At 38.7% G+C, this 123921-nt stretch overlaps 4 protein-coding genes across 10 annotated transcripts in view; 2 read left to right on the top strand and 2 right to left on the bottom strand.

Annotated features, from left to right (window-relative positions):
- Positions 1-18932: 18932 nt before the first annotated feature.
- On the bottom strand, positions 18933-19925 carry LOC129779963 (uncharacterized). Its single transcript, XM_055787772.1, has 2 exons — positions 19672-19925; positions 18933-19612 (listed from the first exon to the last, which is right to left on the bottom strand). Exons 1-2 carry the CDS (start codon positions 19672-19674, stop codon positions 19088-19090), a joined length of 528 nt encoding a protein of 175 aa, XP_055643747.1. The 5' UTR covers positions 19675-19925; the 3' UTR covers positions 18933-19087.
- A 3940-nt stretch (positions 19926-23865) lies between these two features.
- LOC129775168 (MAGUK p55 subfamily member 7) lies at positions 23866-100902 on the top strand. Of its 7 annotated transcripts, none has more exons than XM_055779546.1 (12): positions 23866-23956; positions 56089-56382; positions 74407-74588; positions 74687-74782; positions 82643-82774; positions 89119-89151; positions 89458-89625; positions 89692-89874; positions 93575-93710; positions 93949-94227; positions 94287-94630; positions 94687-100902. In XM_055779546.1, the coding sequence occupies exons 2-12, from the start codon at positions 56340-56342 to the stop codon at positions 94861-94863; spliced, it is 1773 nt and encodes a 590-aa protein (XP_055635521.1). In that variant the 5' UTR covers positions 23866-23956; positions 56089-56339; the 3' UTR covers positions 94864-100902. The 7 variants fall into 7 exon arrangements, with proteins under 7 accessions (XP_055635521.1, XP_055635520.1, XP_055635524.1 ...); XM_055779545.1 differs by having other exon boundaries at positions 23875-24079; XM_055779549.1 differs by having other exon boundaries at positions 23875-24108; positions 94048-94227.
- LOC129775170 (beta-ureidopropionase) lies at positions 100823-106650 on the bottom strand. Its single transcript, XM_055779552.1, has 5 exons — positions 106341-106650; positions 101890-102152; positions 101740-101834; positions 101364-101681; positions 100823-101311 (listed from the first exon to the last, which is right to left on the bottom strand). Exons 1-5 carry the CDS (start codon positions 106442-106444, stop codon positions 100931-100933), a joined length of 1161 nt encoding a protein of 386 aa, XP_055635527.1. The 5' UTR covers positions 106445-106650; the 3' UTR covers positions 100823-100930.
- A 15230-nt stretch (positions 106651-121880) lies between these two features.
- Positions 121881-123921, top strand: part of LOC129776137 (methylcrotonoyl-CoA carboxylase subunit alpha, mitochondrial) — a 2682-nt gene continuing 641 nt past the window's right edge. Inside the window, exons 1-3 of the mRNA XM_055781574.1 lie at positions 121881-122081; positions 122194-122743; positions 122798-123921. The exon at positions 122798-123921 is cut by the window's right edge and continues 94 nt beyond it. Of these exons, the coding sequence (XP_055637549.1) occupies positions 122050-122081; positions 122194-122743; positions 122798-123921 (1706 nt within the window). The 5' untranslated portion in view covers positions 121881-122049. The remainder of the gene's footprint in view (positions 122082-122193; positions 122744-122797) is intronic.

Genomic DNA, 123921 nt, shown 5'->3' with positions numbered 1-123921 from the left:
GAAAAATCACAAAACCAAATGTATTTGGTCACAGTGTAAATGGATAGAAAACATTCAAATAAACTCTTTCACATGTATGTATTTTTAAATTCCCAGAGGAACTGACAGATTATTTTCAGTAACGATTAGATATTTTCAGTTTTCTCGATACTGGAAACCCACCAGTGGTTAATGCTAACTCGATAACCATCTGTTAATAGCACTTGATTGAAAAATATTTGGTCACAGTGTTACATGGATAGAAAACATCAAAATAAACTCTTTCACATGAATGTATTTTTAAATTCCTAGAGGAACTGGCAGATTATTTTCCGGATCTTTCTCGATGCTGAACAGCATCCAAACGGAAAGAATTCCGTGCGTGTATGTATGTGTGCAGCGGCTGCTTCGATGGTCACTTTCTCTTCTCCTGAAGGATCGGCTTCTCTGTGCTCCCTCACAGTTTCAAACAAACTGCTTGCGTTTCAGGGCAGATCTCGATCCTTCGCCGACCAGCACCCTCAGCAACGATGTCTTGTCGATGTCCCCACGAAAAATGATTGCATCTCACCACCAGAATATCGCTTAAGTATGCTTTTTGTGCGTGATTGAATCGAGAGAAGATGTGGTTTACGATGGCAATTTGGAAGTCAAACTAGAGGGGAATAAACTCTCTGAGCTCGGAACTTTCGGCTACTGAGCAATAATCGATTGCGGGCGCATACAATATTGGATACGGAAATATCCTACTGATGGGGAAGAATAATCTTCAGAAGCTATCCTGTTAATTGCGATTGATTGAAAAATCACAAAACCAAATGTATTTGGTCACAGTGTTATATGGATAGAAAACATTCAAATAAACTCTTTCACATGAATGTATTTTTAAATTCCCAGAGGAACTGGCAGATTATTTTCCAGATCTTCCAGAAGAATTCCGCGCGTGTATGTGTGTGTGTGTAGCGGCTGCTTCGAGATCTTCCCGGGGAACCGTTTGTGGCATCACTCTCCTCCTGATGGATTCCCTTCTGGCCTAAGGTGCACAAACAGGCTCTTGGTGACACCGTTCATCCGCGCTTTCATGATAAATGAAGAGCTTCATCACAACAGCGACAACATGCTCCAATCGCTGTTCAATTAGAACTGAGTGGATTTCCGAGCGGCGCTCGCTTATATACCGATTGGTGATTTCAATAGCCTGTTTCGAAAGCAAATTTAAGACTATTGAAACAAGTTTTTGGATCAGAAAGTAACATGTATAAAACGCGTAGACATTTTATCTTTCGAATGAATATCATGTTTATCATACCATTTCGTTCAGTTGTTTAGAAGCTATTAACGCTCAAAATCTCGGTCTCCGGCGTAACGCTTTCGTTTTCGAAACTTTGATTTTACACCCCGGTATACAAATGAAAGACGTAGTCCTACGTCAAAAAAAGTTCTATAACTCTGTCATTGTTGAAATTCGAATATATGCGTAGAAGGATTTTTTTCATCAAATATGATCGTCTATCACCTTCTGAGAGAATCTGGATAAATTTATTTTTTTCATGTGAGAAAGGTGAGAAAGGTGTTTTGTGACTTTAAGGGGATGAATCAAAAATCAGATTCCTCTTTTATATTCAAGAAACAAAAAATACATGCAAAAAAAACGAATAAAAAAATATTTTTTTTTGACTCGATTATATACAGGTCTCGATTATATACAGTCAAAGAAAATCAGAAACTGTATATAATTGATTCCGCGCTGTACGAATTTGAAAGCTGGAAATTAGAACTCTTGTTTTGCTCAATCAGTATAGCGTATATGCTAACAATTCATTTAAATAAAAAAAATATTACTTTTCTATCTCGTCTACTCTGTGGACAGATTTTTGGTTCTATGGAAGTTCTATGAAATATATATATTTCAATTGTCACTTCATCACTGGAAAAATCGTCATCGCCAACAATTACAATCATTCTTCGCCGATTGCCCGAAGTAACCAGACGAAGGAAAGTCGCGTCCAAGTTCCGTTATCGGTTACCGCGTGATTGTTGTTTTTTTTGCCGCTGAAGAGTTCATTTCGCTATCTGGATAGTGAGTGAAGTGCCCTGCCTGCTAGTGGATAGAGGCTTTCATCCTCGGAAAGCCAAGCATTGGTTTTTGTTTTGTCGCTGCTTCGCCGACATTGGAGATTTCGCCGAGTCATCGTGCCAACAGTGACAGTGCGGGTAAGCTTTCACCGACGACTGTGTGTAGTGGTGTCGTAGGCACATTCCCACCACCAACGAGCTTTCAGCACGCTCCCGTTCATCTGCACTGGAGTGCGTTCATAGGTGAATAAGATTGAATATAGTGAGAGAAAATATTTATTAGTTATAAGTTTTTTTTTTTGTTTGTTTTTGTGAATTATTATTATTGTGAAATATTATTTTAAAAAAATACTTAGAATATAAGTGCCAATTTTAAAATGGCAGAGGGTGGGGGACCTTCGGATATGGAGGTCTCTGACTCTAGTTCCCTCCTAAGTGATAAAAAAAGTCACTCAAACGCGTACCAAATACGGAAGATACTTCTTCTGGGGACGAGTCAGCTAACCCTACCAAGCCTCCCTCCAAAAAACTAGCAAATCTCCCATCTGCCCTTAACGATCCCACTCTACCTTCAACCTCGTCTTCTCCCTCTGTTCTTCCCGCTCCTTCTCAACCTTCGTCTTCCCACTCTCAATCCCCGTCCTCGCCTTCCCCCCCTGTTATTCCCACTCCCCGTGTAAAGGTCTATCCAGAAGATGCGCCCGGAACTGGTCCCTGGGTTGTTTTCTTCAGGCCTAAGCCAAATGGAAAGGCGTTGAGAGTCATGCAGATCGCGAAAGATCTGGCAAGGTATACCTCCGTTTCGGAAATTTCGAAGGTTAGACCAAACAAATTGCGAGTTGTCGTGAATGATCGAAAAGACGCAAACAAGATTGTTGTCGATCAGCATTTTACAATTGAGTATCGGGTCTACATTCCCTCTCACATAGTCGAAATTGAGGGTGTGATAACCGAAACGGGCTTGACGTGCGAATACATTACGAGTGAAGGTACCGGCCGTTTTAAAAAACTGCCCTCGACGACTGTTAAGATCTTGGGTTGCCGCCAGCTCGGAACAGTCTCCCATGAAGGAGAAGAAAAGAAATTTACGCCGTCCAACTCGTTTCGAGTCACCTTCGCTGGTTCAGCTCTCCCTGACTACGTGATGGTAGATAAATTGAGGTTAGCCGTGCGACTTTTTATTCCAAAGCCAATGACTTGTCTAAAGTGCAAGTCAGTTGGTCACACGGCTGCTTATTGTGCCAATAAAGAACGATGTGCCACTTGCGGAGAACAACATGAGGGGAAATCCTGCAGTGCGACTGAGCATAAGTGTCCATATTGCGGGGGATCCCCACACGTGCTCTCAGCTTGTGAAACATACAAGGCTCGCTGGGAGAAACAGAAGCGCTCTTTGAGGGAACGCTCTAAACGCACTTTCGCAGAAATTTTGAAGGGCGCTTCTCCACTGGCTCAAGAACAACAACCAATCAATACACACAATGTCTTCGCTACGTTGCCAGTTGACGAAATGGAAGCGGATACAGCTAACGGGGGCACGCCGTTTATTTCTCAAGGGAATCCCCGGCGCAAAAATGTGACCACTCCCAAAGTTCAAGGACAAGTCCCTCCGGTGATACCCCCTGTTAGCTTGCCCAAAAAATCGAGTGCAGCGGATAAGCAAAATCAGGTCCCTCCTGGCCTCCGTGGTAATAGTTCACCTTCGAACGACCCAGCACTTGAGGGGACATCAAAAACCCCAACTGTCCCTGTTTTTCCGTCAAGTTCAACTTCCCAATCGGGATTTATAAAGTTGTCTGACCTTGTGGATCAAATCTTCACGTGTTTTAATGTTTCCGACTCCATCAGAACCATTGTCACCGCAATGCTTCCAGTACTAAAGACAATTTTGCAGCAATTGATGCAAACATGGCCCCTCCTTGCAATGATTATCTCTCTTGATGTCTAATTTAAATAGAGAGGTCGGAGATATCACTGTTTTACAGTGGAATTGTCGTAGTCTTATCCCTAAATTGGATACATTCAAATTTCTAATTCATAAACTCAATTGTGATGTTTTTGCTCTATCCGAAACCTGGCTCTCTTCTCAAAATGATCTCTCTTTCCACGATTTTAATATAATACGCTTGGACCGCGATGACAGATACGGAGGGGTACTATTGGGGATCAATAAGTGTCACTCATTTTTTAGAATTGACCTTCCACCTATTGGAGGGATCGAAGCTGTTGCTTGTCATGCAAACATCAGAGGCAAAGACCTCTGTATAGTCAGCTTGTATTGGCCTCCGAGAGCTGCGGTTAGCCGCAAACAACTTGTTGACATGTGCTCACTCCTTCCTGAGCAACGATTGATCTTGGGAGACTTCAACTCTCACGGAACTGCCTGGGGGGAACCGTACGACGATAATCGTTCATCGTTGATATATGACCTTTGTAACAGCTTCAATATGACCGTTTTGAATACTGGGGAAACAACACGTGTACCTAAACCTCCTGCTAAACCAAGTGCTCTTCACCTCTCGCTTTGCTCGAATTCACTATCGTTAGATTGCAAGTGGAATGTAATACAGGATCCCAACGGTAGTGATCACTTGCCAATCAAAATTTCCATCACCATTGGGTCGAATTCTTCTGAATCTATAAACATGGCATATGACCTCACAAGACACATTGACTGGAAAAAATATGCGGACGCGATTGCTCTAGCCATCAATTCCAGAGATGGTTTGCCTCCATTGGAGGAGTATAACTTCATTTCTCGTTTGATCTATGACAGCGCGGTTCGCGCTCAAACGAAACCCATCCCAGGTTCCACTATTCGTCGAAGGCCTCCCAATCCATGGTGGGATGGCCAGTGTTCCAAGCTTTATGGAGATAAATCGAATGCATTTAAAGCTTTTCGGAAACGTGGAACCATTGAGAATTTTCAAACGTATTTGGACCTTGAAAATCAATTTAAAAACTTGATCAAAGGGAAAAAACGTGCTTATTGGCGAAATTTCGTGGGAGGTTTATCACGAGAAACGTCAATGAAAAAATTATGGAAAGTGGCTCGAAACATGAGAAATCGCTCTTCATCCAATGAAAGCGAGGAATATTCACATCGATGGATTTTTAATTTTGCACGGAAGGTTTGTCCTGATTCCGCTCCTGTGCAAAAAATTGTTCGAGATATACCACAAGATAGGTGCGATCTTGATTCCGAGTTTTCGATGGTAGAATTCTCTCTTGCTCTCCTTTCATGTAACAATTCTGCTCCGGGATCGGATAGAATTAAGTTCAACTTGCTGAAAAATCTCCCTGATGTGGCGAAACATCGCTTGTTGAACTTATTCAATCGGTTTCTGGAGCATAATATTGTTCCAGATGATTGGAGACAAGTACGAGTTATAGCTATTCAAAAACCCGGAAAACCCGCGTCCGACTTCAATTCGTACCGCCCAATAGCAATGCTGTCTTGTATACGGAGATTGTAGGAGAAAATTATCTTGTTTCGCCTTGATCGATGGGTTGAAACGAATGGCCTACTCTCAGATACACAATACGGGTTCCGCAGGGGCAAGGGGACGAATGATTGTCTTGCGTTGCTTTCTTGTTGCTTTCTTCAGAAATTCAAATGGCTTACGCCGAAAAAAAACAAATGGCTTCAGTATTCTTGGACATAAAGGGGGCCTTTGATTCTGTTTCAATAGAGGTTTTGTCAGACAAATTACAATCTCGGGGTCTGCCGCCTCTATTGAATAATATGTTATATAACTTGCTTTGTGAGAAACATTTGAACTTTTCTCACGGAGATTCGGCAGTAAGTCGGGTCTCTTACATGGGACTCCCCCAGGGCTCATGTTTAAGCCCCCTTTTGTACAACTTCTACGTAAGCGACATTGACAATTGCCTTACACAAAATTGCAGCCTAAGACAACTTGCAGATGATGGAGTGGTGTCTGTCGTAGGATCAAACGAATCCGACCTGCAAGAATCCTTACAAGATACTTTGAACAATTTTTCAACCTGGGCCATTGGGCTAGGGATCGAATTCTCCACGGAGAAAACAGAGATGGTGGTTTTTTCTAGGAAGCATAGACCAGCAAAACCAAAGCTTCAACTTTTGGGTAAACCGATCACTCATGCTATGTCATTCAAGTATCTTGGGGTCTGGTTCGACTCCAAATGTACTTGGGGGGCCCATATTAGGTATCTGAGTAAAAAATGTCAACAAAGAATAAACTTTCTCCGTACAATTACCGGCACCTGGTGGGGAGCCCACCCAGAAGATCTTATAATGTTGTATCGAACAACTATTCTCTCAGTGATGGAGTATGGCAGTTTCTGTTTTCAATCAGCTGCCAAAACACACCTCATTAAACTCGAGCGAATTCAGTATCTTTGTCTCCGTATCGCGTTGGGATGTATGCCCTCAACGCATACCATGAGTCTCGAGGTTTTGGCAGGCCTACTCCCACTAAAAGATCGCTTCAATTTATTATCTCTTCGGTTCCTCATCCGGTGTAAGGTTATGAACCCATTGGTGATCGGAAATTTTGAGCAGCTGATCGAGCTAAATTTTCATTCTGGATTCATGAGCTCATATCATGAATTCGTCTCCATGCAGGTTAATCCTTCTTCGTATATTCCCAACCGTGTTTGTTTTCCTGACTACATCAATTCCTCTGTGCATTTTGATCTGTCCATGAAGCAGGATATCCATGGAACATCAGACTATCTTCGATCGAGGATCGTTCCAACGATCTTCGATGCAAAGTATGGGGATATCAATTGTGATAATATGTACTTTACTGATGGGTCCTCTATGAATGAGTCCACAGGATTTGGAGTGTTCAACGAATTTTTTAGCACCTCACACAGTCTCCAGTATCCTTGCTCAGTGTATATTGCTGAATTGGCAGCGATACACTGGGCGCTGGACAGCGTCGCCTCACGACCTGTTGAACACTATTACATTGTAACGGATAGTCTTAGCTCTGTCGAAGCTATCCGTTCAGTGAGGCCGGAAAAGCACTCGCCGTACTTCCTTGAGAGAATACGAGAAATTTTGAGTGCTTTATCCAGACGCTGTTATGTCATTACCTTTGTCTGGGTCCCTTCACATTGCTCAATTCCGGGTAATGAGAGGGCTGACTCATTAGCAAAGGTAGGTGCAATTGAAGGCGATATTTATCAGCGTCAAATCGCCTTCAATGAATTTTATTCTTTAGTCCGCAAAAATACCATAGTTAACTGGCAACGCAAATGGAACGAAGATGAATTGGGCCGGTGGCTCCACTCGATTATCCCTAAGGTTAGCCTCAAACCATGGTTCAAAAGTCTGGACTTGAGTCGGGACTTTATTCGCACCTTCTCCCGACTCATGTCCAATCACTGTTCGTTAGATGCGCTACTCTTTCGTATTAATCTTGCCGACAACAATCTTTGTGTTTGTGGCCAAGGTTTCCACGACATCGAGCACGTTGTTTGGTCGTGCGAGCTGTATCTTGTCGCCAGATCGAATTTAGTAGTCACCCTTCGGGCCCGAGGAAGGCAGCCCATGATGCCGGTGTGCGTACGATTAGTTTTTCCTTTTCCTTTTCCTTTGTGAGAGATCGGATCCCTTCTTAAGAATAAGATGAAATGTAAATACATATTAGATATAAGATAGGTTTAAGAATTGAGTGTGATGAGTGTGATTGAGAGTGTGAGTGTGATCATTGTCAATATATCCTCATATCCCCTCCTTTTCCTGAAGAAAATATGTCACCCTTCTAAACTCGAGTCGACCGCGAGTAATCGGTTTCCTATATTATTAACATTAGAATTAAGGAAAAATGTTTATATACTAGTAACAATACAGTAAGGAGTTCGGCTCTTTTAAACCTATGTAACTGAGCCTGTAAAAATAAACGATTTAAATAAAAAAAAACAATTACAATCCACACATGCTCTCTTCCATTCGGCTCATCACTTTTTTTCTCTTTGACATGGATCATAAGTTCCCACACACAATAGCGTTTGCTAATCCGTCCGAAGGCCGTCCAGCCCCCAGAAGAACCAACCGTACTTTAATAATAATTTCACTTTCAAACATTCAACCCGTACGAGTCCATAAATCATTCGTCGTGGGTACTCTAGCTATGTGTGTGCGTAGAGCTCAATTGCACGGAACCTTCAAATTGCAATTTGTTTAGTGTTCACCGAGCTCCTTCATTAAACATGACGCTCTTTATTTCCATCCATCGTTACCGAGGAGGGCCAAGAGCTCGACTACACCTGGGCATACTACCGAGAGGGTACACATGGTGTAAAGACGTGAACTTTACTCGGCGTGTTCGACCTTACGCGGATGCCAATCGAGAATGGTCAGCCGCAGAATAAAATCGAAACGCCACTCATTTCATAATATGTTTCGCGTGGTGGTATTTCGAGAGTATCTTCGTTCAGTTGGCGCATGGGAAAGTAGGATTGTTTTTCACCTGAGGCGTCGTACAAGCAGTATTGGAACCATGTGATGGCACAGCATAGACATTTGAAAAAGTAACCGCGAATGTGAAGATAAAAAAATACTCACACTCGTAATAATAATGAAATTGACCTCCTTTCTTAAATGACGATGTTGTAGAGAGGATCACACTTGCGGAGCGGTGAAATACAAACATGATTACCTGCACGTTGATTTGCCTTACCTGGGGTGTACATGATAGGACTCCGCATATTTGGCTAGACATCGCATCGGCTAATGATTGTTGGACGAAAGGATGGGAGTGGCGCAGGACGCTTGGCGCGTCGCGCTTCAGCTGAATTGTGACAACTTTTATTGCACTTGCGTGCAATTATTGTGCTACAGGAAGGGCTGTAATAGGTGTGCCAGTGAATTAAATACTAATATGCGGCATATAGAATCATTGCGCGCAACGCTCCAATGAACACAATAAAATGGCGTATAATTGTTGCAAACATTATCATCGGAGCGAATAATCATCACCCAATCTAATAGGAGCCCATCGAGTATTTGCAGTGATTATTCACTATTGTTTCGGGACGACAATATTTCGCCCAAAAACGAAACTTTCATTCTACATAACTTAAAAAAAAAAGACTTTGTTATAGCATAAATGCCAACTAACAGAAAAAAAATAAAATGTATTAAAAATAGTTTGTACCGTCAATGTTCAGGTAAGATGTAATCGATAAAATAAATAGAATCAGTCAACATGATGTTAACATTCGTTTGATTAATTAGCAAAATATATTTACTTTTGAAACCAGCATAGAAATAATTGATGAGTGCATTCCGGTTTTTGAATGAAAAAGTGAGAAAGGGTAGCCCTTGACGGATCCCCTAGATTGTAAGAGCACAGAAGTACCTTTAATTTTGTTTTTTGGCAACTTCTGCGTTAAATTGTAAAATTGATACTATGTTTTCTACCAGAAACACAGAAGAATTTTTGACGTAGAACTGCGTCTTTCATTAAGGGTGCCAAATCAGAAAACATGCCACGTTTTTATGAAATAAAGTTAACGTTAATAACTATTTTTGCCGCGAACGGATTTTGGCGATTTACATACCAAACGAGACGAATGAACTGAAGAAGTTGAAAGTCTCAAGCAAGGAAGGAAGGCAAACTTTCAGTATCGTTCGGTATTCAAAGCAATGAATATCGCTTGTTCTTCCTTGTTTTGCGCCATCACATGTCTTCGTTTCGGATTGAGCTGTGGACGCAACCAAATTACTCACTCGTTGATGTCTCCGGAATTGCAATCATTGCATTTGAAGTTCTGAGCTACACAATTGTGTGGGTAATGTGGGCAAACTAGGCTATCGTCAGCTCACCAAGAAAATAAATGTTCTGGAATATTGTCAGTGATTTGGTTTCGCATGACGGTTGGAAAACTCTCTCCACAAAGGATGACAGCTGAGCTAATCTAGACTGGCAATATTAACAGAAAGGGCTTCTGTTGAGAGGAGCGCAAATCGGAGATAAGTGAGTGTATATATAGTTGCTTCAAGCCATCGATATATGGATATTCGTGTGCGTACGTACGTGCTTCATAACCCGTACGTAAAAATAGCGCATCTTCGCTACGCTGAAACCCCATTTGTATCTGCTCCCGCGTGCATTGGCCCTGTAACGATGCAACAATTGTCTAATTTTTTTAAAGCTATTATTGACGATTGTTTTGTGTTGCAAATTATGCAGCCGTAATGATAAATATAAACAAGGAGGGGAGATAGCGAGAGGGAAATATTTACGCTAGGGTATAAGTAATGAATCTCTGCTGAGGCAAATATTCAGGCTTTTTTCAAGCAGTTAACATTGTTTGTTTTCTGTCATCATTTATTCAGTCACCAAGAAAGTAAATGCCGTTCTGGAATTTTGTATGTGATTTGGTTTCGCTTGCCAGTAGCAAAACTTTATCCACTAAGGATGACAGCTGCGCTTTTCTCGAGCATGTATTGTTCTGCGAGCACAAGAATGAATCATCAAAAAATTATCGTCAAATGATTCTACAATAAAAAAAAACATTTCAGGGCAACCAAACCGGTAGAATGGTTATTTTAAAATTTTTGTAGTATTATAAAATAATATCCGCGACTAATAATAAACAAGCGACTTGAATTAAATCACAGCGTAGTTCTACGTCAACAATGTCTTGAACACAACCTCCTAAAAAATTTTCCAACATGTTGGAAAATGGTGACTTGAAGGTCTCACCTATCCTATTTTAACCAGTGACATTTTCCTGAGAAAAGGTTACCATACCCCAGCCCCTGGATAATTGTCATTAAAATAAAATGTAATTACATAAAAACAACCAAATACTATTATTTTTGTTTTATTTCCGTGACCCATATCATAGTTATTTACCACTTTAATCTAGTTCAAATTTGTCACCTCTTTCTTCAATTACTCTGTGCAAACGTTTTGTAAATTCGTCAAAGGTTATATTACCCATATCCCGAGGGATTTGGATTCACATTGACTAGTCTGTTTGTACTTAGAAAAAGGTGTACCGTGTACCACACACAATATTCATTCTCAAAATTCGAGTTTTTAACTGAATTTCACAAAATTTTCAGGAAGTAAAAAGAAATAATTGATGTTAGTTATTACATCATTCATTTGATGAATTTCGTGCCAACTCGTCTTAACAGTTGGCAGCACCATCTCAGATAGCCGCGAAACGTTGTGGGTGTAAACATATGGATATTTTAAACAACTTTGCATACTTGCAATATTCCAAAAAGGATTAGACTACTTTTTTAAAAGGACCAATTTTTTTTCTTGATTTTTTACAAAAAATTATAACTCAAAAACTATAATACCCTAAAAAATTCGGCTCAGAGAAAATTGTTTGTTTTTTTATAAAAAAATACTAAAAAATTAAAAAAAAAATTTCGGTGAAAAAAATATTTTAAAAATTAAAATTTATTTTTCTCAAACACTTATTTTTTTAAATTCTCAAAAAATTCCATGAATAGTTACAATTTCCAACAAGTCGTCCATACATTGGAATGGGCACTTTTACAGGGAAAAAGTTATTCTAACCATAACTTTTTCATATTTTCTTTGAAAAAATTATAACTAATCCTAATCCTAATCCTAAGTCAAGATAACAATATAGTGCATTCGACAAAGTTTTAGATCTTAATAAAATATGAACTTTCGTTGAAGACGTCAACTTTCTATCTTTTATAGTTTCTGGAATATAGGGCATTTTTGGTATGGAGACCAGAGCATGTAAATCGCGATAATTTATACATACAAATGTTACGAATTAAACTTTAATAGTAATTTTTCAAAGAAAAACTAAAAAAGTTGTTGTTCGATAAACGTTTTCCCTGTAAAAGTGCCCTTCTCCGATGTATGGGTGACTATTACGCCGTCCGGTGAACATTTTAAGAATGAAAAAAACACATGTTTGTCTAAAAAATATACATAATAGACATATTGTTTTTTGGAATAAACATGGGCTTCTCCGCGTTGCGCAATTATTATTCTTATTATCAGAAGAAAACTTGCAACTTGCTTCTTCTTTTAGATTTTTAACTACCAAGCGCAAAGAACGATGAAAACGAATTACGGAAAAAATCGAAGTTGCCAAATGTGATATAGATCATGACGATTTTTTTCCCAAAAATGTGACGTTCTCAATATGATATATTCACAGAATCTTCGCAATCAATTGAACAGAATATTCCATATCATACAATAAAATTGTAGTTATTCATCGGCATCGAATATAGGGCATGATTCTCGAATACACTTCACGGTGGAAACGAAACAAACGGCACGCCATTGAACTTCGTTTTACGAGTTAGTGAAGTGTCGAAGATAATGATGAGTTTTCAGGCAGAATGAGCACTTTTCAAATGAAAAATCATTAATGAAAATTAACTTCTTCGTATCAAACTGGTATTCAATGTGAGTGGAAAACTTTGTTTTCTTCATGTGATATAATAATCTCACACAAAAATTTCATCTGAAGATAATTTGATATTATAATGATAAATTTAGTGGGAAACTAATCTCGCATCCAGATGTCGACACCGTACCGTTGTCATCGCGAATGCGTTTCATACCGTTTCCACCGTGAAGTGTATTCGTAGTGTATTCGAGAATCAGGCCCATAGTCTATAAAGCAAGTACATTCGATTGAATTTCATTTTTTATTATCTTTTTCAACACTGTATAATTAACTGAAAACTTATTTTTAGAAGTTTTCTATTCAGCAGTCGGTTGATTTCATTCGGATTCAACAGAAAAGTAGTCCTGAATCGAACCCGAATTCATTATTATCGTTGCTCGCTTATTTCTCTAGCGCACCGACAGTTGAATTTGGACCCCGCAAGAAACTCGACCGAATCGCTCAGGGCGATGAAGTTATTAAATTATTATTATTATCGATGAAGTTATTCCCCGTGCCAACCCAATAGTTGAGATCTATGGAGAATAATGTGCGTCGGACTATTGACGAATTTACGCAAAGCTGAATCAGCTTATGCAACATCTACATTAGAGCTCAGATCCACAAAAGTGAGGGTGTTTGTTTATTTTACGCACTGAAAAGCGCGATTCGGTCGTAATTATTAATTTTATTTTTATTTAGATTCATTTCACCCACTAAATGTCGTCAGTATATGGTTAGAAAATTATTGATTTGTATATTGCCGATGGTTTCAACAAGCGATTTCACCAAAACATAGAAAATCTTCGGAAATTTTAGGTTTGATGATGCATACCGGTTATTGATACTATGGATAATTGCGATGAAATCGATATCATATCAAATTGGCTGATATCATTGATTATGTAGGGGCCGATACTAGAAGGATTTGCAGTATTTTTTAGCGCAAAACACCCTATTCATCGTTTACTTAGTTGAAAAAAATTAAAGTTATAATACTTATAACAAGGCATTCCTGGTAATACACATAGCACATTGTAAAATGATTATTTTCTAACATTTTAACTAACATGGAAAGAATACATAAAACCGGGAAATTTGAAGACAAATTCTGATTTTTCTAGAAAATTTGAACGAATTTCATACCAAAAAAACAAAACATCCTCATTTTACTCGCTGCGCCATCTGGTTGTAAATCCAACGTAAATTCGTCAATTGACGTTCATCCATAAAAGTATGCGAGAATCTGTTTCTGAATATGGCATTGGTAACATAGTTTTAATAAAACTGAATTTTCTCAAAAATCAAACGAATGGCAATAATTTTCCATCAAGTATACATGCAATTTTAAGAAAAGCCTCGTACTGAAAATTCTCCCCTCTGGCGCTTGCGTCACTTTGCGATATTAGACTGATGTAACATTAGGCGGATTAGCCGCCGCGGATATCGCGACGGTTTTTTTTCTCGATATGAATTCGCTTCCAAAACCGCCCCGCTCTGTGTGACATGGCTAATTCACAATACACTGTAGATCCTCCGCTGCGGTTTTACTCGCGGAATCCGCGGCAGCGAATCCGCCTAATGTGACATCAGCCTTACGGCGGTGTAGTCCGGTTTCGAAGGCGTTTCAATTGCGTTTTCTTCTCTTCTATGTGTTTCTTCCAGGTTATACGCCGGTCTAGGTGTACATCGAGATATTTAATATCTCAAGGTAACATGGACACATTTTGTTTCATTTACTTTAATTCTCCATTTTTGACCGTTATGTGTTCCACGACCGTTATGTGTTCCTGGAGATCCCGTGAAGCAATCGTTCTGTTTTTGTGACTGCTGAGAATAGCTGTGTCATCTGCGAATGCTGTAGTCATTAAGTTCCGCGCGGTCGGGAGATCAGCTGTGTAGATGAGATAGAGAACTGGTCCAAGAACACTGCCCTGAGGAACGCCAGCATATATTACTCGCTCTTTCGATAGTGTTTGGTTATACCGAACATGAAACATTCTTCCCAGTAGGTAAAACGCATAATTTCATATACTTGTAGTAACATATTTTTGATTTTATAGAGCAGTCCTTCGTGCCAGACTTTATCGAATGCTTGAGCTACATCAAGAAAAAGCGCTGAGTAATATCCGCGGCTTTCATATACAGAGTTTTTCATTTCGGGCTTCCGAAAGTATACAGCCCTGCGCTGACAACCGTTTGACATAGCTGTCAACCAAAGCGTCATATCGTTAGTTGAATGTCTGCTATTTTACAATATGGATCGTTTTAGCATCGCACAACGTGTTAATTTTGTTAAATTATACTATAAAAATGATGAAAAACCGGCAAATGTTTTTCGAGCATTACGGACGGATTTTGGTCGTCATGGACGGCCTACAGAGCACACAATCGCTAATGTAGTGCGTAAATTCGAACAAACTGGATCCGTAGCGGATATTGTGAAAATGTTCGTTATCCAGAGGTAGATCGAGAATGTTAGAGGAGATATATGTCTTATATTTTGTCCAGTTCGTTGAAAAGTTAGTGAGATTAGATGACGTTTGCTTCACTTCCTTTTCTATGAAGTATTCCGTAGGAGTAACGTTTGTGACAGAAGAAGCGTTTGTGACAGCAAAATATAGCAGGTCCAGAAGTCGTGCGAGATCCTCTGGCCAGTGTGTCGTTTCGCCGCATGATGCAATGTCATAGCCAGAGTCAGTGATGACGTTGTATAATACGCGACCACGAGTGGTAATCAGCCTTGATCCCCAAAAGGTGTGTTTTGCGTTCAAGTCACCAGCGACGATAAATCGGTGCCCTTGGAGTGAGAAGAAGTCTTTCAGTTCCTCCTCCGAAGGGTGGTGGTTCGGTGAAGAGTAGAGTGTTGTTAGTACTAATTTCTCGGATTTACTCTCGATGCACACAGCCGCTGCTTGGGTATTTAGAGTACTGTGACGGTGCCATAAACAGTGTGGAATATCTCGTTTGATGAGGACCGCAGCCCCTCCTCTAGCTAACCCGTGCGGGTGATTTGTACAATAGAAATCATACCCCGTGACTCTGATGTTGTAGTGATCCGTCAGATGAGTTTCATTGATAATAAAAACGTCAATGTCGTGTTGGTTCAAGAATAGTTTAATTTCATTCAAATGGTTATGTATCCCGTTTGCATTCCAATAGCAGATTTTCAAAAAAATTATTTTGAACATTGCAATTTTTGGATGAGAGTTGCTGGCTGCGCAACATTTCTTGCATCATTGTTTGCATTGATGTCATGGGTTGCATAATTGAACCCATAAATACTTGTAATTGGTCCGCGGGAGGAATTATTGGTGTTGGAGGTTGGGAGAGTAGAGCATCCCTATACGATGTGCTAGGTGTAGGCGTGAAACCAGGAGGTTGAGGTTTCGGGTGTGTGGCTGAATTTACCGTTGGTTGCAGGGTTGGCTGATAGTTTGCAGGCCTGCTAGTTGCAGCTTTTTGTCGAGATTATTGCGGTTTTTTTTCTTTAAAGTTGTGTATACAGGGCACTCTCTATAGTTTGCAGTGTGGTTGCCACCGCAGTTACTGCATTTTTTTGCTTCTGTTGATGTTCTTGAGACTGGGCATTTTTTTGTCTCATGAATACCACTGCAGACTACGCAGACCGCTAGAAGGTTGCAATACCCTTTAGTATGCCCGTATTCTTGGCAGTTGTGACCAAGGATGGAAAACAAGGGAGCATGATGTGATTTACGATTAATCGCAAACTGCACAGATCGCAATCTGTGCAAACTGCGACTTAATAGTTAGTTATCCTCACCCATCATAACCAAATGATTTTCACTTGGTAACTCTGAGTAGACCAAAGCATTGCTAGACTGAAACTAGTTCGAATAATTGAGTTACTCTCCTTCCTCGTTTTGTTTTCAACTCCTAACAAGAATTTGCTCCATGGGAATGAGTGTCTCTATGACGTACGTATTACGATTCTCGCTCTCTCGTCCGGGCGTTCAATTTTCCTTTCCGAGTGCGTTTACTTCTATGAAACTGGGTAAAATAAAAAAAATGCGCTACAGCAGATAGGACGACTTTAATGTTTAATGTTTCACAGAGGATTTCTCAGATGGTGTTTAAATTAATCTACAAGAGACTACAAACAATAATCCCCCTCAAATCACTAATTTTATGAGTTCATGTAAATGCGTTATTGGCCAAGGCTATTACGACATCGAACACGTGGTCTTGCGAGATATATTTTTCCGCCAGCCTAAATACAGACCTCTTTTTTCGGGCCCGAGTAAACTGGTGGCTAGAAAAGACCTTGATTACCTTGAATTAATCAAAAAACATAAATTAGCGCAAATATGTCAACATGTGTTTTTTTTGTGTAAGCACGTAAATATTTGCTCATAAAATTTTTGGATTGTGGAACTCTACATAATTTGTATGCAGATAGACTATCCACAGTTTGTGGGGGGGAATACTCATACAACTCAAATGGATAATGATTCTCTGCTATCACAAAGCTTAGAAATTTTTTGACGTTTTGTTTTACTATTGATTCATTCAAAAAAAAAGCTTTATTTTTCAATGTTTTCTTATCCTGAGACTGGCTCACCATATTGCACTGCTACTAAAACCGTAGGCTAACTTCAAGGATATTTTTTATTCATTTTCGGCGAATAATCAATAGAGTTCCGTGTTATGAAACATCAGAATAATAGCAAAAACAATATTACGATCATAAGGTGTTGGACAGGTTATTCCAGACGACATTGGAATATATTCCATCTGATCATCTTTAGAAAGGTTAATGACCTTCAAAGGATAAATTTATCTTGGGCACAATGAATTGATGTTCATGACTTCCAGTTTATCAGCTCTGATAATAATTGTGTGGTCCTCACAAAGCGTATATTCCAATGCCGTCAGTTCACTGAAATTCTTCGCATACCGTTTGATGATAAGGTAGGATGTTGATAATCATTTGCTGCGATACCTATTGTTCTAACAGTATTCATTCGACAAAATGAAGACTGAATACCTGAAATTAAACAGATTTAACCATGCCAAATCTGCGGTCAAAGCAATATGTACACTTGAGAGATGCAACAAGTTTGAAGGGATATAAAAAAACATTAGTCGTTCGATAAATCTACTGGCAGATATGTCGGAAGTCCACGATATATGAATAAAATACGTCCATACTAATTCATTACATTTATTCGCAACGAAGAACGTAACCACACAGAATTGAATTAATCAAATATGTGATCCGTTTTATCTACAAAATAAAAAAGGGTCTGAAATTCAATCGAATCCGAAAGGTGTTTCGTGAAGTCACTAATTGGATTACTATTGGAAAAATTATTTGGAGAGAACTGTGAATGTTCAGAATTATTGGTATTTTAAAAACGATTTTGGGCGGGATGAGATTCGCCCAAATCTGCTGGTAATAAAATTAATCAATTGCATCCATTACCCGTCTGCTGTTCATCGGGCGGGAGACGACAGCAAAATAAAATCGACACGAGACTGAGTCAGCGACTCACTGCGGACAATGCAATAGAGAATTAAAAATCTCTCGACGAGTGTCGTAAGATTTCAGTTGATCGTCTCTTGTTACACTTTCCGATCAAGAACTCATCATCTGCTCTATGGAATGGGATTAACCATTTGTGGCTTGCACTCACGATAAACCTTGAGTAGTAGAAGTAATACTTCCAGAGTGCATACAGTGGGGATTCCGCTTTCATATTGCTTTTTTGAGATCTTGGTAGCTCACCGTTCCAAGTTTTCTCTCTGTGTACATATGAAGAATAAAAGAGCATCGCCTGCTGGGGGTGATTTAAAAATATCCGACTAGAGGGATATACTTATTCATTGATCGTTGAATGTGATTTTTTACCATCCCTGGTTGTGACACTGCACAGGGCCAGTCCGTTTGTGCGGCTCTTCAAACATCACTACAGGATTTAAAAGTCGGGTGACTTTATAAATTGGATGCACTTCACCCGGTTTCAATTTCTTTGCATATAATGCACACAGGGCTATACTATGACAACATATTCTTGTGTAAATAAGACTAAATCAAATAGCAAATCTCGTTTTAGTACGATATTAGACATAATATGGTAAGCGGCTCATGCCATTGACAAACTAAATTTAATTCATTGCCTGTCGGATGAATAAGCGTGTCCATGGACAAAGTTTGGTGCAATTTTGCGTTTTCGTTCGAGGGCAATTGAAAGCAATTCAGCTTGGAATTACCATTCGTCTACATGCACACTCTGATCTTGCGGCATAAACAAGCGATCAAAACAAAGCTCAATTATTCGCTACGATGGTAATTACTGGTATCTATTCCGATCATCATCATAGCCATCAATAGCAGCTCATTAAAACAAATTCGTCCAGAAAACTTCAGTTGAAGGGTAAATAAAGGGCTTAATTAGAAACCTGCGTTTTCAGTATGACAACAATACTGCTTGTTATAAATGAAAATACTGATCGAATGTTATGTTACGCTTTTATTTGTTATGCATTTTACATTATATTTTGAACGCTTTCTGTCGATATACTTACTGTTATTAAATAAATAAATAAATAATCTGCATACTATTGCCCTATACTATTCGTCACCCGTTCAATCTTTCCAATTTCAACGTGCCTAATTGAGCTTTCTCACTTCATTGAACGCCTCCGAGAGCTGGGGAAACTCATCCAAAATATTCAGCTTGCTGCTGGACCTGTGTGTCAACACGGTAACTGTTTTTCCCGACGGCAGATTAATGATCAGTGAGTTGTATCCGTATCCGTTGAGAAGGTCATCCTTCGTGTAATAGGTATCGCCCGGCTGGAAGGATATGTTATCCGTTGCAAAGCGAGAAATGTTCTCCACTGCCCGGCCGATTGAGTCGATGTACGCTCCGAAGTAGTCCTCGATCCACTGTTCGATCATGGGTTGCATCATGCGACCGATGGGCGCCAAAATGATCTTCATCACCGGAATGAACGTATCAAAATGTAGCAATGATCTGTACTGGCTCAGTTCCATCATAGTTGCCGACGGTTGTTCGCCATCCCTTGCACTTGGCGCTATGTCGTAATTAAAATAATCCAATATGGGAAATGCGCTGCTTGATCGCGTGGCAACCAGAAAGAACAGAATCACGCAGAATAATCTCGTTGAATACTGAAGAAATATCGAAAATTAGAAACGCTGGGTGTGAGATTGCACTTTCACGATCATACCATTTTGATCAGTTATTTTCCTCCTTCACAACTTGTCACTTTCACTGTTAGCTCCATACTAAGCATTTTGTGGCCTGAGCCGGTTCTTCGGAGCTGGCTTTCCGTAATTTCGGTTTCTACCTGGGCTCAGAACTTTACCTGTTACGTATAGATGATCCCTCCCGATGAATTTTGTTATGTTGTGCCTTTCTATGCAAATCAAAAAATCATTCTTCTGTCTTGATCCGCAGGGCGACGCAATTATTATAACCCTTATTGAACTTGGACTACTCATAGTATGCTTTTATGAGGTGTTACTGATTACTGACAAAAACTTTCTTGTAAAGACCTGGCAAATACCACCGTCTCCCCCACTCTAGCAATGCCTTATTTAATCAGTTGTTATTCATAAGTCATCGCACTATTCGAAACTCTTCTGCACATGTTATGGATGAATGCAGTACTTTTCCAGAACATGCTTTTGTTAGTGTAAGCTCTCTTGGGTTAAGCGTTTCGAGTTCATTGCAGAATTTTTGGAGGCTAATGAATCATTTTACGTTTTCATCATTATATTCAATTACCAAACTAATAATTTCTCAATAACTGAAGATAATAGGAGATTGATTTGCTGGGATAAGGATTCACGACTAGAATGGAGCAAGCGAAACTGATGGATTCAATGATGATTAGAAAAAGGCATCAAATAATAATATCAGTTCTTTTAAGGGAACATATTTATGGGACAGATTGGATTGACGTCTAACTAAGATATCTCTATTCGATAGGGGCACCAAAAGATACCCAAAAACCAAAAAACGAGTAAAATAATATTTTCGAGAGAGTGAGGATCGCAGAGGTGCATAAGGGAATCAGGTTATAAGTATCCTTTTTATACCCCAAACACGAAGAAACGATAATTAGAATCTATTGGATTTTTTGTTTCATATAACCATAAGGTTCAAAGTTTATGAATTTTGTGGAACTGAATTTACATCGTGTTCATGAAAATTCGGCATCTTCTCTATACAATTATGGTATTCCAGGATATTTATAGATAACTAGCTGACCCGGAAAACTTCGCCCCCCCAAAATTTGTTTTTTGTTATCGATACCTTCAAACATTCACGTTTTCTTACTATGAGTAAGTTCATGGGTCCAATCGCAGAACTGTTCATTTAACTTTCACTATAAAGTTCCTAGTATTTCAAACAAAACTCGTCATTATAATATCAGATTATATTCAGACACAATTCTCGTTCAAGATTTTTCAAGCACTTGAAAATAACATGTTTCTTCGTTACATGGAATAAATGATTTATACAGAAAATATGATAGAATAAAAACATTCGGCGATACTTTTTTATTGGTATAGATAGAAGAAGATATAGGAGTGCGTTTCATCACATTGAAATCCATCTCCAGTTTCGAAAAAGATCAATTTCCCTAGCGCAAACATCAAATCGACTAACAGCACTTGTCACTATGTAATTGTAGAACATATGGGAATTTAATTTTGCGAACTTTCCCTTTTTCCTTCAGAGTTTTCCGAAAATTGTCAACGTAATTGTAGAACATATGAGAATTTAATTTTCCGAATTTTCCCTTTTTCCTTCAGAGTTTTCCGAAAATTTTCAATTGTCATGTTTGGTTGGAATATGTTTGGTTGAAATATGTGTAGTATTTTTATCGGATCCGCTCTCAATTCCAGAGGGGGTGTCATACCATCATAGAAACATTTCTCATACCCAAAAACCCTCACATCCCAAATTGTGCTTGATTAGTTCTCGAGTTATTCAGTTTGTATTTCGTTTGTATGGCAGCCCCCCTTACCTTAAAGAGGGGGTTGTTGTGTCGAACCACCGTAGATATAATTATTGCTCCCTAAAACCTCCATATGCCAAATTTGGATCAGTTTGCTTCATTAGCTCTCGAGTTATGCAACCCCCCCACTCCTTTAGTGAGAGGGGAGGAGTGTCGAATCACCATAAAAAAATCGTGCCTTCTAAATCCTCCACATGCCAAATTTGGTTCAATTCGCTCAATTTTGTCGAGTTATGAAATCCCTCCCTCCTTTAGAGAGGGTGAGGAGTGTCGAACCACCATAAAAAATTCGTGCCCTCTAAATCCTCCACATGCCGAATTTGGTTAAAATTGCTTAATTAGTTGTCGCGTCATGAAACCTCTCCCTCCTTTAGAGAGCGGGAGGGGTGTCGAACCACCATAGAAACATTACGTGTCCTCTAAAACTTCCACATGCCAAATTTGGTCCTTTTGCTTCATTGATTCTCGAGTTATGCAGCCCATCTTTAGGGAGGGGGAAGAAGTATCGAATCATCATAGAAACATTTAAAGTTCCCTCTGCATGCCGAATTTGGTTCAATTTGCTTAATTAGTTGTCGAGTTTTGCAACCCCTCCCCTCCTCATTTGTAAGGTAGCCCCCCCTTAGAAAGAGGGAGGAGAGTCGAACCACCATAGAAACGTTCATCAAAAACCTCCATATGCCAAATTTGGTTCCGGTTGATTGATAAGTTCTTGGGTTATGCAGAAATTTATGCTTCATTTGAATGGTACAAATCCGCCCCCCTCCCCTTAGAGAGGGGGAAGTGTGTCTGTTCGCCACATAAAATTTTCTTGTCGCGTAAAACCTTCACATGCCAAATTTGGCTCCATTTGCTTGATTAGTTTTCGAGTTATGCGAAAATTTGTGTTTTTTATTTTATTGAGCCCTTTAAGAGAGGGGTAACGAGTGTCTATTCACCATAAAAACATTTATTGCACCTTAAAACCTCCACATGCCAAATTTGGTTTCGTTTGCCGGATTAATTCTCTAGTTATGTAGAAATTTGTTTTTCATTTGTATGGCAGTGGCCACTGTGGCCACTGTAGGAGTAACGTGAGGCTTACTTTTATCGTGAGTTGATGAATTGCCAACATAAGGAGGGCTCAACATTTCATGTGTTAGAAGTTCATCCAGTTGCACATTGTCCACTAATTATTCACCTTCCCTCATATCTATCTGCTGTTCTGTTGAAAAACATGTGTATTATTTATACAAGGTTCCGAAATATTTCGATATGTTATATGAATCTACGCTTTACGTCTATAATAAGTCTGAGAACTCACATTGTAGTATCATCAATTTCAACTGTCACGGGAGCAATTTAAACTATAATGAACGGTTAAATTTTACATGCTCACGCCAAGCAAACGTCAAACACAAAAGATAATGAGAAGCGCTGTTAGATTTTTGTCTATTATGTTATAATTCAAATGTAATTCTCATATAAAATGATGATGAAATCAAGGGGTTACTCTAAAGAATCAATTGTGATATTAATTTTATAGTTATATCATCAAGGTATTAAGCATTTCAAGATATTATTACAAAATATCCGAAATATGATTCAGAACTATATGCATAGCTTACAACGATTTTTTTAAGCTATAATTCTCGATTTTGATACACGTAGAAGTCTCACCCTAAGCTATTTAGCACCTTGTAGATATCACTAAATAATTGAAGATTTTGCACAACTACCGTAATGGTTAACTTCTAAAATAATTTACTGTATTTAGCGTATCAGTGAAAATAAAATCAACGATATGAGAAAAATCTGGATGTTCGACCGCCCTCAGACAACTTTATTGACAAATACATAGTACTCAGAATGGACGGAATATAAGAATATTGTAGAAAACGGAGAACAGATTCAATCTATTTTTGAAAATGCATAGATATGAATGCATTCTTTTCAAATATATATTTAACGTGTCCTCGTGGACATTATTTATACCTCCTCTCCCTTCACCATTGACAAGCTTGGACTTTATCGTAACCCCTACACTCGATAACATTTTCCACGTTGTTTGAGGATAGTCCCTAACTTATCGAGCACCCCTCTCACGTTCGCTGTTCACCATAGAAGAAACCGTAACGCAAGCGCATCACTTTCAGCCAAGACACACGCGTCATTTTCCATTTCCCCATACACATAACCGTTACGGCCAGTACCACACACTCAACCCTCAATTGCACCCACAAAAACGCCCACCACCACTGTGCGCTGTCAAATGGCTCTCGAGCGGCTGATAGCACCCGAGTGTATTTTCACCGTTTTCTTCACTGTCTCACGGATTCACGGCTCACTTCGGTCTATGCTTTGCCAGGATTTGTGTCTCTCACGCGGTCAGCAATCACTTTTTCCGATCAGTCGATGACTGACTGCGAACTGGCAATCTCGTGTCGTTTAGCTCCCTGGCGGGTCGTTGAGAGCTATCACAGGAAAAAAGTAAACTCCAATGAAGGTGAAAAACAGTGAAAATGTGCTAAACCAGAGCTAGAATAAAAACCCGGTTCGGACAGGGGAAACACTTTTCTTTTTCTGTCTTATTCGAGTCGGACTCTATTGTGTCAAGTATTTTCCACGAGTGAGTGTACAAAGAAATGTTTGTGGAAGGTAGTGAAGAAAATAGTCTGTGTAAAATTTTTCCTCGTGTGCACGCTAGAGTGTAGAGTGGAAATGTTTTTCTCGGAATCAAATTGAGAAAAATACGATATGTGAATGAGATTGCACTCCTTAAGGAATCTACTGGCAGTCCGATTTCCACATAATGGTGACAGATCTGCGAACTTTCCATTCCACGAGTGCTGATAAGAACGAAGGGGGAGAGTTTATTGATCAATTTTCCATTTTTCCCCCTTGCACTTGTACACCTATTTGGTGTTTCTCTTTCTCTCTCGTGCGCGCTGTTCGTATGTCTCAAAAACACACCGCCGTCTGATTGCAGTCTCTGTTTTCCACTCTCTTTCTCTCATTTCCCAGTGGCGAAGTGTGTTTTTTTTTTTTGGGAAAATGACAAAAAAGGGACATTGTGGTGTGCTCGGTGTGTGATGCTAAAAATATGACAAGCACAGGATTGCGAAAAATCTCTAGTGAACAAATCCAGCTGTTTTGGTGACCGATAAAACGTGGCGTGTTAATAGTAGATCATTACGAAGAGTGTTTATGTGTGGCAAAATCTGTAGGGAATTCGGTGTTGTTGGTGGTTGAGAATAGCATGATTTGACGGGTTTATCTATACTTGAGACACCTCTGAATCGGTAATGTAATCCAGATAGTCGCAAACGAAGCTTTTTCCACGAAAACAATACAATAAGTCGTCTCAAATATTAGTGACTGATGTTTCCACGTCATCAGACACTCTCCGAGTCGTAAGATAACACAAATGTCCAGTGAATAGAAATATTGTTCTACCTATATTTGTTTCCATCATTGTAACAATTTAAGCAAATTTTACAAATCTTTGCAGAAGTCTACAAGCACGTGTTGTCGTTTTTCGTATCGTTGTATTCGATGCAGATAGCCTAGTAAAACTAATAGTCGAGATGAATCATCTTCGAGATTGATTTTCGTTTATCCAAATTCCCATCACGTCTCATCTGCTTTGCCGTTGGATCTGGAATAGTAGATAAACCGACTCATTTAGGATCTAACTTGCGGAATTAAAATATTTGAGATTCAGAGTTTTGAGTAACACTTATTCATGCTTGTTCCATGAAGAGACACTTTTTATGGAAATATTTCAACTTGCTTGTATCCAACATTCAAATTCATAACTGAGTAATTATTTGCTGCATCGGATCAGTCGTATCAAGAAGTCCTTGTTCTGCGAAAAATAAAATGCTGAACGTATTTAAAATATTCAGTTTTGTTCCGAATAAGAGTATTTGCTGCGTTCGCTACTTTTGTCTTTTTTTTTCAATTTAAAGAAAAAAAAAGCGGTCGAAGCACATCGTTTGCTTATTATAACGTTATTTCGAGAACCCTAAGCGCAAAAAATCATATCTTTCTCCTGGTGAAGCCGGCCAATCTACTGCAAAGTCAATACGATTCGACCGAAAGACGATGCCCTGTGTGTGGTGGGACCTGAAGGGTATGGTGTACCATGAGTGCCACCGACAACAAATGATAAATTTATACTTTGAATTGATGGGAAAAAGACCGGAATGGTCCCGAGTAAAGTGATATTACAACATGACAGCACACCGGCGCACATCGTTAAAGCCGTGAAGGACGCAGTAAAAATCCTGTCCCGTTCGGAAACATGGAAAAATATCGAGAAATCCGTTCAGCAGATTTTGGTAAATAGTATGCCAACACGAATTTTCCAGGCTATTAGCCGAAATGGCAAGGTTGCTAATCATTGACATGTGAATCAACCAATCGTTTTGATTTTTTCATTGATAATACTTATGAATTTAGAAATTGTTATATGGTCGGTGTTAAGTCAAAGCGGACCAAGTCGCAAAATTAAAAATTTCAAGTTATTGATAACATTGGGTTAAACATTGTGTAAGCTACATTCCACATTTATCAGATTTGGAAAATCACGCGTACAGGAGGAATAACGTATCGAAATTGTTTTGAACGCTCAATGGAAACCCCTTAAAGTACTGAACTTCAAATTCGTTTTTCTCGAAATCATAAGAATGTTACATGGTCCGGTCTGACTTAACACCGACCATATAGAAACTGGACAACTTAAATTATTTAAGCACAATAAATAAACAAATAACTCTTTTGAACGAACTTTACTTATACTTTATTCTAAGCATTCTACAATGTATGAATGTATCTTTTTGAAATTCCAACTGTTTGTGTTGCAACGAAATATAGTCAGGGTGGTCTTATAGAAGTTGGACAGAGTGTAATCCTTGGTACACGACACTTGACTTGGTCGTTTCACTACAGACGTCTGAACCTACCCATTACGGGCATTTCGTAAAATATGATAGCGTAAATCGCTACAATGTATGAGTTCCATACGATTCGATTGAATAACATTTGATAGATTCCATCTGCATTAGAAAATATATATATATATAAAAATGGATTTCTGTCTGTCTGATTCTTATGGACTCTGAAACTACTGAACTGATCGACATGAAAATTGGTATGTAGGGGTTTTTGGGACCGGGGAAGATTTTCGTGATAGTTTTAGACCCCTCCCCCTCTCTAAGGGGGGGGGGGGCGGCTGCCATACAAATGAAACACTACTCGAGAATTAATCAAGCAAATGAAACGAAATTTGACATGTGGTGGTTTTAGGGTGCACTGAATGATTCTATGGTGGTTAGATTCTCCTCCCTCCTTTCTTAGGTGGGGCTGCCATACAAATGAAGCCCAAATTTCTGCATTGCTCGAGAATTAATCAAGCAAACGAAACCAAATTAATAACACCCAAATTTGTGCATAAGTCGAGAACTAATCAGGCAAATGGAACCAAATTTGGCATATGGAGGTTTTAGCGAGCAATAAATGTTTTTATGGTGGTTTGACACTCCTTTCTCCTATCTAAAGAGGAGGAGGGGATGGTGCTGAACAACTCGAGAACTAATCAAACAAATGGAATTGAACTTAGAATATAGAGGTTTTAGGGAACGATAAACGTTTCTATGGTGGTTCGACACTCCTTCCCCCTCTCTAAGGGGGGGCTCCCATACAAATGAAACACAAATTTATGCATAACTCGAAAACTAATCAAGCAAACGAAACCAAATTTGGCATGTGAAGATTTTAGGGGGCACGAAACGTTTCTATGGTGAATAGACACTCCTCCTCCCTCTCTAAGGGGAGAAGATGGGAGGGGTCTGTCTTTATTCTATCATATTTTCTGTATGAACTTTATTCCATGTAACGGAGAAACATATTATTTGCATTTGGTTGAAAAATCTTGTGTCTGAAAATAATCTGATATTATAATGGAACTGGACTAGGAATTTGATAGTAAAAGGTAAATTCAACGGGGTCGATTAGAAGATCAATCAATGAACAGTTCTGCGATTGGACTCATGAACTTGCGCTTAGTAAGAAAATGAGAATGTTTGAAGGTATTGATAACAAAAAACAACTTTTGGGTGGAACGAAGTTTGCCGGGTCAGCTAGTCGATCTATAAACAAATGGAAAACTCAACAATGTTTAGCATAAAATAAATCTCAGAGTAAGCTAGATGAACCATCATCAGCTGCTCCCTGAGCCAGTTTAGCTCTGTATCTGGTGACTATGACCCGGAAAATGAACGACTGGAGCATTTCTGGAAAGGATAAGGAACTTTTTACCATATCAAAAATGATCTTGTATCTCTCGTGTGGAAATCCCAATGTTGAGAGAGGTTTTCCATGTGGGAGGAAACGGTTATGCTATGTGACAAGTTTATAATGCTATACCTCACTTTGGAAGGATAGCATCAATATAAATGTTTATCTATTTAATTCAACTTGTTCGGAATTCTTATTTTCTTTACCTGGAAGACAAGGAAAGTCAGAAAAAAGAAGCTTTTGTGTCATATGAATCAAAGTCAATGAAACGGCTACGGTAAGCAGCCAAATCTTTGGAGGTGAAACGAAGAAAATTTTGGAAAACGCATAAAGTTTAAATATTTAAGCCAACTAAATGTTTTAGGAACTACAGCTAAGTATTAGAAGAAAATTTGATTAGTAGTCTCCATCTGGAATTCTACTGAAAAATTACTGGAAAATCGGGGATTTTTTTCGGATTTGATCTGAATGTAGGAAAGAATTAAAGATTCCAAATTCTTATAACTCGAGAACTTCTTAATAAATCGCAAAGATGATGGCATCAATTAATAAAATATACTTCTACGCATCTTCCACAATGAATAAGTCTTTTTTTCTTCAGGTAAACAATTGAATTATTGTGAAAAATCAAGCATTATCTAAACGCGCAAAACTCACGTTTTGATTAGCCCGATCTGTGCTCTTCAAACTATACCGACCAAAAGGAGCAACCAATGTAGACTTCAAAACCAATGAGTCTGCGGAAATTGGCATTGAAAATGCATGCAAGCTTCGAATACTTTTGTACTCGCTTGTTTTGTTTTCCTAAAACTGACTTCAAAATCAAGGAACCTGGGGAAACCGTCATTGAAAATACATGCAGGCCGGAGGTACTCCTGTTCCTACATGCATATATGCAGACCGGAATGTTTTTGCCTAACACAGACTGCAAATACGAGGAGTCTGTTGTAATCATCATTGCAAATACATGCAAGCCGGGGATACCTTTGTATCCGCATGCATTTTTGAACTCCGGAAGATGTTTTCTTAACACGGACTACAAAAGCGGATATGAACACACCGCTTCGGCTCGATTATTCAAGACGACATTGGAAGATATGTCTTTATATCTTCAATTTACTGAACACACACAGTTTGATGATTAGTCAAAAGCACAATGCATAAATTGAACTAAAATCGGATTTCTTCAAACTCTTCATATCGGTTTTTTACGCGTCCCCCCCAGCTCACATTTTTCTCTTATGTTCCCTCAGAGCAAATTACGGTAATTTGTACTTGTAACGGAGCTTAGTGCTTAGTGCCGCACCTTATCACGATTCTTACGTGGATTTTAGGTGTTGGGCAACGGGGAGCTCAGCGGGCTGTACAACGGGACGGAGTTTTTACGGGCAGCGATTCGTGAATGTCTTTCCCTTTCTACTTAGCTCTGGACGGTCCAACAGTGGTACTGCACGTGCATCGGCAGAAAAGTGTACAAATTACTAGGGGATCTTCTAGCAACAGCAGATGACCTCATTCGTGAGGAAAACCGAACTATTGCTACCAGTAATCAACGAAATTGCAGGAAAAAACAACGGGTTTTCGGAAGCGAGCAACACTCAAATTTTTACTTCCGTTCTACGTAAAGATAGTCCCATTTGATATCTATCATTAGGTGACATGGTTTTTTTACGCGGATTTTCTAATTATCGCAGTTTTTTCACGCGGATTTTCCAATTAACGCGATTTTTTTACGAGGTACGTATCCCCCGCGTATAAAAACCTGGGTGTACGACGAATATCAACCATCTGCAGATCGCAAACCCTCGATTGAACATAAAGTGTGACCTGTACTCGGGTATTGTCCATAAGAGTGTTTATTGTTTGTGTGTTTCGGGGTGCCACAGGGACCTTTTCTCTGTGTTCTGTTCGTGAATAACATGTGTGTACGACACCGATCAAAATTGCTGCTGTTTGCGGATGATCTGAAGATAGACCAGAAAGAAAACTTCAGCTCTCGATTGTTCTGCCCGTTGATGTTCTGGCAATGTTATTGAGATAAACATTTCGAAGACGATAGCAATCTCGTTCACACGTAGACAGACGTTCAATCGTTTCAACTACAGAACAAAGTCGGTGCTCCGGTGCGTTGAACTGCAGTTCAACGAGCCCATAAAACAGATCACAACCAAAGCGTTCACGGCTCTTGAATTTTTAAAACGTGCTACGCAGCTCTTCATCGATGTGTATGCTCTGAAGGCCTTGTACTATTCGCTGGTGCGAAGCATACTGGAGTATGCTTTTCCGGTGTGGGCTCCGTATCATGCAGTACAGTCTACCAAAAATTGAAAGAGACTTTGGACCTCCAGAGTACACCGATCGCTGTAAACTCATTGGCCTTGTGTTCTTGCGTCTTGCTTCTAGACGAATTAAATTGCGATGACTATTCATGTTCGACTTGCTAACAGCCATCCTTCAATGTATTAGCATAACTCCCTGATCGACGACTGCATAACATACTATTTATTTCGTTTCCTATGAATAGAATAATTTGTTTTTGTCTTTATTATAGAAATTTTCAGCCTTATTCAGTTCATCGAATAGAATAACATATGGATACCACAAAGCTTTTTCTGTACATTCGAGCGATTTCAATAATTTTAGTGTGATTTAATAACGCTCAATATCCCGAAAACTGCGTTAAGACTTCGACATTAACCACGTTAGCCTTTTGATTTTTGTGACCATAAAACCATTTGTTCACAAGTATGCTCGGGATTATTGTCTTGCTGATGTCTTCGAATCAGTAACATTTCATCTTCGGCTTCGGAATAATGGAGTATGGAGAGTATGGAGAATACCTCGCCACACCATAACATTTTCGATACTCTCTATTAATTATTCCTTCAGTATGATTAACAGCTCCCACACTTAATCCAGAGAAGCATAATCATCAAGCTTCCTCTACCGTGATCAACGGTCTCTCTGTAATACAGCGGATTAAGCCTGGTACCAAGATGTCCTCGTCTATTTTCCATTTTGGAATAATCCGACTCAAATGGTTTTCCGCAAAACTAAACGCTTCTCCGCTGGTCTGCAACTAAATAAGCCTCCCTCTCGCAATTGTCGCTAAACGCCTCCGGAGCTTACACCCAAGCTTGGTTTCGGATACTGATGCAGAACCAAGGATACTGATGTTTTAGGAACAACGTTCGATAAACCGATCCTTTTTTGGCGAAGCAAAATATAAATTGGGCCCTTATAACAAGCGAAAGAATGTTATTTCGAATATATTTGAACATATCGGAAGACAATTCCATAGGGAAAACAAAACATCCATTCATACATTTATTAAGAATTGACTTAGATGCAACTTAAAAAAAATGATTACTTATTCAATGGTTATTCTACGTAACTTTGCGGTTATGTCACAGATATAACTCACTCCTAGTTTTTTTTTCGATTTGGGTGGGAAAAGCTGCATGTGAATAACGATATCTGTCAACAACTGAAAGATCAGGGTTTAGTTTTCATGAAGTCCCGTTCGCAGGATATCGACCGCTCCAACCATGTAGGGATCAACTGAAAGAGTTCAGTTTTTGTTGAAAAAGCAACTTTTTGGGCTTATGAGGACAACATGATTTTGCTAAGAATCTACAGTGTATGAGGTTTTTAGAACTGTTTAACACTTTGCGGACCGCTCACGAGATTTCTCGTTTTCGCGTTCCTTCTTTACGGACTTGTGTGAAATTAGCGGATGAAAGTTCTCGTTGTGTGCAAGTTTCTGTTCAACGTCTTGCTGGATTTAATGAATAATGAATTAATTCAATTGAAATAAATTGATTGTTAAGTAACAACCTTCAAAATCATGCTCATTAGATAGAGAATTGAATCATTCATCTTTCCACATAATTCATCTTTTTCTTGATCGTGACGGATAAAAGTTATAGACTGAAACGTGAGCATGGGTCAATATAGGAAAATTTACAGAATTTTGAAAATAAAAAAAAAAATTGTTCGAATAGAGTTATCGAAGTTATTCGATAGAGAAATATTTTACCTATCTTCCAGCCACAATTTCATTAATCGGAAAAGGGTATGAGAAAAGTAAGTATATAAGCCAAGTTGTATGTGAGAAATTAATTATGTTAAAGAAAATTTAAAGAAGTACTTATTCGATATAGAATATTTTTATCTATCTTTAGCAAAATTTCCATCGGTCGGAAAAGGGAAAAGAAAAGTTATAGCCCAAAACCTATACAACTTGTATGGGGGAAATTAATTAATTTAAAGAAAATTGAAAAAAGGTAATTCAAAGGACCAAAAACACATTTTTGAGATGATACTCATTGGATAGAGAATACTTTTATCCATCTTCAGCCAAATATTTGTTAGCCGGAAAAGAGTCTGAGAAAAGGTATAGGCCAAAATGTATACAAGTTGTAGGAGGGAAATTAAAAAAATTATCGAAAACTAGCTGGCCCGGCAAACGTTGTCCTGCCATATATGGTAAAAATAACGAAAATACTTCAAGAAAGTTTGTATATTATCGTTCAGATCTGTAAAATTGATCGAAATGATGATTTTCACAGCAAAACATACATATGCGTACCTCCTATTTTCGAATTTTCCCTTTTTATTTTAAATATCCTTCTTATATATAAAGATATGCATAGTCATTTTTTTCGAATTTTTCCAATCATCTCGAATAAATTCCGAAGTACTCTATCATTCTAATTTGGGTGAAGGCAAACTCACAAAAGATATGGACAACGTAAATCTGATCAGCCGTTCTCCCGTGATGATGAGTTATACGTACGTGGGAAAAACTCTCTTTTATATATAAAGATGGAAAGAGAACTTTCTCACACTCGAAAAAAATGAAGGAACAGAGTGCGAAGTCGAAATTTTTGGGCGATTTTTGAAATGCTTTAAAATTGTGAAGTATCAACGCATGAAGATGGGATAAAAATTAATGCATAATTTACATGGATTCACACGGAATATTTTACAGAGAAATTTGTATTTCGATGTATGTAGAAATCGATTTCATTCTGTTTTTTCAAAGATAGCAAATTCAATTAACGTTATCAACTATCATTCATATGATTTATATAACGTTGTTAAGAACCACTCAGTACTGAGATATTATTGTATGAACGAAAAATTTCGAATTCGCATTTGATAATAAATAGTTCAATAAATAATCATCGAAAAACAGTTTTGAAAACTCTAATGAATTATATACACCCATGATTTTTTTTACGCAGGGGATAGAATTTTGTTATAAAGGGCGTCGTGAATTAATCCTGTGCACTCATTTCGTGAATCCGGAGTTGTCACATCGGGACATCGGTAAGATGCTGGGAATCGTCCAATCCACGGTCAGCAGAGTACTAAAACGATACTTCGAGAACCTAACCATCGACCGGAAGGAGAAGAACGGCAAAAAAGGATTCTCCTTCAGTGAAAAAGATCACAAGCGCTCACATTGGGCGATTATGAAGCAGGCCCTCCGGAAGAACCCAAAAGTTGTCAAATCGGAGGCGGACTTCAAGAGAAAATGGATTTCTGTTCAAAAAAACTACAACCTGACGTTGTACAGAACCTTATGGACGGGGTAAAGAGGAAGGTGCGAGCATACGGGCTTGGGCTCGAAGTATGAATAAAAAGAAAATGCCAAAAGTTGTTTAATAGTTTTTATTTTACTGTTTAAAATTTTCAAAAAGACCGGTCTACTGGGCGAATTTCTACAGCGTTTTTTCCGTGATGCAATTTGATGTGACACACCCTTTAAATTGTCGCGGTACACCATAGTAGATGTACTTTGAGTATTTTCTCTTTCCAAGCCTATTGAGAATGGGAGAAAAAAAGAAAAACTCATTTTTTCACTATAGCTTTTATAGTGAACTATATAGGAGAATTATCTTATTATTATCTGAAAAAAATCAAACATATCTATAGAAGGCGTAGGAACACATTTAAATACGAATTAAAGAAGTACTGAATCCCTAAATACTTAAAAAAAATTTCAATATTTCAAGATTTTTTTAGTACTTAAAATTTTTAGGAATTTATTTTTTGATTATATTTCTCGATACTATCAGTATTTTTTAAATTTTTTTATCTCAAAGCTATTGAGAATGACGTGCTTAAAATTGAATGGTACGTTTTTTGCCATAGATCCTATGCATAAGGATTCGAAAAAAAGTCAAAATTTATATACAATAGAAATTTTTACTTCCTTTTTACTTTTTACTTCCTTATGCAGCTAGACCCTTTCCCCCGTACAACTCGTGAACGTTTTGGCCAAAAACTTTTCTCATACCCTTTTCGGACTAATTTGGCTAAAGATAAATAAAAATATTCTTTATCGAATGAGTACTGCCTCGAGAATGTGTTTTCGGACCTTTCAAATAACTTTTTTCAATTTTCTTTAAAATCATTAATTTCTCCCATACAACTCATTTTTTAATAATTCGTTTATTTTTACAGGCTCAGTTACATAAGTTTTAAGGAGCTGAATTCTTAACTACATTTTTTATAACTAATTTCCTAATTCTATGGCTAGTAAGGTAGAAAATCGATTACTCGCGGTTGACTCCCTCCCATACAACTTGGCCTATAACTTTTCTCGGATCATTTTCCGATTAATCAAATTGTGGCTGGAAGATAGGTGAAATATTTCTCTATCGAATAACTTCGAAAACTCTTTTGAGACAATTTTTTTTTGATTTTCAAAATTCTGTATATTTCCCTATATTAACCTACGCTCACGTTTCAGTCTATAACATTTCTCTATAACGATCAAGAAGAAAATGAATTATGTGGAAAGATGAATGATTCAATTCTCTATCTAATGAGCATGAGTTTGAAGGTTGTTACTTGATAAACAATCAATTTATTTCAACTGAATTAATTCATTATTCGTTAAATCCAGCAAGACGTTGAACAGAAACTTGCACCCAACAAAAGCTTTTATCCGCTGAACTGTCATCCGCTAACTTCACACATAGAGGCGAATGAACTGCAAAGTTTAAAGCCGTTGAAAAACTTGCAAGCAAAGCAAGCAACTTCACACAAGTCAAAACGTGCGGTCCCAGGCGTATGTCTTACATATTCCTTCCCGGTCCTTAAAGTGTTAATCTGTTCATTCGATTTTCGCAGTTTTGACTGATCGCTGAGGAATGTTTCTGAGCCACAACAGTTTCTGAGGTGTGTTGTTAAAAGATGGTTAAAATTTGGTAAACTCAATATAGTGCTCATTATAATGATGTGAAACCAATTTATGAACTGAAAACAGCCACAGGAGTATTGCGCGCCTCAAATACTGGATCAAGTGCACAGTTCCTCCTACCAGCAGTTTATTATTTAATACTTCTGTTGCGTTAAACTACATGAAGTATATCTAGCGCAGAATATTTTCAAACCAAAGAACCATCTCCGAGTAATGTTGTGATCTGACTCAATGAACTGGTATTTTTCTTCGCAGTTGAAAAGAACAGTCTAATCGTAACGGCTGTTAAGAAGGTTTTATTAAAAACCAACGATTAAAAATTTGTTACTAAATAGAGAATTACTCATAAACTGAGCAGACCAGGCGAAAGACTTTCCGGACCCGGTCCAGCAATGGAGAAGGGAATGTTGGAGTACATTGGCCATTTTTATGGGGAATTATAAGAACAGTCATAATCGTCCAAAGAAGAAGCCGAAAATTTTAAAACAATTCAAGCTCGACACATGTTACGAGTACCTGACAGCGAACTGAAAAAGTCGATTTGACAAACTGGCAACTACGATGTTTCGGAAAGGCAGCTTTTGCAAGAGATACCAAGGCTCTGTAGACATTTGAAGGCCGTTGAAATTAATCGTACCGAAATCCTATAGTGAATTTGAAACAGTTTCTAACCGAGTACGTTTATGTGGCATCTTGTCAGAGTTGAAATTAATTATAAATTTGCGATCAACGATGGGTCAGACATGTTTAGTACGTTGAGTACCGTACCCTCATTACTGCAAATTCCATTGAGCCCGCAACAAGAGGACGAAAGCGTACGGAAGCACTTGTATAATATCAATGTCGGTCTCATCTCCCAAAGATATTTATTTATTGAAATTTTTTCGAGTCACATTTCACAAACCACATTTTACTTATTTTCTTTTTTTTTTGTAACTGTCAGTTCCAGTGACCAATGCGTGAAGACTTTATTTATTTTTTTTTGTTCGCCCTGTCCAATATTGGAGTAAATACGTTTCGAGTTTAGATAAATTGGATTTTTCATTCGAAAACAATAATTAAGTATTATGGTGGGGTGACACCCTAGTGACCCGCCCCGGGTGTCACCCGGTCACGCTACGCCACTGCTTTGGGGTTAAGACGGAACATTAAGAATTTTCTCCTCTCATCACAATTAGGTTTGCTGATTTTATTGTGCAGCCGAAATCATTATGAAACTATCCTGATTGATAGACAATTGCATTGGAATATTTCTTGTGGGTCCGTGCAATTGATGTATCATGTGAAATGAAACCAATTTGAATTTATGAATTTATGAGTTCAAGAAACGGATCAATATATCCGTAGGACTATAATCGAGTGTCTATGATTTATTTATTGTCTATCAATTGTTAGTTGATAGACATTTTCGACAGCAAAACGTGACTCCGAACATCATATCGGAGTATCGTGACGCCTTGTTGTTTCGTCAGAGCAAATAAATCAATAAGCTCATCAAAACTGTCGCAGTTAGAAACAATTCCGCCGGTAGCCTTCCCATTTTCTCTTTCTAAATCGATTCCTAAAAAACTATCGATAACTTTCCCTGGGAAAATAAACTAAACTCAGTGAGGGTACGGATGGGTGACTAAGTGCGAAAAAAGTGGAACCATTGTTTACGAATAAGTCAACCGGCGACGTCTCGTGGGGCTCGTTTCGGATATTTCATGATGCATATTTCATGCTCAGTGGCTTTGTTACACCCGCAATAAAAACCCCAGCGTCGAATCAAACAAGCAACAATAAAAAAAAACCGAGAATCGAAACGAAAGGTCGAAACTGAATATGCACGCGAAATTGGTGCGAACCCGGGAAAGGCTCCGGTGCCCAGAAGGCAATTGTAAATTGGCTATTGAAAGAGTAATGCTGTGGAAGGATATTTTGAGCCGGATTCTATGTGCGGGGTGTAATTTGAAAAATGAAAGAGGCAATTGAATTTTGTGACATGAATGACCGCACTTGTTAAAGACATTTAGTAAAATAATTCTAACTGTTCTATAGACAAATTTCGTTAGAAATCAATTTATAACATAACATTTTGGATTGATTCTTTGAGAATCAACTTATGACAAACGAAAGATTGCATCTATTTTTCTACCTAAATCCTGGGTATCGAATTCTCTACGGAGAAAACCGAAATGGTCGTTTTTTCTAGGAAGCACGAACCCGCCCAATTCCAGCTTCACCTATCCGGCAAAACGATCAAGCACTCAATGTTTTTCAAATACCTGGGTGTATATTTTGATTCTAAATGTACCTGGGGACACATTGCGTATCTGAAACAGAATTGCCAGCAAAGAATCAATTTTATCCAAACAATAACCGGAACATGGTGGGGTGCCCATCCAGGAGACCTCATTCAGTTGTACAAAACAATGATATTAGGTCGTATGAATAAAACAAAGTATTTACTTATTCTGCCCGTTTCCAAGTAAAGTAAACTTTCCTAGTGTTTACTTGAATCCGTATGAATAAAAGTTTACTTTACTAATTTCATTTTTGAATTCGAACATAGTTTTTACTTTGTCAAACATCTGTCCACTGATTGTTTAGGTTTCGTTTCAAAACGTTTTTTTGGACAAAGCGTGAATTCGCGATGAAAAAGGAATAGTGTCGACGTCTGGTGGCGACTTTCAATTAGGGACAATACAGGGTTTTCCATTTCGGGCTTCCGAAAGTATACAGCCCTGCGCTGACAACCGTTTGACATAGCTGTCAACCAAAGCATCATATCGTTAGTTGAATGTCTGCCATTTTACAATATGGATCGTTTTAGCATCGCATGTTAATTTTGTTAAATTATACTTTAAAAATGATGAAAAACCGGCAAATGTTTTTCGAGCATTACGGACGGATTTTGGTCGTCATGGACGGCCTACAGAGCACACAATCGCTAATGTAGTGCATAAATTCGAACAAACTGGATCCGTAGCGGATATTGTGAAACCTGTGCATCATCGTAATGTGCGTTCGGCCGAAAATATTGCTGCTGTTGCTGCCAGTGTGGAGGATGACCCGAATGTTTCGATTCCACGGCGTGCTCAGCAATTGGGCTTGTCAAACACATCATTGTGGCGAATTTTGCATTTGGACTTGCACCTACATCCATATAAAGTCCAACTGGTACAAAAATTAGAGCGTGGTGACCATGGAATGCGTCGGGCACACGTCGATTGGGTGAACGAATAACAGCAGCAAAATGCTGAATTTTCGCATCAAATTTTCTTCAGCGATGAGGCACATTTCGAGCTCGGTGGCTATGTGAACACCCAAAATTTCCGTATATCCGTATATTTCCGTATCGCTCAGAAAATCCACACGTGATTGTTGAGAGGCCATTGCATCCGCCAAAAGTCACTGTTTGGTGCGCATTATGGTCTGGTGGAGTCATCGCATAATTTCGCGTTTTGGTGATGCCAATTGGCATCAAAGTGTTTTTCATTTAAACAGAATGCCAAATTGGTACGGAAAGGTTATTTTTCATTCATAATTTAAATTTTAAAAACGTGTTCATTCCGCATGAAAATCAATCAATTTTTTTACGCTCCCCTAAACTAGTAAATCAATTCCATCAATGCGGATCGTTAACTTGTTTAACTTCAAGCGCAAGATAGCAGCATTAAACATAAATCGGATATGAAATCAAAACGAATGAAAGTGTTTTCAGATCCAAAGTATGCTCATGAGCATACTTGATAATTATGAAGTAAATACTTCATGAATGTTGTTTTATTCATACGAAATCAGCTAAACATCCATTTTCGAAAAGTAAATACTTTGTTGTTTCTTTTATTGATACCAAACGTAGTAAAAACTTAATCTCACTACTCGACTGCTCGAATGAAGTAAAGTAAAGGTGAATTTAGTTTTTATTCATACGGTCTATTGTCAGTGTTAGAATATGGCAGTTTTTGCTTCCGATCAGCTGCCAGGATTCATATTCTCAAGCTGAAGAGGATACAATATCGTTGCTTGCATATAGCCATGGGGTGTTTGCATTCGACACATACGATGAGTCTCGAAGTTTTGGCATGAGTACCCCCGCTTACTCTTCGGTGCACAGAATTATCCAACAGATTTCTCATCTGTTGCAAGATCATGAATCCATTGGTGATTGATAACTTCGAAAATCTACTCCAACTGACTCCTCAGTCAAGTTTTATGTCTTTATACCATGAGTACCTTACCCCCGACGTGCACCCTTCACCAGGCATCTCCAACCAAGTTTGCTTCCCATACTTTTGCAATTCCTCTATCATTTTTTATCTGTCCATGCGACAAAAATTCCATGGAATACCAGATCATCTTCAATCCAATGCTATTCCGTCGATATTTTCGGAAAAAATATGGGAAAGTTAGATCTGATAAAATGTTCTTTACTGACGGTTCATTCATAAACGGGTCCACTGGCTTCGGCATCTTCAATGAAAATTCCAGTGCCTCTTTCAAACTCAAAGATCCTTGTTCCGTGTATGTCGCAGAAATGGGTGCGATATACTATGCTCTAGGGATCATTGAAACACTGCCCATCGACCATTACTTTATTTTTTCAGACAGTCGCAGCTCATTAGAGGCAATCCGCTCAATGAAAGTTGATGAACGCTCATCTTATTTCCTAACAAGAATAAGACATCTATTGAGTGTTTTGGTCGAAATTTTTTTCAAGATTACCTTAACATGGGTTCCCTCTCATTGCTCGATTCCGGGGAATGAGAAAGCGGACTCGTTAGCTAAGGTGGGCGTTTCAGAAGGCACACTTTTTGAAAGGCAAATTGTCTATAATGATTTTTTTCAGATTCCTCGTCAGCACACATTCGTTAGTTGGCAGCGCATGTGGAGTGGTGATGAGTTCGGTCGTTGGTTACACACGATTATCCCTCGACGAGTGCTTGGTTCAAGGGATTGAATGTAGGTCGTGATTTATGTCCAATCACTATAACCTAAACGCGCATCTCTATCGCATTGGGCTCGCAGCAAACAATCTTTGTGATTGTGGCGATGGCTACCACGACATCGAGCATATTGTCTGGTCGTGTAGCCGGTTCCATGCTGCTCGCTCTCAGCTCTCTATAGCACTTAGAGTAAAAGGCAGACAATCGGATATCCCCGTCCGGGATATCTTAGGTAGCCGTGATCCTGATCTTCTGCTTCATCTATACCTGTTCCTCAGAAACGCCGATGTCAACGTTTAATGATGTTTCCTTCGTTGTGTCCCTGTTTCATATCCCTCCTATCCGATCTATAAACTTTTACTTAGTCGCGGCAATACATACACACACTCTTTACAGATACACGGGCCAAAGGTTGTGCAGTCCACTGATGATTCAACAAGAGCCAAAGGTTGTACCGCTCATGACAACTCTACACGAGCTGATGATTGCGCCGGCTAGTTACCATTCTATCCTGGATTCCTCGAGTCGAGAAGACACACCACGCTAGATATTGGGTACAGTCTAGGGGGCGTTGCTGATTAATGGTCAGCTGCATCCCAATAGGAAGTATCCCGTGTCGGGCACAGGTACAGAGCATTGAAGACAGCAACATCACAATTACGAAAACACTTGTAATACTAACCTCGAGCCAACCGCGAGTAATCGGTTACATATTACTAACATAGTTATAAGGCAAACATTGTCGAAATATTGAACTCCCGGCCCCGTCAGGCTAACGCCATATGAGCCTTGATAAAAATATATATTTTGGAAAAAAATATCTATTTTTGTAGCATTAGTTTCGATTATAAAAAAAACAATAATTGTTTCAGTAATGGGGGTTTTTATACAGAATGAAATTTGAGGACAACACTGATATACTTTTTGATATTTGTGTTGCCAAAAATATGCTCGTTGTCTTGTTATGATCACAGTTAGTGTCAGTAATATAGACAACATAATGAAAAATACCTTAATATCGTGTGATAGATTACAAGGTTTGGCGCATGTGATGAAATACTGATGAAACTTAGACTTTTTTTTGACAAGGTTTGGTTCGTCTCGCCAAAGATTTCTAGTATAGCTGTTGAATAAAATCATTAATCTTGAGGGTTGAATGCCAACTAAAATAGTGAACGGTAATTTTTTTTTGATCCAATGGAATGTGCTAAATACACAAGCATATTCTGACGCCGTTATATTTCGAATGTTAGCATGTTTGATGAAATACACAAGGAACATTAAGAAACATTTATTCTATTCGAATAAATGTGAATTCAAACAGAACTTGCGCTCAAAATTTTTCGAATCTAAATATTTAGGCTATTTTGGATGGGGTCATTTTGCCATTGTTCATTGTTCTATCCAATATTCACCTTCTTGTTTCTGTCTTATATTAGGCTGTCAAAAAAGTCCTGCGGTATTTCCGCGAGGTGTCGTTGTAAGCGCGTAGTTCTAGTTGTATTCATTGTATCGAGTCATACTATAGCTCCGGAAGGCCTGTCGTCGAAAATTGCGACAAAATCGCTGAATTGCGATTTGTGCATATTTTTTCCCCACAGAGACCCTAGTAGAGAGTGTTCAAATGGATAAATATAATTGATATTTGTCACAACGCAAGAATCGATATAAAGGTAACGATGCTGAGACGTTCATCGTTCAATATTCGGTTTAATGGGGATAACAAGACCGGCATAGTAGCAGCCGTAGCATCGGCCAAGAGCTGGGGATAAGTCATCAAACCGTTATTAACCATTTGAAGAAGCTTGGATTCACAAAGAAGCTCGATGTATGGGTGCCACACACGTTGACGCAAAAAAACATCTTTGACCGTATCGACGCATGTGAATCGCTGCTGAATCGCAACAAAATCGACCCGTTTCTGAAGCGGATGGTGACTGGCGATGAAAAGAGGGTCACTTACGACAACGTGTAGCGCAAACGGTCGTGGTCGAAGCCCGCTGAAGCGGCTCAGACGGTGGCCAAGCCCTCATTAACGGCCAGGAAGGTTCTGCTGTGTGTTTGGTGGGATTGTCAAGGAATAATCTATTATGAGCTGCTTCCCTATGGCCAAACGCTCAATTCGGACCTGTACTGCCTACAAATGGACCGCTTGAAGGCAGCACTCATGAAGAAGAGGCCATCTTTGATAAACAGAGGCCGCATTGTCTTCCATCAGGACAACGCCAGGCCACACACTTCTTTGGTGACGCGCCAGAAGCTCCGGGAGCTCGGATGGGAGGTTCTTTTGCATCCGCCGTATAGTCCGGACCTTGCACCAAGTGACTACCACCTGTTTTTGTCCATGGCGAACGAGCTAGGTAGTCAGAAGTTAGTCACAAAAGAGGCCTGTGAAAATTGGCTATCCGAGTTTTTTGCCAACAAGGAAGCGAGCTTCTATAACAGGGGTATTATGAAGTTGGCATCTCGTTGGGAACAAGTCATCGAACAAAACGGCGCATATTTGACTTAAAACAGATGATTGTAACTAATTTTATGAACAAATGAAAATTAAAAAAAATACCGCAGGACTTTTTTGATAGTCTAATATCTTAACTACTGTAGCATTTCAGATTAGCACTATCAAAAATTCTTCAGAGGCTCTTTGGTACAAAGGTGATTATTTCTGACCTTCTCAACTTGATTGTCTGGCATCTTCGGTGTAAAAAAAAACCGACAGCATTATTCCCAGCAGAATTAATACAGTATTCATTCTTTTTACGAGTTTTGTTGCACAAAAAAATCGTTTTGCCATTCCCGAAAAAACACTGCGAAAATAGGGATCGCAATATTATGTCTAAGAAAATATTCAAACGGCAGAAATATTTGCATTTTTATTAAACTGAATTGCGTTCTATTGAACTAGGCATTACAGATATGTATAATAGAAAAGGAATTCGATTATTTAAACTTTCTGTTCAACTGATATTTCAGCATCAATTATGTTTTCCGTTCCTTCAGAGCCTTCGTTACACAAAACAAATTCAATTTCGTTTAATCGATTACCTACAACTAATTGTAACGTAGAATGGGACACAATATTGAACATGGAGCTATAAGGCGAAATAATGCTATCAAGTGTCCTTGAGAAGCTTTCAAGAGATATTATGTCCTCTCTCGGATGCGGTGATTCAATAACAAAACATCATCTCGTTGTATCTCACCTACTCTGCAAGCCTTTTCCTCCGACAGGCGAATAGTACGAGCAGGATTACGTGAGAAATTTTGCTGAAGTGAATCAGCCTGTTATTAATTGGAGTTAGGAACCCTTTCGTTCGATTCGCTTCTGCTTGCTGTTATTCCCATTAAACCGAATATTGAACGATGAACGTCTCCGCTGAGCATCGTTACATTTATATCGATTCTTGCATTGTATCAAATATCAATTATATTTATCCATTTGAGCACTCTCTACTAGAGTCTCTGCGGGGGGGGGGTGTTTAAATAAGCACAAATCGCAATTCTAGTCCTTTGTCTTGTTGCATGATTAAAGCCGTATCGAGCTACCGCGCCAATTAGGTTTGTTCTTTGGAAGTGATGCAAAATTAATCGTTCGTTAAGAGCAAACACTTGCTATCTTGAGTGCTTGAGTGAATCGGTGTAATCGAATCGATACTGAATAAACTATTATCGATCGTCATCTAATTGAGTGTATCCCTGCATCGAACAGTAACGTTCCATTTCAATGCATCACAAGAAAGTTCTGCAACTGTGACTGAATGTTTTAGTAGTTTAAACTGCCAATCAACCTTGGCTGCCGTCCCTCCCCAAAGTCCATCAATCAACATTGTAATGGAGTGAGCAGTAGAGTATCCTGTACCCAAACACTCGAAGGAGAATGTTCCCAGTCGCGCAGATCGCGGTTAGGGAAAATAGAGAGTCGCGGTAGCAGAAAACATGTTTTCGGTTTATAAATTGCGATAAAAATAGCTCTCACATTTCCTTACGGCAGCAGCAGCATCAAATGGCGAAGAAAAAATCGAATATAAGAGTAGGTATATATAAATATTTGGGGGAACTTGCGAACGTACTAGCGTAGGATAGTTTTCGCATATCGGATTTCTGGTTTTCATGCTCAGAATAAAATGGAATGTTTGAAAGTCTGAACAGTAATTAAATATGAAGAGTACGGTATTAACAGATTCCACTCTTCATTCAAAACTAAGAGTCGGATGGCTTCCTGATCAGTGGAGTAAGTAGGGGTAATTTGCACCCCCTGAGCAATACGCGTAATATTTCCATACCAATACGGTCTAAATAAGAAAAAGTTACATAGTACTCTGAGCTATACAGTTCGGACTCGACCCTCGACAAAAAAATTAAAGGAATAGAGTGCGAAGTCGGGAATTTTTGGAGGCTACAATTCTCAGTAGGTAGCAATATCGGGAAGAAATGAAAAATTGATTTTTCTCTGTTTTTTCAAAGATTTTCTGGGCTAATACAATTTTTTGCTTGCCAACCTAATAGAAAATCCAATTAACTTTATTAACCAGCTTTCATTTAGTGCCTGTAGGACCTTTCCATACAGAGATACTTCAGTTTGAATGAAAAATTACCCCTTCTTCTTTGATGATGAGTTATTCAATAAACAACCATCGCAAGCAAATATAAAGTTTTGTTTGGAGTTTGAAGACACAATCAATAAAAGCGACTTGAAGAAGAATACATTCACTTCGAGACGCTGTCATCAGCAAAGCCGACACAGCCTTTGCTATTGCTAGACCAAAACGCAAACGTGTTCAAACAACAAATGAAGTCTTGAAGTTTTGCTAGATGTATTCGGTTGAACGAAAGAAACGAGGATTATTTCATACAAACATTTTTTGTTTGGTTAGTCAACAAAATGCGCTCTGGGAAAATCGATAGTGTAATTTCCTCGGAAAATACAGATCCGTCCACTGATCAACTACTCACCCGTATTTTGATATCCTATCTTGAAAAAACTACCCGAACGGATTTCAATTATGCACTCTGTAATCCGTTCAACTCAAGTCCAAACGAGTTGTGCAAATGTAGCAACCTTGCCACGCAATTCGATATAGACAACTTTGAGCTGCATGTTCCGTTCTGTGGAGCAAAAATGGTAATAACCACGCTTTTTAAACAAAAACTATAAATGAAAATTGACTCTACCGTGTCAAATACGTGCTCTATTTACAAAAGTAACACATTCTCTGCAAGTGGGGAGAAATCTTGAACGAAAATTACGTCTGATGATTATTTTATTCCATGGATAACGTTTTGGCGGAAATACAAGAAAATTTATTGAGAAAATGTTACGTACGGGTCAGTACTATGTCTTCTAAGTATTCATATGACATCGAATAAATATCTACATTCAAACTTTAACAATATAAAAAAATTGGGCCTGCTAATCCGATGAAGAGTAAATTTTCCCTCAGATGCGGATAAATTATTTTAACGTTTGTTTTACGTCAAGGCAAGGTTAGTTCAATTGAATTTGAGTCGGATTTCAGAAAGCAAAAGTCGATTTCAATCGAATCGTGAAATCCGATCGCGTTTAAAACCGATTGAATCGATATATCTCAGATGAAGAAAACGGTAAGAAAGGATTCATTTCCTTCTCAATTTGATATTTTCCGCATCAGCTTACCATCGGGCAGTATGGTATACCCTCGATCGGGGCAATTTGCTTGCTTTCGGCCGCATAACATTCTCACGAGAGAAACAGCTTGTATGTGAGGGATGCCAGATGATTTTTTTCAAATATATCTACACGACACGAATAAATGTATTCAAATGTAATCATAATGAACAAAAATGAGTAAACTATTACGATTTTTCTAAATCATTTTCGATAAATCACACAAACAATTTTTTCACATACTTTGAAATGATCTCAGTATCACAAAATTAAATGTCTTCAAAACGCCAACACATGGCCAAATCACCCACACAGACTGTCTTTTTTACTTCATTACCGAACGAACGAACGAAAGTTATGTTTGATGTTTAGACTGCCGTAAGTGACGGTATAGGAGAAGTGTATAATACGCACCTCCTAAGCGAGAATGAATTTATCTTGACCGTGCTCTTAAACATTAAGGCAACTGCGTCACTACGTAGATTAGTTAACCCTCAGTCCTCTGTAATCGTTCTGTATTTAAAATACTGAATAACAAAAGTGCTACGAAATTTATTTTGCAAGGCGGTCAAATTTTATATTTTCCAATCATAGGGTGTTAAATGGCCCAGCAGGTATAAAGCTCAGAGAAACAGCTTGTATGAATGAGAGATTCCATCAATCTATTCAATTCATGTCGACCAGCGAAGAGAAGAAACCGTTTCTCCGGTGAGCGTGTTCTCCCAGCATTCGTGCAATAATTCTCCAGTCGGCGCTCTTTTTTCTCCTACTTTCTCTGAGCACATAATATAGATGCCAGATGTGAAAACATGTTTTCGTTTTGAAGACATTTAATTTTGTGATAACATACTGATGCCATTCCAAAGTATGTGAAACAACAGTTTGTGTGATTTATCGAACATGATTTAGAAATATCGTGATGGTTTGCTCATTTTTGTTCATTATGATTACATTTGATGACATTTATTCGTGTCATGCAGAGATATTTGAAAAAATCCTTCGGCATCCCTCACATACAAGCGATTTCTCCCGATTACCCTGATCGAGGGTATGCCATACTGCCCGATGGTAAGCTGATGCGGAAAATGTCAAATTGAGAAGGAAATGAATCTTTTCTTACCGATGTCTTCATCTGAGATTTCCACCGGGAACTCGACTTAATAAATATGACGCACAGTTATCGCCTCTGAATCGGTTTCAAGCTACAAAAACCTTATAGAAATGATGTAAAAAATTACATCGAAAATCGCTTGAAAGTAAATTTTTTTTTTTCAAACATGTTACAAATGTAAAACTTGTATGGTAGGATTCTATCATTGACAAGCACGATTGCCTATAACCATCGAATTTCTATTCTTGCCGGTTTACGAGAAAATCCAGCGGATCAAATTGCCCGGCAGGCGCGTTTTAGACACAACTCCTCTAGTAGTGTTCTGGGATCAATAGTAGATGTCTTGGCTTGAAACCAGAGCAGAACAATTGGATTGAGGCCGTTCAATGTCTTTTTCCGCAACGAAATTTTGTGGTACAAAAGGATGGCGTTACCAGCATGTAGAATACCCTAGATATTCGGTGACAATCAATGTTGAATGTGCCATTTTACTTCAAGAATCCACCAAACCAATCTCGTTTGACTTTGCTAGTTTTAAGATTGAACGGATGAGTATGGTCATTTTCGGCCAATTCAAATGCCATTCCCGAATACGACCCTTTTGAGTATATCTGGTTCATAATTGGTGTCATTCAGCAGCCTAGTAGGCGATATCCATGCGACGATTCATCACATTCAGAACAAACTTCGCTGACACCGTTTTCATGCCCAGATCATCCGAAAAAAATAGTATGGTACGAGCTAATAGATAGGGGTAGTGAGGGCAAATTAGTCATGGGGGCAAAGTGGTCACCCGCTTGTTTGGTAATATAACTATTGACTATTGACACCAAATTGATAGGCACCTTATGTTTGAAGAATTGAATGATTTTTGAGTGGCCCTGTACTTCAGTAGTACTGTCATTGTCAAAATATAAATAAAAACAGAAATTGCTCTCACGATAGCCATTCGACCATAGTTCTGTGCGCATGGTATCTAAGGGTTTTCTCGTGAAACTTTTTTTTATTCAATCTGATATATTGGACAACTGTTCACATATTCTAGAAGAGGTGAACACATATTTTGTTCAATCTCAGCGATTAATTAGCATTGCAATCACTTTGATGTTTGGGGACTAAGTGTTACCTTATCACATTCTGCTCTTGAAGAGGTTCCTTTTGTGGCTTTGACCCTGGAAAAATATGCCACTCTAATTAAGCCAAGCCTCAATTTGCGGAGCGTTATGTGTTTCTTACAACGTTTTTGTATGCATCGGAAAATTTAAATTTAGACTCTAGGTGAATAGACCAAGCTTATTTCATACATGTACCTACTATATCGAATATGATTTGAACAAATTTGGACGAAAAAAACACATAAATCTATCACATTTAGCTTGATAAGTGCGAGTGACCAGTTTTTCTAATGATGAAAAATGTACTATTTTGAATTTTTATAGTAAAAGCCGTATGCTATAAAGCATAATTTTACTGACCATGTTACACAAATATTTCGACACCCTATCGCCACTCTCTAGATTATTGAAACAATCAACTATTGGACAATTATAATTAATTATTTTAGTGTATTGCATTAACCTCAATTATGTATAAGGTACACCGGGTAAGTTGAAATTCGGGGTAAGTTAAAACAGAGACCATGACTTATACTGAGAATGATGGAATAACGTGATAAAAATATATATGGTAAACATTATCTTTCAACCCACCTTATGACAGCCATTACCAGATTATTGGAATGCTATAACGCAATCCGCGCCTTTGTTTACTTTTCATTGTTCCGTGAAATTTAAAACAAACATTTTTACGCGCTGACTCAATCGGTCCGAAAAAAAACTAATTTTTTTCAAAAATATCGCCAGAATTGCATTTCAGGTAATCAAATAAGGATAATCAAGTGTCGTGGTTTTGAAAACTAAACTGAAAAATCGTTTTCCGTATAGGTCTGAGCATTTTAACTCAACCCATTTTTTTTTCAAACCTGGGGTAAGTTGAAACCAGTAAAAATTGTTTATTTTTTAAACTTTGCTGCAGATGCCGAACGTTATTTGTCGATGATCGCTGTATGAATGAATGATGATAAATTCAAAAAATGAGAATCATCCTTATTTCGTCCTCAGTATGTTTTACGTATTTTATAAACACACAGCATTGAAACAAGTCAAATTTGTTAATTTATCAACTAGGGGTCGTTCAAATATGACTTAACGCAATTCATTTACTATTTTAGACTCCCTCTTCCCTACGTAACATGTAACAAATGGTCATTTGCATAAACATGTTTAGACTTATTTGGACTTATTTCTAAACAAGTTTTCACAAGACATCCCTCCTCCTTTTCTGAGCGCGTTACGTAATATTTGAATATTTGAATGATCCCATAGATCTCATTATTTATTTATTTATTTTTATTGCAACTCAAATCACTGTAGCGTAAGGAATTCTCTTTTTCATTTACTACATTTACTTTTAATTCATTGAGCTCATTAATCCGTCTTCACTTCTTTATAATAATTAATCTTAATCTATAGTTTCAATTAACTTTGTTGATTCCTCCTGTTGAACCATTTAACGCATTCCCGATGAAATCCACCTACACTATTAATGCTCTTAATTTCGTTAGGTAATTGATCCCAAAGCCCAATGCCCCTGATGAATAATATATTGGGATAATGCGACGAATTATACCGTGGTGTCACATAATTCCTACTACGATTACTACGAAAAGTTTGTGAAATAAGTATATAGTAGAACGAAAATGAATGATTTTAAACAAGGCCGTTTGAAGTGGCTCTACTCTGACATGAAAGTGTCTAAAATAGTATTCTTTATGTTATTGTTTCGTATATTAATTCCTATTAGTGTCAATTTTTCGTGTATCAGACTACTCCCACACAACTCAAGTGTACCAAAACCCCTTTTTCCAATTGTTTATATGTGATTCCTTCAATTTAGTGTTTCGTAAAACAGTTGTAGATGGTTCAAGAAGCAAAACCGCCCATTAAAATCATGTGGTTTAGCGTTTCAACATACTCCGTTCTACGGACAATTTGAAGAAATGCATATGAAAATTAAACATTTTAAAAATTAATATTATTCGAAACATCCTGTGTGAATCTCCATTTTTTATCGGAAGTCATCTGTCATACCTTGTATATGCTGCAAACAGATTTCAATTTAGTGATTTTTTAAGATAGAAAGTGGACATCGTCAAGTACTTTGAGTCCGCCGGATACGCCCATTCCGGTATCTATAATATCCTTACACTTCTGGAGAAGAATGAGAGCATTGAACGGAAGCCCGGTCGTCCGACGGTGCTAAGCGATTGCAACTGAAGCAAAAGCAGAAAACGGAGGGAAAGAAAGCTACATCGTTCCAATTTTTGGGTCGGTATGTAGGAACAACGGGCCAGACAGAGGAAAAACACCTAATGGAGATGAATATCATCATGCAGAAACGTTAATCAAGACCGGCCGTTTCGGAACAGCAAGCTGTGACCAGGATTGCCACACATACAGAATATTATGTATTTTACAGATTTTTCGCCAAATTTCAGATACAGAATTACAGATTTTCAGCAGAGATACAGAATTTACAATTTTTTTAAAATTCTATTTTAAACTTTAATTTTACTACAGTGCATGCATAGATACCTTGATTTATGAAAACGTTTGATGCATCGAAACGAGATGGTTTTCGTTGGAGGCAGTGGTTAAGTGAAATCTTGAGCGATTTGAAGAGCTTAAACTATTCTTTTCGTTCCATTTTAAGTATAATCGTAATCTACCCGCTAATCGTACATTGACTCATTTAAACGATCATAAAGGGTGTGTCACATCAAATTGCATCACGGAAAAAACGCTGTAGAAATTTCATTTTTAGGAATTATATCTTCAGCTGTCGCTTATAATCATATAAGAGTGTATAGATCACGTTGGCCATGCTTCACTGTCAATTTTTCGTAAATTTGGAAAAATGTCATCGAACGAAAAAGAGCGTCGTGAATTAATCCTGTGCACTCATTTCGAGAATCCGGAGTTGTCACATCGGGACATCGGTAAGATGCTGGGAATCGTCCAATCCACGGTCAGCAGAGTACTAAAACGATACTTCGAGAACCTAACCATCGACCGGAAGGTGAAGAACGGCAAAAATGGATGCTCCGTCAGTGAAAAAGATCACAAGCGCGTAGTTAAGTAGTTTAGACGTGATCCGAGAAGTTCGGTCCGGGATGTAGCCAATAAGCTGAATTTGTCAAGTTCATTCGTCCAGCGGACCAAGCAGCGGGAGGGCCTGCGTACATACAAGGTTCAGAAGGCTCCTAACCGCGACGAAAGGCAAAACATGGTGGGGAAGACGCGAGTCCGGAAGCTGTACACCGAAATGCTGACGAAGCCGCATTGCCTGGTAATGGACGACGAAACCTACGTCAAAGCGGACTTTCGTCAGCTGCCGGGCCTGTTGTTCTTCTCCGAAGAGGACAAATTCAGCGTTCCGGAGGAGATTCGCAAGCAGAAACTATCCAAGTTTGCCAAAAAGTACATGGTGTGGCAAGCGATCTGCTCTTGCGGAAAGCGGAGCGCCCCCTTCGTGATGACCGGCACGGTAAACGGGCAGGTTTACCTTAAGGAGTGCCTACAGAAGCGCTTACTACCACTATTGAAGCAGCACGAGGGCCCGACCATCTTCTGGCCGGATCTCGCTTCGTGCCACTATTCAAAGGATGTGTTGGAGTGGTACGAAGCCAACAGGGTCACCTTCGTGCCAAAGGAAATGAACCCGCCCAACGCGCCGGAGCTTCGCCCAATAGAGAAATATTGGGCGATTATGAAGCAGGCCCTCCGGAAGAACCCAAAAGTTGTCAAATCGGAGGCGGACTTCAAGAGAAAATGGATTTCTGTTCAAAAAAAAACTACAACCTGACGTTGTACAGAACCTTATGGACGGGGTGAAGAGGAAGGTGCGAGCATACGGGCTTGGGCTCGAAGTATGAATAAAAAGAAAATGCCAAAAGTTGTTTAATAGTTTTTATTTTACTGTCTAAAATTTTCAAAAGGATCGGTCTACTGGGCGAATTTCTACAGCGTTTTTTCCGTGATGCAATTTGATGTGACATACCCTTTATGTAACCGATATATGCTGTTCCTAAATTTTGTTCTACCGCTTATGAATAACGTCTATTGCACTTTCCAATCAGAAAGTTCTCAATTTTGCGAACTTTATAATAAGACAAGAATGTTGATCATGTTGAGCAACTTATGTTTGAGGAGCTACGTGCAAAGATTCGCTGATGCTGACTTGATGTGAAAGATTTTCAAGGCTTTCTGAAGAAGCATGAGGATGTTTTCGTTGGTGTTGATGCCGAAAAAACTGAGAAAGGATTGGATGCTGCTAGGAAACTGACCTTCAAATCGATTCATCATAACTTCTGTATTGAATTCGTGAAACAAATTTTAAAGCGATTTGATTTCAATTATCAAAACTGCGGTCTTGATAAACCCTCAAATTTCGTCAAGCTACCAAACCTTGATGATTTGATGCGCCAATTTCCTCAATTCATTGAAGCGGGTAATAGACAAGGCTTGGATAACAAATTCAGGCTACTCAAGGATGAAATTGCAGAATAATTTGAAGGTAAAGTTCAACAAAATTCAATTTTCCCTTAGTTTCCCGATACAGATTTTTTATACAGATTTTTTTTTCGCTAAAAATACAGATATAGAAAATTTTATTATGTCAGTATCGATCTGTAGGGTATTTTCCGCAATTCCGTTGGTTTTCAGAAATTTTACTTTTTATTTCATAATGTTATGTTATAATGTTATATACAATCTATGCTTAGGGTGGCCGTCTTACCCCGTCGTCTCCTACCGATCAGGTATCTTAATTGTTGTGTGCTTGCAGCCTTTCCTTGCCAAACCGATATAGTAGTTTCCAGATTTTCGTGAAAAGTGGTAGTTTTTTTCTTTTTCGAAAAATATTAGATCCGTATATTTTCATTTTTCCTAATGAGTGCCCATTCCCATTTTAGGATGGCCCGAAAAATAAAGTTTTTCCCATTTTTCCAAAAATGACTTTTATAAAAAAATCATCACTTTTGAACTACTGGACCAAGTCAGATGATCGATTTATTAATTTGAAGACAATGAGCTAGTATTATTTGAAAAAAATATTACACTCGCAAAAAATGGATGTTGTTTTCGTAATTTTTTTTATCCCATTTATTTATATATTAGGCTCATTAGCATTTTAGCTGTAACAGAGCCGGGTTTAATCGTGTACATGCAAATATGTTTTATGTTTCTATAAATTGTAAATTACACATTAGTTGGCAGTAGCCATTTAGGCGTTAAGTTTTCTGTTCCATTACATTATGGTAAATTACACAGTAGTAGCCATTTAGGCGTAAGGGTATTCTTTCTGTTCTTCCATTGTTCAGTACACCAGACAGCGGAGACAGTTGATATTGATCATTTTTGGGTTATTTATAGAACAGCAGCCCGATGTTTCTTGCAGAGCAGAGCAGTTGTATGGATGAATCGATCTTTGTTCCACCGTGGATCGATTTCCATCGCTGATGATGGTTGCGTGGACGTAGTTATTCTAGGCCCTGAGTTTGAATTCACGATCGATCGCTTGGTAAGCGAACTTTCGTAATTTTTGATTGTAGTTGTTTTTCATAGGTTACACGGTCTCGGGACCAAGGACGCAGTATTTTATTTTTATTTATTTTATTTTTTTGAAAGCTGAGCTTTTTTTACAAAACATACCGAAAAATCAGAGGGGCATTTTTTTTCGTTTCTGAGTTATGATTTTTGAAAGTTAAGTGATGTTCCGAAAAATCAATTTTTCCTCTTGCATCCACCAGAAAAAAATCATAGCTTTTGAACTACTGGACCGATCTAAACGATCGACATTCCGTTCTGAATCATATTTCGGACAACATCATATTTCGGACACTTTGTTCTAATATTTTGAAATGCTTAATGCACTGATGATATAACTATCAAATTAATATCACAATTGCTTCTTTAGAGTAATCTCTTGGTTTCACTATCATTTCACATGAAAACTACATTTGAATTATAACATAATCGGCAGAAATCTTACAACACTACTCATTATCGTTTGTGTTTGACGTTTCCTTAGCGTGAGCACGTAGAATTTACCCGTTCATAAATATTTAAATTTCTCCCGTGTTTCATCAGTTCTCATCATCGTTAACAGTTTACTGTGATTGCTTGGTAAGTGTTTCGCAGTTGACTATAAAATATAATCAAGTGTAATGTAATTTTCGTCCAAAAAATTACAAAATAAAGTGTCCGAAATTTGAATTCAATCTGTCCAAAATTTGATTTAGTGTCCGAAGTTTGATTCTTATTCGCTTCAATTGAAAAGCATTTTGTTCGACGATATTTTTATGTCTTCAATCAAACAGGTACCAAAGTAGAAAGCACAAAAGCATATTGAACTAATTTATTGAAAATATCAACCAAATAATACCTGTGCATAAAGTTTAGATCTGTTTTCTGCATCATATGCCTTAAGCGTCCGAAATATGATTCAGAACGGTATATTACATATCAGTCAGGTAGCTATTTTTGTGTTTGAGTTATGATGTTTACTTGTTTTAGTCTTCGTTCAATATTCCTATGCGAGTAGAGTCCATCTTTTGCTATTGTAATATTTTTTTAAAGAAGACTAACTCATTGGCTCCAATTTGTTATGTGGATTATCTCAATCGGTTCAGTAGTTCAAAAGTTCAAAATTTTTGAAAAAAAATATTTTTGAAAAAGGTGAGAAGTTAATCTTTTGGACACTCAGTTAACTTTGCAAAATCATAACTCAAATACGAAAAGAACGCTTCACTGATTTTTGGATATGTTTTGTAAAAAAAGTTCAGCTTTCAAGAAAAAAACGAAAAAAATATAGATCCTTGGTCTCGAGACCGTGTAAACTATGACAAACAGATAGTATAAAAACTACGAAACCAAAATCCGTTTTTGCGAGTGTAATTTTTTTTTCCAAAAAAGACTAGCTCCTTGGCTTTAAATTAATAAACCGATCATCTGAATCGGCCCAATAGTTCAGAAGCAATAACTTTTTGAAAAAAAAAATATTTTGAGAAAAAATTAGTAAAAGTTGATTTACCCTAAAATGGAAATGGGCACCCTATTGAAAAAAATAAAAAATACGAGTCTAATATTTTGCGGAAAAGAACAAAACAACACCTTCTCGCGAAAATCTGCGAACGACTATATCGGTTTAGCATGAAATGGCTGCTTGATAAGACGACCAAATAAATAAGTTGAGTAAGTCACTTATCTCCACAAAACAATATCTTGTTATTTTCGATTTGCGTCGTAAAGACTCATCGTCTGTATGACAAATGCTGCTTAACATATAGTCAACCTAAGTGTGTAACATATCAGCGGTGCCTTTACCAAGATCAAACCATCATGACGCAGGAATGATGCTTCATTAAAAATAGAGCGACATGTTGTTTCAAACAAGTATTCTACACTGGTATACAATGTCGTTTGGTGTACAAAAATAACACTTGATATGTTTCGCAACGTTTTCTTTTCGTAAGCTATACATCTAGCAGTATAAATGATGAGCCATGTGTGAGTAAGAAGATCTGTTGTGATACGGTGAGCAATATTGAGCACAAAGTGTGAGGAAATTAGAGTTTTAGAGAAAAAAGTGCACCGATCTTGGATCGAATTACAGTAATATAATTCGGTATTACGTGATATCCCACATTCATTCAAAACACACCTCTTGACACGTCGTAGTCAATCAATCCTTCGTAATATACACCACCACGACCACCATCAGGAAACGGGTGAGTGGCCGGCGCCATCGCATCCACTTGCCAAAAGTACCAAGATATACTTTGCGACTCGCGAAACCCACCACGGCTCTCGTAGAACAGTTTTTCTCTGAACCACCCAGGATAGACGTGTGAAAAGAGCTAGCTCTGACAATTGATCGAAGCCGCAAACGGACAGTGCTAGATGATGCAGGATGCAGCAGTTCATGTAGAATCATAAGGGTGAATGCCACTCCGCCCACGAAATACAACTGTGCCACTTGCGGCGGAAAACGTCTGCCCGTCACCATTAATTGTGTCACACCATATAGGTATTTATATTATCGAGGAGTGCTATTTTTATAGGAGCAAGGGAATTCTCGCTCACCCAGATCACAGTGTTCGGTGTCCTCTAATTAGAAACCCGCATAAATACGTACATTAGGTATCAGGTGTATTTTATGTGTCAGAATGAAAGTTCAGTGCAAAAAAAAACATCCAAAAACGCACACACCTTATGAAGGGAATGGTCTGCCAGTAGATATCGAGATCAAGTGAAGAGAAAGTGAAGAAATTTCAATTCAATCTAATAACGTTTCCAATTCTCTGTCCTACGTCTAGGGTCGGAAAATGAAAACATAACCGATGAACGAGTGTGTAGTGAGCGAGAGTAAAGTGTCGAAAATTTACACCGTAAATGAAAAGAGAGAGTGCTAAATTTTGGCTGTTTATAGCTTGTTTAAATAAATAAAAGTGCATTTATTATTAGAGTGCTGTGAAAACGCCGTCAATATCCATTCAATAGCGATAGCAAAAACCAGCGCGACTAGTGAATTAAGTTTGTTCCATCAACACTGTACTCGCAATAGATAATGACTGCAGCAGTTATGGCATCGGACGGAAGCTACGATCCAGGTAAGTGGGTGTAGGATTTAGTCATGCTTTTACTGCTTTCATCTATTGGTTTTATAGCGGCTCAAATCCGTGTTCCAGCTCATTTTATGAATTTTTTCCTATACTCGCGCATAGGTCTGTCAGACCGAGAAATCAAGAATTCGTTCATTTCTCAGAAAATATCAACACTATGACTTTGCTATTCTCTCTAGCTTCGTTATTCGCCGTTCGTCATCGTTTAGCGTATCGCATTTGTTGGTAAGAAGGAGACAAGTGTCACTTTTTTACACTTTCGGTCTGAGACACCGGCGCAAGTATAGGAGTTACTTTTTTGGACAAGTGACATTTTTAATATTCTAGAAAAATGTTGAATGAAATGTATAGATTAACTAGCTGACCCGGAAAACTTCGTCCCGCCCAAAATTCGTTTTTTGTTATCAATACCTTCACGTTTTCTTACTAAGCGCAAGTTCATGAGTTCAATCGCAGGACTGTTCATTGATTGATCTCCTAATCGACCCTGTTGAATTTACCTTCTACTGAAAAATTCCTAGTACTTCTACCAAAACTCATCATTATAATATCAGATTATTTTCAGACACAATTCTCGTTCAAGATTTTTCTACCACTTAACATGTTTCTCCGTTACATGGAATAAATGTTTGATACACAAAATATGATAGAATAAAGATAAACCCTTCCCCTCTTCTCCCCTTAGAGAGAGGGGAGGGATGTCTATTCACCATAGAAACGTTTCGTGCCCCCTAAAATCTTCACATTCCAAATTTGGCTCCATTTGCTTGATTAGTTTTCGAGTTATGCAGAAATTTGTGTTTCATTTGTATGACAGCCTCCCCTTAGAGAGAGGGGTGGAGTGTCTAACCACCGTAGAAACATTTATTACACCCTAAAACCTCCAGATGCCTAATTTGGTTACATTTTCTTGATTAATTCTCAAGTAATGTAGAAATTTGTGTTTCATTTGTATGGCAGCCCCCCCTTAGAGAGGGGGGTGGAGTGTCTAACCATCACAGAAACATTGCACCCTAAAACCTCCATATGCCTTATTTGGTTTCATTTGTTTGATTAATTCTCGAGTAATGCAGAGAAATTAGTCTCTCATTTGTATGGCCCTTAGAGAGGGGGTGGAGTGTCTAACTACCATAGAAACATTTATTGCACCCTAAAACCTCCACATGCCAAATTTCGTTTCATTTGCTTGATTAATTCTTGAGTAATGTGGAAATTTGTGTTTCATTTGTATGACAGCCACCCCACTGTCCACATACCACGTGGACAGAAAAAGCAGGATTTTAGATACCCCTCCCCCACTCCGTGGACAAGCGTGAACATTTCCTATACCCCTCCTCTTGTTGTCCACGTGGACATTTCTCGATTTTTTTGAAAAAACATCGGAAAAGAAAATTCCATTTTAGGTTCGTATCCATTTTCCATGCTATGTTTAAACATTGATATAAAAGTTTATGGATAGTTAATCAATAGTAGCAGTTTGTACTCAATTTTTTGATTTGTTTCCCAACATTATCCGTGAAGTTATTTGTATAACTTCTTAGTTTCATCCAAATTCCATTTACGTTGTAATTACTTTATATTGCGTTACAACTTTATGTTAGGTCGCTTGTGAATCTCATCTCGGACATTTTGTAGCATAAACTGACGTTAACTGGCTGAGCTGTCTAAGTTTTGGAGAAAATCAAACAATGAAACAAGGCCTCAGTGGTATAAAAAATCGATATCATCATGCTGTTCAAAATATTTAAATGTTGTGCGGTGTTATGTAGTTTTCATTTGATCAACATTTATATTGCTCAAACTAATAGACGTTAGTCAGTACCTAAAATAATGGAATCTTTCGTCATCCTTCACGCAACTTCAAAATTCCATCATCGCAGAACTTCTTTGTTTTTTTTTGTCAAAAGACTGCGCAACGTGCTATTTATGATTGCTATGGATGATTTTTTCCTCCGGTCTGAACAAATGGTAATCTAAAGATGCAATACAGTATAACCCCGATTATCCGCGGAATAGTGTGGCTAGCTCCCCACGTATAACGATAATCGCGGATAACCCAAAAAGGACTACAATTGAGTTCCAAACACTAAAAAAATATATTTCAGCATGAAAACAATGTTACAGAAATCATAAAACTATGCATATACAAGGTCGTGTACACCAGTGGACAGATAATGTGATAGCCATGACCTAAACAAAAGTGCATGAGCCTATCACTCACTGACAAATTTCGGGAAGGCCTATAGATTTACCCGCACGCGGATCATTCGCTCGAGGATAATCGGGGTTCCACTATATCTGAAACAAATAATTACTTTCTCCGGGTTTAGACAGACTTTGAGGATAGCTAACGTAGGTCATTTGGCTGGCTCAAAGATTTTTTTTCACTCAATATTGTTGTGAATGCTTAGATTTTGCATTACCAGCCACGATCGAAAATACGAAATACGATCCATTAAATGTTTTTTGCTGAAATATTTTTATTTCGTGTTTACACTAGGATTGGGCGATCTCGGATCGATTTTTAGAGATCGATCTTTTCCATCCTGATTTCCGATTTTTGAATCGATCTTTTGAATCGACTCGAGAAAATCGAAGAAATCGATTTTTTTGCTTTCAAATGTTTCGATCTTGAAAAAACTTTTTGTAGATTTATTTTTTTTCTCACCGAAGACCACCAAAATTTTTTCAACATAATGTCAACATTTGGATCACTTCGTCTACGATTTAATTTCGTACAAATGCTGATAGAGAAAGAACTAGCAGCAACTAGTTGGCTCAACCAGTGGTTCATAGGATAACTGAACTAGATGTTGACATCAATTCCATGTGAAAGGTTGGTTTTCAGAACCGGCGCCAAAACCAAGAATCGGTTTCGAGTGCATGACGGACGTATCGCACGTTTGGCTTTTATGGGATCGTTGTCAGCCGAGTTCTGGGCAAATACCAGTTGTTGAATTTCCAATAATGCTTCTTCCATCAATTTATTTGATAAAACGACTCCCTGACGGCACAAGATGAATACGTTTGAAAATATATTTTTCTGTGTCGTGACCAGGGTCGCAAAACTTAGAAGTCATCTTTGAATTGTTTCTCTTAACTCGATACAATGCATCATCCAACCAAGAGATTCAAATTCTCTCCCGCTCAATTTTCTCTCAGGGCTCTCATTTTCCTGAAGTGATACCAGATTAGATTGAGTTCTCTGAAGTCCTTGTCGTTCATCATTTTCAAAAAATTTTCATCTACGGGGAAAGTCCACAAGGAATCTGAACTCCTTGTTCTCACACCGGAAGAATGAGAATTATTTTCTTGTCATCGGCTCGGCCTTCGGCAATTACCATTTCTTTTTCAAACGTCCCGTCTTCCGGTAGATCTTGCGTTTAGGAAACTTTGCGTTTTCCTACACTGTTATTAATTTTAGTGCAGATTGAATGAATTCATTATTAAAGGTATCGTATATTGATATAAATACTTTTTTTATGTCAGCTTCATTTCCCACATTCTGGACTTTAAAATTTGTTGTGGCCTTAATGCTGAGGATCAGAGCAAAATACTTTTGATGTTTGAATAGAAATATGAAATATGTATTCCCTGTTTAAAGGACAGTAACACTCCTGTAGAATAATCAGATAAATTGGGAAAAAGCATTTGATTCTTCCGAGATCAATTCGGAAAAGATCGATTCTTTGGTACCGATATAATTAGTGGATCGATCCCTACGCCGTTTAGAAAATCGATTCGACAATATTTTTGTTAAGATCGCCCAACCCTAGTTTGCATCTCATTTTTAGTCCATAAATGCGTTATCCGCGATATTTGTTATTCGCGGTGATCTTCCCATACCATTTTTATGGATAATCGGGGTTCTACTGTATTTGTAATGAAGCTGTTAATTCATGTGTCGTGTACTGAGGATTATTCTTGATCAGCGTCTCGGTTTGATTACCATTGATGACGGTACGAACTTTCTGGGCAACCCAATAGAAGCGTACGCAGAAGAGATGCTTAGTACACTTCCGAGAGATACAGTACGTGTATCCATAAAAGAATTTGTTGTTTGTGTTACATTTCCGCGAAGCATTGGAAGTTTTCAAAAGATGAAAGCGAAACGGTTTCTACATCAAGAGCGCAAGTTGAATCAAAAAACCCCAGGAAAACAATGTCGTATATTTTTAATATTATAACATTCTAGCATACATTGACGGTGTCTTCATCCTGTCATATCAGGACTGTCATCTTAAACTAATGAAAATAATTCGGATATGAAAAAATATGGATTTTTTTCAGACTGCTTTCTCGGAAATGCAGAATAAATTTAATTTATTGTCAAATCTTCTTCTTCTTCAATGGCACTAACGTTCCTAGAGGAACTTCGCCGTCTCAACGTAGTATTACTTGCGTCATTTTTATTAGTACTTAGTTGAGATTTCTATGCCAAATAACACGCCTTGAATGCATTCTGAGTGGCAAGTTCTAGAATACGCGTGATCACAGTGCAAGTCGGAGGAAATTTCTTTGACGAAAAATTCCCCCGACCAGAACGGGAATCGAACCCGAACATCCGGCATGTTAGTTATGACGCTAACCACTCGGCCAAGGGAGCACATTTATTGTCAAATACAGATGTGATTTTTTTCAAATGATGTATTTAACTTGTCCACGTGTACATTATCTATACCCCCTCCCATCTCACCGTGGACAAGCGTGGACATTTTCGTAACCCTTACCCCCCCTGAAGTTGTTCACGTGGTATGTGGACAACCCCAAACACGCCACAACTGCATGAAATGTAAAAAATATGTTTGTATGCAGTTATGGTATGTTCTGATTCATACTCCAATGAAACCACAATCGATGAATACGTTTTTATGTTATTTTTTAGCTCTTTATACTTTCATGTGCTTACTTTTAATTAATAACAGTGAAAAATTCGAAAAAAAAAATCGTTATTTGTGTTGGAGTATAAAAAATTACTCTGTTTTGAGGAGGCTGAATTAGATGCCTATTAAAATATAATAGAGACGAAGAAAACATATTTTTTGGAGATTTTTCATTCAATCATACCTTCTCTTCAAATAAATGCCTGAAAATTACACAGTAGCAGCATTACAAAGAAGTTCAACTTTCGGTCCGTGACACCGTGCACGAGTATACGTATTATGTTGAAGACGTTCGAATGACTAATGTCGTCAAAAATTTCCATTTAATTTTTCCATTATTTTCGGAAGAAAAGGAGAATCACAGAGTGCCAAATCAGATTAATACTGCGGGTGATTCTGTGTCTTAGACAGATTTCGAGTCAAAAATTAACGCACTATCAGTGACCCTATAATAGAATGCGACTATGAAAACCAATTCAGCAAAAAAGTATAGACTATAGACCTGTGGCACTTTCAATGTCGTAGATTTATTTTCAACTACTTCAACGAAGGTTCCCCATCTTGGAATGGTAGAAGAACGACGAAGCAGTCTTTTCCACCTTAATTAATGGGATGTTTGTTCAGGAAGGAATACCACTCCTTTGAAATACAACTGAAGTTGTTCTAATCATCCTCAAACTGCCGTACGTATGTATGTATGCTGGAGAGATTCGTTAGATTCCAACATTTTGCTTTCATCGCAGTTATGCTGCTATAGAGAAAAAAAAAACAAAATACTCGAGCATGGCTCTAGCTTCAAACTGACGACAGCGTAGTGTGAGTCGAATGCGAGTGTGAAATGAGACCTGCTTATGATGATTTCAGCATCGTTAGCATTTTGTGCGGGTTGTGTATCATCAGTTCCCAATGTTGACGAGTGGACGATTTGCGTTGTAAGCATTATTGAATCAAAGATTCTTGGAAAAGTCGTCAAATCTAATGCTGACAGTTCGTCTAACACTGGAAATTCGGGATCCATGTGATCTATAATAATTGGTGGCGCGGTTAAGCTCAGGTGCCATTTTGTCACTAGCCAAACGAACAAAAACCATTGGTTCCATTGTTGTGATATGACTTTTACACGCTAACCACCAAACGGAAACGGTATCGGTGCGGATTAAACAACCACAGCTGACAGCAACCACAATGAAACCGTAGACAGGTTTAAATTAAAGTCGTCAGCAGTTATTTTCGGCAGCGACGGTTTTTGTTCCGACGTTTTGATGTGGTGTCGAGAATTAACTTGGCCTAGGACAGCAGTTGGAGTTTGCTTTTACTTTTTTTTTATTTGATTAGACGGGTGTTTCATTCAAACGATTTTAGATAAACGTCTCCGACAATTGTGACAAAACATATTGCTCTATTTTCAATATGGTATACAAAGAGCCAACACGTAAAATGAGACTAGCTGAGGTTTGTAAATGTTTAAATAGTCAAAACTATCCGTAAAATATACTGGTTGTTTCATTACTGGATGTATTTGATGGGGAAATTTATTTTATTTCAATAATACAAATGAAACACAAATTTCTGCACTACTCGAGAACAAATGGAGCAAATGAAACTAAATTTGGCATGTGAAGGTTGTAGAATGCTATAAATGTTTTTACGGTGGTTAGATAGTCCTCCCTCTTCTCTAAGGGGGGGCTGCCATATAAATGAAACACAAATTTCTGCATTACTCGAGAATTAATCAAGCAAATGAAACCAAATTGGGCATATTGAGGCTTTAAAGTGCAATAAATGTTTCTATGATGGCTAGACTCTCCACCCACCTCTCTAAGGGGGGGGGGGGGGGATTTCTGAATTGCTCTGCATCACACTTTCGTTCAAATCGTTTCATTTGTTCTATTTTATTGATCACATTCGATTAATTTTATAGATCGTGAAAACATTCAAAAACACTTGCGATACATTAGTTATTTTTTATTTAACAACCAAAATATTAACTAGAATTAATTTATATGGCAGAACAACGTTTGCCGAGTCAGCTAGTTGCTCAATAATTACACGATATTTTTTCACCAATCGATTTGGACACTATATATGTGGCAATAGATTTATAAAGAGGGTTTCAAAAGTCAATATGTTAAGGGGGTATTCTAGTGTAGAGGCACGAACTCCGGATTTTTTTTCGAGCTCTGAACAAAATATTCTTAATACCCATTATTTCATCATTGGTTTCTTAATCTTTCAACAATATAACAAGAACGAAACAGAAAAGTCGCACAAATTCTCAATCAATAAAGATGCCGCTATCGTGTGAACCTCAGAGATCTAAGAAGAACACTGAATAAACAATTAAATTTTAAACCAGTTTTCGTTCGCAAGTGCTCAAAAGCGTTGAGATTCATATTGTGAATTCTTTTCTGTGGAATTTTGCCTTTCAATTTAGATCTCCAATTCATCGACATATTGAAAGTAGGGTAGTAACTTAGTTCGGACACGTTTTCTTTTTTTTTATCTTCGATTGTTTTACGTCGGAATATTTCCGCCGCGTTTGGTGTTAATCACTGACACTAGGGAGGTGACTATATCACCTGTTCCTATCTATCAGATTCAACGACTTATGAGCCGGGGCAACAGCTTTACGTGGATTTCGAAGGAATACGTAATCAGAGAATTTTCACCGCTGAAAATCCCTACGACGCCAGCTGGGATTGAACCCAGGCCGGTTGGATTGTGAGGCTGTTAGACTACCCACACAACCATTGGCACCGTCCACAATGCTGATATCGTTCTGTGTCTTCAACCTTCGGCCAACCGTTGATTTCCTGCGCATATTTATTATTGCAGCTTTGGTTTATGGAATAACTTCATTTGAATGGTCCTTTCTTTTTAACATCTTCCCTGATACCTATGTCTATACTGCGGATTCCCAATGTATTCGAGAAACAACGAACACGCACAAAAAAGTTGAGAGGCTTCAAATCTCACGTACGGGCATGTGCAATTCTTGATCATGGGTTTATTCAGTTTGTCTTGAAATAGATGAAATAGATGTATGCAGCACAGCTTTCAGAGAAATTGATTCTTGTAGTAGCCAAATAACACTACAAGAACCAGCAATAGTGAAGCATATTGAAACAAAAAACATTAAAGCTCTTCAAACTCTTCAGTCTTCCCCGAGTTGACGGTAGGTTCCGGGTTGTTTTTTGAAACCATTGTGTATAACTCTAAAAGGAGATTTTGTAAAAATTAAAAGAAAAGTTTACCCTAAACAATTAAGTGTTCGATCTTGTCGCTCCAATTTATAACAAAGGAGTTCTGTCGGCTGCCTTCTCAGGTTACTATTCATCATTCATTCATCATCGCCGCTTGTCAAAATGAAAGTGTACTGTTTGCTATTAGTCCAGAAATATATCGTTGATCTAGTTTCCTCCTTGGTTGCCTTCTTTACCCTTTGATATTTTCCGTCGCTGCAAGCCAAAATGAAAGAGCACTATGGGTGATTAGTCACAGGATTTCTTATGAGTTCGATTTATTACAAACGGGTTCTCCGATTAGAAGGTGATGGAGAGGGGTAGTAGAGTCGTCGCTATATTGGGTGGTCGGGTGAACATCGGAGACTCGCAACCCACGTCTTTTTATGAAAACTGCGGACACTGCGACACAAGAGCCTTCCGTCTAAATTTTAACAATCCACGCACTGAAACGGTCCCATGCGGTAAAACGATTCAAACGTGTTTAATTTAATGCCTAGTTTAGACGGTGTCAGCAACTGTTGAATCTGATTAAGCGATTATAAACACATGTGTGTTCCAGATGAACGACATAGGCGTGAAAAATAACTATGTGGAACGTTCAAGCTCACGCAAGCGCAATCACATAATATAATAATATAAACAAAAGCAATTGATATCTAACCATATTGAAACAAAAAAACATTAAACAACGAATGTAAAAGCCAGCTCATTCATCCGATACAAAATTTTCTCTAGATAGAAAAAAATTGTAATTTGTCATTGATTTTTTTGTTGTTAATAAACCAGCATAGATAATCTGGAAAGCATCTGCTTGCTCCGTCAGGTCCTAATTTAATAAATGATTAATTTTATTTATCTCATCGCCAAACAAAATATACCAATTGAACATCATTGAAGCCGATATTTTTACCCTTTTCACGACTCTAGTCCTTATTTTTTTATGATGAATGAATTGTGCATTGTGCGGCACATTGAATTCATTACACAATGTTGTCTTTTTAGTACCCTTTTCGAACCTTTGAATTATGACCAATTTATTTTGAAGTGAAACAAACGGTACTTAAAGCTATTGCCTCAATTTGATATCAAAAGCTTTATCCATATAACAATTGCGCAAACAATACATTCATTTTTAAATTTATTGCCAATTCAATGAAATTTCATTCTAGGACGGGATTTTTGTTCAACAATTCTTCGATTAATTTGTTTCAATAAGCTTTTCCTATATTTTTTGGTTTAAATTTCTGTTTTGTAAGTATCCGAAAATTTTAATCAGTTAGACGTAAACAGATGTTCAAAGTTGATTAAATCTTATAATACACATAGACTATTTACGTTCGTTAGCACTGACATTGACTCACACACTATAAAATAGAAACGATAATGTGTTGTTATGGGGTAAGGTCGTTATGAAGAAATGTCGCAATAGAGAAAAGAATTCATATGCGATTTTTTATTGCCAATTCAATGAAATTTCATTCTAGGACGGGATTTTTGTTCAACAATTCTTCGATTAATTTGTTTCAATAAGCTTTTCCTATATTTTTTGGTTTAAATTTCTGTTTTGTAAGTATCCGAAAATTTTAATCAGTTAGACGTAAACAGATGTTCAAAGTTGATTAAATCTTATAATACACATAGACTATTTACGTTCGTTAGCACTGACATTGACTCACACACTATAAAAGACGGGTGGGTAATGTCGGGGACATAACCGGAGTGACGTAGGACTATACAAAGGGGACAGCTTTTGCTAAATATATATTTTAATTATATTGTTTTATTTTCTTCTACCTACCTATCTACCTGAAAAATGAATTACTTTACTGTTTACTTTTTATGAACATGTTGGGGGTTCTGAAAAGAACCTTTGGTGTTTAAACAAAACAAAACAGTTTATATTATATGTCATATTATGTCACTTTAGAATGCATTGGTATTGTGAAAAACTTTTAATAACTCTTTTTTGAATGGTTTAATGGCCCTGTAAAGCGCCGTGTTTTACGGTGGCTGGTTTTGCCACCAAAGCGGTCTGTATAAACAAACTTTTTCTTTCTTCTACCTGCTGCCGTTTTGCGATTGCGTTTGCCACTCGCTGAAACTAGTTGTTGCCTTGACGAGCGCCGAACCGAAGCTGCTCTGTTCTTGATGCGTGTTTTCTGATTGTCGTGAGCAGCTTTGCAAGCCAACTCGAGCACTCCGACGGTCGAAACTCTATAACCGCTGTTAGGTATACTGGTGCTCCGGCACCAATCCGTTCGGCCTAGTTACCCTTGCGGAGCAATCAATGAATGCGACCAACAGGGAACTGGAAACATGCACGGTTCGAGTGAGACTTTGCCTTTCCCTTAACTTGTCCTCCTTTGTTACGTCAACACGTCCACGTTGCTGCTTGTTTTCTTTTTATGATGTGATGCGATGCGATGCTAAACGATGCCGTACAACCACACTGGTTTACGGTTTGAAAGAAAATGAGATATTTTTTTGGATCCGCGCGCTTTATACTCTAGCGGTACACGCTCACAGGATAGAGACAAATCGGCAGACTCAGCCAAAGGGACGAGTCCAACGAGACGAACGAATGAGCGTTAAAAGGCAGCGATGGCAAAAAAATACATTCATTACGATTTGTTCGCTCGTTGGATTCACATGCAGGCTAAAAAGGGTCCTTTTCAGGATCACAAAATTATCTTCATTCTAAAGAGTTTATTGTTTTGTTATCACTCGATATCCCCATCTTGTTCGGCTAAACCTTCCTGTTTAGCGATTTGTTGCCACTCGCCACAGCTTTCACAGTTGGAAAATTTCTTCCCATCCAGCTTTGTGACATGTTGTACAGTAAATTACATTCAATGCGACGTGCCGAAGCGCCACTCAGTGTCGCATTGGAGGCGATTTTAACCTGTAATTGAACATTTGCGATGACAGTGGTACAGTGTCGACTTTCAATGTGGGGTCATAATTTGGATCTCTATGTTTACAAAAATGTCCAACTAATTATGTCGCATTACATGTCCGTCCAATTAGCTAAATGTCGAACTAATTGTAAATTACTGTACTTTCAATCTGGAAACAATTTAAGAATTGGTGTAAATTGAATAATCAGGAAAGTCCCCAACTATCAATAAGCTCAGAACAACTGCCAAATTCACATACTCAGCAGATCCTGGCAAACAAATTATGAAAAAATCAAATTGTTTTTTATTATTATTTTGGATATTATTTTAGAAAGCATTGAACTATATTTCGTAAACTCTTTTTTGAAAGGTTTAATGGCCCTGATAAGCGCCTTGTTTTATGGAATGGTTCCAATTTAGAAAACTTTGTACTCGTGGTTTTGAAAAAAACCATTTCGAACGCCCTCGATGCCGCCTTGTTCTGGATTTGCCACCGAAGCAGATTGTATAAAGAACAAACTATTTTCTTCTGCTACCAGCTGCCGTTTTGCGATTGCGTTTGCCACTCACCACTCGCTGCAACTGCCTGTTGACTTGATGTCCACCGAACCGAATGTGTTCTGTTCCGAATGCGGGTTTTGTTTTCGGCGCGAGCAGCTTTGGCAGCTAACTCGATCACTTCGGCGGCCGAAACTATATAACGCCGGCTTGGTGAACTGGTGCACTGGTACTAATGCGCTCGGCCTAGCTACCCTTGCGGGGAACTCCAGACCGACACGATTCGAGCGGGTTTGCCTTTCCCTTAATTTTTCCTCCTTTGCCATGTCCAGATTTGGCTGCTTGGTTTGGTTTGTTGATGTGTTGTGATGCGAACTGATGTGGTATACGGTTTGAATGAGAATGATCGTTACGGCAGCGGAGCGGGGATTTTTAAGCTGACTGGCTGGCTCGAGAATTACGCATGTGTGAGACTGCGACCAATGTTTCGTTCTTTTTTTTTCTTTTTCCTTTCCAATCGTGCTTCATTCTATTTCGCTGCTGCTCTGGTTGCCCGTTTTGGTCGGTACGATATGAGGAGCACAAAATGGACCAATCAAAAATGGGCACATAGTGCATTTTGACAATGCTTGATATTTGACAATTATTCAATTATTTATCTAAAGAAAAATGAAATGTTATTCGTTATGATAGATGCGTAGATATATTTCCTATCAATTGATGCAAAAACCTTTGCGATCTATTGAGAAATGCTCGAGTTATAAGCGTTCCAAATCTTGCATTTTTTCCTATTTGTTCAGTGCCTAGATTTCCATTTCACCCCCTATATCTTCCGGTTAGACGTAGTCCTACGTCAAAATAGAAACGATAATGTGTCGTTATGGGGTAAGGTCGTTATGAAGAAATGTCGCAATAGAGAAAAGAATTCATATGCGATTTTGAGGGGACCTACGAAAATGTCGTTATAGAGGTATTTGTCGCTATAAATAATGTCGTTATAGAGAGCTTTGACTGTAGTACCAAATATGATGAATTTTAGCTACGATTAAATCAACACATTCCCAAATTATGAGTCTTACTGTGTGAAAATGTAGCTTGGGTGAGCACTATTAATGTTTGATAACAAAACCATAAAAAGGTTAAATAATCTGCTCGGAAAGCCAAATGTTTTTCTCGTATGTATCATCGACATGCAACAGTAAGGTTATCCTGCTGAAATTTGAAGGCATACTTTCATGAAATATACGTTTATCTAAATAAATGCAGTGTCTTCTTCTTCTTGAATGGCGTTAACGTTCCCTGTGGAACTTTTGCCGTCTCAACGTATGCATTAACTAGCGTCATTTATTAATACTTAGTTGAGATTTCTTAAGCCAAATAACACGCCTTGAATGTATTCCGAGGGGCAAGCTCTAGAATACGCGTGACCACAGTGCAAGTCGAAGGAAATTTCTCTGACGAAAAATCCCCCGACCAGAACGGGGATCGAACCCGAACACCCGGCATGATAATGTAAGACGCTAACCACTCGGCCACGGGTGCACAAATAAATGCAGTGTATACATTTCAAAATTCTGGATAATCTTCCATATCTGCACTAGCACAAAAATTTCTCGTATGCTGCTCTTCTTTGTCGTAGCACACCTCGATACAGAGGGCTTCCTCTCATTGTATCAAGCTGTGTTTATGTGTGTGAAATCAGCATTATGGCGGATTTACATTAAGGAGATCTATAGCTTGATTTATTTATAGATTGATTTATTCATGTGAAAACAGGTGTAAACGGGTGAGAATAAATATGATACACTTATTCGAGGTATATATAACTTGAATAAATTCAGCATATGTAAACGCTTGTGAATTTCTCACTGGTGACAAATCACTAAAGTTGGATGCAGTTCTACTTCAGGTGAATAAATTCACCGAAAATATGAATATATTCATTATAGAAGTTCACGCTAGTGTAAACGGTTGATGCGATTTCTATAAATCTCATCATATTTTTTCACATGAATATATCACTAGTCTAAACCCACCCTTAGGCATGAATGATATCCGCTCGTTGTGTTATGCAAGCTCACTCGCATCTTTGTTTTCATTCTATTCTATTTTTGGTTACCACCTCTAGCCCTGAGAAGGGCCCTTGTGGAAAGAAACTCTATTCCATACTTCTCCTTCACCCGACAAGAAAACAATCCTCTCCCACTCGACGCTCTGCGGCAACCATGTTGCTTCGATGACCTCCTAACGAGAAGTGGTGTGGCTTCAGGCAGGCAGGTAATGAATTATGGAGACTTGAAACTTTTTTTAGTTCCTTCGTCTCTAATCTTGAAAAAGGCCCTTGTCAAATTTTACTTTTCTTCTGCATTAGACCTCCACCCTCATTGCTTCGAGAAAGGCACTCGATTCCTCCCCGTCCAGCTCGTCCAGCAACGATGTTGCCAGTCGGTATCCACACAAAGAATGTGGTGTGGCTTCAAATCGCGGATGGCTTATTTAAACCAAATATGTTGAAAACTGGTAGAAACAAATGTATCAACTACTCGTTATTGACAGCTCTGTTCGGGAATGCACACAATTCGGCAGAACAAATGTATGAGAAAATGAGAATACTTCGAGTTTTCATTAATTTAAACTATTTAGGCATTAGTAGATTGTACTGTATAGTATATCAAACGTATCTTACAGAATTTCCGATTCCATTGGCGTGCAAATTATCAGAATTTGTTCACTGTGAAAATAGTTATTAACGTTAACTTTATTTCACAAAAACGTGACCTGTTTTCTGATTTGACACCCTTCCTGAAAGACGTAGTTCTACGTCAAAAATATTTCCATATACAGGGTGGGCCATTTAAAGTGGAAGGATTTGTTTTTGCAATAGCAAAGTAAAGTGGAATTTAAAAAAAAAATTTTGAAATTCATTTATTTTGGTCCAAGGAGATTTGTTCTAACTACTTTTTGATTATGATATCTCGTAACTGACCGCCTCTGGCCTTGACCGCAAAATGTGCCCTTTTTTCGGCATTTTCCATCACTTTGCCCAATGTTTCGGCCGATATGGCAGCAATTTCTTGTCGGATATTGTCTTTCAGCGCAGCCAGGGTCCTTGGTTTACCAGTGTATACCTTGGATTTTAAATGTCCCCATAAAAAAAAGTCAAGGCGTCAAATCAGGTGATCTCGGTGGCCAGTCATAATCGCCGTTTTTCGATATTAATCTTCCGGGGAACATTTCGCGCAATAATTTGGTCGTGGCAGCCGCTGTATGGCATGTAGCGCCGTCCTGTTGGAACCAGTAATTGTCCAATTCATTTTCACGAACAAATGGCAATAAAAAGATGCCTAACTCATGCGAACGATGGCGACCTGATGTCGATGGAGTCCCTGCAACACTGGCTCGAACGGCATCAATACTCTCGTCGAAACGTCTTGGTCGTTGTCTGGACAGATGATTGGCATTACCAACACTACCAGACGATATAAATTTGGCATATAATCGACGTATAGTGTTGTCTCCAGGCGATGTTTTAACTTTATTTTTATTTTTCCACGCACGTTTAGTTACCACAATTGAGAAGTTATTTTGAATGTACAGCTGAACAATTTCAGCGCGTTGTTTAGGTGTGTATTGTTCCATGGTTAAAATTGTACTGAAATGACGCTTCCAACGCGGTATGACATTTGTTAATCTGACATCTCTGTCAAAAGTTATGGGGTTGCCAGATGCTTCCACTTTAAATGGCCCACCATGTACATTGTTGCTACACAAGAGGTTATGAATGGTTTCAATTTATTATTTTTTATTTTTGAAATGAAAAGTAAATGTAATATGGAAGTTACATAAGAAAAAACGAAAAAGGATACATTGGTACTTTTGTTTTTTTCCTGGAGCCTATGTTATCTGGACAACTGTTGATTCAGATGATTGAGTTGAATATATTTCGGATGAAAAATTATTTGTCCTGCAACAATCATACAATATCTAAAAAGATAGATAGAGATCGTACACTTCGAAGAATACCCCAGATAGTGATGGAAACATTCCGCGGTTCCAAAGTACCGCTACACTGCCCATGTTTGCATAGGAGACGTAATAACCAACACCATAAGTGTTGGGAAAACGCAATTTTGTTGTTTTTTGGCCTACAAGCGTAACCATGCAAATTTCCAATGAAATAATCTGTCCAGTTGAAGGATATGATCAGCAAAAAGAGGGCCTAGGAGATTTTGCGGATTAAAACATATTTTTTTCCATTTGGAAAACGGTTACGTCTATTTATGCGACAATCGATCGTTTCAATGAACATTTGTTCGCATAGCTAGACGTAATCACCAGGTTGCTCTGTCTGTTGCGTTAGTATTTACATTTTCGATAATAGTCAAAACGTCTCCGTCCGTAGTTTCAGTTGTTATCGGAAAAAATCAAGAAGGTTTAGTAGAAATTGAGTAGATGCCTTTACAAATTCAATCAATTGAAAAAATACGAACCTGCTGTTCTTATCATATTCCAGAGTATCCAGGAAAAAAGTACTATCAGAGGCTCGCAACAAAGCCTCTGATAGTACTTTTTTCCTGGATACTCTGGAATATGATAAGAACAGCAGGTTCGTATTTTTTCAATTGATTGAATTTGTAAAGGCAATCCGCAATGTTAGTAATTTTAGCAACATGATTTACCGATATCACGATTAATCGCATAAAGATGGTGGAGTGACTTACACAAACGGTATGAGTAAATGCTGAGTATGTGGAATAATTCTATGTCGAATCCGAGGAGTTATAATGCTAAGAACCAATATTATTTTAATTTTACTACTGATCTGATTGTTTCATTATCTACTTGAAGATTCAAATGCGGAAATTTAAGTAGTTATAACATTAAAAAACACAATTGCTTCTCTTTGTTCATCGCAGTGCAGTGTACAGAAAATAGTGATTATATGAGTTCAATGTTTTCTTATATTCATCTATAAGAAAAAAACTAAGTAATAAGACACTATCGTGACATACATGTTTAGACTCTACAAAGAAAGTGATTGAAATGTAGATTTAGCTTATAGCACATAATACTGATACTTGTTGATTTTCGAACGGTGTATGAAAGCTGTATGGAACTACATCTGTTATGCGGACAATCAGTGAATTTTCGAAAACTTTTTTCCAATATTTCTCAAATATTTTCGAACAAAAAAAAATTGTTTGCATGTTGGGAAAATGTATTACATTGCGTAGAATGCAAAACGGCGAAAAAATCGATTTTGTTCATTTTGTCGCTTACGTCTCCTATACAAACATGGGCAGTACAGTGATGGTTTTGGTGGGTATTTCCAAGTGCGGCAAGCTACCAGTTGTTTTCATAAAATCGGAACTATTAATGTAAAATAAGCGTGGTCTGAATTTGTATAAGAATATATTGGACAAGGTGTAGCATAGCACATCGAGTCCATCACCGAATTTCTTTTTTTTTCAGTGCCAATGACAACTTTAAGTAGCTCTAGTCTCGAATCTCAACTGGGGAATTATTCGACATAACTCACAACTCAGAGCTGTATTAATGGTACTTTATATATAAATTTGTTAATATAGCATATGCATAATGTAATGAAAGCAGTTTTCTGTCGCTGTAAAAGGCGGTGCCATGTCTACGGAGCTACTATAAAACACATGAACGAGCTGGGCGAGTCGAATGTATACGGAACAAGATTAGCAAAAGCGGAACTCATCCCCATGGTGGAACTTTGCATGAAACACAGGGGTCGGCGGCCGGTGCTTAGTGGTTTCAAATGACAACCGCAGGGCATCGCTAATATAGGATACGTTATTAGCTCTTGACAGTGTCTCTCTAATGTTTGATATTGCGGTTTGCTCATGCTTAGGCCCGTTTCGAGTGGGTGCTCACGATGTGAGGAATGACGTTTAAATTAAAATAAATTTATCCACGCAACAAATTGAAATATTGCATCCAACCAATAATCGATCGATCTGATTTGCTTTTGATATCTATCAGGAATTATAACTTCGAGCATACAACCGGGCCTCGTTCCAATTAATAGCTGGAACCGGCGTATGCAATCAATTATGTATTTTTTACGACTGCAGAGGCAAACAACGAAAATCCAAAACAACGAAATCCCTCGGTAATCATCAGATTTCACAGTGCCATTATAAAATCGCTTACCATGCAGTGAGACACTGTGCTCACCCGGCATCGTGTAAAAAAACTGTCGCAGTAGTTGAATTTTGTATTTGGTTAGAAGTTGATGACGAAGCGAACTGCCTTCATACATTGCGATAAAGCTCTTGAGTTTTTATGGCACCATTACAAGAAGAAACAAACGAGCGCAACATAAGAGCGCAATTCTTAAATTAAATTACGGTTTATCACTCCATTGTTTTCTCTGGTCAGCTGTAACTTCTCATAAAATCGACAGTGTACATCATCTTTTAATGTGCTCTTTTTTCGTCTCATTTCTATTCTACGTTTCAGTGATTTCGAAACTAATCACATCGCTAAAAGACGCCGAAAGTTTATCGGACGAACAGGATCTCGGCTTCCTGCAGAACTTGCTGCAATCCAAAGAGCTCAACGCGCTGGTTACCGTACACAGTAAAGTTGCCAAAGTCAACAAAGATGACCGGATAGCACCTCTTCTGTCCGCTTCAATGCAGGTGAGTGTGTTTACTAAGTGGAGGGCGTTATTACACTTGAGACAGACAAACTAATTGGCAATGGTTTACTAATCGATTACTCTCTAATGGACTTGCAGGTGCTCGTTGAGGTGTTGGAAATGTTAGCGCCGAGATGTCACATTTCGCCTCTGTGTAGGGAGATTTTCCACCTGTTGCAAACGCCACACTTACAGGTGAGATGTTTTTCGTCAGTGATTATATCAGTTCAACAGGAACTGTTTTCGGGACATTTATTTGTTGGAGCCGTTTTCGTTCACCATATGAAACCTATTCAGTTGTACAGAGTTTAATATTCGACGAGTGAGAAATAGGGTTGGCTAAATAAAATCTGTGTTTTTAGTTGTTTGTTAGCATATACACAGTAGTATGCGTGACTTCATAGAGAAGTAATGATATAGTGGGGTGCTGAATAGCTTTGAAGTAAAAATATCAATGATTGTGGAACTTCTGTAAGAAATCTTGCCTTGGTTAAATTCAAAATATGATAAATCGTGCTTTTTGGCGCTCTGCCGCTCGGAACTTTTTGTGATTCATGAGTGTCATCCAGTTTTATGAGTACTGCAATGAAATTAGTACTTATGACTATGAAATCATTAGTAAATTATCACATATCTTCAAACTACACCCAAAATTGATTTTTAGCTCATGTTTTGTCATCCCGATTTATGGCATTAAATGAGACATAACATAACAGAAAATGCCATGACTCACAAATACTGGAAAGCATTTGTATAATATACATGGTACAGCAATTTAAGATCAATACGAGCGAGCGAAACAAAAGACAAATAAGCTTTCCGCATTATTTGCCACATACACGGCCCAGACCGAGATAGATATTGTTCTCCTTCATGCTCTCCTTTTTTCTCTTAGAACACTTCCCAACTTCATTTTATAATCAGGTGCAATATTATCACGTATTTGCTGAACAACTGCTGAAGCATCATTAGCCATGCGGATAGCGTGGTCGTGTAAAATAGCTTTGCATTCCAGCCGGCCTTGGTTCGATCCCCATTGACGTCGTATGTACTTTTTTTTGGCACAATCCCAAATGAAATGAGAAAAGAAAACAGAAAGAGATGTCTGCACGCATACATACAAACCATTTTTAAGCTTTTAAAACAGCTCATTATTTGCGCATTTGACTCTCCAGCACAGTAAATGGTATCATTTCTGCCAAAGATGAAATGTTTTCTGCCAACGCTAGTTTGGGTGTTCGTACCGAATGTCATTTTCGACATTTTGAATCCACAAAATAATAAATTTAAATGATAAACTAAAGCGAAATGTCTTTGACAGTTTTATTCATTTATTATTTAACACAAACTTTTGCACTTTTAACGTTAGATTGAACTAAATAAAACAGAACGTTATAAGCATAAACACGCGAAGCTACTATCGGTTGTTGTATGATATGCTACTCTGAAGGCGGTAAAAATTAGCTATGTAACGGCTACCGACATTTGTCGATAGTAGCCAACCGATATTGTGGTTCTCAGATTTAAGCGAAAATTCAAAGTTTTGTTCCTAATCGAAAAATATTAGACCCGGATCTTCATAACCCTTCATAACCCGGTTCTCATAACTCAAACTCGAAAAAAACGAAAAAAAACACATTTCTGATTTTTGGATATGTTATGTGAAAAACCTCAGCTTTCAAGAAAATATAATAAAAAATATAGCGCTCTTGGTCCCGAGATCGTGTAAACTATAAAAAACAAATAAATTCAATAATTTCGAAAATGAATCGAAAAAAATGGAGAAACAGAGTCCGAAGTTTTAAGTGATTTTTAACATTTCAGTTAAAAGCTCCAAAGCTTTGAAGCTTCCGGGTATTAGAATGTTATATATACATATTTTTTCTTGTGTGTGTTGGTGCAGTGAGCAGTAAAATCGAGAATAAATAAAAAATTGATTTTTTTCTATGTTTTCAAAGATTTTGTAGACTAACAACATTTTTTGGCAAAGCAAATCCAATTAACCAGCTTACATTTGGTTCCTTAACACGTTAAGCCCGTGCTGCGCTTTCCATTCAGCCTGCATCAAGAGCATTTGCACAATATCAGTGTCGGTCCCAGTTCCTAAAGAAGAAAGTAGTCAAATTTTATAAAACAACCGAAAACAAATCGTATATGTTTTTATGTTATTATTTTGTAACTGTCAGTCGCAGTCAGTCAGCACTTTCCTACCAAAAAGCTCAACGTCAGCCCCTAGGGACCGACATTGGGCTCAACGTGTAGAATGTTTCTGTAGGAACTATCCGTACGGAGAATTTCTTTTTATAATTCAATAAGTAATAATCGCACTACAAATCGAAAGGCAAATTTTTGGCCTAGTGCACCAGTGGCCGAGTGGATAGTGTCTCACATTACCATACCGGATGTTCGGGTTTGATTCCCATTCTTGCCGGGGATTTTTCGTCAAAGAAATTTCTTTCGACTTGCACTGTGGTCACGCGTATTCTAGAGCTTGCCCCTCGGAATACATTCAAGGCGTGTTATTTGGCTTAAGAAATCTCATCTAAGTATTAATAAATGACACTAGTTAATGCATACGTTGAGACGGCAAAAGTTTCATAGAGAACGTTAATGCCATTCAATATATAAATATCCCCAAAACATCTGTGAACGTTTCATATTAATACGTTCAGCCATTTTTCAGCTGATGTTTCAAAGTAAGGAATAAATAAGAGGAACACTTCATCGCTAATCGTATTAGAAGTGCAAAATGGTCGTGTAGAAAGAACGAAATTTAGCATAAAACCTCATAAACATATAACCTCAAAGGTTCACCCCCCCCCCCCCATCTCTTATTTTTAATCGCAATTTTAGTTTTTTGGCATAAATAAAATCCAAATAATCGACCCGTCATTCGTTTTTCAAAGAGAACGAATTTATTCACGTTGTTAAATGACAGATGGCGCTTAGTTCGCTTCATCGAACTTTCATCTACACATGCGCCGATAATCTCAATTCGGCTAAAGCCATGCGTATTGTCGGCGAGCTGAACACTTTTTGAGTAAACATAATAAATTATCGAAATTCTTCAAGTATGAGCTCGGTTTGCAAGGTGACAATCACGTTATTATCATCAATCCTCATAGAACACCGACTGGAGATCACGTGTATACATTCAATGCGTATGTTGTTGAAGACATTGCTGGAATCATGTTTGGCGACTGCACAGCGACGTGAGAAATTGTGATTTGAAGACGAAACAATAATCTGGAGTTCATCTTTGACACCTACCGTTCCAACGACACTCTCCATCTTCTTCTTCAATGGTACTAATGTTCCTAATGTTCCTAATGTTCCTAATGTTCACCATCTTAACGTAGAATGAGAGAGGTAGAGATCGAACGACTGCGATTCTGGACAATCAGAAGCGGTGTGAGGAAAATACACTCACTTGCGAGAAGCTATCATGAGCAACGCCGACGCACCATTTGCTATTGCCAGGCCTTAACACATGAATTGTCATGATGTTACAGCAAGTGTGTTCAAACAAAGAAATGGATCAAATGTAGAATGAGCTTCATTATAACGTTACATGTAATCGGTTTCACATCTCGCTGGATGTACTCGGCTGGATGGCAAAAGCGAGGATTACCTTATATGTACATTTCTAATTTGGATAGTCGACAAAATACGCCCTGAGGAACTCGATAGTGTAAGTTCCTCAAAAATTCCAGATGCATCTATTGATCAACTATTCACCCGTATTCTGAAATCCGATCGACTTCGACGGGTTGTGTAAATGTCATCGAATCTTGAAACGCAATGCGATATAGACGATGCTCAATCGTGTTCCATTTCTGTGAATCGTAAATTGTTATTAATTTTCGATTGAATTAAACACACTTTTAAAACAAAAAAGTAAATAAAATATGGCTCTATTGTGTGTTCTGCGTAACAGCGTGGACATGTTTATCCCGGACGCAGTGTTTTTTTGTGAAACATGGAAGACTTTACCAGACACCGTGGAGTAAGTGATTCCCAACTTTTTTTTTCAATAACACGATGCGACAGATCCTTATTCTTGAAGTACTCGTGCAATACTTTTTCGAGCGACCACTGTTGTTTCGACGCCATTTTGAAAACCTGATGAAATCAACTCGCAGAGTGTAAACAATACACGTTAAAGTATGATTACGCAAAATTTCAATTAATTTTACTCAGCGGATCAAAAGTTAAAGCGATTTGAGTGTGTGCGGATTTCGAACGGTACACCCTTTATATCTGCCCGCAGCATAAAATTACTATAAGAATAGTTATTTAATCAATTCGGTTATTTCGGAACTTGTTTCGTGATTCACGAAAAACCTACGGGCGATATTACCACCATTGCTGTTGCCAGAGCCTCCACGCTTTGGTTTGTCAATGATGAGACCCATTCTAGTTTTGAAGCTTTCCTAAATGGGAAAATTCCATTGATTGGTATTACTGAGCTGAAATACCGATTTGTTCTTACCAGAATTTTTTTTATGGGCTCATACTGTGTTTTGACCTCAATTTTCCCCAGTGCTTGAATCCCAGACGATATAAAATATGAATCACGAATTCAAAGCAACGTAGCAACCATGAAGCGCAACCAAGCAACCAAGATATTCCGTAATTCAAATAATCTTCGTTTATCTTCAAGGTCCGCATCTTATCAGTTTAGTTAAACTACGATATTGTAGTTTTACAAGCATAGTAGCGTTGTTCAGAAGTTGTATTTGCCGAAGAATTGATGCATTTTGCTTCAATCATTGTGATAAATAAAGAGAATGAGACAATGACTTGACTGTTTTTCATCATTATCTAGAAGAGTTTTTACTCATCAATTTCATTTTCAATGCGGCTACACTCAGATGAAATAACTTCATCAGTTTCTGCACAAAATTTGTAATTAATTGTTCCATACAGCGTCTTCGATGTCCCAAAAATCTACAAGCGTAAAAATCTTTGCGTAACAAAGGCACTATTTAATGAACGCTAACCGAAACTCTCTGGACCACTGAAATCGAGTCGAATCGATCCTAACATTCCTTTATTCATAAAAAACAGGAAGTGGGTTATATCTATGGTATAACCGCAAGGGTGACGTAGGACTATCGTTGATTTAGAGATAATTTGTATGAAGTTGAATCTGAATTCATTCTGAATGAATGAATATTTGGAGAACTTCGAAAACGAGAGCGTTACGTTGGAGGCACAAGGTTTTATGCATCCAATATTGGATACGGAAATATCCTACTGATGGGGAAGAATAATCTTCAGAAGCTATCCTGTTGATTGCGATTGATTGAAAAATCACAAAACCTAATGTATTTGGTCACAGTGTTACATGGATAGAAAACATTAAAATAAACTCTTTCATATGAATGTAATTTTAAATTCCCAGAGGAACTGGCAGATTATTTTCAGTAACGATTAGATATTTCCACATTTTCCTCGATACTGGAAGCCCACCAGTGGTTAATGCTAACTCGATAACCATCTGTTAATAGCACTTGATTGAAACATATTTGGTCACAGTGTTACATGGATAGAAAACATTCAAATAAACTCTTTCACATGAATGTATTTTTAAATTCCTAGAGGAACTGGCAGATTATTTTCCGGATCTTTCTCGATCCAAACGGAAAGAATTCCGTGCGTGTATGTGTGTGTGTGTAGCGGCTGCTTCGAGATCTTCCCGGGGAACCGTTTGTAGCATCACTCTCCTCCTGATGGATTCCCTTCTGGCCTAAGGTGCACAAACAGGCTCTTGGTGACACCGTTAATCCGCGCTTTCATGATAAATAAAGAGCTTCACCACAACAGCGACAACATGCTCCAATCGCTGTTCAATTATAACTGAGTTGATTTCCGAGCGGCGCTCGCTTATATACCGATTGGTGATTTCAATAGCCTATTTTGAAAGCAAATTTAAGACTATTGAAACAAGTTTTTGGATCAGAAAGTAACAAGTATAGAACGCGTAGACATTTTATCTTTCGAATGAAGTGTTTATCATACCATTTCGTTCAGTTGTTTAGGAGCTATTAACACTCAAAATCTCGGTCTCCGGCGTAACGCTTTCGTTGTCGAAACTTTGATTTTACACCCCGGTATAGAAATGAAAGACGTAGTCCTACGTCAAAAGTGAACCGAGCAGCGTACAGACCTCGTTATTTCTCATACCCTTACTATCTACAGATTTATTTTATTGTACATCCTTGGGGGCTTAGATTTCTTTTTATAAGTGATATGCTTACTTATGAACGGCTTTTTTAACATTTTAACATTTTTTAACTGTTGATTTGGATAGAGTTCATCAGTTTTATTTTCGAGCCTCAGTAGATGATAGAAAGTAATACGATCTATTCGAAATTTGCACCGCTCAGGAGTGCATACGTTTCATGGTTTCAATGCATGAAAATTGGAAGTATTTGTGTGCTTATCTAACTGCACCGTCAATAATATGCAACTAATGTATCGACGAGGAACTATTTTTATATACAACTGCGAATCAGTTGCATGTAAATATGTTCGCTAGAAATGCAAATAAAGAAAACAAACACTGTAACATGTGAACGGACGCCCTATGGCAGCTTTTTCTCACGGCAAGAGTCCCGTCTTACCCGGTCTTGCTTCTACCAGCGAGCGGTCAAAATCACTCCGAAGAGTCGTTTTTGTGGTGTGGTAATCCTAGGTGGAACTCGATGAAATGGTACCAATCCTCGGTTTTTATGTCGTCTGGTTGAGAGTGCTTGTGTATTCCTACATCACTCGCATACATGCTCGTTGTTTTTACATGTTGCCAAATGTAAATTTAAATTTCGTTATTTTCGTCAATTCCGTACAAAAGTACAAGCACAAGTACAAAATAAAGTATCCAGCTCAAAGATAATTTGTTCTGTAGATGAATTTATTATATTATCGAGATTTTGTTTCCATGCATTGAACCAGATCAGTGACAAGTTAAGAAAATAGGACAGACATGGAACGTATCGGGAATACGAAATTCCAACACTCTGGCTGCCATATGCACACGACGATTCAAATTCCCGAGCCGCGTATGCACAATAATACACAAAACGTTGGTTGAATATCTGAGTGTTTCAAGATTATTCCTGAATTCAGCCTGGTTGAAAGTAAATAGCATAAATAACAAGACACATTAGGCAGGTGCTATGCTGCCAATGAGAGTGCTCAAAAAATTAGATGGGATCATCATTATTATCTGAAAAAATCTTAGAGGTGGTGAACGGGTAATAAAAGATAACAAACCAATCCAAACGAAACCCAACTCATAGACTTGGGATATGGTCAAAAAGGTGATTACCATGTTGGAGATGTTGTTGATTGATACAAAGCGAACGATGTTGTTAATTTAGATTTCAAGAGCATCTAAAGTAAAAGCAGTATTTCGTAAAAATATTAAAATAATCAAATCAATTATATAAATGGTCCATAAAAAAATGTATTTCGTTCCCAATAAATTTCAAGCCGGCCAATTTTATCGAAACGAATCATTTGAATTCCAAAGTATTTATTTGGAACTCAAATTATGCTACAAGCAGGTACTATCTTCACTATGAAAATTCGTCTTCTCCATATGGATCCATCATATATTCATCAATTCGGATGAGCTTCAGACAGCAATGTGATAGAAGAACACACCCAAGCAAAACATCTATGGTTTGTTCCCTTGGCGCACTGTCTGAGCGACTGTCCGCTCTGGGAACGGATAATTCAATTCTGCGTTGGGTTTTTTCCAATCATCCCTTCAGGGGAATTTGAATTTCCAATCATCGAGACGAGTCTTTTTGCCCCACAGTTAAATAATCCCACGGCGAATATCGAGGGTCAAATCGCATAGTTTTAATTGAATTCCTGGCAATGCCTGGGATTTAATTAAACAACAAATTGATTGCCCGCGGTGATTGAATCTTCGAGTGCTGTTACAGGTGACAGGACATCTTCTGAGAGAGTTTTTTTTTCTTGATAATATTTTTCATTGTTCTATCCAACTGGTTCTCATCTTCCTCGCGTTATCTTCCACAGAGCATTTTACTCGCACACGATGCCGTCGCGCAAAAGGACTTCTATCCCCACCTGCCGGAAATTCCGATCGAAGTCGACGAGGACGAGGAAACTATCAAAATTGTACAGCTTGTGAAAAGTAACGAACCGCTGGTAAGTACGCAGTGTGGTAGTGGTCTATTGTCATAGATTATATAGCTTTGTTATTGCTGTTGTAGCTTTGTGAGACTGTTGAGAGAGAGTGCTGCTTGATATCATTGAAAATGTGAAAGTTTCGAATATTGTTGGAACGTTTGAACGAATGAGAAGGATAATTTTAGTCTATTTATGTAATTTAAATTGTTTTCCAATTGCGTTCTATAAAAATTCACGTTCATTATGCTCGAAAATAGACAATCCTAGCATAACTTTAGTCAATCAATTGTAGAATGATTGAATGTTTTCCCTTACGAGTAATTCCACTTAGAACAATGGTACTCAACCTTTTTCCAGAGGGGCCATAAACACGTGTTAGTCATGGTGTAGTGGGTTGCAAATAAAAAATGGGTAGTCACGACGGCATTGCTCACATATGACTAGGAAATTATAACCGACGAGAAACAAGCATATTCAAGAATAAAACTCATTATACAAACATTTGGTAGCACTGACAAGGGCCGATGAACGAATGCTTTCACTGAGTGAGAGGAACGAACATTTCGCGAAGCAATAAAACGCAAATTCAGCAAATTTTCAAATTAACTCTCAGAATTCACACATACTGTTGATTGCTCGCTGTCTTGAGGAACACTGAAACGCTGGACTTACTGTATATCCAAGTAGCAAAATTACATTTCCAACGTTCCATAAACCCACAGAACAGCAACAGAAAACCTTAACCGAATCGGAAACAAGTTTTCATCTTCAATTTTTCACCGATGAACGCAGCTCTCATCACTGAAAATACCTTCTCCACATCCGGCCTTAAATATTATGTACTGTGACGCCACTTTAAACCCGGAAACAATGCTCAAATTCACCAAAGTTATCGAAAGAATCATTACACCAATAAACCCAAATACGCTTCTAAATTCACAGAAGTTCTTCTTCATCAAAAAGCTATAAAAATCAATTCGCTTTTGATTAGTTCGGATATTATTTTAGAATGGTTCGAAATTTAGCCGACAGTTTTGGTGGCCCTGAAAGTTCATTCTTGTTCTCGCGAGAACATTCCACTAGATTTGTATCCTTATTGCCAATACACGCAGGGCACTTAGTATGTAAAATAGAAACTGAGGATGACCAGGGCGAGCACAATTTTTATATTGCTTTCGCGGCGACATGCTTCGACCGTTAACCAATTTTGACTTCGATGAACTTTCAAGCATAATTATATATTTCTGTTATTGCAATAGTCGTTTTCAGCTATGTATGGTTAATAAGTCACTGGCCAACAAAGAGGTATTAATGCACCCTAAACGTAACGCTTTCGTTTCCGAAATTTTAAACTCACACCACAGTACCGATGCAGAAATGATGTGGTTTAATATGCAGAAGCATTCTCCACCAGACGGCATGAAAGTCGACGCGGTGCCTCCACCGAACAAAATAGCACTACTGTGTGCGATATTCATTCTTCCTTTGTATCGACTATCAACCTTGAGAAAGGTCATTTGGAAAGCCTCGCTCCCGCCTGTCGCTAACTGCATGACTGATGAAGCCTGAATGCTGTGAAATCGCGAACAGTTTGTTTATACTCAATAAATTAAATTGCAATATTTTCTTTATCTTCATTGTCCGTAGAAAGAACGCTGCATTTGCTATTGCTATTTCATATTAACTCTCCATGATTTCTGATTTGACACCATTATTGAAAGACGTAGGTTTACCTCAAAAAACTAGATAATGATTGGAATCATATTCCTGACTAAAACGTATTTCTGACTGAAGAAGAGATTTCTTTGAACAAAAAAAAACGATTCGTCTGGAAAAGTCCACGAGTCATGGTTCTCTACGGATAACCCGTGGCTTTCAAATGTGCAAATAAACCTCCGCTCTCCAATAATGCAAGGTTCTTGAATAAACGATCAGAAAAGAACAGACCCAGCAAACATTAAATCGTATAACTTTTGCATATGCTAGGTCGCATATAAATTCGTATCAAATTAGATTCTTATAAACTATCAATCGAAGGATCCATCATGTCGAAATCGTATAAAACGCAAAAACACAACTTTCTATATTATTAATAGATTGACATCGGTATGAAGATAACGATAACGATCATCTTAGTATCTCGATATGCAGTGTTATAAACGCACATTGGATTCATTTTATATAACATTGTCGGGTCAAATCGCACATCAGAATGAAAAGCATCGTATATCGCTATATACGGCTTTATATGCGTACAAAATATGGCATATACGTATATCACCTCCCCTTTTGCGTGTATAAACCTGTTATATGCATCGCATAACTGCCAAATGTGTCTTGGATGTATGTATATCGCCTCCAATTATGGGTATCCATAAGATTCAATGTTTGTTGGGGAGGCTCACTTTCTGATGGTGTTAGCTCTCAATGCTTGTTTTGCAAGCAAGCAACGAAGAGATACAAAGAGCAGAAGCAGAAGTATACATACGGTCTGAAGGAATCAATATTCAGTCCATATGTTTATGTTCACTTCTGGTCATTTCGGTCGTTTCGTTTGAGTTGGGCTGTGAGAAGAAAAGAGCTAGAGGTGAGTTTTTGAAACACGTGAAGATGGAGAAATATTACCCAGCAAACATTGAATCGTATGAATAGCCATGATTGGAGGCGATATACATGTATCGAAGACACATCTGGAAGATATATGATGCATATAACTGGCTTATACACGCAAAAGGGGAGGCTTACTATGATATGCTATATACTTTGGTATGCAATTTGATCCGACAATACTGTATAAAATGAATACAATGTGCGTATAAAATTCTGCATATCGCGATACTAGGATTATCGTTGTACGGATATACGACTTAATCCATCAATGTTATAGAAAATCGTGTTTTTGCATTTTATACGTTTTCGGATACACATGATGGATCCTTTGATTGACATTTCATACGACTGTAATTTGATACGAATTTCTAAGGACCTAGCATGCACAGCAAAACACGAGCAATATAAGGTTTCCAATGCTGATTTTTTCACACTTCCCAGGACATGCAGCAATTTTGAATTGTATCTGCACCGAAAGACGAAGTCGACTTCCGAATAATAAAATTTCCAAAAAAGCTAGAAGGGGATTAGATCTGTGATATAACCGCAAGGTGAACGTAGGACTACCGTTGGCTTAGTAATCGATAAGTAACAAGCATATAACTCTTAGACATTTCATCTTTCGAATAAAGTGATTATCATTCCACTTCGTATATCCAAAAAATAATTATTAACGTTCAAAGGTCTTTGTAGGCTAATTGGTTGCGTGTCCGCTACTAAGCGAACAATCATGAGCTTATAACTCAGGGCCCTCAATTGACCATCTTTGTATGTTATTCTAGCTACTACGTCCATGCATCAATCATCATGTGATGGTGATCCCAGCCTCTCACTTCACATACGATCGCTCTGCTGCATCGGTAATTGGTACTATTTATAAACACAACATTGAAAGCCTCATATCAACAGTCCCGCTGTGTCTAACTGTGAACATTCGAACAATAGGAATATTCTTATGCTGAAAAATGCGACATGTGTTGTGTATCGATAGAATAGGAATACTCTAACACCTAAACGGCTAATGTGTAATAGATAAAAATATGTATCGATGAGATATGAAAACTATTACAGCTCAATGGCTACTGTGTAGTATACAACATGAGAAAAATGTACACAATAAATTCGGCTCTGTAACAGCTGAATTGCTAGATGAGCCTAATGATAAAAAAAACCGATGGGATAAAAAAGGAGGAACCGATTCCTCCTCAGAAATACCCTGCGCAAATATTACCCCCGACAATTAGAATCATCCGTCGATAGCGGCATTTGTGAGCCTTTCGATATCAGAACTGTTGCTTTCACCAAACAGAGCAGCTCCTTTCAGTCCGGCGGCAGGAAAGAAATGGAATTGAGAAAGAAGAGCATAGTGCATAGCGAGCTAACTCTCCTGTCACTTCGCAATGACAACTAAATGGATATTTTTCATCTTCTTCTTGAATTATAGATACTTTAAACGTTTGCAGTTCATTCGTCTCTAGCTCTGAGAAGAACCCTTGGGGACAATTCAATCCAAATTCCTTCTCTGCCAGCCTTGACGAAGACACTTCATTGTCGTTTGACGCTTCTCAGCAAACCGTGTACGCTTCAGAAAACATCAAACGACGTTCTTGAAATGGATTTCCGATCGATCACCAGTTTATTTCCAGATTTGTGTGATTTCATTTGCCTGTTATCAAAGCAAATTCTGAGCTATTGAAATTATTTTTCTGCTCAAAAATTATTATGCATCTAACACTTAGGCAATAAAATTTCGTCTAGCTTAACACTAATTATTAACGCTCAAAGAAGGAATTAATATCTCCTCGAAAATACCAAGCACAAATAATACCCCCCTCCTCGCTTATTAGAATTATCGATCGATTAACGCATTTGTCAACGAATTATGGTCTAAATTCTGCCTTCATCAAACAGTGTGGCTTCTTTGATAAGGTGGAATATTCTCTACACCATATCAAATATTTAATTTTCTCCGATACTTCGATACTTCGTTTTTCGCCACTTCGTTCGGTCCGGCTGCAGAAAAAAATGGGAATGGGAGAGAAGACCATAGCGATTAGGCGAGCGATCCAGCGAGATTATCTTCTCGTTACTTTGAATTACAACTAAATGGATTTCCGAGCGGGCACCAACTTACATAAAGATTTCTCTGATTTCAATAGTCTATTTTCAAAGCAGTTTTCAAGCTATTGAAACAAGATTTCAGGCCAATAATCAACCGTTATATAATACGTAGACATTTTATCTTTCGAATGAAGAGGTTATAATACCATTTCGTTCAGCCGGCAAAGAAGTATTGACCCTCAAAATCTTGTTGTTCCGGCGTAACGCTCTCGTTTTCAAAACTTTGCACTTACACCCCCGTATAGAAATGAGATGCGTAGTCCTATTGAAAAAAAATGTATAATGATGAGAATACATATGCAAACAAATCACTCCTAAAAACGAGCCAATGAGCAGTTCAAATGAGCCAGTTCGTTAAACTCGAACTCATGACTCTGAACCGCTCACTTGAATGAACCGTTTTGCCTATCTCTACCCCGAGAAGACTTGAAAGAAACATTAAACACACAATGTTGTTGAAAACAGAAATGAAATGCATTGTTACGTTCTCATCCATCATACATTATTCCGACTTACAATGAACGGGACACTTACGAGTGCAGGGAAACGGGGCACACTCGCTGTCCTGTTTACATCTCAAGTACATGCTCTCTAGGACTGAAACAACCATTCCTCGTAGTCGTTGCGTATTTATCTGCTTGTTTGCGTCCCAGGTCCCTCTCTCTCTCCCGTACTTGCCCATCAGAAAATTTCAATTTTGATTATGACTGCAAACTATGGCTGGTACACTTTCTTGGGTTATTTCCAGCTCGAGCTTCCTTTTTTTTGTCCCCGGAACGGGGTTTGCGATTTGAATAGTGTTCAAATGGAGTGTACGCCACTCACGTCCTGCACTGCAAGTTGTCGCTCTTGGAAGGGTACTACTACTGCACGTTAAATAGCACTACATTTCGTACCGAGCACACGAACGCCCAATGTGGACAAAACAGGGAGAAAAAAGTTGTTCTCCAGGACTTCTAGAAATCCGAGCTCATTAGCGTGGAAAACCCGAGCACCCGAGTTAATGCAACTGAAAGCAAAAAACTCCATACATTTCTGTTTGATTGTTTAATGTGTGTTTGTGTGTGAATGTGTGCGCGTTTGAATAAAGCTTTTGTTTTGTGTCACATGGGCTTAACGGTTGCCTGTTGCTCAAAGGATGTTAGGAAGGAAATATGCAGCATGCATTTCATTATTAATTACTGAGTTAATCGTGCCAATAGTTTCGAAACAAACTTTAGAGTGATTAAACGTACTTCAAATTAAATACTGAGCTGAAATTTTCAGCTACTTTTTTATTTCGTGAAACAAATACAAAATCGGTACATGTTTGTGTTTCAATAGAGTAGTTATTTTCAGTACATATTAAGTATATGTTTGTTAATATTTCCGTTCCCATTTTCAATTCCGCTTATACTGTCAGATGTCATGAAATTAAAATGCCTTCTTCTATTGAAAATATGCCAAACTCAGAGTTTCCCATTAATGTATTCATTCATCCACTCATTCGATGTTTAGACACTTTGTCACTAATGTTGTCCATAGTTTACACATCAAATTGTTTCTGTCGAATACAAATCACAACAAAATTGTTCAACTGTGTTTCGGCCAAAGTAAATTTTCTATAATACCAATTTGTTTTGCTGCGCAAGTGTGCTGGAGCGCAAAGTGCGGAACCAATTGTAGTAAGTATTTCGGTTGTTTCGTTAGCTTCAATCTGTTCATTCGATTTCGTTGATTCTGTACACTCGTGATGGACGTGATTATTTTTTTTCTTTTTTCATCTGATTGTTTTATTCTGTTTCAATAAGTGCTATTCCTTCTTTCCAATGTGAGTATCATGCTTTGTTTACTAGTCTCGAGTGATCCATCTCTATTATCTTCGGTTTAGAATCAGCTTTTTTACGAGTGCCTCATCTTAGCTCGATCACCATCAATACTAGCTGTCTCAGAATGGCTCATTAGAAGTGGTTCAATTTCCCCCTTTTCAGGGTGCCACAATCAAGACGGACGAGGAAACGGGTAAAATTATCATCGCACGAATAATGCACGGCGGAGCGGCCGATCGATCCGGGCTGATCCACGTGGGTGACGAAGTGATTGAAGTGAACAACATCAACGTCGAGGGTAAAACTCCCGGCGATGTCCTGTCGATACTGGTTAGTATGCAAGATCAACCAATACGGGAATGTAAACGAGCGTTGAATGTCTGTTTTTTTTTCTAGCAAAACTCAGAGGGAACTATTACCTTCAAGCTGGTACCGTCGGATGGAAAACTTGATCAGCGGGAAAGCAAAGTGCGCGTCAAGGCATACTTTGATTATGAGCCGGAAAATGATCCGTACATCCCGTGTAAGGAAGCTGGACTAGGATTCATCAGGGGCGACATTTTGCATATTGTGTCTCAGGTATGTGAAAAATATGACATTTCGAATGCTGATAACATCGGACGGGCAGCAGAAATGTTGACCTGTTGACTTGAGGGTTTTCCGATTTGATTTTAAGTCCGCGAATCTGTGAAAACCAGCGCAAAAACTGTGAAACGTCAAACGTTATCTACACATCCTAACTGCCAAGTTTTGATTGGCCCGATTTACGATTTCCCCGACGCAGACTTCACAATCATCTTAGCTGGGAGAATCCGCTTTGCAAATACATGCAAGTCGGGGGTATTTTTGTTCTCACCAAAATGTGTTTCCCTAAAAAGGACTTCAAAATCAACGCGCCTGGGTGAATCCGCTTTGCAAATACATTATTGTGAGATTTGCTGATATCATTTGCGTTATCGTCAGTCTCACTCTGACCTCGAGACATGCATAGAAAAGCGGATCTTAGCGTTGCCATCGTGTATATAACGCTGTCACACTTTGTATGCTGTATTTCTAAGATGCTGCATACACGACACACGCACACACATTTATCATGCTCACTCACCTATTGAATCCGATGCGTGGCGCTCTCCGATTGGCTCCGTCAACGCTCTTTAGTCTCCGCCTTGTTTCTTCCTCCTGTTGACCGGAAGCCTTTTCTTCCCGGCTCTCTTTGTGCAGCAATTAATCCTCAGACACGTATACCACAAACTAGTTTTGCGGGTTAGGCGAGACGAAGCCAGTTTTTCACAGCGTGATATTATCGTTGCGGCATCAATTAGCTACGAGCGGCTTCTTATGTCTAGGCTAACAGCCCGCACAACGCAAGCAAAAAAACATGTAGCCCAGACACAATGGCGGAGAACCATTTTTCCTCGCCAGACGCCCATCTCCGTCTCATGCGGATCTTCACATAACCGCACCACACCAAGCTAAACGGCCACCTCCAAAATCGAACACTTAACAGCCGTGGAATAAAAAATGAACATTGCTTGTTCTTCCTTGTTTTCCGTCATCACATGTCTTCGTTTCGGATCGAGCTGTTTACGCGACCAAATTACTCACTCGCTGATGTCTGGCATTGTAATCATTGCATCAAACTGACGCCATTGCATTAATGTTCTGAGCTATACAATTGTGTGGGGAATCATCAGGCTATCATCGGTTCACCAAGAAAATAAATGTTCTGGAATTTTGCCTGTGATTGGGTTTCGCTTGACGGTAGCAAAACTTTCTCCACCAAGAATGACAGTTATTTCTAAAATTTCACAGCATTACAGAATAATATCCGAAGTTATAAACAAGCGACTTATAGAAAATAACAACGTAGTTCCTCGTCAACAATGCGGTCGTATCCTTGACACAACATCCTATTTTTTATTTATTTTTTAATTTGTTGGTTTATCATTTCGGATATTATTTGCGAATACGTCGAAATGTCATAAATAACTCTTTAGTAAAAATTTAAAAAGGTTTAATGGCTTGCGTGGTTTTGTAGAATCATTTCGAGAAGCACCGATCCTTTCTTGCCTTTGCGAGAACAATACACAATACACTCTTCTCTTTTTCCGTCTGCTTTGCCATGGCTCGGATGGATTAATTGCAATGCCGGATGCACTTCAAGTTCAATATTCACTAGCGTTCATAACTTGAGGGGAAACATAGAACACAAAACGAGCAGAATAAGCGACTGTTGTTTCGGGCACAGAAAGATTCTGAGAATTTTCCTCAGATGAGATGCAATACTTATACGCTAGCGACAGCTTACTCACTATGCAAGGGAGGAGTTTACTTCGCAAATGCTCTCTTTTCGCTATCCCCATTCGTTGTTTCTATTCCAGCGGCTGCATAAGTTGCCCGTTATTGACAGCTCTATTCGGGAAACCACACAAATGGACAGAACAAACGTATGGGGAAATGGGAATGCTGGAAGCATTTTCATCAATTTAAACCATATAAAGACTATGGGATTGTAGGTGACCGGAATAAATCGCCACAGTAAACAACTGCAACAGAAACAACCGCTTAGAAAAAGTGTAGTAGGCTAGAAATATTTGGCGCGGGAAAAACATCATGTGCCTCACATTTCTATTATAAATTTATTCTCTTGTTCTCGTTTTTCGAAATTTATTCTGAGGACAATGTAATGGGGACGAAGTCCCCATTTGGCGAGGATAAGGAATCGAGGCGGCCCATGCCGCCAAGATGACGCAATCCGAGTCCACCGCCGACCCGCCGTCGGAAGCGGCGGTGTCTCGCACGCAAACCTGGGATCCACTGATTGCCCGGTTAGTTTGAAACATAGGATACGATCCTTTAGCAATGTCCGACCGAGCTCTAGCGAGCGTCGGACGGTATACGTCTGCCCGGGGCGTTACGTTTGCCTGGGGCGATACGTTTGCCCGGTTAATTCTTGTTTTGAAATACAATACCGCGCCACAATATTTATAGCCTACTACACATTTTATAAGCGGTGGTTTCTGTTGCAGTCGTTTTCTGTGGCGATTTATTCCGGGAACCGGGATTGTAATGTATAGCATATCAAACAAATCCTAATGAAATTCCGATTCGATTGATATGCAAATCGTTAAAATCTGTTCACCGCAAAAATAGTTATTAACGCTGACTTTATTTCATAAAAACGTGACCTGTTTTCTGATTTGACACCTTAAATGTAAAACGTATTCCTACGTCAAAAAATTACGCCCTTTTCAGCACAATCGTAGGAAAGTGCGCTTTGAAGGGACACCTGTAGTCGTGAATACCATACCAACGAATTTTCCCATCTAAACTTTTGTCTGTTTGAACGTGAACGGCATGGTTATTTGTTGAAATCAATGCAATATCCCAAACCTCTCAAAGCGTTTTCTTTTTTTGACGTAGGACTACGTCTTTCATTTTTGTACCGGATTGTAAGTTCAAGGTTCCAAAAACGAAAGAATGACGCTGGATTGCAAGGTTCTAAACGTTAATACCTCTTTTCCCGCTGAACGGAGGGGTATGATAATCATTTTCTCAACGGCCCTTTTCAGGGACACCAAATGTGATGGATTAGAGTTCAGAAAAGTTTTTGCAGGCCGAACTGACAGAAGCATCTAGCGAAAATCGTGGTGTCGTTGATAATTCGATACCGATGGGTGCCATTGACTATGGATTTGATAGTGAAGAACACGATATGATATGGTGTAGTGGATCTTATCGCAGTGGATATTATATTGCATATCGAAGAAATCACATTTATGAAAGCAGCGTTATAAAATTATACGTTTACGAAGCTGCAGTCGATCGTCGTTATTGGGAAATTGGAATTGTTGGGAAGGGGTTCTTATTTTTACTGTGTAATTCCGAGGAGGAATCCATTCCTTCTCAAGTGTTAATAATCGTGCCCCGGATCAACGATGATTCCAATTGTCGGAGCTTGGGGAGTGGGTACTATTGGCGCTGGGTATTTCCGAGGAGGAATCGTTTCCCCCTTTGAGCGTTAATAATTCTTTTCCTGCTAAACGAAGTGGTATGATAATCATTTTATTCGAAAGATGAAAAGGCTACGATTTATATGTCAACGTTAGTCCTACGTCCACCTTGCGGTTATATCAAAGATATAACCCACTTCTAGTTTATGGTTCTGGGCAACCAAAGAACCCACTCGAAGATGAAGCTTAGGTTCAGTGACATTATTAAATAATCTGTTGTGCTTCCCGTTAATATATTATCACGTTTCAATATCTTCCCTCTTCAGGACGATTCCTACTGGTGGCAAGCCAGGAAGGAGGGCGAAAAAACAACCCGCGCTGGTCTCATCCCCAGCCGTGCACTACAGGAGAGACGAATTCTTCACGAACGCTCCGCAAAAGAAACGAATGGTGAAACCAAGAGTAAGTCTCGGAACCAGCATAGTGATTCTTCGATTCACTAAACAAAAAACATAACAGAAACGGCGGGAACCTAGAAATTCTCCATCACTAACCATCAACTTGTGTTTTCTGTTTTCTTGCATTGCATTCAATTTTTCCAAATTTCTCCTAATCCTGCTTGCGCCATCATTTGTGTTTGTACGCAAAATCCATATGTGTTGTGTGTCCGTTTCGAAACGCAATGGTCGGCCTCGTTCAGAAGGTTCATGTGCTTCCATCTGCTCGACACCACCCGGTTCACCGAATCCCAACAATCCCTGCCGTGGACCGAAAACTAAAAAGATTATGTACGATACAGCCGAAAATGATGACTTCGATCGGGAGATGATCGCCACCTATGAGGAGGTCGCCAAACTGTATCCGAGGCCCGGTGTCTGCCGCCCGATTGTGTTACTTGGTGCACCCGGAATTGGACGGAACGAATTGAAGCGACGGTTAGTCGCTAGGGATCCGGAAAAATACAAAAGTCCAGTGCCATGTAAGTTGTAGGTGAGGGCGAGAAAGCAAGAAGAAATTATTTTTGAATCATTTTTTCAGACACAACTCGACCCATGCGTTCTGGTGAGGTTGCCGGTCGGGAGTATCTCTTTGTGTCCCGTGAGAAAATGGAAAGCGATATCGCAAACGGCAAGTTCATCGAGTACGGCGAGTACAAAGGTCATCTATACGGAACTTCGGGCGAGAGTGTAAAGAGTATTGTCAACGCCGGATGCGTCTGTGTTCTGAGTCCTCACTACCAGGCGCTGAAGTCGCTGCGAACAGCCCAGCTCAAGCCGTTCATCGTGCACATCAGACCACCGCAGTTTGATCAACTGAAACAGACACGAACCAAAGCTCGTGCCCGTTCGACGTTCGATGAAACCAACTCGAGGGGATTCACGGTGAGTGGCAAATTGATTGCAAAAGCTTTTCATAATTTTTCGACAAATTATCACAGGATGAAGAATTCAGCGAAATGATCAAATCAGCGGAGAGGATCAACTTCCTGTACGGGCACTTCTGCGATGACGAGATCCTCAACGGAGACCTCACGGATGCGTTCGAGAAGCTGGTGAACCTGGCCAACAAGGCCGAGACGGAGCCACTGTGGGCACCGGCAAGTTGGGTGCAATGAAGGCACATTTGCTCTGCTGCCATCGAGCAGGAGCTTGTTGAGCTTACCTGAGCGTAACAGATTAAGGTGTTCATAAATGTAGAAGAAAGTATTGCTTTTTGTTTCTGTCGTTGCCGCGACTGTTGGGAAGGAGCAACCATTATGCGTCTATTGTCGGTCGGCGGCTTATCAGATTATGGGTTATTCGCATTATGATGTGCCATTGTCGAAGATGGAGCATGGTAGATAAAATGAGACAAATAATCTTCAGTTAATCGACACTAGTTTCCTATTGATCAATCTAAGGTTCAATTTGTTACAACGAAATCTTCAGTCGCAATTACGTTTTTTACAATAATTATCTCTCTCATTTGTGGTAAGTAACCTCTATTTATAATTTCACTGTATGCTTTCGGCCAACTATTTAGGATAAACGTGCAACCCGCAATAAGGAAATGATTGGAAACATGATGATGGTTTCCGCGAGAGTAAATTCATTCACTTCAACCGCAAGAAGCGTGCCTAGTTTCAATTGCTTAGTCAAAATGTGCTCAGTTCAGTTAACACAAATGAAATGAATGAGAGTTGTTTGGATTTTTGGTATAGATTTTAAATTAAGAGTTAATAAATAGGAAGGATAAGTTGCACTGCCCTAGATAATTTCTGGATAAGTTAAATAACGTTTAGAGACTTGTCATTTTTTTTTTTTTGTTGGAGTGTAAAAGTCGGTGTTCTTTTCCTAAAATCCTACAATTCGAGCAGAGGTTCTGCATGTTTATAGATGTGAAAAAGGTGACAACAATATTGTCCTATGAATATTCCGTCATATTTCCTAACTCTGCCAGTGTGTGAGGTTCCATAGTGGGGCAAAATTTTGCAAAAATTCAAGTCAACAAACATCGAAATGATGAACCATTGAGTTTAATCGTGCATGGACTAAGATTACCGAACAGTTTTAAACAGTTAATAGACTTTTAAAGCTTGACTGACATACTATGGTCACTATTCTGTATAGCGAATCGAACATCACTCCATTCTTCTAGTTTATTTTGGTCATAAAGGAAATAAATTCGACGAGTAACGGTCGAGTAATTCGAATTGTTCCACCGTACAAAAGTCGAGCGATTCTTCTATTACAAAAAGTCGGGTAAAGTTAGGCTGTTCGTCTTGTCAATTCAAAGCTTCGGTATTTTTTCTGTGTTTGTCGTTTGATTTTTTTTTTTCGATACAACAAGATTTGTCTGAAGGGAGTTTTTAATGAAAGGTTAAGTCGAGCTTACATTCAAAACCTCTGAACTCAAATAAAAACCAAAAAACTTCTTCTTTGGAGGAACGGCGGTACCAACAAAGGTTAGTGGAAGGCATGGCTCGCAAAAAAACAACGGGAAACTTGTTCGGTCGCAGAAAGTTCCAATGAAATGTTAATGAAGGAGGGGATTACGTTGGAACAACAAGTTTTTGAGCGTTAATATCTCCTAAGCTACTGAACGGAATGGTATGATAATAACTTCATTCGACAGATAAAATGTCTACGCGTTATATGCTTGTTACTTATTTATTCAAAAACTTGTTCCAATAGCCCAACAATTGCTTCGAAGACAAGCTATTGAAATAACGAAAATCTGTATATGAACCAGCTCGGTAGTACACTCAGTTATAATTGTACAGCGGTTGAATAGCCCGTGTGCTGTGGTGGCTTTGAGTTTACATAAACATCAGATGTTATCGGTCCTCAAAATAATTCTAAAGTACAGACGATCATAGAGTCTATGTGCTCCATTAACTTCAATTGATAGGAATATAGAACCCAAGTAATCTTGCTTCCGTCAAAATGAATGAGATATGATCACGATAATGGTCACGCAACGGATTTTTAGTTTAAAACTACAGGGATTCTCAAACTATTTTGGGCAAGAGACCACTTTTTCCAGAATCAAGTTATACCTCAGACCCCTATAGCCAAATTTGTTTCAAAATTCTATCTCTAGTTTTTTGTTCTATTCATACAAAATAGTTACCAATTTAAAAATTTTGCGGTTGGTTAAGCGAGGAAACTTGGCGTCATTTTCTCATTAAAATTCAACAAAATTAATACACATTTAGAAAATATCAAGGTAATTAACTTTCGAAAAAAGAACTTTAAAATTAAAATACTTTCTCGTCTAGTAGGAAATACTTAAAAATACCTCATTTTGATCATGATAAATTTGGTTTGGACAAGCTTTATATAAAAAGTAAAATATTCAAGAATAAGACTAAACAATTTAAAAGAAATTGCTTTTCAATACAATGCAATTTGATAATTTCAATACCAAAGTAATACTTGAGCAATGTTATTTTGGTTTTGAATGTGCTCATTAGTATTGGAATAATATTGTGGGACTGATCAAAAATTATTCCAGAATTCCAATACATAGATCGCTGCATAAATTATAACAAGGAGACGTCAGTTTGTCAGTTTTGCGTGTTCGGTTTCAGCTCCCATTCGTTGCAATGATATTCAAATGTAAACAAACGGAGCTAATACAAACCACGCAAAAACTTCAAACCGAAGTCATTTCAAACTGCTCGAATGATATGATTTATTAATGGTTTATTTCACCATTTTCCGGATATAAATACTTCACGGGGTTTCAAAGGGGATTCTATTTATCAAGCGTTGGAATGGGCAAAAAAATCGTTTTAGTTAAATCAAGCCGATCTCCTTAAAATACTCGATCTCTCGATCTCGACGCTTGCTAAAGCTTAGTCGGACCTTACTAAAGGATCGTATCCTGTGTTCCAAACTAACCGAACATTCAGTGGAACACAGGTTTGCGTGCGAAACAGTACAAAAAATCTAGCTCACCTATAGTATATGTCAAACCAGTGAGCTAAAACATCGATACATGCATATGTGAAACATGAGGGAGAGAAACGAATTCATTTTGGAGGGAGTCACTTCAATATGCATTGAAGTCCATTTGACGGAGAAAAATGAAATGAGAAAGTCGAGTCGTAGAGTGAGATAGCAACTGAACGCACGAATGACCGTTGAGTCACGTTGACGGAGAAACTGCTGGAAGAAGCCAAAACTCATTTCCAATTGAATACGAAGGCGACTTTCTTCATAGTCCGCTAACTATCCTTAGTTGAATATTACTTTGCCGAGCCCTGCTGATAAGTATCGCCAATTGCCGCCAAAGAATTTCCGAGTGAACTTCGACAAGATATATTATAGACGAGGAAGGCAACGTTGTCGCTACGAGAAATCGAACAGTAGTCCATACCCAGTATAGCCATAAGTTCTGTCAGTGAAATCATGACTGCTGCAGAGAAATTTGAAGCGAAAAACAATGGTAAAACTGCAGTCGTGTAGTGCGATGTTAGACAGATCCCATCAATATCAGACAGATCTACGAATTGCATCCTTGTACACAGGCATTCACACATTCTCACACTAAAGTTAGTTGACTGTCCTCCAGTCCAGGATTACGCTCCTCAGACTTCCACATCACTGACATAATTGCCAATTGTGGAATGTTCTACTCGATGACATATCATAAATCTTTTCGCACTGCTAGCATATCTAGCAGCACATTCCAAGTCTGTCAGTTGACCGCTTAACTCCAGTCATGATTAACTAACAACACTTCTCTGTATCCGTTCGATAACCGGGCACGATAGCTAAATAGTTTTCCGCGAATAATCACAAACGCGCTATACGGTTCTTCATGATTGATTCTTCACGAGATCAAAAACCGCTACAACCTGAGTTGTTCTCTTCGCCTCTAGCTCTGAAAAAGGCCATTGTGAAAAATTTAACTCCAACCACCATGTCTTGAGAAAGACTACTCTACTCATTCCCACTAAACGCTAGCCAACAAACGCTGTCCACTCTACAAACATCAAGCGAGAAGTGAAGTGGTGTGTTGTAAAGTGAAGTTCCGCGTCATATTAGTTCCACATTTTTTCTATAGGATGGTAATTGGATAGACTTCGGTCAATAAAATCCACCCCATTGTCAGGATACTCTGGCTAATATTGAACTTCCTAGCAAATTTATCCACGAACGTCAACCTAAATGTGCCGGACACATTTCCTAGTGCCGTGGCTAGGTAAAATTGTTGACCAGGAAACTGTTTGAAATCCATTTTCACGTTCCATTGTGACTGTTTTGCGATTTCCGCAACTGCCCACGTTGGATTTCCAATGTGAGTGTACTGCAAAATTAATTTTCTTTTATTGTTTTCTACCTGGTATAACCTCTGACTCTCTGCACGAAAAGCGTTGATATTATAAAAGGAACTACTTCATGATCAAACCCCTGTCAAGGCACGATATAGTCTGAACAGCGGTATATATTGCCCCATTTCACACTCTTATTTAATAAAATTCAAAAGTTTTTTGTAGGAATCCAGATAAATTATCTTCTTTCATTTTGCAGAAAAAATAATTCATTCACATAAAGACGAAACTAACTCCGACAAGCTCGCCTGGAACGAATTCTACAGCAATACAGGTCGGACTCGATTATATATAGTCGACCATTTTTTTTTCAACAATTATTTTCTAATCTTATACATTATCGAATCTCAAGAAAACAATTTTTTCATCAATGTATGAATGTCAAACATCAATAGAAAAATAGATTTCGATTCGATTAAGTATTGGATTCGAAAAATAACGTTGAAAGTGAAATTGCGATTATATATAATCGATTTCGACCTGTAATCATGAAGCTAGAAATTTGTGTTTGTTTGTTTATTTAAAAAATACGCAGACGATTAGAATATTACACGAACAAGGTTTGAACGAATCTCTGCTCGTCATTTTTTTCCTACAGCAATGGAAAACCTAAAAATAATTTAATCCAATGGTTCTTACACTAATGAACACCTTGAGAAAGCGGAGAACACAACGCCTGCCTCCAAAGCTAGTGACGCTAAAATACTATGATACCGGATAATCACAATGCATTTTACCGACATAAGATTCGCAGGACTCCTAATATTTAGAAAAAAAAAGCAGAACAAAAAGTAAACCAATACTAAACAAAGCGATGAACATCTAAAAGCCGACATCTACATTACACAACCTGCTGCTCGCGGGGACAGAGCTGTATATTTTCCGAAAAATTTAAAAAAATCTCAAATTTTAAAAACTCTTACAACTATTTAAAGCCGTATGTTATTCTATCCGTAGCATATAATATCGAGAGAACAAAAAAAAACAAACAAAAATGAATAGCCGCATATAGAACTCGTTCTTGTTACAAAGCAAACTCAGCTGAACTCGTCTTTCCTTCTGGAGTTACGCACTCAATAGATACCTAAGCATTAAGCAAAACATAAACAAAACTCTGGGTAGAGAATTGCAGCAAACAAAAAACCGAAATTTTACTCTCTCTACAGTAGTGCGGAATGGACTGTGGTAACAGGCGGTGGTAGTTCGCAAAGATTGGAAATTTAAACGGAATTTTACTGTAGACTATTAGCTAGGGACAGCATGTCAGTGACAATATTACCGAAAGGCACAGTAGAAAGCTAGTAGTGGGGCATAGCTACCGAATTTTAGCCCATTCAACAGCAGCTGAAGACATACAAAAATGATTTGTGTTGACCAATCTTACGTAGAAACTGAACCTAAGTCACCCTGAGAACCTTTTGTAACAGGCGGCTTTACAAATTTCCCTCACAACTATTGATGTTTTTTCTCGCTTTCCGAACTCAACTCAATCCATCAAACCATGTACTGAAGTGGTCAATCGAGAACCAGAAACGAAATCCCAACCAAGAACAAATGCCAGAACATACAAAAACTCAATACGAAAAGCGCGTCTGAATTTAACACAAGGAGAAAAAAATTATTGTGAATATTATTAAGAGAACAAAAAGCGATGTTGTTTGTTGATTAGTTTTAGTGAAAGAGGTAAAAATATAAATTCGAAAGAGATAAAATTGAGTCCCAAATTTTTGATTACAAAATTAAACAAAGCAAAAGTGGAAATAAAATTGTAATTTTTACACAATAACAAGCTACATTATATAGTTCAATGAATAAACATTCTTTGAAATACAATCGGTTTTTTTCTTCCTCGCAGAACCCCCTAGTTCTCTCTGATAATCTGTGGTTTGTAGTCGGGCTTGATGGCTTTGGCCAAACTTTCCGCGTATAGTGGCAGTCGTTGAGTCATCTGAAAACCCCAGAAATCCTTCACTTGTCGGCACAAATTCAAGTCCATTTCCGCCACCAGTAAACCATCTTTCTCTCTGGATAGAGCGGGAGTGCGCGAACCGTTCGGAGCGGCAATATAGGACGACCCGTAGAATGGACCAAAGTCTTTATGCGCCGGTTCTCCATTTCCAGAGGTGAATTCGTTGGGGAACACTTCGGTTCCCACTCGGTTAATGGCTACCGTGAAATAACTGTTCGCAATTGCGGCATTCCGGGCTTCGATGCCCCACAGGGGCTCGCTAAGGGCTCCAATCTGCGGAACAAACAAAGTTAAATAACGAATACCACAGTTAAATGACACTTACCGTCGCCGACGGATTGAACACAATCTCAGCACCATTCAGACCGAACATCATCCAATTCTGGGGGTGGTGACGACCGTAGCATATATTCACCGCAATACGACCAAACTGGGTCTCGAACACCGGATGCCCGGTGTCACCCTCGAAGTAATACGTTGATTCGTTGAAATCGCCCACCCGTGGAATGTGATTCTTCCGATGCTTCCCCATGTAGTTCCCGTTATTCGAGATAACCACGGCGGTGTTCCAGATGGTATCGTTGTGGTTCGCATCACGCTCCAGAATGGGCGAAATGATCACCATGTTGTACTGCTTGGCTAGCTGGAAGCGTATGAATATTTCAGATGTTTTGATCGAATCATTTATACAACAACAGTACCTCTTTCATCAATTTGGTGGTTGGACCATTCTCAGCATCCTCAGCAAATTCACACCAGGGAAATTTCTCTCGAGTACAGAATGCAAAAGGCATCGCTGAAACGAAAACATTTGTTTAAACCCCTATCCTCAAATAATGGAGCCTACCTACTCCAAGCCTCCTGCAGACAAATGATGTTCACTCCTGCGCAAGCCGCCACCTTTAGAATGTTGGAAATTTTTTCATGCAGAGCATCACGCTGCACATGAATAGGAGCAGTGGTTGGGATGTCCACCGTATTTTGGATCAAACCTACTCGAACAATTCTCGGACGACGTAGGTCTTCCTTGCGGGCGGTGAATGCGTATCCCCTGAGGTCGGCTCCGACCTCCTTTGCCAGTGAGATGGCTTCATCGGAGAAGGTGATGGCATTGCTGAAATGAAACAATACAGTGGTTACTACACCCAAACTAGCGTTGGCAGAAAACATGCCATCTTTGGCAGAAAAGATTCCATTTCCTGGTCATGAGAGTCAAATGCGCAAATAATGAGCTATTTTGAAGCTTAAAAATGGTTTGTATGTATGCGAGCAGACATCTCTTTCTGTTTTCTTTTCTCTTTTCATTTGGGATTGTGCAAAAGAAACGTCCATACGACGTCAATGGGGATCGAACCAAGGCCGGCTGGAATGCGAAGTTACTTTACACGACTGCACTATCCATATAGCTGCCAGCGCTATTATAAAGGAGCGTGATAATATTACACCTCATCATAAAATGAAGTTGGAAGGTGTTTTCTAAGCCGATAAAGAAGAACACGAACGAGAATATATCTTTCTCTGTCTGGGCCGTGTATTTGGCAAACCATACGAAAAGCTTTCATTTAAATGTGTCTCCTGTTTCGCTCCCTCATATTGGCTCTCGCATATATATCATACAAATGATATACATGTATTGGGGAGTAGAACATTTTATGTTATCTTTCAGCTCATTTAATGTAATAAATCGGGATGTCAGAAAATGTGCTAAAAATTAACTTTGGGTGTACTTATTAAACGGATTAAAATTTTTACCTCTAATGTCGAGTCGGCTTAAATTTCCCGTAGATGGGCAGTAGATCGCGCCCGAAACCGGTTGACATTAGAGGTGAAATTTTTAATCCGTTTAATAAGTAAGAACCATAAGTGTTATGTCTTGTCTCGTGTCACGTCTTATAAGTGTCGTGAAGTTCTTACGTTGCACATAAATTAAAAATAATAAGTTACACGCAAAATGGTCAGAAGTGTGTATACATTCTGTCAAATATTAGGCTGTCAAAAAAGGCCTGCGGTATTTTTTTTGAATTTTCATTTGTTAATAAAATTAGTTACAATCATCTGTTTTTAGTCAAATATGCGCCTTTTTGTTCGATGACTTGTTCCCAACGAGATGCCAACTTCATAATACCCCTGTTATAGAAGCTCGCTTCCTTATTGGCAAAAAACTCGGATAGCCAATTTTCACAGGCCTCTTTTGTGGCTAACTTCTGACTACCTAGCTCGTTCGCCATGGACAAAAACAGGTGGTAGTCACTTGGTGCAAGGTCCGGACTATACGTCGGATGCAAAAGAACCTCCCATCCGAGCTCCCGGAGCTTCTGGCGCGTCACCAAAGAGGTGTGTGGCCGGGCGTTGTCCTGATGGAAGACAATGCGGCCTCTGTTTATCAAAGATGGCCTCTTCTTCATGAGTACTACCTTCAAGCGGTTCAGTTGTTGGCAGTACAGGTCCGAATTGAGCGTTTGGCCATAGGGAAGCAGCTCATAATAGATTATTCCTTGACAATCCCACCAAACACACAGCAGAACCTTCCTGGTCGTTAATGAGGGCTTGGCCACCGTCTGAGCCGCTTCAGCGGGCTTCGACCACGACCGTTTGCGCTTCACGTTGTCGTAAGTGACCCACTTTTCATCGCCAGTCACCATCCGCTTCAGAAACGGGTCAATTTTGTTGCGATTCAGCAGCGATTCACATGCGTCGATACGGTCAAAGATGTTTTTTGCGTCAACGTGTGTGGCACCCATACATCGAGCTTCTTTGTGAATCCAAGCTTTTTCAAATGGTTAATAACGGTTTGATGACTTATCCCCAGCTCTTGGTCGATGCTACGGCTGCTACTATGCCGGTCTTTCTCGGCTAATTCAGCGATTTTGTCGCAATTTTAGCCGACAGGCCTTCCGGAGCGTGGCGCATCTTCGACGACCTCTACACCAGAACGAAAACGTTGAAACCATCGTTGTGCGGTGGAAATGGAAACTGTATCGGGTCCATAAACTGCACAAATTTTATTGGCAGCTTGAGATGCATTTTTGCCTTTGTCATAGTAGTACTGTAAAATATGTCGGATTTTCTCTTTATTTTGCTCCATATTTGCGACACTATAACTCACGAACGACTTAACCAAACAAAACACAGTCAAGGACTATATAAATACCTTTCCAACAAGCTATAGTATGACTCGATACAATGAATACAACTAGAACTACGCGCTTACTACGACACCTCGCGGAAATGCCGCAGGACTTTTTTGACAACCTAATATATACCGGGAAAATGTGTCGTGCTGCGACTTTTCTAATGCCTTAAATATCAATCTGAAAATGAAGAAAGGTCTCGTGAGAGATATTTAATTCGCCGGCTAGCTCTCTCGAACTTAAATGATGATTTCTTTTTTTTTATTGCTGTTTTCAACAGTTAACGAGTCAAATGCTCCAAGCTAATATGTCGTAAAAATTCTCAATAAACATTGTCTCAATTAAAAATGACGCAGAAAAGAATATCTTGTATTTTCATAATTTTAACTCATTTTTGAAGTGTATTCGAACTTATTGAACACCCTGTATATGTCAAACCACATTGGGTAAAGTTAGATACGGTGTATTTAGTTATAGATTCCTTTTATCCTACATTTTTCGTGAATGCGAAAATGATAGCAACGATGATGATCAAAATAATTGTTACAGAAATGTCCAAATTCGATTTAGAAAGGAACTGAAAAGGAACAGAAGATAAAGGTTAGGTTCAATGCAGTTGTCTATAACCAAAAACCATGACCCCATGCAACTCAATTAATCACATTGTCGAGCAGTTTTGCGGCGATGTTATGGAAAAGAAGCAATAAATGCGAAATGCATTTTCTAGAGGTTCTAGACGAAAAGATCCTCAAATATTGCTTCATAGTTATGTTTAAGTAGAGGGAACTATCATTTTAGATAAATCAAAGCCGATCTTCTTGAAATAAAACGGTTTTACTGGATTCAGTTTTCTTCCAGTTTTTCAAAGAGAATTTTCCAGTTTTTTGAAAAATGTTATTAGCAGCCCTGTTTGTCAGTATGGAAAGCTCAAGACCAAGTGGTCATGGTTTTTACATTATCTGGTCGCTGGTATAAACGATCTTATAGATGGATAGTTCAATGGTTTCTGTATTGATAGAACATAGTTTTCATGCTGAAATATCTTTTTTTCTTGTTTGCACCTCATTTTTAGTCCTTTTTTTGATCCGTGATTTTCTTTATCCGCGGTAAGCTTGCCCGACTATTCCGCGGATAATCGAGATTCTACTGTATTTACTTTTGGTTCGATCTGCACTGCTGTGGTACTGGAACCATTCTAACAAAACGGGATACAACAAGTAGAATTTTTAACGCAAGTATGCACACTTTGCTCTCAGACGACTGATTTTTGACGATCCTATCGATTCATCGATATATTAGGATCGTTGCCAGCAAGTCGATCCGGTTTTTTTTTTTTAATGAATGTGACAAACTATTGAAGAAATTTTGTTATAAACAACTGGGGGAACACCTGCAGAATTCGGATTACTTCAACTACTAGCATTTATGTTCATTAGTGTTGAGGATGACTATCGATATTGGTCAGTTGTCGATATCAATTGAAGAGGACAATATGCTAGAAAAAGAAACTGGAAACTGGACGTTTCTCATGGACTACCTCATTCGTTGTCGTAGCTAGCTTTTGTTTTGCAATTTTTGTGTTCCATTCTAAAATGAAAAACGATATTATGAGACAGAAAAAATACACAGCTGGCATTAGCTCCACTCGATTCAAATTTTGACTTTACCACAAACAGATTTTCAAAAAAAAAAACAAACAGAAAATGAACCTATTTCTGTCTACAAATCCAGCGTCAATGTTTTGTTTTGGATAATAGTTTATCTCTTCGGAAGAAGAACCTCATTCGAATTATCTTGAGTTTGAAATTACACAATAGTATATTTCTCTCCTCGAATACACAAAACAAAAATATTCCGAATTATTTTTAAACAGCGTCGCCATAACATACAACACCTCTATTTATTCCTTTTTCTCGTTCACATAAATAATCGTAAAAACAAAAATAGAACAGTGACCATCTCACCATCTCCAACAAATTACGAGCACAAAATGTTATCAGTATCGAGTTAACGATTGAGACACGAATTGGGTACTCCGTAGATATAGCAATTATCACCTGTTTCTCACCGCGATAAGATGCTGACAGACTCAAATCGACCAACAGCATCATACGCAACCCGTCTATCACAAACTTGCGCCACTGCATTGAAAAATGAAAAAGGTAACTCACTCATCAGCGCGTCCGTAAAGTATCCGCTTGACCTCTCGTAGTTCCTCCGATGGGATGTATTTCTCCAGCGTATCTTCGAGACTTTTGAAGTTATTATCCGCCATTGGACGATCCGATCGCTGCAGGATACTGTTACCAAAATTGTCTAACTTTGTTGTTCGATTCACCACAGTAACAGAACGAGGTCAACGCGTTGTCTAGCGATAGTTGAATAAATTCAATAAATGTTTTCAAATACCGCGATGACCGAGGACCGAATTGCGCCGAACAGACTGGCGGTCTGTATGTGAATGGCTCCACACGCTCTGGCTTGCGGCTCAAAACCATATGATCGTGGCCTGCATGCGTGTATGTGTTGGCGTTATGAATTGATATGCGGTTCATATGGTTTTAGGTTATTCGTAGTCGATTTGAATGGATGCAATTGGTATAGAACAATTGAGTAGGATCTAATCAGAACAAACATCATTTACTGATAACATCGGTTAATGCTGATGTCGACGCACATCGCCCAGGTTGATCTCCTTTCGCCAGTCAATAAATGTGAGAAATATCAGTGTGAAAAATAGAAGGCAATATGTACACATGCTTCCAATATTTATCAAATGCGAAATGTTATATTAATATTTGATAGAATAGCTAACGACCATAACTTTGTGTTCAAATAACAAATCTTTTTAGAAATGAAATTCGATGAATATTTCTAATCTATATATATGTGAATTAAAAAAATATATAAAGTGGATTTCTGTCTGTCTGTCTGTCTGATTCTCATGGGCTCGGAAACTACTGAACCGATCAACATGAAAATTGGTATGTATGGGTTTTTGGGGCCGGGGAAGGTTTTCGTGATAGTTAGAGACCCCTCCCCCCTCTCTAAGGGCAAATGAAACCAAATAAAGCATATTGAGGTTTTAGGGTGCAATGAATGTTTCTATGGTGGTAAGACTCTCCACCCCCCTCTCTAAGGGAGTGGGGGGGAGTCTGCCATACAAATGAAACACAAACTTCTGCATTACTCGAGAATTAATCAAGCAAATGAAACCAAATTTGGCATGCGAAGGTTTTAGGATGCAATAAATGTTTTTACGGCAGTTAGATACTCCTCCCCTCTCTTAGGGGTGGCTGCCATACAAATGAAACACAAATTTCTGCATTACTCGAGAATTACTCAAGCAAATGAAACCAAATTAGGCATATTGAGGTTTTAGGGTGCAATGAATGTTTTTATGGTGGTAAGACTCTCCACCCCCCTCTCTAAAGGGAGGCTGTCATACAAATGAAACACAAATTTCTGCATAACTCGAAAACTAATTAAGCAAATGGACTCAAATTTGGCAAGTGAAGGTTTGACGGGGCACGGGTAACGGGTAACGGAGAAACATGTTTTTGCAAGTGGTTGAAAAATCTTGAACGAGAATTGTGTCTGAAAATAATCTGATATTATAATGATGAGTTTTGTTAGAATTACTAAGTTTATAGTAAAAGGTAAATTCAACGGGGTGGATTAGAAGATCAATCAATGAACAGCTCTGCGATTGGACCCATGAACTTGCTCATAATAAGAAAACGTGAATGTTTGAAGGTATTGATAACAAAAAACAAATTTTGGGCGGGACGAAGTTTGCCGGGTCAGCTAGTTTGTCGGATAAAATATTTCAAGAAGAGAAAGTATTATAAGAGTTAGGTATAATACACGCCTATCGGCAGAATGGACCATCTGAATTTCTCGGAAACCAGCATGAATATGAATGCATAAATTATAGACAAGTCTTACAACATCCCACTACGTAAGTTTCACACTTGTAACATGGCATAAAAATCAGAATAATTTTCTTCAAAAGCGATTTCCGATGTAGTTTTCCATTCTATTTTTGTTGGTTAAAGCCGATTCAGACTTGAGTTGAGTACCCAGCAGTTGTTTCAAATGAAGATGCGGTATTTACATTTCCATCTTGATTCGTTTTTTTTTCACTTCAGTCTAACTCCGGACAAAATCTTTGAACTTCGACCTTACCAACGACCAACTCACGGCCGCACCGATTCTTGTTAAGTCCTGCTCCACCTGGTCCAACCACCTCGCTCGCTGGGCTCCCTCTTGTTCCCACCGGATTCGATTCGAACATTATCGTTGCAGGACTGCTATCCGGCAATCTTGTAACATGCTCCGCCCATCGTACTCGTCCAGCCTTGGTGACTTTCTGGATGCTGGGTTCTCCGTAGAGTTGCGCCAGTTCGTGGTTCCTTCTCCATACTCCGTTTCCATGTATACCACCGTATATTGTTCTGAGTACTCGGCGTTCGAAAACACCAAGTACTTGTGAGTCCTCTTCAAGCATCGTCCATGCTTCGTGCCCATAGAGAACGACCGGTCGGGATTTGTACATGGTACACTTCGTACGGGGTCAGAGCTTGTGTGACCTTAATGATTTGCGGAGCCCATAGTAGGCGTGATATTCCGTTGTCTATGCGTATTCGAATATCACGGCTGTTGCTGTTGTCAGTTGTTATTAACGAGCCATGGTAGACAAATTCTACCTCAATCAGCCTTGCTCCTGTTTCAGTTGGGTATACAAGTCTGCTACCGTCGCATTCGTTCTTCCGATTATACCCACGTCGTCGGCGAAGCAAATAAACTAACTAGGCTTGTTGAAAATCGTGCCCGCATGTTGAAGCCCGCTCTCCGCATAACACCTTCCAGCGCCACGTTGAAGAGCAAAGAGGAGAGTCTATCGCATTGTCGATAGACTCTCGGGTGCACCCCACACCGTTCATCGTTGCCTGAATCAGTCTTGTCCAGTGCAGCAGAAATTCAATCTCAATCGAATGAAATCGAAGAAAATAACAAAGATTACCATTCTCCATCAAAGACACCATTGCTCGATTGTTTGAACTTGGCTGATATCTTTAACTGAGATCCGAAACGTTCATTTTCGAGCGAAAAGCTTTCCCTTCTCATTTGAATGAGATGAATGCATTGAGTCGAACGAACACAAAAAAATCATTCTTATGAGCTCGGCTTTCCGCAGTGAAATACGATTTCTCTTCATTTACTGTCATATTCGCGTTGACTACATTGAACTTCGTGTGCAGCGGTATGGTGGTTTGGAACTAGCTCTAGGGGAATACATTTCGTATGTTTCGGTGTTGCAAGGATATTTGCATTGAGATAAAAGACGGGTGGGTAATGTCAGGGACATAACCGGAGTGACGTAGGACTATATAAAGGGGACAGCTTTTGCTAAATATATTGTTTCATTTCTTCTCCTCGGTGAATACCTACCTTCTTCTTCTTGAATGGCGTTAACGTTCCCTGTGGAACTTTTGCCGTCTCAACGTATGCATTAACTAGCGTCATTTATTAATACTTATTTGAGATTTCTTAAGCCAAATAACACGCCTTGAATGTATTCCGAGGGGCAAGCTCTTGAATACGCGTGACCACAGTGCATGTCGAAGGAAATTTCTTTGACGAAAAATCCTTCGGCCAGAACGGGAATCGAACCCGAACACCCGGCATGATAATGTGAGACGCTAACCACTCGGCCACGGGTGCACCACCTACCTACCTATCTAACTGAAAAATGGATTAGTTTATTGTTCACTCTTTATGAACATGTTGGGGGTTCTGAAAAGAACTTTTGGTGTTGTGTTTTTTGCGTTTTTTACAAACTTTCTCAATTTTTTCTCACTATCTTATAGTTGCTTCTTGATATTTTTACTTATTGAATGTTCAACTCCGGGCATCCTTTGGCGTATGCACATATCGTAAAATCAAAATGATGGCTATGATAAGGAATGCATAGTGGTCCTCAGCTCATTCACTATCATAAATTTCACATTACCGTACCTTAAACTGTGGTTTCGGAGACGCACCTCGCATCTTCCTTCTCCCTTATTCTTTTTATGTTATTTTACTTTTTTGTGTCATGATTTGTCATTTCAATTTATTTTAATTTCTTCAATCAACGCTACAGAATACTTGAAATAGTGTAAACGGATTAAAAAAATGTACTGCTGCGTGCATTTTATCTGATTACAATCCCAACGGTCTATACTGATCTGCATACTCTATCTATTCTTCCCATTTGCGTAACACTTGTAAAACGGTTTATAATTCAGAAAGGTGTTTTGTAACTAGCATGATTTTATAAAGGAACGAAAAATGGCGGCAAATTCTCTGGGTGATATGCATAAATGCAGTTCGATAAAGCTGACATATTACATATTACATATTACACATCCAAATTGGATGTCTACTTGCGGGAATGGACTGCCTTGTTTTGTATACTTTGGCTAGTGCCTATATATACCAGATGAAGCAATCATGTGGCATTCTCGAATTTATGTGAAAAAGAAGGAAGGATTTTGTAGAATTTCATTCTCACACAGTTCATCTCTCGTATCTCGCTCTCGCATGTGAAAATGCGAAAATGGCATACCCTAGCAATAACAAAACAAACAACCCCCGCTCGACAAACCGTAATCCTCTTTCTATTGAAGTAATGATGTTGCTTCACTTGTATATATAATCATGGGCTAGATCTAAGTAAGTACTGCACGCACTCAATAGATGTAAGCAAGTACTGTACGCACTCAATAACACGCAACCGTCAAAATTGTTCATTGCTTGTGTTTTTTTTTATTCTTTTCTTGTTCCTGTATCATCTAAATTTCCACAGAGTCAAATTATAAATACTCGCATACAAAAAACCTACCAGGAAATGGCAACGAAAATATCCGTAGTTTCTCCATACGCTGCACACCGGAACAAATATCCACGTTATTAACGGGAGAAGATACATACATTCCAACTATCTTAATAAGAAATGGAAACAGAATTGAAACCTTTCTTGGTGCAGGCATGTCAGTTGTGAATATACTGCTCGCTAAAACCTCTACTTTAGGTTATCTAGCTGATTATCATTAATGAAACGGTGTACAATGCTCTCCACAATGTAACGTTCGGTGTCAAATCCGGAACTTCCCCTAGTTTCAGACTGTCACTCGACCATTACAGTGACTATGTGCTCCTCCACGGTCTAATAGGGGCGAAAACCTTTGGATTTTCCTTCCCGCATTACTTTCTCTGAAGAAAACCCTGATGATTGAGTTGGAAGCTAATATGCTATCAACCCAACTCGCATTATCACTTCTGCAGCCATTCCAACTCGCCGACATTGGGTGGCTGCTCCGCCACCATTCTTTTGCTGAAGCGGTTGTCCCAACACGCAGCTTTCTTAGACGGTTGTCCCGACACGTCTCTTCCAAGCGGTTTCCCAACACGCGGTTTTCAGGCGGTTGTCCCGACACGCCACTTCCAAGCGGTTTCCCAACACGCAGTTTTCAGGCGGTTGTCCCGACGCGCCATTTTTCCAAGCGGTTGTCCCAACACGCCTATTTTTCAAGCGGTAATTCCAACACGCAGTACCTCTGGCGGTTGTCCCGACGCGCCATTTATTTTCACAGACGGTTGTCCCAACACGCCATATTTTTAGAATTTCTTTTCTCTATGTCGGGTGATTTCACTGCATATTTAAATATCCGGCAGGATCGCCAATGTGAAGCATTCATATATTTACTGTACAGGTTCCTCAATGTAGTCGGTATAAACCTACAGTGAAATCACCCGACACAGGGAATAAATATTGAGTATGACTTACCGGCTCGACAGTTGTCTGTTGTGAGAGGAAATGATGCCCAATGTATGGCTAACTAGTGTTGCCAGTATATAATATCAACATCACTGTTATACTGTCAACTGCGAGGGATAGGACGTTATGTCTTTCACGCACCTCACACTTGCTACCGAGAAAATTCGTGAATGTCATCCTGCATACAATGTGTTGTAATTTGAAGCCACTTCCAATTCGGGAACCATGCATGGGTTTGTGAAAACTGAATGATCAATTTAAAAGACCCCAACCTCCAATAAGTTCAAAAACAAGCATAAACAAAATAAATCAGTTCATATTATATGTCATATTATGTCACTTTAGAATGCATTGGTATTGTGAATAACTTTTAATAACTCTTCTTTAATAAGTTTAATGGCCCTGAAAAGCACCGTGTTTTACGGTAGCTGTTTTTGCCACCAAAGCAGCCTGTATAAACAAACTTTTTCCTTTTTCTACCTGCTGCCGTTTTGCGATTGCGTTTGCTACTCGCCACTCGCCACTCGCTACAACTGCCTGTTGTTGTCTTGATGTCCACCGAACCGAATGTGGTCTGTTTTGAATGCCGGTTTTCTTATCGTCGCGAGCAATTTTGCCACCCAACTCGACCATTTCGGCGGCCGAAACTATATAACGGTGGCTAGGTGGACTGGTGCACTGGTACTAACACGCTCGGCCTAGCTACCCTTGCGGGGAACTCCAGACCAACACGCCTTTCCCTTCACTTTTCCTCCTTTGCCAAATCCAACCATGGCTGCTTGTGTTGGTTTGTTGATGTGATGTGATGCGAAACGATGTGGTGTACGGTTTGGATGAGAATGATCGTTACGGCAGCGGAGCGGGGATTTTTAAGCTGACTGGTTGGCTCGGGAATTACGCATGTGTGAGACTGCGACCAATGTTTCGTTCATTTTTTTCTTTTTCCTTTCCAATCGTGCTTCATTCTATTTCGCTGCTGCTTTGGTTGCCCGTTTTGGTCGGTACGATTTGAGGAGCACAAAATGGACCAATCAAAAATGGGCACATAATGCATTTGGACAATGCTTGATATTTCACAATTATTCAATTATTTATCTCAAGAAAAATTAAATGTTATTCGTTATGATAGATGCGTAGATATATTTCCTATCAATTGATGCAAAAACCTTTGCGATCTATTGAGAAATGTCCGAGTTATAAGCGTTCCAAATCTTGCATTTTTTCCTACTTGTTCAGTGCCTAGATTCTCATTTCACCCCCTATATCTTCCGGTTAGACGTAGTCCTACGTCAAAATATAATTTCACTACAACAGCTGCCATCCTCATCTAATCCATCAGATTGACGTGTAATACGGGAAAGTTTATTTGGTCCGTTTGCGGAGAAAGGTTGGAGAATATACATTAAAACGATGTCACCAGTTTTGATGAACCATTCCAATAGAGTAAACACAAATTTTAACGTTACAAGATAAGTTATTCAGCTTCAATAGCCGCGCATAACCTTTCCACGTGTAACAATTGGAAGACGAAGGATCTTCCAGCTAGGAGTAATATTTAATTTGCTGATTAAGTTGAAGTAGAGCGGGATAATTTGGTTACTGAAATATATAAATGTAAACAGTGAAAACAGTGAGCGTTTTTTTCACTTCTGACAAATACTGCTACGAACAACTAAATCGGGTCTCTGTCACTACTTCGATTGAATGGCACGATCGTTCATACAACAGAAGAGAATCTCAAACCTCTATGATAGCATGACAAGCAACAAGAATAAAGGAGCGGTTATTCAACCGAATGGAAGAAACATAGTGAGCAGAGATCCGCATTAGTGAAGCATTACCATTTGTCATTTCAGTTCATGAGCCCGCGATATTTGTGATGAATAGAGGTGTTGTCAAACTTTACTGATGGTAATCGGTATTTCGAACTCAAATGAAAGATATGATTATTTGCTGCACTGGTCTTGTCATCTTTCGAGGAAAGCCGTGTTCGTCCATGAGTTTCCATAGCTGTCGTTGGTCGTTTGTATCATATGCGGTTTTGAAGACGACGAAGATATGGTGCCTGATACTCGCGGCACTTTTGTAGGATCTGCCGCGATGTAAAAATCTGGTCCGTCGTCGAGCAACTTCTCACAAGTTTGTAATTGAGTTATTTCGCAAAAAAAATATAAAGACTACAAAAGCTTTGAAAAATGGATTCAAAAAATGTCCACGCTTGTCCACGGTAAGGGGGGAAGGGGTATATATATAATATCTACGTGGATACGTAAAATATTTTTTTAAGTAAAACATTCATGTTTATAGTCAAAATTAAATGAGATCTGTTCTGTATTTACAACATATTGTAAACTTTACGCTCGCCCTGAGTGCTGTCAGGTCAAACACCTATAATTTTTCATGTGGCCGAACTTCCTTCCTTAGTCTTAGGCCGTTTTCGTTCGCGTATTGGCGCTGAACCTACCAATTGCCGGTCTGAACTCCTCCTTTTGGCCGACCTGAACGATTTTTAATGTCGCCATTTCGGCTGCGATTGTATTCACGTTCTAGCCGTGCGTAAAATTCTTCTTTATCATCATCGGTGCTATCTAGATGGGAACTGTGTATGTTAATCATACTGATTTTGAAGAAGTGGCCTCGTATCCTCAATCTGCACATTCTTTCGTTGATTGGCCACCAACCAATCACCCGTTTCTGCATCTCCCTCATTACGATGAAAGCTGTACCTTGCTCGTGTGTGTTTCCGCAGCTCTGGTAGATGGTATAACTACCAAGAAACGATCGCACCATCGTACCCTTTCAGCACACCTATTGCAGCGTCACTGTCTCCGCCCAGAGAGGTTTCTGAGCAGAGTTCCAGAGTGATGAGATGAGTAGAGTAGAGATCCTGTCTACAGCGCCAAAAATGTCTCCGCCCAGAGAGGTATCTGAACGGAGTTTCGAAGAGTTGTGTATAGAGTAAAGAATCCTGTCTCCAGCGCCAAAAATGTTTTCGCCCAGATAGTTTCTGAGCATAGTTCCGAAGTAGAGTAGACTGGCTACCCGATGTAGTAGAGAAATGATAAGATCGAATATAGACAAGAAGGCTGATCTATACTGATCGATGAGTTTATTGCGACTGACTTGTTCTGTCTTCTTCTTCTGTGTTTTTAAGAGGCTTCAATCTTTGCAGTTCATTCATACTGACTTTTTCTGAACATTTCGTGCCCTTTTATACGAATGGTCCCATAGTCATTCTTTGTTTGGATTGCGTCTGGAATATTCGCTATAACAAAACTACTCATTGTATAGCGGGTCTGTTTTCCAACTTGTTCCCATCCCATGACAATTCTCTGGTTATTGTTTGTGTGTTGTGATTGTTTACGTGTTGTTTCGTTGTGATTCTTGTTTTGTGCTGCGGTAAGTATTATGTGTATAGTGCTTAGAATGATGTTTGATCCTTGTTACAGGTGATTATTCCTGGAGCAAAAGGTAAGTTAATAAATATTCTTATATATGTAATTTACTAATTATTCTTTTTTTCAGGCGCGAATTCAGGTCCGGCTTGCGGAATTTAAATTTTTCAATGTTTTGGTGTTAAGTGTTTGTAGTAATGTGTAAAGTGTTGAATGTTTTTAAATAAAGTTTTTTGTAATAGAATCAAGGTGTGTTTCTGTTTTGTGGATTTTCTTCTTGGCCAGTCTGGGCCGTAACAGTCACGATGTTGAAATTGCGAGCTCTCAATATTTCCGAAGGAATTCGGGTACTCCCAGGAAAGTTGAAAGTCTTGCAGTTCCGTGTCCCGAGTTGCCAATCTCCAATCCGTGTTCTTTACGTGGGTCTAGTCCAATTTCCAATTTGTTTGTGAATTCTCCTGTGTGCTTCATTTTTACGGATGGCTTGCAGGGCCTGCACCAATCCGCTGTCTCGCCGGAGGACCATCGTGCACAGCTCTGTTTAGAGTTCCACACTGGCACGAGGACAGTAATCAGGACAGCCCCTGATATGGGGTATAGACGCTGTTTTAATCCGCACATCCATGACGAACAGATCCTCGGATAGGTGCCCTTCCCTATCAGCATACCACCAAGATCCCACCGGAATTATTTACTCGTACCCCAGTCGGCACCACGGGGAGGTAGGTATAGGAGTTACTAGACATGAAATACCGATGGTACGTTAGTTCAGTCGTTTACCAACCAAGCATTAAGTAGTGTTAATTTGGTTGATCAAAACAAAAAAGGTAATGATTTAGTAATGGTAATGATTTGGAGAAAATAATAATAATAATATAATAATATTGCAGATGGACATGACTCCTAGAGTTCCAAAATTGGGTAGAATTACTAGAGTTTCTATATTACAAAACTCGCTTATTAACATTGACAACTTAGTGCACTGAATGATCCTTTATCATCAACGGAAATAGCTCGATCGCTTTCATTTTCGATCTTTCATAGAAAACAGGTTTCAGTGAAGCATTTTAACGATATGAGAATGCATTCTCAGCCAGCTCTACCTTTCCATTGATAAATATTGACTCAGGGTGGACGAAAGTTTGAAAATTCTCGAAAATGCATACATTTCATTCATTTTCGATTACAAACGTGAATATAGTTTTTGACAATGTTCATATAAGGGGCTGTCCACATACCACGTGGACAGAAAGAGCACGATTTTGGACACCCCCCTCTTTCTCCGTGGACATTATCTATACTCCTCCCTCTGTTGTTCACGTGCACATTTCTCCATTTTTTGACAAAAAAAATTATTGAATTGACTAATATCCATTTTAAATTTGTTTCTATGCGACTTTCCTCGTACAGTGTCGGTGGAACAGTGGAGCATCATACAGGAGAAGTGTGTAATACGCACCCCCTAAGCGAGAATGGATTTATCTTGACAGTGCTCTTAAAATTTAAGGTAACAACTACGTCAGTACGTAGATAAGTAACCCTCAGTCATCTGTAATCGTTCTGTATTTTAGATACTGAATAACAAAAGTGCTACGAGTTTTATTTTGTAAGGCGCCCAAATTCTAAATTTCCAATCATACGGTGTTAAATGGCCCAACAGAAGTATAATATGCCCATGAATTGTTTCTCTCAGAGACTATAAAGCTCAGAGAAACAACTTGTATGAATGAGAGATTCCATCAATCTATTCCCTTCATGCCCACCAGCAAAGAGAAGAAAACATTCCTCCGGTGAGCGTGTTCTCCCAGTATTCGTGCATTAATTCTCCAGTCCGCGCTCTTGTTTTCCTGCATTCTCTGAGCACATATTATAGATGCCAGATGTGAAGACATGTTTTCGTTTTGAAAACATTTAATTTTGTGAAAACATACTGAGGTCATTTCAAAGTATGTGAAAATAATTGTTTGTGTGATTTATCGAACAAGATTTAGAAATATCGTGATGGTTTGCTCATTTTGTTCATTATGATTACGTTTGAAGACATTTATTCGTGCCATGCAGAGATATTCGAAAAAATCATCTGGCATCCCTCACATACAAGCTATTTCTCTCGTGAGAATGTTTACGGCCGAAAGCGAGCAAATTGCCTCGAACTCGACTCAATAAACATGTCCCACAGTTATCGCCTCTGAATTGGTTTCAAGCAACAAAAACCTTATAGAAATGATGTAGAAAATTACATCGAAAATTGCTTCCAAAGAAAATTATTTCTTATTAATTCTTATTTTTTTTAAAGCATGTTTCAAACGTAAAACTTGCATGGTAGGATTCTATCATTGACTAGCACGATTGCCTATATCCATTGCCTTTCTATTCTTGCTGGTTTACGAAAAATCAGGCTGGTCAAATTGCCCGGCAGACGCGTTTTAGACACATCTTCTCTGTACGGAGGAGCGGATATATATAAAAAATGTTAGTAGATTTTCAGGTAGAATAAATACGTCAAATGCGTCAAGTTGTGAGTGAATTTTGAATGAAAATTGTGCCTGATTCTATATTAGAAATTCTCAAGAAAACTATCTCAAATATAAAGCGTGCCCCGCCAGCGTGCAAAACAAATTAACATCGATTTCATTTAGAAACTATGAGGGTTTTATTTGTTTTTCCAATAATTTTCAAGTCTTAAATATCTTCGCATATTTTCAAATATCTTAAAAATAGAGACATTTCTTTACATTTGGCAACCCTGATTCGAACGCTAAATTCTGTTTTTGACGTTTTGAGGGATCCCAGCATACATTAAATCGCATAACAAGCGTATATATAACATCATATGCCCTAAAATTTGGTTGGCATATAATGCGCAAAACTGGCATATGCATGCAAAAGTGGAGGCCATATACATACATGGCAAATGCTTACCGAATTTGTTTGGATGAATATGCAACTTTGACCGGCTATAATAGCGATTATGTTGAAATTGAATTGCGATCTAATATGAATATGTTCATGAATTGTCAAAGCACCAAATACGACTTTTGCCATACTTATATACGATTTATTACAGACATAGAAAAAAACAAATGGCGCAAAATATTGTCGTGAAATGTATATTATAACCTCACGAATCGCCATTTTTATATATGAGTATTTATGTTCGTAGAAACAATAATTGTTTGATTGACTTGTGTTGGGAGTGGTATATGAATGTTTAAAATGGCACAGATTGATGTTTGGTGAAAACTGCTCTGATGTGGGTTCGAACTCCGGTCGTCTGGATTATCATCCACCGGCTATCTCGTGCGGCTATCTGAAATTTAATTCAACAGCTGTTAAAACTTTCGAGTGCATCAGAATTTCATTGATATTTCAATATGATGTAATATGTTCTTTATTAGGAACTAATATGATTTACCGTTTCATGATTTTCTTCAGCATGCAACACGATTTACTACAGTACTGAATCGATTTAAATTATACGTTTATACGACACACAAACTACATCAGCGTAATATACGCATATGATGTGGATTAAATATATTTTACGACAATGTACATCATAAAATTGATGTTTATTATACCGAATTGCGACCTTATTTGATAATGGTATATAAAATCGAGTTTTTACATTTTATGCGATTTCAAATATACACGATACATACTTTGATTGATATTATATGCGATTATGATTTATTCCGGTTTCTTGTAAGACTTGGCACGTGCAAAATTATACGATTTAATGTTTGCTGGGATGTAAGTGCGAGTGAATTCAAAAAACTTTGAAGTAGCTCGCACGCCGGATTACACATGACACTAACTGGCATGATGTGTGAGTAGCTGCACTGCAGTAACTGACTAGACCGACTCGTATGCTTACTCGCACCGTCTGAGCCCGGCTTAAGTGTTGAAGCGAAACCCGATTAACGGCTGTGTACTGTTGCGCTTGTGGTGGTGGATAATGGTACTAACCCGTTATAAGTCAAGCCCCAAGTTAAGCTATATTGACATTGTGTTTAATATGCCACACAGTTTCTATTTTCTGTTCTATGGCTCGATATTGATAGGTATGTTAGTATTATAAATAGCAGCGATTTATTCTCCATTTGCTCCCCAATATAAAATTATTTACATAGCTGTTTAGTTTCTTCCAAATTCCATTAACGTTATTATTATGTATTTATTACGTTATATTACTTTTTATCAGCTATCCTCTCTTCGTCGAAAATTCTAAGCTGATTCAACACATTTACACATTCATTTCTTTTCCCTGGTCGTTTGGCGAAGATGCCCGATTACCAAGACCCCAGGCCAATGGTGGTGAATCACGGAGGGGAAGAAACAAGCATCTTTGGATCACAATTTCTTATTCAAAATTTTAAATACAAGTTAAATACAAGTATTTTAGAGAACAAAGCTGTGTAGCAGTTTATGAAGGATGACCACAAATGCTCACGCTAATCCCGCAAAAGTTCCGGAGGTTCTCGCACAGATCGCAAAGGGGATGAAAGAATCTCAATATAATCATCATCAAAGTTGACCAAGTCAGAAACAATTTCAAATGCCAGCCTGATCAATGCAGTCCGCGACGTTTGATAGAAAACGCCAAAGTCTCCATCATTGTGTCACGACCACGAGCTGAATGATTATTCATATACGGGAACAAATCTGCAAATGCGAAACGTCCTTCTGCAATCTTTCTAATCAGGGCTTCAAGCAGCTGCTTCGAAATTTTTGATGGTTTACTCCGATAGCTGTTCCAGCATAAATTGCAATCTGCGTCAGCTTCAAAAAGGAAGAATTTCTCTCGCAATAGCAGTTCAACAGCGACCAGAACTGGCTCGAGGACATCAACCAATTCCTTTATCGCTGTCAGTTCTTCATCGCTGAAGCTTATCTTATGTTTCGCACTGCCAATTGTGCTTTTTTGATCTTTTTTGATTCTCGAGCAATATTTCAAAGCGGCATAAAGGCAAATATTATATATGGTGTAAAAATAAAAATTACCGAAATTACCGGTTATTGATTGTAAAATTACCGATAATTCGGTAATGGAAAATGACTCGGTATTACCGGTAAAACCGGTAACGGTGAAACCGGTTAACAATCTCTACTGGCAACAAGAACATCGTCAGTTTAGCGATCAAACTTGGCACTCGACACATAGGGGTAGTGGGGGCAAATTGGTCATGGGGTGCAAAGTGGTCACCTGCTTGTTTGGTAGTATAACTATTGACTATTGAAACCGTATTGATAGTCACCTTATGTTTGAAGAATTTGATGACTTTTGAGTAACCCTGTACTTCAGTAGAGCTGTCAAAATGTAAAAATATGAATAAAAACAGAAATTACTCTCTCAATAGCCATTGGGCCGTAGTTCTGTGCGCATGGTATCTAAGGAATTTCATGTGAAATTTAGTATATTCAATCTGATATATTGGACAAATCATCAGTTTGGACATCTGTTCACCTATTCTAGGAGAGGTGAACAGACATTTTGTTCAATCTCAGCGATTAATTAGCATAGAAATTTCTTTCGTGTTTGGGGGCAAAGTGGTCATAGGTGTTATTCACTTACAATGTTCTGTTTACTAAATCTGATATACCTCGTCACATTCTGCTCTAGAAGAGGTTTCTTTTGTGGCATTGACCCTGAAAAAATATGCAACTCCAACTAAGCGGAGCCTTATTATGCGGAACGTTATGTGTTTCTTACTACGTTTTTGTATGCATGAGAAAAGTTAAATTGAAACTCTAGGTGAATAGTCCAAGTTTATTACATACATGTACCAACTACATCAAGTATGATTTGAACAAATTTGGACGAAAAAACGCATAAATCTATCCCATTTAGCTTGATATGTGCGTGTGACCACTTTGTCCCCACCAAGTAACAACTCCAAGCAAAAAAAAAGTTCGATTTTTCACATTTTTTTCTAATGATGAAAAATGTACTATTTTGATTTTTTATAGTAAAAGCCGAATGCTGTCTTGAACAACAATGAGTTGAACTATAATATTCTTTGGAAAACTGGAATTGAAGCGGTATGTGGACGCTGGAAATGGGCATATTCCTCAGGGTGACCACTATGCCCCCACTTCCCCTATCAGCAGGTAGTCACCATTCGGTTTCAGGCAGTCTCCGATTGTCCCGCGGACACTCAGATGCACACAGAACATACAGAAACATTGAAGGAATCAAATCAAATTCAAATCAAGCTGATTGCCAAGGTTTACTGGATTTGTTTTGAAAAAGTAGAAAAAAGTCGATTTCTTATTTCTTCTCGTTGTTTTTGTCACCTACACACAGAAAAAGAAAAATACGAACGAAATTCATATCAAAATCAAAAATCTTGACGTTGCACAGTGTTTTGCTATTTTTTTTTGTCGAATATATTATAAGTTGCAGCTAATAGGTTAACAGTGTAACAGTTGGCTCAACACAGATAAAATAATATTTCATGCACCATTCATTCGCCACCCGGTTGGGTCAACAAATTCGATGCGTATCAGTCGAAACAAACGAAAACAAGATTTGCTCAACATCGTGGCGGCCGCTGAACGATTGCATTCAACACGTAGTATTTATTTGAATCAACGAAAAGTACCGTGCCTTCTAGCTTTAGATTTTAATACCGAATTAACTCGCCAGACCGTACAAAAATGTTGTTCAAAATCAGGCATGCTCTCGCAGGGTAAGACTAAAAATATCAAAATATTTCGAAGCGTGTTACGTAATGTTTTGCGTATCATCTGTTTGTACTTATCCTGTTGATGCGTTGACTCAGTTTGCTTTATTCCGGACAGCGCACGTTACTTCTCCACAAGCCCCCGGCACGGTGCAAAAAATGCTACGCAGCAAATCAGCAAACTGTTGATTGCCAATCGAGGCGAAATCGCCTGCCGAGTCATGCGTACGGCCAATCGCCTTGGCATACAAACGGTGGCCGTCTTTTCCGACGCTGACGAACTCTCGCTGCACGTTAAAATGGCCAACGAAGCGTTCAACATTGGCCCGCCAGCATCCCAGAGGTCGTACCTGCGAGGGGAGAAGATTCTGGAGGTCGCGAAACGAGCCGGTTGTCAAGCGATTCATCCTGGCTATGGGTTTCTGTCGGAAAATGTGGAATTTGCCGAACTATGCCAGCAGGAGGGAATGATTTTCATTGGGCCACCGGCCAGCGCTATCCGTGATATGGGGATAAAAAGCACCTCGAAGCACATTATGAGCGAAGCTGGAGTGCCTATCATCAATGGGTATCACGGGGAGGATCAGTCTGATGAGCGATTGATTCGGGAGGCTAGAACGATTGGTTTTCCGCTGATGATCAAAGCGGTGCGAGGTGGTGGTGGAAAGGTGAGCTTCTACTGTTAATAATTCGTTTCGTGATAATCAAATCAATTATTTTAGGGTATGAGAATTGCCGAATCGGAAGCCGATTTCCTACCGGCTCTACAATCGGCTCGTACCGAATCTGAGAAAGCTTTCGGGGATAAGTCGATGCTACTGGAACGATACGTTCGATCACCTCGCCATGTGGAAGTTCAGGTTTTCGCCGACCACTACGGGAATGCCGTTTATCTGTATGAGCGAGATTGTTCCGTTCAGCGTCGCCATCAGAAAATCATCGAGGAAGCCCCAGCACCGGGCCTCTCGGAAGAGCTACGTGTCCAGCTGGGAGAGGCCGCTGTACGCGCAGCCAAAGCCGTGAATTACGTCGGCGCCGGTACGGTAGAATTTATCCTGGACAAGGAAGACCTCTCCTTCCATTTCATGGAAATGAACACGCGTTTACAGGTGGAGCACCCCATAACGGAGATGATCACCGGTACAGATTTAGTTGAATGGCAGATCAAGGTAGCTTCCGGGGAGCAATTACCTCTGACGCAAGAACAGATCCACAAAAAAGGACACGCTTTTGAGGCAAGAATTTACGCCGAAGACCCCGCTGGTGGATTTCTTCCAGGAGCGGGTCCTTTAAACTACCTCTCGACACCAGAACCATCCAACACAACACGGGTGGAAACGGGGGTTCGACAGGGAGACGAGGTGTCAATTCATTACGATCCTATGATCGCAAAGCTTGTGGTTTGGGGAGAGAATCGCTCGAGTGCCTTGCAGCTGTTGGTCGAACAACTGCGCAACTATCAGATCGCCGGTCTTCAAACGAATATCAATTTTCTGATCGACCTAGCCAGTCATGGTCACTTCCGGGCGGCGGATGTTCATACTGGGTTTATTGAACAACACATGGCAACGTTGTTTCCGGCAAAAACTGTGTCCAGTGAGAAAGTAGCACAAATGGCGGTGGCACAAGTTTTGAACGAAATTGGTTCCACTCGCAGATTGCTGAACCACTTGAATCCCTTCGATGTGGAACTAGACTTTCGGCCGAATTACATTCCAGCGAGAAGTTTCAAGCTTAAAATAGGTGAAAAAGTGCATCTGGTGGAGATTAAATCGATGGGAGATGATTTCCAAGTAAAGGTTGACGCCGGGGAATGGTTACAAATCAGTGCGAATAGGAAGCTGCA

This window comes from Toxorhynchites rutilus, chromosome 3, assembly GCF_029784135.1.
Source record: "Toxorhynchites rutilus septentrionalis strain SRP chromosome 3, ASM2978413v1, whole genome shotgun sequence".
NCBI lineage: Eukaryota > Metazoa > Arthropoda > Insecta > Diptera > Culicidae > Toxorhynchites > Toxorhynchites rutilus.
This window is presented reverse-complemented; position numbering and strand designations above follow the sequence as displayed.

Bases quoted from the DNA above. Each gene is read 5' to 3' on its own strand.
- LOC129775170 (XM_055779552.1), bottom strand. From the start codon at position 106,444: ATGGCGGATAATAACTTCAAAAGTCTCGAAGATACGCTGGAGAAATAC. The intron at 101,835-101,889 runs GTAGGTAGGCTC...TTTTCGTTTCAG, and splicing joins TTGTCTGCAGGAGGCTTGGA to CGATGCCTTTTGCATTCTGT. The intron at 101,312-101,363 runs GTAAGTGTCATT...TTTGTTCCGCAG, and splicing joins TGTTCAATCCGTCGGCGACG to ATTGGAGCCCTTAGCGAGCC.
- LOC129775168 (XM_055779546.1), top strand. From the start codon at position 56,340: ATGACTGCAGCAGTTATGGCATCGGACGGAAGCTACGATCCAG. The intron at 56,383-74,406 runs GTAAGTGGGTGT...TCTACGTTTCAG, and splicing joins GGACGGAAGCTACGATCCAG to TGATTTCGAAACTAATCACA. The intron at 94,228-94,286 runs GTAAGTTGTAGG...TCATTTTTTCAG, and splicing joins ATACAAAAGTCCAGTGCCAT to ACACAACTCGACCCATGCGT.